Source organism: Rutilus rutilus (genome assembly GCF_951802725.1).
Source record: "Rutilus rutilus genome assembly, chromosome: 20".
Lineage (NCBI taxonomy): Eukaryota > Metazoa > Chordata > Actinopteri > Cypriniformes > Leuciscidae > Rutilus > Rutilus rutilus.
The window spans coordinates 23,495,260-23,630,885 of record NC_140225.1 but is presented as its reverse complement, the minus strand read 5'-3'; the positions used below and the strand labels follow the sequence as shown (position 1 = coordinate 23,630,885).

The 135,626-nt window shown below is 36.8% G+C and overlaps 6 protein-coding genes across 7 annotated transcripts; 2 read left to right on the top strand and 4 right to left on the bottom strand.

The window, feature by feature from the left end:
- Positions 1 to 11,553: 11,553 nt before the first annotated feature.
- Positions 11,554 to 16,229, top strand: morn4 (MORN repeat containing 4). 2 transcript variants are annotated; one of them, XR_014625608.1, is made up of 6 exons: positions 11,554 to 11,754; positions 12,141 to 12,219; positions 12,798 to 12,912; positions 13,032 to 13,141; positions 14,012 to 14,493; positions 15,706 to 16,229. XR_014625608.1 is itself a non-coding variant. In XM_084391889.1 (5 exons), exons 2-5 carry the CDS (start codon positions 12,153 to 12,155, stop codon positions 14,158 to 14,160), a joined length of 441 nt encoding a protein of 146 aa, XP_084248015.1. In that variant the 5' UTR covers positions 11,554 to 11,754; positions 12,141 to 12,152; the 3' UTR covers positions 14,161 to 15,263. The 2 variants fall into 2 exon arrangements, 1 of the variants encoding a protein (XP_084248015.1); XM_084391889.1 differs by lacking the exon at positions 15,706 to 16,229 and having other exon boundaries at positions 14,012 to 15,263.
- Positions 16,230 to 17,056: 827 nt separating this feature from the next.
- ankrd2 (ankyrin repeat domain 2 (stretch responsive muscle)) lies at positions 17,057 to 21,172 on the bottom strand. The gene is made up of 9 exons (XM_084391888.1): positions 20,909 to 21,172; positions 20,692 to 20,799; positions 19,458 to 19,586; positions 19,218 to 19,322; positions 18,194 to 18,292; positions 18,016 to 18,114; positions 17,814 to 17,912; positions 17,623 to 17,721; positions 17,057 to 17,537 (listed from the first exon to the last, which is right to left on the bottom strand). The coding sequence occupies exons 1-9, from the start codon at positions 20,975 to 20,977 to the stop codon at positions 17,439 to 17,441; spliced, it is 906 nt and encodes a 301-aa protein (XP_084248014.1). The 5' UTR covers positions 20,978 to 21,172; the 3' UTR covers positions 17,057 to 17,438.
- Positions 21,173 to 23,552: 2,380 nt separating this feature from the next.
- st3gal7 (ST3 beta-galactoside alpha-2,3-sialyltransferase 7) lies at positions 23,553 to 28,276 on the top strand. The gene is made up of 7 exons (XM_084391400.1): positions 23,553 to 23,671; positions 23,802 to 23,961; positions 24,097 to 24,217; positions 26,366 to 26,691; positions 26,803 to 26,989; positions 27,250 to 27,390; positions 27,693 to 28,276. The coding sequence occupies exons 2-7, from the start codon at positions 23,828 to 23,830 to the stop codon at positions 27,927 to 27,929; spliced, it is 1,146 nt and encodes a 381-aa protein (XP_084247526.1). The 5' UTR covers positions 23,553 to 23,671; positions 23,802 to 23,827; the 3' UTR covers positions 27,930 to 28,276.
- A 4-nt stretch (positions 28,277 to 28,280) lies between these two features.
- On the bottom strand, positions 28,281 to 39,129 carry hps1 (HPS1 biogenesis of lysosomal organelles complex 3 subunit 1). The gene is made up of 18 exons (XM_084391399.1): positions 38,990 to 39,129; positions 38,360 to 38,481; positions 38,141 to 38,275; positions 37,381 to 37,523; positions 37,119 to 37,227; positions 36,886 to 37,046; positions 36,681 to 36,780; positions 36,519 to 36,588; positions 36,343 to 36,398; positions 34,765 to 34,920; positions 34,315 to 34,494; positions 33,131 to 33,207; positions 32,902 to 33,033; positions 32,766 to 32,830; positions 32,497 to 32,642; positions 30,557 to 30,670; positions 30,223 to 30,305; positions 28,281 to 29,483 (listed from the first exon to the last, which is right to left on the bottom strand). Exons 2-18 carry the CDS (start codon positions 38,474 to 38,476, stop codon positions 29,321 to 29,323), a joined length of 2,007 nt encoding a protein of 668 aa, XP_084247525.1. The 5' UTR covers positions 38,477 to 38,481; positions 38,990 to 39,129; the 3' UTR covers positions 28,281 to 29,320.
- Positions 39,130 to 45,492: 6,363 nt separating this feature from the next.
- Positions 45,493 to 95,694, bottom strand: LOC311279331 (inactive heparanase-2-like). Its single transcript, XM_084390749.1, has 9 exons — positions 95,432 to 95,694; positions 92,043 to 92,214; positions 86,467 to 86,514; positions 71,282 to 71,375; positions 68,962 to 69,068; positions 66,753 to 66,867; positions 59,551 to 59,696; positions 55,079 to 55,225; positions 45,493 to 47,228 (listed from the first exon to the last, which is right to left on the bottom strand). The coding sequence occupies exons 2-9, from the start codon at positions 92,192 to 92,194 to the stop codon at positions 47,066 to 47,068; spliced, it is 972 nt and encodes a 323-aa protein (XP_084246875.1). The 5' UTR covers positions 92,195 to 92,214; positions 95,432 to 95,694; the 3' UTR covers positions 45,493 to 47,065.
- Positions 95,470 to 133,828, bottom strand: LOC311279332 (inactive heparanase-2-like). Its single transcript, XM_084390750.1, has 4 exons — positions 133,323 to 133,828; positions 130,283 to 130,437; positions 128,661 to 128,822; positions 95,470 to 95,601 (listed from the first exon to the last, which is right to left on the bottom strand). The coding sequence occupies exons 1-4, from the start codon at positions 133,571 to 133,573 to the stop codon at positions 95,594 to 95,596; spliced, it is 576 nt and encodes a 191-aa protein (XP_084246876.1). The 5' UTR covers positions 133,574 to 133,828; the 3' UTR covers positions 95,470 to 95,593.
- Between the last annotated feature and the right edge of the window lie 1,798 nt (positions 133,829 to 135,626).

The window sequence follows — 135,626 nt, the reverse complement described above, 5'->3', positions numbered from 1 at the left end:
AAATGTGTTTAAAAAATAAATTGCACAATACTCACAATTATCTTTAAGAAAGCCTTTGAATCCTATAAAACACATGAACACAAAGGAACTGGAAGCCAATTACTGTGCATATGCAGCACATGTGTCAAAAACACAATGGACAGAAATCATTAGACCAACACTTTTGGGCATTATGTGAGAGCGATGTTTTAGGACGTCTAGGCGAACACAAGGTCGGTAGCACTGTTTGGTAATTGCACAAACGCTTCTACCTGTTCAGCAGCAGGCGTAATGAAGGCTTGCTGGCAGCGTCCGGGACGGGTGAGCGCGTCTGGCAGATGCTGACATACAGCAGATGTGGAAAGTGGCTGGGTGATTTGTTAAGGGCCTGGATCATAGCAAAAGAGGGCAATTACACCAGGGGACACTGTCACACATTCATGGACATTGGCCCCCTTTTTACAAACACACACACACACTTTCCCTGAGGTAAAGGTCAGTTCACTTAAACATGCACAGACTTTAAACATGTTTACATTACAGCTATCACACAACTGGCAAAAGACAGAAGAGACAACTACAGAGAATCCAGCCATTATATAATAAGAATTTTCTTAAAATTGTAAAAGAAAAAGTGGAGAATGGAAAAAAGTTTGACACCGGTTCTGAATAGAATAGAATAGAGATCTGATTTCCAAACCAGGGCTGGTGGAAAAGAACATCCAATGACATTATGGTTAAAAATGAAATTCCTTAAATAAATAAAACAGGTAATAATATACCTTGAATCTTAACCTAAGCTGAATTGAATTGGTCTCTTGTTTGTGAAAGAAACAAACAGAGAAAATTATTTTCTTAAAATTCTCAAGAAAAGTGGTGAATGGAAAAAAAAGTTTGACACCGGTTCTGAATAGAATAGAATAGAATAGAATAGAATAGAATAGAATAGAATAGAATAGAATAGAATAGAATAGAATAGAACAGAACAGAGATTTGACTTCAAAACCAAGCCGGGATGAAAATTACATAATATGGCATTGTTTAAAACTAAATTTTTAAATAAATAAAATACCTTGAATCTTAACCTAAGCTGAATTGAATTGGTCTTTGTTTTTGTTTTCTTAGAATTGTCAATAAAAACATAAGTGGTGTTCGGAAAAAGTGGTGAATGGAAAAAAAAGTTTGACACCGGTGCTGAATAGACTAGACTAGACTAGACTAGACTAGACTAGACTAGAATAGAATAGAATAGAATAGAATAGAATAGAATAGAATAGAATAGAATAGAATAGAATAGAATAGAATAGAATAGAACAGAACAGAATAGAATAGAATAGAATAGAATAGAATAGAATAGAGATTTGACTTCCAAACCAAGCTTGGTGGAAAATGACATAAAATGGCATTGTTTAAAAATAAGTGTAAAAATAAAATTCCTTAAATAAATAAAACAAATAAAAAACCTTGCATCTCTTAACCCAAGCCATTGGCATCTGTTTGTGAAAGAAACAAACGGAGAATAGAATTTTCTTAAAATTGTCAATAAAAACACAAGTGGTGTTTGGAAAAAGTGGTGAATGGAAGTTTGACACCGGTGATGAATAGAATAGAATAGAATAGAATAGAATAGAATAGAATAGAATAGAATAGAATAGAATAGAATAGAATAGAATAGAATAGAATAGAATAGAACAGAGATTTGACTTCAAAACCAAGCCGGGATGAAAATTACATAATATGGCATTGTTTAAAACTAAATCTTTAAATAAATAAAATACCTTGAATCTTAACCTAAGCTGAATTGAATTGGTCTTTGTTTGTGAAGAAAGAAACGGAGAAAATAATTTTCTTAGAATTGTCAATAAAAACACAAGTGGTGTTCGGAAAAAGTGGTGAATGGAAAAAAAGTTTGACACTGGTGCTGACTAGACTAGACTAGACTAGACTAGACTAGACTAGACTAGACTAGACTAGACTAGACTAGACTAGACTAGACTAGAATAGAATAGAATAGAATAATAGAATTCATTGCCAAACAACTGCATTGAGACTGATGGAAAATAATATAAAATGATAAATCATTTGCAATATAAAATGCAAAAAAAAAAAAAAAAAAAAAAAAAGGCCATCAAATACAATTAACTTCCTTAAAACGTAATTCCCTAATTATGAGATGGTGGGTAAGAGAAAATCTTATCCGAAACCCTGAATTTACCTCTGCCTTCCGCCATCTCTTTCATGGTCTTTCAATGTCAGTAGAAATGACAGGACTCTGCGAGCAGTGTATACTTCTATTGGCAGCTGTCACAGTGGAAATGCACACACATCTATGTTTTGTGTCAGGTGTTTAGAGATGCACACACTAAATGTATGCGGAGACGCCAGACTTCATTGGCTGAGATCGAGTATAACCCCAGATGCTACACAGAGAGACAGGACTGCACAGCCTTCAGTACTGCAACACACAGAGTCTTCTGTCAATGGACACTTGGGTTAGCGCGCTGCTAATGTAGAGCGTAAAAGAAAGAATTACACACGGTTTAAGGTTATGGGCCGCAGTCGATGTGATGTTCTGTCACTCAGCGCTTGCATTGATTGCTCATTGTTCGCAGAAGGTCGCATCATAATTCATTAAATCTTAACGAGTCCCCCTGGAACCACCTGCACGCCTTTCCTCAATTGCCCCTTTAAATTACGAGCGACTCTCATGCTCAGCGAGCTCAAAAATGAAGATATATTCTCCATGTAAAGAAGAGAGCTATTAGTAACATTTAAACAGCCCTCTTTAAAGCCAGGGGAGGCTGACTTTATGAAGGGCAATTAGGTACTCACTATAATTGATAATTCATACTCATCACAATTAGGCAGTATAAATAGGGTGTCTGGGATTAATGGTTATGGCTGTTCGGAGAGCGAGAGACACTGGGCAGACCTGGCCAGGCATGGCTGATGGAGTGGAAGGAGGCAGAACTGAATTCATCTCTATTTGTGGAGGAAACAGATTGTGTTTGTCCCTTCAACACTCTCCCGAATCATCCAACGGTTCCCTCACCTTCAGATTGATTTGTTGGTAATGCATTTTAAAAATGCCTGCATTGCAGCTTAAAATGGGCAAGCACTGTTTCTCGAGACATGGGGCAAATGCGTCCCACAATCTTATCTGCAATTATGAGAAAATAAAGGCAATATTTTCATTTTGATATTAATCAGAAGTGATAACTATAGCATTTTGTAAATGTACCTTCTTTTTTAATCTCATTATTATTACTCACTATCCATAAAACCAGCTGTCCTCGAACATAACTAAATAGATTACTTCATATGTATTAAAATATATTAGTAAAGATTTTTTTAAAATCTTTTTAAAGGCCTCTTGAAATCAAAATGTAAGTAACAATGACAAAATTCGCTTTTAGGAGATATAACAACCTGATCTCACGGGAAAACGTACAAATTCTACGAGGTGGCTAATTTGTACGAATTCATACGACCTCACTCGTACAAATTAGTAAGATTTTTGCAAAATCGTACATATTTTACGAATTGCCCAATTCGTATGAATTCATGACCCCTGACCCCGCCCCTAAACCTACCCATCATGTGGGTTTAGACAAATCGTACAAATTAGCCAACTTTTTATCATTCGTACGGATTGGTCGTGAGATAGTGTTGGATATAAGCATTTAAAACTTACAGTCTCTAACTTCCGCTAAAATGGATCACGGATTTTTATGACATCAACGGGGACTTCAGCTTCTCATCACATCTTCTGTCCAATCAAATGTTCTCTAGAATCTAAAGCTCCGCCCCCTATGCTATAAATACCACATGACAAAAGTGACTGTTGTTGACACGTCACAGAGCAATATGGGCTGGAGATGTGTGTTCGGTTGCTCAAACGCTCAAGTTTAATTCCATTTTCCAACTGTGGGTTGGTTAAGAATGAAATGGCCAGAATTTATTCACACCTCTACTATTGAATCCAACGTCAGCGCTCGGATTCACTTCCATGGTGCTGTCAAGTACGACTTGCAGTCTGTGAGGAAAACTAAACGCTATTGGCTATTTGAAAAGGGGGAGGAGCCATTCAGTATGTCCCATCTTAGCTTCCTGTTTCAGGGGAAATCACATCATACAAAGCTGCGCGTTCCAAGGCACTTCATGTATTTTGCTTCCTTCAAGTCACACTTTGAGTTTAATCCTAAAATAAAGGTTACTTGTGTCCTGAGTCCTATATGTTTGTAAGGTTTCACAGCTGCCCTTACCATTTCCCAAGACTTTCCAATATTTATGAAAATATTGATAAAATCTGTTACAAATTCCGTCTTCAGCCAGAAGGTCCGATATGAATTAAAATATAAGGAGGTTGCATCAAAACGTAAATGAATATATCCCAAATTTTTCAGTTCTTTAGCATGATTTGTCCCAGTTAAATGCCCATCATGGATAATGCATGCATGATCATATGCTGTGTTTAGACACTACGGCTGAGGTGAAGGTCCTTCATAGCTTTGCTCTCTGTTGACACCAGCATAATTGCTATACTGAGCTCTAGATCAGGCAGTCCTTACTAATCAATAAAGTCTTCACCAGCCATTTCCCCCAGTGATTCTGCTCTCATTTCTCCTCTAATTGTTCTTTTTCACCCAGGAAGGTCTACGGCTGTGCCACAAGCGAAAGGTGTGCGAACGTGTGCATGTTTCCTGTTTACTGTAAAATGTAACCTTAAAACAACACTGCAGATGATCATTTGTTCTCCTCTTGACCTTGTGCTCATATGTTTCAAACATTTATATTTTTGGTCTGTGCGTGTCTACAAGAATCAAAGTAATGTAGCATAGTATATGCTAATCCATTTTGGTAGACATTTTAAATACAAATTCCTATAATTGAAAGGAATCTCTAATTATAATGGAATAATGAGATATTTCTCTGATAAAATGTCCTAAATATGACTTTAAGATCCAAGACATACATCTAAGACATAATAAAATAAATATGAATTATAGCACTAACACATCCTTTATATACACGCAACAGTATAAAGTTATGTGTATTTAGGTGTTTACGAAATGAGTCTGGGACCCAGGAATAGACTTTTGTCCTCTGTAGTGGACATTATATTTTAGTGAATTTCTCTGACATCATACATGTCACAGTTTTAAGTCTGGACGTCATGTAAAGAGCACATTCAGGGCTTTTCAGAGTTTCACAATCACAACTGACTCTCCTTGGACTTTAAAAATGACTGACATTAATTTAGTAAATTTAATAAATTTAACACTTACGGAAATATGATAATATTTTGTAATTATCACTAAAATCTAAATTTTGTAATGGTTTGTCATAAATAAACATCTCAGGAAAATGTTATGGGGTTTCAAATCAAAATATGACTTTCTGTTACGAAACAAGACATACATTTCTTACATGTACACTGTAGAGGACACCAGGACTTAAATCATGTTTATCAGGCATTTTGGGAGACACAAGAAGTGAATAGAGAAAGAAATTTCGATATGCCTATGAAATATTAGATATTATCATTAAAATCTTGCCAATTACTTCTCCCATTATAATTTTTTTCATTACATGTTGCCCCAAGAACACATTAATATGCAAATTAGATACAATGTATGGACATTGTATAAAATGGGAAAACCCGCTTATGGCTATTTTACTTGCATAAAGCAAAATGGTATATCAAATCATTCTGTTATATATTTCATAGCTGAGAATCATCTTTATACAAAGTTTAGTATATAAAACCCAGAAACCTAAAAATTGATTGGTGGTTTAAAAAAAATAGCATTGTTTTTGCCTATTGTCTATTCATGTCTTTTTATTTTTTTTAAATAAATAAATTGAGTCCTGGTGTCCTCTACAGAGGACATAGCATAACATAAACATGTGAATAAAATATCATTAAAAAATATATATATATATTATGCTCTAAAACAATGTAATGACACAAATACTAAAATCACCAAAAAAAAAAAAAAAATCTGGGTCTCAGGAGGATATAGTCCCACCCATCCTTAAAAAGTGGACCTCTAGGTTGAAAAATCGTCAATGCAAGTGAATGTGAGAAAAGAATTATTTTCTGGTCCCGTTTGAATTGTGCCATGAATGTGAACATATTATGTTGTCTGTGAATTTTTTATATAATTTTTCATGTTACGAGTTTGACAGTATATTGTATGATTCTTTGGCTAGCAGTTGTGGAAAAGACATAACGAGAAAGACTACATGTCGCCTATGTGACGTCACCCCATAACACATTTTCCCTCCACTTGTCAAATCACGGTGCTAATGCTGCGATAATCTATGGAGACAGATCGAGATGCCTGTGTGTTTTGTACCCAAATGTCACCATTCAAACCAAATGGGCTGTTCTTTCTTCAGATTCCCGTCTGATGTAAAAACTAGCAGCGAAGAGTTGTAGTCCACAAAGTGCTCTCACACAAAGTCTAACCGTATCAAACTTCTACCCGCTAAATTGTAGCATTCTTCACACAAAAAATTATATTAAAAATTCACAGACAACATATGTTCACATTCATGGCAAAATTCAAACGGGACCAGAAAATACTTATTTTCTCACATTCACTTGCATTGACGATTTTTCAACCTAGAGATCCAGTGGGGTTAGCGGAAGGGGCGGGACTTACCAGCTCTATAAAAATCGAAATAGAACATCCATTGAGGTAAAATATCACCTAAACCAATTTATGAAATCAAGATATCCTAATTTCTAGACTGCCTAATTGTTAAGAAATAAAGCTATAAATAATGGCTGACACCTAAGTAAAAATAATGCATTTGATTGGCTCTGGCCTTGACAGATGAAAGAAAATTTTGATTTGCTTCGAAAAATATGTACTTTAATAATCCTATCTTTTTTTTTATCACAAAGAGGGCAGATTAATGGATAATGCAATTGCTTATGAAATAAAAGCCTCTCTCCACTCGGGGACTGGAGATTTAGAACCGGAGTGTGATAGCGTGACTTCTCTAACCTTGACGTCGGATGCACCGATCACGTACGACAAACTTTACTCATGTGTTATGGCTTGCAGAGAATTATAGGTCAATTTAGGCTCGGTCAGTGAGACGACCCTCGTCAACAACCTCTGTTCCACCATCCTTCCTGCTTTAGAAGTTGACCTTTGCGATTTTTCTTGCAAGGAGAGCAGACTCTATATCGCACTGATGTGTGCTCGTAGTGTGGTCAGTCCTCATGTTGTGCTGGATGGGCACTCATGTGTAGTGATGCTTGCAGGGCCCATCCTGTGACTCTGGGGCATATGGACTCAACTGCCCATTTCCCTGGGGCATTATTGCCATGCTGATTTACTACCAGTGAAGGACAATCATCAGAGACCAAATTATACCCCATTATACGGTGTGAGTGTTTGTTCACGGTCTTTAGGTTAAAGCAATGGAGTTTGAAAACTTCTATGGACAATCGATTACCTTACAATTAGTATCCGGTTTTAGCTATTCCATATTTTTGATCTTGCTTTAAAACATACACATTGTGTTACATGCAAACACAATGCGTGGTCATAGTTGTCACAGCGTTTGATATATTGCGCCGTATTTAAGACATGGGATTCTTGTTGTTTGGAAGCGAGAACCACTCATCTTTAACATTAAAGGTAATAGATCTCCAGGGTGAGATTTTTATCGACATTTCTCATTACCAACCTATTGGTGTTTATGGCGTCGGTCATAAACGGCTCCCTGTGGTGCTGTGTTTTATGAAGAGATCAGCTGTCAGGGCATATGCGTTCAAATCTCTGCAGGATGCAATGACACAGGTCAGGTTTAAATGGCCTGAGAGAGGAAAAAGGAGAGAGAGAGTACTTCACTATAGGGGAAACTGGGGCTAGTTGTCACAATGATTATGTCTCAGTAAATGTAAGAGGTAAAAATAAAGTGAAGACGATAAAGCCATGCAGAAACAGGCAATAAGTGGGTAGGTTTCAATCAAAAGGTTGTGTTCTCAGAACAAGGAGATTTAAAAAAAAAAAATTAGGTTGGGCAAGTTGTCACATGTGTTTAATATATTGTAATTGTATTAACCCTCGGGTGTTGTGCAGTCATTTTTGACCGAGAAATTGTAAAAATGCCTTCATTGGAATGGTATGAAACTCCTGACTTTTGTGGCAGTCGCTATGTGACCAAAAACACAAAACAAAAGGTGGACTTGATTCGAAAAAGCTAAATGGTCATTAAAAAAATAGTCACACTTGTGTTGTTCACGATCAGAAATGACCAGCATATAGGAAATTAATGGGAAATATGAAACAATCTACAAATCATCTACGATGCATAAAAAAAACTCAGTAAAGGGGTGAAACTCTATCAAGTTGCAAATACCTGAAATAACATCAATAATTCAGCCACAATGCAGTAAAAAAAAAAAAAAAAAAAAAAGGGACAGCAAGGAAGGGGTTACATTCTACTACATTAAGGCCTGGTTTTACAGACAGGGCTTAGATTAAGCCAAGATTAGACCTTAATTCAATTAGGACATTCAAGTAGCTTATAAACGTGCCTTAGAATAAAACATTACTGGTGTGAACCTTGAGACAAAACAAAGGCACTGACATTTTAAGATATGTCAGTGCAAGTTGCTTTCAGTTAAAACAACTCAAACATGCATTTTAGTCTGGGACTAGACTTAAGCCTTGTCTGTGAAACCAGGGGTAAGAGTACAAAACAGACACACACTCACGTACACACACTCACAGACAGACACACACACACACACACACACACACACACACACACACAACACACTATTATAAACACATACATTAACTGGTACGGCTGTATAACAATATGGCAAAATTGAACCAGAAGACTCAAATAAGTCGTTAAAATCAGATCAGACCCAGATTGATTAAGGTCTGATAAAATAAATAAAAATCCTTTTCAATTTGGTACATCTGTATTGAATTTTGATGTTATCCTATGTAACAAAGTGTCTTTCTCCGTGTTCAGGCTTGACGATAGTTAAAGTAATGGAAAAACTGACACTTCAAATCACCATTTCAAACAAAAAAATATCTAAATCTTGACAAAAAGTAGTCTTGTCTAAATAAATATCCAAATCCGCAACCTAATAAAAGTAGGTTTTATGTCTAAAAACTAATATAGAATTTAAAAGCCTCTTAATATAGCCCTATATATATAGGGTGAATAGTGGTAAAGTGGGACACTTTCTGATAATTTACCTTCTGCATAATGTTTTATTATGATCCAAATGTCTTAGCCCCTCATATGATACAATTCTAAATAGCTTAAGTGCTCTACTCTACTATACAGAATAAAAAATAAAGAAACATTAAACACAGGATGGATGACTCTTATTCAAACACACATGGACCCCAAACCACATTTTTCCAGGTGCTACTGTCAAACTGGGACACCTTTATTGGCAAACTGGGACACTTCAAACACATTAAATTGTCATTCAAATGTAGACCCAATGAATTAAATACACAATAACAATATAAACAACAACAACAACAATAATAAAAATCACTTTTTTTAAGGAGGGGTGCAGTTTCTTTCCACCCCTCCCTCCCTCGCCTGTCCACAATATTTTGTATTGGGTTTAGTTTATTTCATATAAATTTAAAAAATATAAATCTTCTTAAACATTTCTTGTTATAGGCTAATTTTATTCCACACAGGCTAAGTTTCATTTCTTATTGTTGAAGTTTTTTGCAAATATTGCAAATGTCCCAGCCATCCAAGTTTGTATCATTCATCTTTCTTTTTCTTTTTTTTTTCTTTTTTTTGGAATTGGCATTGGTTTTTAAAATCAGTTTACAATTTTTGTTAAAATATCTAGCTAGCTATAACTAAATGTATGAGGGGCATACAAAAAGGGAACTCAATTCCCCCATTAGAATGACTTAAATGGCTGTCCCAGTTTGCCAGTAATAACCTGTCCCAGTTTAACAATACGCTATTGGCAAACTGGGACAGTGTCAAAATCACATAAAAAACAACAAAAAAAGATTAATATGAATGTGATTTTTACAAATTCTGATTCACCATTACATCCTATAACAAAATATATAACAATTACAAATGATCCATGAGTGTTTTAATTTTTATAATCTTAACATTATTCACCTCAGAATGCTATGTCATTTTACTTTACATCACGATTCACTGTAATGTTGTTGAATATGGTGTGCCACACCCCCGGAAGTGATGTCAGCAACAGAATCTATATTTTTTTTATCACATACTTGCTTATGATGAGCTCAGTGTTGATTTTTAGTAATGGAATAATTTACATGTAAAGATAGAAATTAAAAAGCTTAACTGTCCCACTTTACCCATTGTCCCACTTTACCACTATTCACCCTATATAAAGTTGGATTTTAAAGGTGTCTCTATCTTAACATGAAATACAGCTTTAATTAAAAAAAAGAAAAAAAAAAAAGAATATAGGCTACTATTATTTTCAATGGGGAAAAAATATAAATTATTGCATTTATATTAATAAGTAACATAAAATTCTCTCAAAATGCATAATAAAAAAGAAAACAAATATTATTGAACCAAAATATACAGTGATTTTACTGAAAATTAAATATTTAATATTTCAATAAAAGGCATCAGTCTTGAATCAGTCAATAAACAGCAAACTGTGGCAACTTACCCAACATGCCCCGCTATCGATATAAGGTACAGTTCTATATAGTGTGTAATCTTTAAACCTACACAGTATGTGCTTGTGCAAAAATTGAATTCACTCTGAGAAAATGTTAACTGTGAGGATCAAGATCCTCAGACAAATAATTAAACAACTGTGCTAGTCCTCACTAATAAAAAGAGGTTCATTAAGCACCAAATAATGTGTTAATTAAAATGCCAAAAAGGTATGGGGAAGCTGCTGTAACTGTAATTCATCTTTTAGCAGTGTCACTTGTTAACAAATGGTAGCTACTTCCAGGGCAATTTCTAGCTCAAATTGCTTAACGTTACTTATCAAATAAATGAAATGTCTTAGCCACCTATGTAGCAAACACAGGTCACAGAATGGTAAATTAAACTAGCCTATACCATGGGCTAATACCATGAAATGTAAATTCCTGCCAACACTAAGTGTTTATACAGCATATATTCCGCTCAATGACAAACACATAAGACTTTCAGGAAGTTGAAACTTACTTTAGACCTAGTTCAAATGTTTTACTGGCCCCTTGGACATGTTTGAGTTTATTTGTCAAATCTGTTTCTCAAACGTTTTTCTTTTTTCTTTTATTGCATTGTTACATAAGCATAAGATACTGCTACTTATTATATCAAAATATAAACTAGGTTTACAATTCATGTCACCTTCTCGATGTTGTGGTTGACAGGTTGTTGCTAAGCGGTTGCCAGGGTGTTCTGGATGGCTAATTACTGCCTCGACTCAAAAAAACTGGTTTGTTCAAAATAACTAACCCTAAAATGAGAAGTAGTGACAGTGACACATGCCTTAGTAAACAACACTGAGGAGTCCATATCACTTCACAGACCACATTCCCAGCCATTGATCAGCCAATCAGCGCTCATTCCACATCCACCGCTGAGAAAAGCACACAGTAAAACAACGCGAGATCTTCGAGGGGAGAGAGAGATTCAGAGAGAGGAACCGTAAGACCGGCGACTGCTGCGAGCCAGAACCTGATTCTTTCTCCACGGATCCGCTGAACAAAGCGAAGGGTTTCATGCTCTTGAGACTGCACAGAAACATTACAGGTAAATTAAGTCTCCCTCTAATGAAATTGGTACACAGCGCGCGGGTTTACACGGGCTGCGAATAAGAGGCGGGGTGACGTCATCGCCGCCGCTGCTTTATTTCAGTCAGTAAATGTTTGAACGTTTTGAGGGTTAATGATGCGTTACACTATTAATTATACAGTGCTGGGTGAAAGTGAACTAGCATGGGTTATACTTTATTAGACCGAGCATTATACGGCACACAATAGCTACTGTAGGTTTGTGTGTGGGCATAGGTGATGTCCTATTCATTATTTTATTATACATAAATATATGAAATAATTGGTTTGGTCTACCTCTGTTTATCATCTATTGATTATATTATGTTAATTCATATTCTTAATATTCATTTGTTTTGTCTGCAGTTTGGTGGAGGTATGACATTAACCAGGGGGTCCTTCACTTATTCCAGTGGAGAAGAATATACCGGAGAATGGAAGGAAGGCAAGCATTTTCTTACACTTTGCATTACTTTTATTTCTTTTTCATAAATGGGGAAGGTCGTCACGTGTTTCAAATGCTGTACTTTTATTCATTACTTATTTTCTATTTGTCAAAACAACAATTACATTTTTGTATGTTCCATTTGTGCTGTTTCATAATTTATTCATAATTACATCATAATATTCAAAATGAATAGGTTATGTATTATGGAATTATTTTGGATTATTCTTATGTGATGTCATGAAGACGATTCTATATATCTAAATATTCTATTCTATACTTAACAGTATTGATAACTCTTACATTGTTCTATTGTCAGCTACCGACAGACTTAAAATGATATAAATTGTCTTTTTTATATATAATTTGGGTGTTGGATGACATGCTATAATTGCTACAGAAAATGTAAGCATGACTGATTTCAGTTGTACTGTATATCTGACAGTGCTGACAAGGGACACAGATGTGAAACCTCATTAAAAAAAGGTTTATTTCTGTCATAACATGTAGAAATGGAGGTGGTCCATAGAATTAGTATATTGCATGTTGAGGTATGAAGGAATGTGTTTTCTATTCAGGTCGGAGGCACGGTAAGGGCGAGCTGAAGTTTGCCGATGGCACCTGTTATAAAGGTCACTTTGAGAATGGCCTGTTCCACGGATCAGGGGTGTTAGTCTTTCCCGATGGATCCAGGTGAGTGACCGTGTGATCAGATTAATTTTGATGCGTATCTACTTAAACTGAGATGAGCACATTGCCAGTGATACTGCAAGACTAGTTACATGGAAAACAACACCGTTTCTTAACAACAGGTACGAGGGTGAATTTGCCCAGGGAAAATTCCAAGGCGTCGGAATCTTCAGCAGGTTTGACGGGATGAAATTTGAAGGGGAATTCAAAAGTGGCCGTGTAGAAGGACATGGTAAATATTCCACTTTAATTTTACAATAGATACTTTTACAATAGGAAGGCTGAACTCGATCCGAAAGAAATTCCTATCGGATTGATAGTGGTGACCTGAAATAATCCAATCAACAGGAAAAAATTAAGCATGTAAATGCTTGAATCAGACTTTTTTTCTCAATCGGATTCAATATTTTCTTGCACACATGCGCAGTGCAGTGATGCGTTCAGGATTTAAGGGGTGTAACAATATATCGTGTCACAATATATCGCAATACAAAAATGCAAAAATATGTATCGTGGATAGTGACAATCTGTATTGTGTATATTACATCCAAAATGAAAATTACTGTGTGAAACAGAGTTCACAGAGTTTTAGTGTCATTACTACATTAAACTACTATAATGTATAATAATGCAATAGGGAAATATTCGTGGGTCCTAATTAAGCCAAATATCTTATGTTACCAGTAAAAAGTGGCCTACATTATTTTAAAGATATCTAGTCAGTGACAGAGTGTAAGCATATTCGTCGCTTACATCGTATTTTCAGCTTCAGAATCATGATTTTTTTTTATTCCGGTGTCTCCATTGTCCTGTGCATTGGGTTTCCAGCACCAAGTCCAAACCTATTCATTTACTGGTATTCAATGTAATACCAAATTTATCCTTTTATTAATCAACAGTACATTTTTTGTTAACCTTTTACCATATGTCTTGGAGTATCGCAATAATATCGTATCGTGAGTTCAGTATCGCGATATGTATCTTATCGTGACGTGAGGGTATCGTTACACCCCTAGTAGGTTTACAGTCATTTTACAGCTTTCGAACGTGCCTGTGTTTGTTTAGATTTATAGCATGGATAAATGTGGTCTTATTTCCATAGGACTGCTGACTTTCCCAGACGGTTCCCATGGTGCTCCGCGGAACGAGGGAGTGTTTGAGAACAACAAGCTTCTGAAACGTGAAAAGTGTCAGGCTGTGGTGCAGAGAGCCAAGAACTCAGCATCCACCGCCCGCAGCCTCTCTGTATGACAAACTGACCTCAGTGAGAGCACCCCCTAACTCAGGCCACCCCCCCCTCCCGAGTACATTACGGACTGTACAGTCACTAGTAAAACGAGCAAATCTGATTGTGGATCTGCGTTCAGGGGTGATCTCTGCCTTCACCACACAACGGAGCTCAAACAAAATGTGAGACCCATCAAACCCTCAGGGACGGATGAAAGCGTTTCCATTCCTCACGTCTCTATTTCACTCGCATTGTTGCTCTGCCTTGGTTTCCTCTGTGGCTTAAAACATCCCAAAATGATGGACGTTTGTTATGGAGGCACGGATAAACTCAAGTCACCATCAGAGGCTCTGCAGGTACGGAAATGTGGTCAATGTGGTAAATGAACTCAATTTGCCTTTGTCAGTCTGCTTCTGCGATTGTATCACTTACAGTATGTTTGACTTTATCTTTACTATTGTAGCTGTTTGTGTTACAAATCAATATTGTCTTTATTGCACATTTGCCTTAGTTATTGCATTCAATGTCAGTATTGCTGGATTAAAATCTTTCTTGTTACCGATGTGCAACAGTGGTGAGGGAAAGGTTTCAGCTACTTGTCTTAATTTTTTATTTATTTGTTAATTTCACTCATTTAAAATGATTTACTAACACATTAGATATTGTGAAATAATGGTTTTAGTTGTACTGCTCATGTACATCACAGAAAACTACTTGAAATTATTTCAAATGTATTGGGCAGATTCACTTCAAATGTTTGATGACTGATTTAGGTGTTTACACTTTATTTTCCGAACCGACTGCTAATGGTTCACTGTTCCCATCATCCGCAGTGTCAGACAGAAGCCTTAGTCACTATCATCTAAAATATACTGACACCAAAAAGAATTTTGCACTGTTATTTATTTATTTGAGCAGAGAATCGAGACTGACATGAAAAATAAAGTGAAATAAAAGTCAGAAAAGAGTCACCTAATCTTTTTTTTGTCATGCTTATTCTGCCATGGTATATTCAAATCTTATGAAGGACAATCATTTATATGAGACTGTTACATAAACTACTGTTCAAAAGTTTCTGAAAGAAATATGTTCACCAAGGCTGCATTTATTTAACGCAGTACAAAATACAAATGGTAATATTCGGAAATATTATTAAAACCCAAAATAACTGTTTTCCATTTTAATATATTTTAAAATGTAATTAATTACAGCTGAATTTTCATCAGCCATGACTCCGGTCTTCAGAGTCACATGACCCTTCAGAATTCATCAGGTGTGTTCGACTTCATGTGGCGCTGCGCTTGACCAATCGAAGTATGACATCAAAGAACCGCGAGAACGATTTGAAAGCATACGTAACCTTTTATATTTAAACATGTAGCCTGTTATTCCATGTCTCAAGATTAAGTTAACGGTATTTACAGGACACAGAATGTCACAGAGCACTTATCCAGTGCTTCAAGCGCTAACTGAAATCACTGCAGTGTGTGACTAAAAGCTTTCTAATCATAGAACAACTGAGCGTTTTAAACAACTGATTCACGGGCACACTGTGTTGTTTCTATCAGCGAGGCTGCCAGTGACACAGGGAAACCCTTCATGACGCCAGGCCAAGAGATCAGTTTGGAAACTGGATGAGCCAGGCCATGGATTACATCTCTAATACAGCAGCAAAACACACTGAGTAACTAACTACAAAGCAAAAAAGCTGGACTGTTTATTCATAAACAATCATATATTAATCAAATATTCAATGTTTGCTTTTAGTCTCTGTCGAATTGTCATTATATAATAAAGCACAGATGACGTATGTGCCATATCAGTTTCCTCCATCCGAAGCTGTGTCATCTGATGTATCAGGAAACTATGCACAGCAAATGAACATGCACTGGCACAATAAGCCATTGACAAAACTAGAACGTTAAATGTGTTTCATGTGAAACTTAAGTTATGCAAAAGTCAAATAAAATGTTCTCATTTTAGAAACTTCTATTTTAATTGTCCATACACAAATGATATATAGTGCCAACCATCCTGGCATTTACAATATAATCATCAACCATTTCTTAACCACACAATCTTAAAGGGATACTCCACTTTTTTGGGAAATAGACTCATTTTACAACTCCCCCAGAGTTAAACAGTTGAGTTTTACCGTTTTCGAATCCATTCAGGCAAAGATGGCGGTGCCACTTTTAGCATAGCTTAGCATAGATCATTGAATCGGACAAGACCATTAGCATCTCTCTCAAAAAAATGACCAAAGAGTTTCGATATTTTTCCTATTTAAAACTTGACTCTTCTGTAGTTACATCGTGCACTAAGACAGACGGAAAATGAAAAGTTGCGATTTTCTAGGCTGATATGGCTAGGAACTATACTCTCATTCCTGCGTAATAATCAAGAAACTTTGCTGCCATACCATGAGTCCAGCAGGCGTAATGACGCAGCACCTGAAAATAGTCCCCAGCTCGGTAACCCATGTCAGTAACTTCCAACGTGACCGGGACTAAGTTTGTCTAACCTATTAGACCTATTTTCAGGCGCTGCGTCATATCATTACGGCTGCTGCACTCATGGTACGGCAGCAAAGTTTCTTGATTATTACGCAGGAATGAGAGTATAGTTCCTAGCCATATCAGCCTAGAAAATCGCAACTTTACATTTTCCGTCGGTCTTAGTACACGATGTAACTACAGAAGAGTCAAGTTTTAAATGGGAAAAATATCGAAACTCTTTGGTCATTTTTTTGAGAGAGATGCTAATGGTCTTGTCCGATTCAATTATCTATGCTAAGCTGTGCTAAAAGTGGTACTGCCAGACCCGGAGATCGGCTGAATGGACCGGAGATCGGCTGAATGGATTCGAAAACGGTAAAACTCAACTGTTTAACTCCGGGGGAGTTGTAAAATGAGCCTATTTCCAAAAAAAGTGGACGTTAGTATATATAGTGCTGTCAAATCGAGATTAATCATTTCTTTATATAAATGAATTATAAATGAATACAATAAAGTCCTTATTCATTCAGTTTCTGGTCCCCATTGACTTCCATATTAGGAAAAAAAATACTATGGAAGTCAATGGTGCCCCAATATCCCCAATGGTGCCAAAATATCTTCCTTTGTGTTCAACAGAAGAATGAAATTCATACAGGTTTGGAGCAACATGAGGGTGAGAAAATGATGACAGAATTTTCATTTTTGGGAGAACAAATAGTTACTCAGGCAGAGGTGTTGTTGTTCACAGCCATGCACCTGTTCACAAGTGACTCTAATGAATCCAACGCATCTCCATGTGTCCGTCAGGCCAGACCAACCTCCCTCATCTGATCCAGTTTCTCCAGTGTCTCCTTAGTGTCAAACTGCCATTGCTTCACCTGTTCAGTGGCTGTAATTCCCTCCTGAAACAAACAAATGAAGTGCTTATATCCAGCTGTATACATTATATTTGATCAGATTTGTTTTTCTCATCCAGCATGATCTTACAGCATTCTTGATCTGCATATCGGCTCCAGCCAGTATGAGGAGTTTTACAATTTTATATCGATTTAATCTGACAGCATCATGTAGAGCTGTGTCTCCTTCCTTTAAAAGAGAAATGAAATGTTTAAACTGACTTTTAATTTGCATGATCCATATAATTTTTGTGTTTTCCTCATGAATTATTCATCTGTTACCCAATCTTTGGCATTAATATTGATTCCACAGGCTAGAAGGTGCTGGACCACGTCGCTGTGACCAGTCCGTGTGGCCACATGTAAAGGTGAGCTAAGCAGCTGTGTGGGAGGGAGCAATACGATTTTACCATATTATGCATACTTGCGACAGCTTATTTTTTATACTGTACAGTATTTTTGTCTTCCAGTAAAACATTACTACTTTGTCTCTGACGTTGATATCAGCTCCCCTGTCCTGAAGAACTTTCAGCGCTGAGAGACTTCCACCTCTGCAAGCCCAATGTACAGCCCTGCAATCCAGCTAAACCACGGACAATCAACACAATCACGACACCATTGTAACAATGAATTGACTTAATAAACATGTATAATGATCTCACCCTGTCTTTAAAGTTGATATCAGCTTCTTTGTCCAGCAATTTTTCCACTATTTTAGCATGATTTTCCAGAGCAGCCCGATGGAGTGCTGTTTTTCTGAACTAAGACAAACAGTTGTGTGAGCGACGGAGTCATCATAGAGTCAGAGAACCAGCGTTATTATAATCAAAATCAAAATAAATGTTAAATGAAAAAAAAAATTTAGCTAGTTGCCAATACAACATTTTAAAAAAGTTGCTCCGACTACTTTGACGTGTGTGTATATGGAGTGGGAGAGGTAGGTTGTCACAATGAGCGAGAAAGGTTGACATGGATCACGCTAAATCGCCAACCTCTGGGGAATCACCCTTTTTATAGTCAATAGTTGAGTGACATGACATGTAGCCAAGTATAGTGTCCCATACCTGGAATTTGTGCTCTGCATTTTATCCATCCAAGTGCACGCACACAGCAGTGAGTTTTTGAACACACACAGGAGCAGTGGGCAGGCATTTTTGCTGCGGCACCCGGGGAGCGATTGGGGGTTAGGTGTCCTGCTCAAGGGCATCTCAGTTGTTAGTAATGAAGGTGGAAGAGAGTTCCACCTTCATTCACTCCCCCCAACTACATTTCCCACCGAATGAGACTCGAACCCGCAACCTTCGGGTTACAAGTCCGACTCTCTAACCATTAGGTCACAGATTTTAGCCCTTAAAACTCATCTTTGATCTCCAAAATGACATATTTAGAAGTTTTTTCCTGTGAAAAATTTTTTATTCATGCCTTAAAATAGCTTGAATGTAACTCTACACCCTTGCTTCATTATCGTATATGCGGACCATAAATATGCAAATGAGCTCCGCCTCCACTCATTCATACAGGCTCGTCTACAAGTCGATGTATCAGAATGGTAATGCATTTTATGTATCATTTTAGCACTAAAGCTTTGACTTAAATTAAAATGAAAGCTAATAAAAAAACTATAATAGTATCTCACTGATACTAAAACAACACTGGAGAGACCGTGTCATTTCAGACATACAGCACCTCATCACAGGTGTTTGGATCTCCTCCATCTTCCAGAAACTTCTCCACTACTTCCATCTTTCCCTGAGCTGCTGCTTTTAAAAACTCCTCTGGTTCAACAAGTCCCTGACAAACACCAGAGACAAATTTCAATGGTTAAACACTAAAAAAAAAAAAGACTAATACTTAAATAATACTTATATGCAACTCAAATGCACATAACAATATTAAAGACAAGAAAGACAGATGGGTTTCCCTCACCATAGGAACATCCATTAGGCCTTTGGAAGCTGCGGCCTTGTTCTTGTTCTTCTTATTCTTCATTCGCAGCTCAATAATATTCTCTGCACCCCCCAGATCAACGATCACACGCCTCACACGTTCCTCTGCCTGTATGAAAAATCACTTCTCTTCATCACTGACTGATCCTGGTCTGCACAGCACATGCAGTATTCTTACAATAAAATTGGCTCATATGGTTTTTAATTGACAGGATTGTGAAAATCTTGTCAAACTGATATGAGATGGCAAATTTTGATATTGACTAAATGGGACTAAAATGAAATGGGACGGTCTAGCCTACAGAGGATTGTTCTTGTCGCCTAGAAACTGTGACAGCTGCCGTTAAAGAGTGGCTGTAACGTTTGTACTAGACTTTTTTTCAAAGTTATATTAAACTGTCTGAAAACCAAACGGTTCACAAACTGTCTAAATATGTTCACCATGTTCCATCTCCGTATATAGAAAAGTATAAACTATATATAAATCGCATCTTAGTAAGATGTGTCAACATTTGAACTGCTTTAAAGGTTTTTTTTTAAACATTTGTATCATTAGATATTTGAGTAAGTTGAAACCCAATACTTATGTTTGAAAGTGTAATCAGGCAATTTCTCAAGAAAATCCTGTCGCCACTGGCGCACAATAAATTCTGGGGTAGGCAAGGCCATGATGAAGGATTAATTTGTTGTATCTTTCATGGGAAAGGACGCATTTGAAGGACCCTTCAAATCGGGACAGCCTTTGTCGCGCCGCGGTGACACAATCGGCCTTCGAAGGATGCAGTCTCTGAATAGGACGCAGCCATATATGGTGGCTTTGAGTTTGAGGCAGGTGAGTTTGATCAAAGTTGGAGATAAACTCTGCAGGAAAGTGGACTTCGAGAGCCAGAGTTGAGAACTCAAGGTCTAGATAATTTCCTACAACCAACATAACTTTTATTCAAAGCGACTTTCACTGCATTCAAGCTATATATTGTGTTAAATTCATGCATTCCCTGGAAATCGATCCCATGACCTTGCCGTTGTTAGTGCCATGTTTGACTGTTTGAGCTTCACATGAAGACAATAGGAAGGAAGGATAAATAACACAGCTGAATAACACGACGATATCGATTATGCTTCAAGCATCAAGTTTATCTCAGACTGGTATAATTTTCATCTTTTCATTAACAGTCCAAATTTTGATCTCTGCTGCGATTTTGTTCCCCACTCACCTGAATGTTTGCAACTCTTTGATTGACACATTCATTTCCCTGTTCTGCCCCCACAGAAGGTTCATCCACGACCAAAATCCCCAACTTTCGTGCCCGAGCTTGACGCTTCTAAACAATTTCAATAGAAGACAAACAAACTTTCTCAGACAGGTACTTCCCAGACGTATTACAAATAAAATACATAATAAATGATCAAAATGAGAAATTAATTCTGTACCTTGTCCCGTTTATCAAGGGGTGCTCTTCTATCAACCACAGCTGTCACCCATAGGATGCTCTCGTCCATTATAAGGGATGAAAAGTATAAAAAGAACTTCACCCAGAGTGTTTTCAAGTCGCAAACATTCACAAATAATCGTGTAAAAATCCCGCCGTTAAGAGCAGACCTGCTGGACTGAGATGTGAACTGGTCTTATAGCTCACAGCAGGAATGTAAAGCCACGTCAGGCCCGGTGTGACAGCTGTGGACAGGAGCTGGATCACACACAAACACGCAACATGAGCTCACCGTTTGTTCGGTGCCGTCCACCTCCAGAGGCCTGCCCTCTGCCACACTCTGGGAGTCCAGTTTTACAAGAATCACGACCCAATAAACACCCTGTTTTGGAGATTATGTTATTTATAAGTGGTTCATTAGTGTCAAGTGATACCTCTTAAATGCCTCCTAGTTTCAAAGAACGCCTGTTAACACACAATGTCCAATCACGGGACGGCATTCTGGAACATCCTGTTGGTTGTACATTCGCACGAATGCACACAAATGTCTTATTATGAGTAAGTGTTTGTGATATGCAGTTTGTGTTTGAAGGAAGAACAGATGTAAATGGTTGTAAAGGTGAGATCAAGTTGAAATTTTCAATAAAACCATCATCATTTGACAAATAAAACAACTGAACCAAACAGCAAATAATCATGTGTAAATACTTCTAATGGTTTGTTTGGTTTCATAATGCAGTCATGCTGTTCAAGTCCTTCACCTGACCAAATGTCAGGAGTCACCCCTAACTTAAATATGATTGAAATATTTATTGGAAAAGAACTAACTGTTCAAATATCTGCTTAAAACTAATTAAAAATTACAAATCTGCTAAGTTTACTGGATTTAGTAATTCCCCAGTACTTTCCCCAGGCTTTTTTCTAAACTTTAAGTAGTATTTTTTTTTATTATAAAGCAAATAAAGATTTACTGCTGCAAATACTTAATATTATTTAATCTAATAATCAAATCAAGTCTTTTTTGTTATGACACAATAATTTAAAGAAATGCTGCCATTTATAATGTTTTCTTTACTCGTGTTTAAATGCTGTATACTGCTATCCGCTTAACTGAGATCCTGATTGTTTTGTTTTTTGTCCCAGATATAGTTTTTTGGGGGCAGTACGTTTTCAGTTTTTCTTTTTGAAAAAAATTAACACTTGGGGGATGCATTACATTTATGAAAAGTGAAATTAAAGGCCTACTGAAGTGCCTCGAAACACGCAGCATTATTCTGTGTGTTGACGTAATTTCCACTGAAACAGGAAGTCAGGGCGGGACACATCGAACAGCTCCTCCCCTTTTTAAAATAGCCAATAGTGTTTAGTTTATATCACAGCTCGGCTCGTTAAAGCCGCAGTTTCCTCCTAATCTCTAACCGTTTCTCCTCCATATCACTTAACAATATAGAATTCTATGCAGAAACCAGACTTCATTCGCCCCAATGGAAAGCATATTTACACTGAATCGTTCCCTATGCCCTATATAGTGCACTATGTGCCATTCACCATGTAGAAAATAGTAAATGTGACCAATTTTAGCTGCAGCTTCAGCGTATATTTATAATGAAGGGGGCAAAATCATTGATCCATATTGGTGGAAGTGAGAGACTATACATTTTGAATGCTTATATCTTCTGAATGCAAATTTTGTCATTGTTTTGGAGCACACTAGCTTATAGATAACAGTATTGATGCTAAAAGCCAAATAAACTTCAATTTTGATTTTATGGGGACTTTAAAGATACTTTTACATTGTTACAAAATATTTCTATTTTAAATAAATGCTGTTCCTTTGAACTTTTCATTCATTAAAGAATCCCCAAAAATGCATCACAGTTTCCACAAAAATATTAAGCAGCTCAACTGTTTTCAACATTGATAATAATAATAATAATAATAGTTTCATGAGCAGTAAATCATAATATTAGAATGATTTCTGAAGGATCATGTGACACTGAAGACTGGAGTAATAACTGTTAAATATTCAGCTTTGCCGTCACAGGAATAAATTACATTTTGAAACATTCAAATAGAAAACAGTTATTGTAATAATATTCACAATATTATTTATTTTTGATCAAATGAGAGCACAAAGGAGACTTCAAAAAACATTTAAAAAATATAACCGACCCTGCCTTGGTGTAGAGTGTGTTTGTGTATCGATAGGTTAATTTAGAGAGATTAATTATACAAAATGATAAATAAATCAAACAACAACGTACATGCTTCAACACTGGTTCCATTTCCAACTCTCTCAAACCATTTAGGCCTCAAAACACGTTTTTTCACTTCATCGAGTTCCCTCAGATTTCTTTGACATAAATACCCTGGTAACAAACAAATGAAAACTAAGATTGAGCAGAAAAGTAAATAAAGTCTGTGTACTTATGTTTAGTTATTAAGATTATTGTTTTGCTTTCAGCAACAGCTGAACATGCTGTCTAAAGGACTTTTGAAATGCTGATGTTAGGTATGGTATCAAACATTTTCCAAAAATGGCAGTGTGTGGCTGTTTAAACAGTAGATATACAATGCGAAGCCTCTCAGACAGGTGAATGATTAACTGTGAGGAGGGATCAGACTGACACAAAACACACACACACACACACACACACAGCACAGCAGCGGAAGAAAGGGACAAAACCGCAGCTCAAATTCAATACAACACAGACATGTTTCTATCTCTACACCTGAAAGAAGAAGACAGCACCTGAAATAAGAGGTAAGAAACAACATTTACAAAGGCATAACGTTTTCAAATGTGCTGTGAATGAAGGCTGTGGAATATTGACTCTAAAGAACATGCAAGCAAAGTATGACTCCTGTTTTAATTAGTATTTCATAACTAACAGGCGTAGTTGGGAACTGACAGGAAAAAATGGTGACACTGAAACACTTGAGTGTTAATGATAATGAGGAAGACAGCGTTCCTCTGTTACCGGAAGCCAGCAGCTCGGAGAGCCCAACCACCCAACACCACAGGGCAGAGTCCAGGAAACTGTTCCTCAGCCGGTGGGTTAGAGCGAGATAAGCACTGTGACACCACCGAATCATGCTGGTCATTCACACGCTTCACTGGAGATTTAGAGACGCATTCCATTAAAACCAATGAAGCACACCTAGCATGAGCTTGTTTTATGATTTCAGGAGGAACAACTTCATTTTAAGCATTGTTCTGTTGTTGAGCTGTTACTCTGCACTCCTGGTTCCTGCGTATCTGCCAACGCCAGAGCCCACCTGGACTAATGACAGTTCTGCTGAAACTCTGGTACTGTAATTCACTGTTTCACCGTATGAAGCTAATGAGATGTGCGCCAAATTTGCAGGATCTGTGACTTGACTTGCCCCTGGTTCCACAGACAAGACTTAAGCTAGTCCCAGACTACAATGCATGTTTGAGCTGTTTTAACTGAAAGCAACTTGCACTGACATCTTAAAATATGTCATGTGCCATTGTTTTGTCTCAAGATTCACACCAATAATGTTTTTTTGTTTTTTTTCTAAGGCACATTTATAAAAGCTACTTAAATGTCCAAATTAAACTAAGGCCTAATCTTGGCTTAATCTAAGCCCTGTCTGTGAAACCAGGCCTATTCAACTGTGAGTTTACTACAGATTTAAGATGATTAAAATAATCCATGTGGAGTTAACATTCAAACCCCCCAAAAGATTCTCTCTACAATTTAAATAAATAAATAAATAAATAAACCCCTTGATATTGTAAACATGTTCATTAATTTAAAATAATTAAAATAATTATTATATAAAAATTATTTTAGGGTTATAGTGCTGTAATAATATTTCAGTAAATTATGAATCAATCAATAAATACATAAATCACAAATTTTGTCATGTAAATAAATATACACAAAGTTCAAAAGTTTGGGGTCGGTTAGATTTGAAAAAAAATATTTTTTGAAAGAAGTCTTTAATGCTCATCAAGGCATTTATTTGATCAAAAATACATAGTAAATGTTGTGCAATATTAAATTTCAATATACATTTTTAAAATGTAATTAATTCTATTGATGGCATGCTGAATTTTCAGTCTTCATGTCACATTATCCCTCACACCCTTCATTCTAAAATTCTGATTTGGTTTGTGAAACCATGACACATTTTTGATGTGCTTCATCATCAGATCCTTCATTCTAATATTCTGATTTGGTGCTCGAAAATATTTCTTATTATTAGCAGTGTTGAAAACGGTTGTGCTGCTTAACATTTCTGTGCAAACCATAATACAATTTATTCTTAATAAATACAATTATTTCTTAATTTAAAGGGGTCATATAATGCCATTTTTGTACAAGCTAAAAATTCTCATTAGTATTGTAAGAAAACATTCATTTTACCTGGTCAAAAACAGCTCTGTTTTCAGCACGCCGTTTAAGTGCATGTGTCTTTAAATGATAATGAGCTTTGCTCACCCCGCCCCTCTGTTCTGTGCGTACTCCGTTTGTAACACAATAACCATAACACGTTGTTCATTATAAACGTGGGATTATGAATTATATTGAGAACGTCGTACATAGAAAACATGCCGTAATGTACCCTGAGTGTAAACCTTAGCCGCATTCATCGTGAAGCGTGCAGCAAGCAATTTGCAAAGATTAATATAAATATTAATATAAAGGTTAATAAAACATTACACTCACTTCAGTTCTTCTGGAGGTGCAGCAGGAACACGAATAGTTGGTACCGATCCTTTTTTCAGGAGCAGCTTCTTAGCAAAACCAGCTTTATACTGACCTTGTTTGTAAAGCAGTCTGGTGTGTGAAATGATTCGCGCAAACATGAAAGCATTGACGTTGATCGTGGGGAATATTCCCTTCGAAAACAAACTCAACAACTGCTTCAGCGGTTCGGATTTAGGAACATCAAAATGACTGCTGTGTTCCTTATTACACCCAAGAACAGGACACCACAATCATTCTGCTCATAGACAGTGCTCCAGCGTATCAACAATGACCGCGCCACGAGCGAGGGCGGGTCTGTGTTGAAACGCTGCTGTCAATCAACAATCGTGGGAGGGGCGTCGATTTTGTGACGTCACAAAATCGAACGGCTTGATTTGAGATGGGGAAGAAGATATGTTTTTTTAACATATATAAAAAAAAACACTGGATGGATTTTTATCATTTTATGATGGCTGTGTACAGGCACTGCCAACACACATTTCAGTACAATCAACTTGTAAAAGTGCATGTACCATTATATGACCCCTTTAATCTTAATTTATTACAAACTTTTAAGCAGTAGTGTATATGCAAATAAATAACATACTATAATTATGTATAATAAGGTAGAAGGTACAACAAGTACAAACCGTTATGTATCTTTGCTACTGCAATTAGTATTATTTTCCACTCATGTTGTGGTCAGGTGTCTGAATGCTCACTTGTACACACCTCAGGCTCTGCTGAATCAGTCAGCGGCTCTGCTGTCTCGGTCATGTCGCAGTGGCTGGAGTGTGGAGAGGGTGATGACGCTGCCTACTCCTGCTGGGCTGCTGAAGATCCCCGTGTTCCTGGAGAACGCCACACAGGACTGGGCACTGCCTCCTCCTCTGGGTCTGCAGGGTAGTGAGGAGATGGTGGCACAGGCCCTGAAAGCTTTGCCTTATACTGGTGTTCCTGCTGGCGCAGAGACGTGCAGGAGATGCATGGTGGTCGGAAGCGGTGGCATTTTACGTGGCAAAAATCTTGGACCTCATATAGACCAGTACAACATTATCATTAGGTTAGTTCATTAGCAAACACATATGGGGGAGGTGTTACAGTGTCAATGATGCACATTAACTTGCCTGAACTAATTGTATCGATATTAATATTTTAATCTTTATACTTACAGAGTGAACAATGCTCCAGTATTTGGATTTGAGAGAGACGTTGGCTCTAGAACTACCATTCGGCTCATTTATCCAGAAGGGGCTCCTACCCTGTCACATGAATATGAGAATACTGAAATGGTGGCTTTGGTTCCGTTCAAGAGCTTGGATATAGCATGGCTCGTCTCTGTAGTAACCAAGGAACCTTTGGTGAGTAATGTTAGAAGGTTTTCAGGAGGGACATATTCATTCTAGAGAGCATTTGGTTGGACAAAGATTTGTATACGCCTTTGAGTGTAGGATGAGTCATCATTTTTTGTGAAACAGAGGGACTGTAAATATTAAATGTTTTTGTCATCTCCATGGTGTGCTATAGCCTTAAAGATAACAGAAATGACATAAATTTAGCCTAATTGTTTACATGACCAGTGTGGTCCAAGGAGTCAATGTCTGTCCCTGTCTTTTTGAAGAGTTGGTGGTCTAAATTGTGGTTCTGGAAGCATGTAATAGACACGATACCTCTTCAACCAGAAAATATTCGCATCCTGAATCCTGAAATCATGTACAGGACAGGACGAGTCCTGCAAACCTATGCAGAGCAACAGAAAAAGGTCAGAACTGATTTTCAAATATATATATATATATGGTACTGAAATGTAATTGAAATGCAAAAAGAAATGTCAAATGTAATTTATTCCTGTGATGGCAAAGCTACATTTTCAGCATCATTACTCCAGTCTTTAGTGTCACATGATCCTTCAGAAATTATTTTAATATGCTGATTGCAGGGCTAATGTCGTGTTATAAATTCTTTACTAATTAAATGAAACGTGTCCTTGCGGAACGAGACTCCTACTCAGTGTTCTGCCGCTAGTATTGTTAACTGAAGTGAGTTTTATATTCTGTTTGTTAGATGGTGCCGACCCTGGGTATAACGGCAATAGTTCTGGCCCTGCAGGTGTGTGATGAGGTGAGTTTAGCTGGATTTGGATACGACCTTCAGCACCCTGGAGCTCTGCTGCATTACTATGGGTCTCTCCGCATGGACGCCATGAGGGTACAGGTGGTTCACGATGTCAGCGCTGAGACCATCTTACTGCGGGAGCTGGTTAAAGCCGGAGCGGTGCGAGACCTCACCGGGGCATTGTGATGACGGCAGAGACTCTGAAAAAGCTACATGTAGAAGTTAAAAGCGATAACAAACCACAGAAACAGACCTGTTGGAAGACAATAGGATCGATCTTTTAAATTTCAGGGCAAAATGTACTAAATTGTGTAATTTTGGGGTGAAATGCGACAGACATTACCCAATAACATAATGTACAAACAAATGCACTTAAAACAAGTGAAAATGACTACTAAAATTAAAACCAAAGCTACTATAATACACATTTAAATATAGCTTTATTAAAGATGACAAGAGATTTATTCAGATAAATTATTATTTCATATTTATTTATCTTGGAAAACTGATTACATAGTGTACTTTTTTTTTTTTTTTACAAAACATTACGGTACATATATCCAAACAATACTGTATCCAAATATAAACGACAGATTCGTGTTTGAGTGTGATAATCGGTCCTGTAAAATATTGCATTATATTTTTAAAACAGTGGGTTAAAAACAAACACACTTTCCTTATCAATATACTTCGTCTTTAACGTAATCTCTGAGCTAAAATTTAAATAGAGACTATTTTGTTGCAACACATTCATGATCATTAATTACAGTTCAAAAAGTGCTGACATTATGGAAGGAGAGAAATCATCTGCTATAGCAATACAATGGATATTTTTGATGGCAGGATAAATAAATTGTTATTCTCCTTTTTAGAATTAGATTTGTGTATTTCAGCTTTAACTTTACAACCATTAAAAAAATGTTTACTAAAATGTACAAAATTACTAATTTGTTGATTCATTAAAGGTAGGGTTGGCAATTTCAGAGAGGTTAGCAATAGCAAGTTGGCTTTGAACGCAAAAGATCCCACCCTCCCTTCAAAGCATCCCCAAAGCAAATTAACAATTGATTATCTTTACAACGGAACTGTATTAACACTGAACTAACTTCAGCTAAACAATGACACCATTTTCTTTAAGAGCTGCAGTAGAGCCGAAATGAACTGTTTCACTGAATCATTTTCCTGTTATCACTGTAAAGCTGCTTTGAAACAATCTGTATTGTATAAAGCACTATATAAATAAAGGTGACTTGACTTGACTTTTAAAAAAAGAGTGTTTCCTATAATATTTGGTCCTGGTTTCACAAATAAAATTGCTAAATAACAGACACGTTTTTGTATTGCGAGCACCTTAAGAATGTCTGTTTCTCACTGTTCACTTGCACCCTATATTCAGTTCATTAGAAGCACAAGAAATGCAATGTTTAGTTTCCCGGCACAATATTTTCTGCAGTTACCTGAACTGAAATAAGAAGTACAGAAAACTCTCCATATAGATAACAGCTCATGCAGCAACAGAAGAAAGAGAGCACGGCTGCATGGAGCACGCATTCCTCTGACTCTGAGGACCGTGTTGGTCACAGGAGCGGGATACGGGTGGGCTCCCACAGCTTGCGGGCCAGCTGACTGCAGTGCTGAAGAATATATTCATTGGGGATTACACCCAGATGCACAGTCAGCAGTTCATAACACTTCACCACTTCATTCTGATGTCTTTTGCTGTAATACCGCAGCAGTTTCCTATGACACAGTCAGAACAGAATAGACACGTGTTAAAGAAAGTTCAGCTTCCTATCACCTGGCAATGATCTAGAAACCATCAAAAACACTGTAGCAACCACTGAGAACACAACAGCAACCTCTAGCAGAGACTTAAATCGTACATGGCTAATTTGAAATAGAATAATTATGTACAATAACCTTCAAACTGACCGGTTTTAAAATGCCCCTATTATACTATTTTAAAGATTCCTAACTTTATTTTTGAGGTCTCCTACAATAGGTTTACAAGCATCCAAGGTAAAAAACACTTAGAGTTTTCTAATAGTATAAAATTGCAGCTTCACATCTTTTATCAAAGTGGGTGAAAGGGTTCAGCTCCAGGTCTTCCTCAGCATAACAAGAACCAAACTCTTCCAGGCCTCAGATACAACCGCAGTGTTTGAGGACGAGTCAAACTAGACGTTGTTCGTGGCAGCCAATGAAGACCATAGGGTGACATTACGCTAATCTGTTACAAACCTACATAGGTTCACGTAGGAAGTGAGACTGGAATTACTGATCACAGTTCAGAATCAGTTCTCTCTTTTAGGAGACAATAATATTATATTATTATATAATGCTATACTCCACACTGTATGAAAGGTAATATCTGAAAGAGCAGAGTAGGGGCACTTTAAACTCTTAGACAAGGTGTTATCAAATCATTCTGAATGAAATATGCTTCAAACTGCAAGTGATGTCCTTGTTTCTGTCTTACTTATAATAATCACAGGTGAGCATTCCTATTGGAGCGGTGTCATCTGGGAAACTGGGTATATCTATCACTTCCAGTTTGTAACCCTGTCAAAACAAAATTTAAACCTGATCAAGTCAAGTCAAGTCAAGTCAAGTACATTTGTATAGCGCTTTTCACAATACAGATTGTATCAAAGCAGCTTCACAGTATTAAATTAAAATAATACAACAAGGTTTGTTTCTAGTGGAATTTATTGATTGATAAAATCAGATTAAATATCCCCAGAATATCACCACATATAACTTTCATTAAATGTGTTTTAGTAAATGTAAAGAAGATGCAAGGTAATATTTACCGCTTCATTTTCAAACCACAAAAAGTAACAGTAGAAGTAATCTCCATCTCGGAGTGTGACGGTGGCGTAACCCTTGTGTAGGTATCGCCGTGTTGTCGCCACAAGACTCCAAACCTGCACAGATTCATGATGAGATTAGTATATCATCAGTAACTAATGAAAAAAAATACAGTATTGTTATTTAAAGGGGTCATATAATGGTACATGCACTTTTACAAGTTGATTGTATTGAAATGTGTGTTGGCAGTGCCTCTACACAACCACCATAAAATGATAAAAATCCATCCAGTGTTTTTTTTTTATCTTCTTATATGTTTTCCCCCATCTCAAATCAAGCCGTTCGATTTTGTGACGTCACAAAATCGACGCCCCTCCCACGATTGTTGATTGACAGCAGCGTTTCAACACAGACCCGCCCTCGGTCGTGAGCGAGCTGTCAATCATAGTCCGCGCGGTCCGGCGCGGTCATTGTTGATACGCTGGAGCACTGTCTATGAGCAGAATGGCGTCTAAGCGATTGTGGTGTTCTGTTCTTGGGTGTAATAAGGAACACAGCATCATTTTGATGTTCCTAAATCCGAACCGCTGAAGACGCAGTGGCTGAGTTTGTTTTTCGAAGGGAATATTCCCCACGATCAACGTCAATGCTTTCATGTTTGCGCGAATCATTTCACACACCAGACTGCTTTACAAACGATCAGTAAAAAGCTGGTTTTGCTAAGAAGCTGCTCCTGAAAAAAGGATCGGTACCAACTATTCGTGTTCATGCTGCACCTCCAGAAGAAGAAGTGAGTGTAACATTTTATTAACCTTTATATTAATATTTATAAATCGCTTGCTTCACGCTTCACGATGAATGCGGCTGTTTACACTCAGGGTACATTACGGCATGTTTTCTATGTACGACGTTCTCAATATAATTCATAATCCCACATTTATAATGAACAACGCGTTATGGTTATTGTGTTATTATTAAAAACGGAGTACGCACAGAACAGAGGGGCGGGGCGAGCAAAGCTCATTATCATTTAAAGACACATGCACTTAAACGGCGTGCTGAAAACAGAGCTGTTTTGACCAGGTAAAATGAGTGTTTTCTTACAATACTAATGAGAATTTTTAATTAAAGTATATTACAAACTTTTAATTTAGACCCTAAAGAATCATATTAGCTTGTACAAAAATGGCATTATATGACCCCTTTAATATACAGTAACATTTAGTAACAAAAAACGTTTCTATTTTAAAATGTAATATATTCCGGTGGATGGCAAAGCTGAATTTTCAGAATCATTACTCCAGTATTTAGTCACATGATCCTTCAGAAATCATTCTAACATGCTGATTTGCTGCTCAAGAAATATTTCCTATTATTATTGAACAATTTCCTTAAAAAGGGTAAGTAAACAGATTAATATCTATATACTTCACGAGTTCACATCTACATATAATTAGTACAATAAGTTTATGCGTATTTGGCGTGCTGTCCGGAGAGAGGGCTCCGAGCTGGGAGTTAGGCCCGAACCCAGAGTACTCCCCCCAGTTGTTAAGTGTAGATGGAACTGGAAGTGTAGATGGAACTGGAAATGAGGAGATGGGGTGGAGGAGGGATGCTGACAAACTTTCAATGAACAGAGATAGGTCTGCTGTGAATTTATACTCTGTCATTGAGTTGATTACTGATTAATCTCCAGCTGTGCATAATTTGGTTAATTATCTGAACCTGCTCCTCCCGAACTTTGTTAATAAAACATCATTTATTTTTTGTTTTTAGTCTATATATAATTTGTTCAGCTTTTGACAACATTCTGTATCTCTACTGAAGAATATTTAATCAATTTCATTTATAACAATACATAGAAACAAACAGCTACATTTACTTATACTAAAACATGTCACGATTTGATACAGTGCATGATGGGCTAGACACACAAAAACACCTTGTTCTTTATGAAGTCAGCTAGAGGTCCCTTTCCGAGCTCAGAGACGGTGAGATCCGTCACATTTAGGGAAGGCGCAATCATTTGACCACTTGAACGATCCACGTAGATAAAGTGGACGAGACCAGGAAACTCTTCCAGGTATGTGAGAGCGTGGTTAAAGTCTATCACAATGTCACAACAGAAGAAGATTGAATGCTAGATAAATGCCTTCCTGGCAACTACTGAACACGTCAAACCAAAAGACTCAGTGTTAAAAAAAGGATATGACACCATTGTGATATTTCTTTTGCTTTTCACCAGCAGAAAATCCTTCCAGTCCATCAACTTCTCTCTGCAACAAATGTGAAAGACAGTTAAAAGTGACTCAAAATGAGCACTTTAGAAGTATCTGTTCATACATACTGGACCATGTTCAGAGCTCGTTCTTGCAGATGAGGAGCCAATCGCTGACTGCTGGCCATGCATTCAGCTGCAAAAAACTGCCTGTACACACTACACAACTGAGTCTTCATGTTTCGACAAGAGGGCAGCAAACTGCAACAACACATAAAACGTCAAATGAGCGAATTAAGCCACATCCACTACAGAAAAGACAGTTTTTCAGTTTGTTAATAACAAAAACAGCACTCACTCCCTTGTGAATCCAGATCCAGATCTGGTGAAGGCCTTGCTCTTAAAATCTGTCCACACATTTTGAAGATGGGAAGTCTGAACACATAAAGAAAACATGCTATTATAGCGCCAACACTCCACTATTTCTGGTCAATACATTTCCAAAACCTTTCCAGTTGTTCTTGAATACTGGATAAATCTTCAAATATGTATTTCTTGTATATGTATACAATTTATTTTTATTTTTTATATGTGAGGTGGCAATTCTTGGAATTGATAGATTTAAATTCATTTAAATATACATTTTAGTGTGCAAATGTCACCAGTAGGACAAAAAAAGACATTAGATTTGAATATGACATAACAATGAATAAATTGCTCAAAGAACAATATTCTAATCAATGTTGCATTTTAGTGCAGAGCATACATTTCCATTCATAAGTTTGGGGTCGGAAAGTTTATTTTAAGAAGAATGCATTAAGCAAACGTGACAGCAAATACTTTTACTTTGTTACAAATAAAAATGATATTTCAAAGAAATTCTGTGCTTTTGAATTTTCTACTCATATAATCAACAAGTATCACAGTTTCCACAAAAATATTAAGCAGCACAACTGTTTTCAACATTGATAATAATAGGAAATGTTTCTTGAGCAGCAGATAATCATATTAGAATGATTTCTGAAGGATCATGTGACACTGAAGACTGGAGTAATGATGTTGAGAATTCAGCTTTGCCATCACAGGAACAAATTACATTTTAAAATATATTCAAATAAATGTGTAATAATATTTCACAATATTACTGTTTTGACTGTATTTTTGATTTTCGAATAAATACAGCCTTGGTAAGTATAAGAGACTTATTTCAAAAACATCATTGTCCCAAACTTTTGAATGAAACATATTCACCTTTTATTTTTTTTATAATGATTATAATAATAAAGCAATTTAAAGTGTAGTTAAAGGACATGTTTTCGTTTTAATGAATGGTGTTTTAATAAAATAAAATAAAATAAAACATTTTAGCAAAAGATTGTTCCTAAATGAAATGGATGAAAAAGCACTAAATGAACCATATTGAAATCTGATGCAGAATCACTGAGTCCCTCATGAGTCCTAATGAAAGCACATTGTAAAGTGGATCTGACAGTGTGCAAAGGATTAAGAGTGTGTGCGCTCGGTTCGGTTGTCCACACTGACCTGAATGTCCATGCTGGCCCATGCTTTGACTAACTTCTCCAGTCTGCCCCGCTGCTCCTGGACAGAGGGCTGACCCCGTGTGGCCGCCGACCCTTCATGCCCCTCACACAACCTCTTCTCCAGCTTCACAAAGGCTTCCAGAAAGTAGTAAATAGATATTGCCACATGACTGTTGGGGATCTATTGAGAAGCAGGACAAATTAGCTGGGAACTTTACATGTTTGTTTAAACCCTACATGATCATGTTATTCAGTATGATTTGAGGATGATCATATTGTGCTTCAATGGAAGCAAAATCAATGTCTGTACAAATGTGCTTATTTGAAAAGAGTAGAATAAATATGTCTAATAATGTATAAATATGACTAATTGAGGAAGATGCAATGTAACTTTTCTTTGCTTTAGAGGTCTGATAATATACAGAATGCATGATATTCAGAAAGACTTCACCTTGGTGAGCAACACTAGCGTGATTCCAGGCCAGAGAGACAGGCAATACATGGAGTGAGGCATCATGGGACACTCTTTGGCTTCCAGGAATACTCTGAATGGGGCTGAGGGGTCAGGGGTTGGAACTTCAAGAGTTTTCAGACTGTCCTCAGCCATCTAAAATCATAAGAATAAAAATTACATCATACAGTACCGTTCAAAAGTTTGGGGTCAGTAAGATTTATGTTTTTAAAAGAAGATCATTATGTTCACCAAAAATACAGTAAAACAGTAATTGTGTAAATTTAACAATTTAAAACAACTGTTTTCTATTTGAATATATTTTAAAATGTAATTTATTCCTGTGATGGCAAAGCTGAATTTTCAGCATCATTACTCCAGTTTTCAGTGTCACATGATCCTTCAGAAATCATTCTAATATGCTGATTTAATGCTCAATAAACATTTATTATTATTATCAAAGTTGAAAACAATTGTGCTGCTTAATATTTAAAAAAAAAATTGTGGAAACTTTGCAGGATTCTTTGATAAATAGAAAGTACAAAAGAAAGTTGTAAAGGTGCTGTATGTAACTCTACTAAAGCATAAAAATACCATAATGTTTGCATATTTCTTGTATACATATACAAATTCACATACTCGTTTCTCTGAAAAACACTTCTACAGCCAGATATTTTACTTTGAAATGTGCGTTTCCAGGCTGGAATGTTTGTTATTGTTTTGGTCTGATACTGCACATTGCCAATTTTCATTGTCCAATGTGCTCGTTCCTGTTGCGTGCGCTCAAACTGGCAACCCGTGTGAGCGCCGTCCAGTCTGAGGAGGAGGGGGCGGGAGAAACAACGATCTCCGATATTTTGAATTCGACTGTAGTACCTATTTCGATTGCCTATATATTATATTGTCATTCTTTAAGGGTTAAAAATATTATATAATATTATATACAGCTGGGGAACACACACACACACACACACACACACACACAAACAAACATGAATATGTTTATTTTTTAAATATTATATGTAATTTATATTTTATAAAATGTTTTTCATCCTTTTAACAACATTCTCTCTCTTAAACATCCTTTAGATATCATTCTAATATTCTGATTTGGTGTTCAAGAAACATTTTTATTCAACAAATTCTTCTTATTATTAGTAGTAGTAGTAGTAGTAGTAGTAGTAGAAAAGGGTTGTGCTCCTTAATGAAATGTGTAAAGTTTAAAGAAAGTTTAAAGAACAGCATTTATTCAAAATAGAAATCTTTTCTAACGTTATAAATGCCTTTACTCTTATTTTTGATGGTAATTTTAATGCATCCTTTTATGAATTAAACTATCAAATTCCTGCAAAAAATAATCTGTAGTCAATACTTTAGCTCTTAAAACTCATTTTTGATCACCAAAATGACCAAAAAATTCTAGTGAAAAAAATGTATTCATGCCTTAAATTAGCTTGAATGTAACTCTACACGCTTGCTTCATTTACTATACGCGTATCCATGAATATACAAATGAGATCATATTACATTAGATCATACTTTTAGGGCAGCAGAGATGGACAGGAACAAATAGCTCACCTGAACATCAGGATCTACAAACTGGAAGACAGGAGGACTGTCACCTCTTGGTCGGACTATGCATTAAAAACACAAATATGCAGCTTGTATTTATACAACACTTACCACTTTTGGTGCATTTCTGAATGTCATTGCATTACACACAAAGTCTATGAAAGTCTACTCATTTCTATCACCTGATTCCCGTTCAGGAGGAGAGGGCTCTGGTGTGTAGAATACATCAGGAACTGAACTGCTCTCTAACTCCTAAATATACAGAAAATACTGTCAGGGGCACAATGCAAAAGAAAAAACTGTGAGATATCAACAAGCGATATCAAAAACAAGACACATCAAACCTCAGGAGTGTCATCTTGGTCGATTTTGCTGGGGTAGAGATCCTGCACAAGGATGATCAGAGCCAGGAGATCAGAGGGGTTTAGACTGCTGGCATTTCGACTGCACAAAAAAAAAAAAGAAGAGATTATTTCAAAGTTCTCTATAGCTTCCTTCTGATTTATTTTGTGGTCAAAACATCATCTTCTCCACCAGCGTTTGCTGTACCTGGAGTAGAAGGCCAGAAGTTTGGTGTGCACCAGTATGAAAGCGTGCAGCACCTCCTCGCCTGCTCTGTCCACGTTACTGTTGATCTGCTGCACCAGCCGACGCTCCAGAAACTCGATGCACTGCTCACAAAGGGTCGGATGGATCAACCTTTCCACAGCCTGAACACACAGAGGACTCGTCATGCGTGAACTAAAGCTACACAACTAATAAAAACAGCAACTTGCACACACCTCCACTAAAAAGCTTTGGTCGTGCTCTCGTAAGCGGCTGTACGTTTCCAGGAGGCTTTGTAGCTTCTTCCATAACCGGTTCCTTTGCTCAGTCTCTTGAGGGCGCAATCTGACAAATAAATTTGAATACATGAAAGAGTCCGTTAAAAATGCTTTCGTTTGTGTGGGTTTAATATTATGAAGTGAAATGCAATGAGACTAGTTATACTAATCTACAATATGAAATATGTTGATGTGATGTCGAACAAAGTGCAGTTCTCACTCTTTCCTCAAGAGGGCCCCGCTGAGCGTCACCATCCCAAACATGATTTCTGTGAGTTTCTTCATCACATAGATCTTTCTCTTCAGATCCTCTTCGGTCTCATCTCCATCTCCATTCACAGCGATGTATAGACATTCCTCAAACTGCATGATAGAAAGCACAAGTATGTGGCATGAGTACTGGAAAAATACATCGAATTTCTTGAAAGAGGGTTTATGTTAAATTCACACTGTTAGTGAAGAAAGGTGATGTAAGTGACTTTGAACATGGCATGGTTTTTGGTGCCAGACAAGCTGGTTTGAGTATTTCAGAAACTTCCTGAGCTATTGGGATTTTCACACACAGAGAATGATCAGAAAAAGAGAAAATGTTCAGTGAGAGGTAGTTTTGTGGGCGAAAATGCCTTGTTGATGCCTAGGAGAATGGTCAGAGTGGTTCGAGCTGATAGAAAGGCAACAGTAACTCAAATAGAGTCTGCTTTAATGTCGCTACTTTTTTTTTGTGTTAAAAAGCAGTAATTTTGACAGACCTAAATTCAACACGAGAGATTCTCTTCACACACAGTACGAGTTGCAGTCTGATTTGTTTTTCTGTCTCCTTTTGATTGACAGAGATATAATCCGCCCTGATCATCGGCTGTTTTTAAAACAATAATGGCTTTTAATTTATGTCCAATACATAGGTGCATCCCTCAAAACATCTATATTAAAGTATTTATTAGTGTTAGATAAGATGATACATTCATTCTTCTGTGGATTACCTGATGCAGAACATAGATATGATTGTTTTCGGTGTTGAAGGAGGTGTAATTGTCCCCGAGTCGGTCCACCATGGTGCTGCAGGAGATGATGATGGGTGCGAAGAGAGTGTTGATGCTGTCTTCAAAAGCGGGCAGCTAAGAACACATAAAAAATAATAATATTAATAATGTCTCATGCATGTATATTAACATAAAATGTCAAACAGCATTAATTCTCACTCGTTGTCCTTCCTCCTGGGAAACCACATACTGATCCTGAATCCGCTGCTCGAACTCGTTGTCAGTCCAGTAGAACAAAACCTCTGCGCTCTCGTTGGCCACCAGTAGACACTTCATTTTATCTGAACATAAATGCAGTTATTAGAAGAATAGGTCATAATATTCACACTGTGCATAACTCTAACATGGCTTGGTATCAATCTCAGTCTTTCATAAACCTCTTAATGCAACTATTCAAGAAAATCATAATTTACAGTCCTAATCATTTGTAATTCCAACAAAACAGAAAAATATATATTCCTATAGGGCCAGTATGACTTCTAATGGGATAAACGCTTCTTTAAGACACCAAAAAAGAACTCAAAGACAATCTTTAAGAAACCATGCAGCTTCCTTAAACTGTTCAGTAGTAGTAAATGTTAAAAATACAATACAATACAATACAATAGGACAGAATGCAAACAAGTTAACGAGTACACAACACACAATAGGATGATACTCTTGTGCAGCAGAAGCCCAAACCTCTCAGTTCCTCCAGAATGAAACTAGCTGGAAAAACATATCAAGTTCAAGTGAAAACTTGTTGCACTAAACTTCTAACCAGTTTACGTATCAACAAAGTAAACTTACTATTTGAGGTGTTCGCATCTAGAACAGAAGAGTATCATTGCGCCCGAAATCCTGAGCCAGTTCAAAAATCACACAGCACAACAAACAGTTTGACAGATTACACTAAACTGCGGCAGCGCTTCCGTGATGTGTGTGCGCGCGCTCGAGTCACGTGATTTGATGATCACCATCACCGGCGAGCGCGCGTCACGTCTGGAATTCAGATCATGTGCGGCGGATCTGCAGCGCGTGATTCCTTTATTGCTCATTCATTTAATGAACTCATTCATACTCACTTCTTTCTTTCTTTCTTTCTTTCTTACAAATACCACCATTAGTTAAAATAAAAGAATCTGAAATTAATTAAAGTGGTTAAAAACATGACTGACTCATGTTTTCATTTTCATAAAAAAAAGGGAAAAACAACTTTTTTACATTACATTTAACTATATATCTTCCCATTTTGTTTTAGCGACTCCAAAACTATAGGCTACAGACACCCATGAAATTGGTTGGTTTAACTTAAGTTAAATGTTTGCCTTAATTTTTTGGTTTAATAAATATAAACTCAAACTGTTATGTTATCTGAACCACATTAATTATCTAAGATAAATGACTTGACAAAAGAAATAAAGTTGCGATAACAAATCATGAAAATATATATTTTTTTACAGTAATATTATTATTTTTCTTTCTTTCTTTCTTTCTTTCTTTCTTTCTTTCTTTCTTTCTTTCTTTCTTTCTTTCTTTCTTTCTTTCTTTCTTTCTTTCTTTCTTTCTGCATGAAATTCTAAATAAACGTTTTGGAGCTTTGACCTTTCCTCTGTTCAGTCAATGACACACACATGTAAGAATTTACCATTGTACCAACTTTAACCCTCTATGTAATTGGCTTATATGTCGTGTAAACATCATGAAATCCACCATCTTGGCTCAAGGGGGATGGGTTCTGGGTCTTCCAAATAGGGTCAACAGTATAAACATTTTCACGCTGGGTTTGGTTACAGTGTGCATGGCAAAGCCAGGGAAGTCACGCAAAGGTAGTTTGACTCTTCGCAGAACTCCAGTTCCACAGCATATACAGAGAAAGAAACGTCACACTTCATTATGTCTGTATATGAATACATGCTGTTGATTGTCAGCTTTGATCAAATGACAAAGACCTACCTGCTTGTTCCACAACGATCATGCATTTATAATTAAATCAAGGTTGCAATCCAGTCAGGACATTTTGCATTGGAAAACAACAAAACTCCAAAGTTTGGGAGTACATATAGGATTATTTTTTTTAATAATTTTATTTTTAAATGCAAAATTCTCTGAAAATAATAATCTTATGCAATTTTGAATTTTAAATTAAAATAATTTAAATTAATGTTGGTTTGATATTTTATTTGGTTTGATAAGACAATAACGTTAAGAACATAGTATGTTGTACAGTGTATGTTAGTGACTTTGATGGTTCTTAGTCTAAATTTCAGTAAATAGCTCAATGTACTCATAATAAACAGTGTTGGGGAAAGTTACTTCTAAAAGTAATGTGTTAATACAGTGTTACTCCCTTAAAAAGTGTTAGTTACTTTTTATGGAAAGTAATGCGTTATGTTACTTTTGTGTTACTTTTCCTCACCTGGGCTGGGCTTGCTTGTTTTTTGTTTTTGTTTTTAATAACATTTTTATTTTTATTATTATTATTATTTTATATACATATATTTTTTGGCCAAAAGTAAAGGCCCTCTCACACCAAAAGTGAAATCAATAAACCTCAGGCTGAAGGAAATGCACCAGTAGAGGGCAGAGTAAAAAAAGTTACATACAGCACCTTTAAACTTTGATTCGTCACTCAAACGAGTGTTTTGTAGTTAATTTTTTTTACACTTTTTACAGTTCCTCCACCAGTGGGTTGTGGGCAATATTATAGTGAGTGAGCGAGCACGTTATAGTGAGCACGGATCCACACTTCGAAAATCCACCCAAAAATAAATAGTAGACCATCCGAGGACTTCTGGCATTGGCTCTTTTCAACATACTGTGCTTTGGGACACTTTAATCTCACATACTGTTTAGGATGGATAGTAGGCTATGGACATTGAGACGCAGGAATGTTTATCTCATTAAAGTTTGGTTATTAGTATGGCTGAATTAGATCATTGAAGGTCAGCAGCAAAGACATTGGTTAATAAACGTGAGATTAAGTAGGCTACATCAAATATATTTGTGTAATTTAAAATTTAATTATTTAAGGGTTGCGTTTTTGCATGTCACTGTTTTGAATCATTTTGAGGGATACTGAATATGTTTTTGTGCAAGTGAGATGAGTAGGCTATATCGTAACCACCATGTTTACACAGCGCACACAACGCCTCTGTACTTCCGGTTTGTCACAACATCGTGACAGAAGAGGTGTCAATCAATGGAAAAACAAAGAAACTTGTGTTACTTATTTGATGTAAATTTAAAAGTAATGCGTTACTAGTTGAAAAAGTATCTGAATATGTAACACGAGTAACGTATAATGCGCTAGCTAATGCCAACACTGAAAAAAAGTGTGTTGGATTACATGATTTATGCTGCCTTCATGTGCAATTGGAATTATTATAAATAGGCTACTATAGTTTAGTTAAAAAATTGGATATGAGCGCCTAGTCAAAATTTGAATGCAATGAGCTTGTTATCACGACTTCAGAAGAGGAAGTTGGAAATTTCCAATTCAATTTCATATAATTTATTGTCACACAACTGAATTATAATACTGTAGTTAGTTAACAAACTTGTAGCTAACATTAGCATCTTATTTGTTAAGCATGCAGCCCCTTCAGCAAAGCAGTTGTGCCTAAGCAAATGCTCCACTCTTCTCCACAATAGTAACCCAGTGTAATTTAAATTTCAACATAACTGAACATTAAACACTATTACACACTATCAAGTCTCCCCCTTTTCTCATCTTGCTCAAAAACATTTCAAACACAAATGGATTAATTAAACTTCAATTTTACAAATATTTAAGAGGATTGAACACAATTAAATTAAGTTAGGACAAAATGTCTAGCAATTGTGTTGCTTTAGCTCATTTTAACTAAGCAATTTGAACAAGCAGCAAAATAAAAAAAGTGCATATAAAAGGCCTGCTGGGTCATGTCAGACTTTGTGACTCTTGACCAAGTGTGAACGAGCCTAGTTTATGTTTATGAGTGAACCACGTTAAGTCTAAGATGAACCATATGTGAACTGCAGACATGTTTCCTTTTAGAACATAGTTATTTTTTATGCACTTAAGTACAGTTAATATAGGAAGTATGTCAAGGCAACATATTTTGGTTTCCTCAAAATATATATGCATTAACTATATAATAAAAAAAAAACATTTTGTAAGAAGTTTAGATCAAAATCTGAGTCTCATTCAGGTGCAAATGGTTCTCATCACTTAGTACTGCACACGATTGCTCTGACACCACAGTTTGCTCTCATTTCTCAACAAAGTCTTGTCCCAGCTGCTTGGAGAGGGAACATCTGCTGGTGTGCAAGCTGCAGACTGGCTCCTTCCCTTTGTGAACCCTCCAGCGCTGGGCTGAGGACCCTGCCGGGCCTTTGAAGACTTGAGTTGATCTTCTTCCCGTGACCTGATGGAACATAAAGCACTCGGTCTTGGGTTACCCACTATAGCGTACTGTCACAATTTATTTCTGTACTTCTTTGTGTTCAGGCCCATTTATAAATCACTGAGTTCATAGCTTGCATGCTTTTATCCTCTATCTTGCACTCCTGAACATGTGCTGGAATTCAATTCTGTGTCATAGGACAGTCTCTCTTCAAGGGTTATTCAGTTTATGTATAATATATATATATATATATATATATATATACACACACACACATTTTGAATTTACATTAATTATTGTAAATAAGAGGTCAAAACCTACTTTTTTACTACTATTTTATTTATATATTTTGACAAAAATAATATTCAGACACAAACATTTCCATAATAAAATAATGCTCTTTAACAGAAAAAATATGAACAACTCTACATTTGCAATAAACACATTCAAGGAAGAAAAAAAAAAATAGCTTCTAAACGTGTCATTTTACAAATCAAAGACCATACAAATCTCTAAATCACAAAATAATCTTCCAAAATCTAATAAAATATGAGAATTTTTGACCCTGGAAAAATTCTGACTATACACGGTGTCATGACCAAATAAAAAGCCAAAACTTTCCCAAAAATTTCCACAGAATTCATATATAATCAGTTTGAAAGCTGAATTGCTATTTTGACTTTGTGATTGAATGACCGAAGAACATCCAATGCAAAACATGGTGATACACAAGTGTGCATACTGTGAGCAACTCAATACATTGAAAATAAAAGGCCAATTTTTATTACCAAACATTAACATCAGTCTGTGCTGTATGTTTTACAAAAAAGTACATTATTATTGTACAATATTATCTGACAAAATGTTGTGACTTAAATAAAAGTCATGTTTTTCTCAACACAATATGTAACTATGTACACACACACACACGCAACACACTCACACACACACACACACACACACACATTTATATAAATAATATTTATAGAGTGAGGAAGCACACTGTTTAAATCAAAAACCAATTGTATGTACATTTACTAATATAACAAAAGGTTTGAACCTGTACAGAAACATTTGTCACTCATCATGCTTATTACTATTATTTAGTCAGCTAGCAGCACAAAGGAATCGCTGTACATGGGATTTATAGTGGCTCTAAATGTATTTGGACACTCAAGCAACACTTAAACTTAGCCAAGTGGCATTTTTAAAATGTTATTACATTTTTAAGCGTGACTTAACTGTCCAACACTTTTACGGCCCCTGTATCAACACAGAATAAGGTAGTGTTTAATATAGCAAATTAAAACTGTAAGCTCAGGTTCACACTGTTATAGTATACATGTATACATGACACTAAAGGACAACAATTGAGCTAATTTCCTGAGCTCCTCAGCAAACTTCAAAAACTCCCTACTCTCCTTTCAGGCTTCAAAAGAGTCTGAGCTACAATGGGAAGTCTTGTAAACTTGTAAACATTATAAATATAGAGCAGTATTTCTCAGAGAACCAATGAATATTGAAATGAATAAACACGCTTTTGTGTATTACAGGTGAAACTCGAAAAATTCGAATATCGTGCAAAAGTTCATTTATTTCAGTAATTCAACTTAAAAGGTGAAACTAATACATTATATAGACTCATTACATGCAAAGTGAGATATTTACAAGCCTTTATTTGTTATAATGTTGATTGTACAGCTTATGAAAACCCCAAATTCAAAATCTCAGAAATTTTGAAAATGTTCATAAGCTGTGAACCATAATCATCAACATTATAACAAATAAAGGCTTGAAATATCTCACTTTGCATGTAATGAGTCTATATAATATATTAGTTTCACCTTTTAAGTTGAATTACTGAAATAAATGAACTTTTGCATGATATTCGAATTTTTCGAGTTTCACCTGTATGTGATTCCTTTCAAATTTAGCAATGAACTATGAGGATGTTTTAGTAAATATCTGTATCTTCCCATCATACCTTAACCGTCGAACAGGTTGAATTTATAAAGCAGCAGCAGCAAAAAAAAAAAGACATTGAAAGATGATAGTCAGGGCATGGGTCAATGTTTTATGGCAAAGTTATAAAGATGATGTAAAGGACAGTTTATATTTACTGTCCTGTGATTACAAATCGAGATTTGCCCTTTTGGCTTTAGACCCTAGAAACCTCCGTTGTTGGTCCTGGAACAACATTTCTAGCAAGCAATCACAGTCCTAACACTTGCAACCCTACTCTTAACATCCAAGGGAAATGATTGGTAGAAAAGAACATCGTTCAGGCCCCTTAAATCTATCCCTAAAATGTGATTGGTTGACAGACTGGAATGTTGTTTAACAACCAACACGGATGTTGATCCAGGAACACGTCCTCCTCGGCTAAATCACATTAAGCTGACAGACAGGCCCACACAGAATCTGCTCCCACAGAACTCCAGAGAATTGGAACGGCTGTCATTTACATCTTTCGCCCTGTGCATTTTCATCATTCAAATATTTGGGCTAATCTGATAATGTTTCCAGCGACCAATAAGAGCGTTGTACTGTCGGTTCTGTTTAACACATTTCACCATGTTTAAATCCGTTCCACACACTCTTAAAAAGTAAAGTTTCCAAAAGGCGGTTTTGCAGCGATGCCATAGGAGACCCATCTTTTGGCTCCCCAAAGAAACTTTCAGTGAAAAAAAAGAAAAAAAAAAAAAATCTAAAGAACCTTTTTACATTATAACGATCCTTTTGTGGAATGGAAAAATTCCATGGAGGTTAAAGTGCCCCTATTATTATTTTTTTTTCAGATATTATCTGTCATGTAGTGTTTCATATAGTTGTGTGTAAAGGTTTGCAAAGTTCAAAGTGCACTATAAATAAAGTTATTGTCCCCCCCCCCCCCCCCCAAAAAAAATAAAAGATCCTGAACTGCCTGAAACGAGTCACCAATAATTCCAGTCTTACTTCCTGCATGAACCTACATAGGTTTGTAACACATTTGCATAATGCCAGCCTATGGTTTGCATGTTGTCGACATGTTGAGAAGGCGCTGTTTCCTGCACTTGTGTGCACATCTAAATGAGGACTAATCAAGGCTTGAATAATACGGTAAAACAGAAGCCATCATTACTGTTCGTATCTGTGTATCAAGCACTGAGGAAGCCTCCAGAGCTGAAATTCAGATACGGTAATAGGCGTTTTGTTTCCGACAAGCCCTGTAAGCAGTAGACCAATCACAACAGACTGGGCTGAACATCTGACCAATCAGAGCAGAGTAGGCTCGCGGAAAGATGGGGTTAAGAGAGACCAGATCCTTGATCTAACCGTTTCAGACACTGAGAGATGAGGTGAAGATGCAATGTACATTATGAGAAAATTCAAGTGTTTTTGACCTTGTTGGATGAGTTTTTGCCTATTGTAGGAGACCTACATAATAGGATAATAGGAGCACTTCATGGAACCTTTATTTTTCAGAGTGTAGTTTTCTCCCAAAATCACAGCAGAAAATGTAGCAAAAAAAAGCTTCTTTTTTTTTGATTCAGCCTGGGCCTACTTCAAAATGATTTTACCACATCTGAACTGCACATTAGCACTGGGTTTGTAGTCTCTCAGTGAGACTGCTATGCTGGTGAGAAGAACTGCGAGACAAAGGCCGTGTTTACACCTGATGTTAAGATGTGTTTTGGTCGATCGGATCACAAGTAGACGAGGGAGACACATTCTCGTTTATACCTGGTCTCTTTTGTCCACTTTCAACCACTTCTGTCCTGATTTCTTCGAGGGGAGGGTCTATGGGTGGATAAATGTATGTGCTTTTTCAGATTTTTTTATCTAATGGACAAAATAAGCTTGCACAATTTACATATGAACGTTACCAGAGAAACACACTGAGAGCAGCAGCTTTAGTTTCTGCTCTGATAGTCGTAAGTTCACGCCGAACGCAGTGAGTGTGAGTTAGAAATCAAAAATGGTGAGAGAACATTGTGCTTGGTACATTTTTTGGCTTCAAAACCGAACCTGGTTCTTCAGTCGACAAAGTTTCAATCCTATCTGTCTAGTGTGCTTCCCATGTTTACGCATTAGGTCAGTAGAAGGAGAGAAGGTGGTCTTTTGTGGCTGTTGAATGTTTTCAAATACCTCTGGAAGTGGTTGAAAGTGGACAAGCTCAAAACGTTTTAGACCCTGTTTACACCTGCATTTGTGATCCGATCGACCAAAACGCATCTTAATACCAGGTGTAAACGGGGCCAGAGACTTCATTATATGCTCCTGCAACCAAAAGCAACAAAAACACAAAAGGGCAGCCAATATACATTCACTTTCCACAAGTCGAGCTGCTCTTGTGGGGGAAAAAAAAAAAAGAGGAGAAAATGTTGTTGGAAGCATTCAGTGCAGCCCTTGCTTGAACGAAGGGGTCTTTTCCACGTCTCTGTGGACTTACTAAAAGAGAAGGCCATGAGGAGCTGGTGCATTGAGCAGAAGATCGTCTGAGGTCGGTCAGTGTGTGTTATCTACGGCAGGCGTAAGCGTTAATGTTCTTGATGACGTAGAAGCCGATTGAAACAGGTGGCATAGCTATCGTTCTTCCCGCCCTGAGCGTCCGAGGCTTCAGCTCAGGGAACGTCTCATTGTCCACCATACGCAAGTGCTCTCCGTTCAGCTGCACAGACCTGCAGAGCAAAGGGAACTGTGTTAGGATGCTGCAGATGGGAGGATTGACAACCTGTTTTATATCAATATGTCAATGTGAGAGCTGCAGACACTCAAGGAGTCGTCGTAATCCTCAGAGGTTATAAAAAAAGAATAATTGCAACAGGCTTTCAGAAATATATATTCATTCATTTTAAATCAAACATCAGTCCAAGTTTAATTTTAGACTAAAACAGCAGGTTTTAGGACCCAGTTACATCAAGGGTAAAGGATGTCTAAAAATTTTTTTAATATCTCTGATGGTGCACTAGAGGGCGCTATAGCTGCATTATCAACCTTGTAGAAAACAAACATCACCAGTATGAGAGTGCTCAGAACTCGGATGCTATTCACTACCATTCAAAAGTTTGGGGTCTGTAATTTTTTTTTGGTTTTTGAAAGTCTCTTATGCTAACCAAATCTATTACATTTATTTGAACAAAAATACAGTAAAACATTAGTATTGTGAAATATCATAACATTTTAAAATAACTTTTTATTTTAATATTTTTGGAGATGGAGAGAACAAAGGGATTTGAAATGCAAAAGCGAAGTTTTTTATTACTAAACAGGTAAGGTATTTCGTTGAACAGATAAATTGCCACAGGCGGGCCTAAAGGTCTCTAATAGAGTTTGTTGTAAAGCATTATCTATTGTGAAGTATCATATTCATCCACATAGTCACGGAGATCCGAAGCACAACCAAAACAATGTTCTTCCACAAAATTAATGCAGTTTTGTTTTTTTAACCGCTAGAGGCCCAAAAGTTACATAGTGTACCTTTAATATTTAAGTGGAAACCTTGAAACTTTTCAAGAATCTTTGATTAATAGAAAGTTTTTTGGTAAGAAAATAGTTTTTTGGAACATTATAAGTGTCTTTACTGTCATTTTTGATCAATTTAATGTGTACTGAATAAAAGTAGCCAATTCATTTTTTAAAACCAACTGAAGTTAAGAAATCATACACAATTTAATAATAATAATAAAAAAAATAATGCTCAACTTAATGCAAAATAACTAACTATTAGACCTATAGGCCTATATTATTCATTGATACAGTGTCTTCATTATGGGAAATGGAAGGTTGCATTGCGGCATATAATATTCTGTGCAACATGGAGACTGTGCACACTATACTACGAAATAGTAAGAGTACTATTCTGAACATAGCCAGTGATTCAGTCATCTTTCTTAACATCAACTAAATACAACAACTGAGAAAGAAAACAAAATAGGCTATTCCATTGTCATCAGTCCACATAAAGCACATCTCGCATGAAAGATGTTACATGATAATCATAAACTGAACATGAGTCTAATCACATTAAAATTGTTTCCTAACTGGTGGAGGTTTAAAGCTTAAATGTTTAAATGCTCTGAAATCATGCTAATCCCTTCGAAGCATTTTTCTACGTTCATCGTTGGTTTGGAGAAACACCCGGAAGACCCTTCACTTATCGGCCAAGAAAAGAGCCTTCCTGAGCAGAAGACATCTGGATGATCCATTCCATCACCTCATCTTACAGTGCCACAGACTGAACTGATCAGGAAGCTGAGTTTGCTTTGGGCCTGATTCTGAAACCCTTCTGAAGCGCAGTTTGACGGCAAGCATCAGACGCGACGGTGAGGAGGGATTGTTGATCTTCACAATCAACGTTCCCCCGGGAAGAATGTATGCTCGGGAGATCAAAGCAGACAGAAGTATGCAAGGACACAGTCAGTGATGTTTTTGCTCAGGGCTTCTGCAGAAGAAGGTCCGCATTTCCTTTGGAGAGGATGCAAATTATATTAACGTCTCCAGATAGTTCTGGAGCTTTAACGGCCTCTGGCTACAGATGTAGGTATGTGTTTGAGAAATGACAAAGCCTCAAGGCATAGAGAGATCACACACATCTGCCAAGATTGCACAGTAGGGTTTACGGGTTTGAAAAGCTCCAGGTCTACGTTCCCAAAACTGTTGTATCTCAGACTCAAAAGATTAACGTTCAGAACAGCATTTAAGGCTTTCAAAAAGCTAACCGGGTTACCTATGATGTACTGATTTTTTGGGAGAGGAATTTAAAACATTAAAACTTGCTCTCCGGTTCTAAATATTTAAAGCAAGTGCTAGGCCTACTATTCAAAATATTCCTAATGATTTTCTGTGATAATGCAAATGTTTAAACAAATTTAATGATCAAAATAGGCTACTGTATTATTATAATTTAAAGTAAATGTTTATTTTAACTGTATATTTTTTAAATCATTTATTGCTGTGACGGCAAGGCTGAATTTTTAGCAGGCATTACATAGGCCTATGTAACTTGAAAAAAATGAGTTTTCTGAGTTTCATTTTAAGCGTTTCATAAGCGAACAGCCGTAATCTGCTTGCTATTCCACACCCACCCACAAAAACCCTCGAACTTTCCATAAAATCATCTTATATAAAAGTTCAAAAAGGTTGAAACGAATTACAAGGGCTTGCGCTGATATGAGAAACGCGCTTTGCTTTGCTGCCAGTTTTTCAGTGGTTTTTTCCCTCAAAATGCTCTACGACTGCTTCATTTATGCCTTTTGGAATCCAGTAGGTCTATATTCAATACACCAACTCACTTAGCTACTGACAGACGGCTGCCTTCAAATGCTCACGTGAGTTTTGTGTAGAGCGCTAGCAGAAAGCGGCTGTGTGTGACCCTGTGTAAGCGTTAAATCTAGGCCTACAGTTACACTTAATGTAAGCACCGTCAGTTATGTCTTAAGGTATTAGACAGATAGGACAAACATCTGATTTGTCAAAATCCGCAGTGTGAATGCGGATTAGATACCCCACTGCCTATGATGTCACAAATCAAGCAGCAGCAAAGCTGAGAAAGAGAAAAATCACTCACTGCTCTTGACTGCAAAACATTCAGATACTTAAAGCACAATAAACTTTGTTTATTGCTTGTAATATATATTCATTTGTTCCTCTTTATTATTTGCTTGTATGCAGCGTTGGGTAAGTTACTCTAAAAAAGAAGGCCTAATTCTACATCTTCAACAGTGTAGGCTAATTCAATTACTCTATTTTTTGTTCTCTCTAAAAAGTATTGCACTACTTATTACTAATTACTTTCTAAATCCAACATCAACCTCAACCAGTTGAATACAAGGATAGACATGAAACTGCTCTTTTAATTCTTTCAAATAAATATTATAAAATTGCATAAATTCTTGAACTGACTTAAGTGAGAAGGTTACATTAAAAACATACATTTTAACATTAGACGTTGTGAAATCTATTATTGTTTTATATAGACTTATTCTACAGTCTACAGTGGCCTACATAAGAAGTAACTGTAGGCCTAATTAAATTACAAAAATTCCCTTACTTTATTTTTTTTATGGAAAGTGTTGGGTGTAATGCAACTACTATGTAATTCTATACAATTCTAACACTCAATTGTTTTAATACAATTTTTAAATAAATTTAAACAAATTAAGTAAGAAAACAAAATGTAGATCAAGAATCGTTTGGAATCGAATCGTGAAGTGCCTAAAGATTCCCAACCCTATAGTCACACAGCAAGAAAAAATAAACCCTGTATAGAAAAAAAGATGCATCGCAGACCCCTGAATTGTAATCGAATTGAATTGTGAGGTGACCCCCCCCAAATAAATATATATATATATATATATATATATATATATATATATATATATATATATATATATATATATATATATATATATAGAACAAAATTATAAACGCAACACTTTTGTTTTTGCCCCCATTTTTCATGAGCTGAACTAGATCGAAGACTTCTATGTACACAAAAGGCCTATTTCTCTCAAATATTGTTCACAAATCTGTCTAAATCTGTCTTAGTGAGCACTTCTCCTTTGCCGAGATAATCAATCCACCTCAAAGGTGTGGCATATCAAGATGCTGATTAGACAGCATGATTATTGCACAGGTGTGCCTTAGGCTGGCCACAATAAAAGGCCACTCTAAAATGTGCAGTTTTATCACACAGCACAATGCCACAGATGTCGCAAGTTTTGAGGGAGCGTGCAATTGGCATGCTTACTGCAGGAATGTCCACTAGAGCTGTTGCCCATTAATTGAATGTTCATTTCTCTACCATAAGCCGCCTCCAAAGGCGTTTCAGAGAATTTGGCAATACACCCAACCGGCCTCACAACCGCAGACCACATGTAACCACACCAGCCCAGGACCTCCACATCCAGCATCTTCACCTCCAAGATCGTCCGAGACCAGCCACCAGGACAACTGCTGCAACAATCGATTTGCATAACCAAAGCACAAACTGTCAGAAACCATCTCAGGGAAGCTCATCTGCATGCTCGTCGTCCTCATCGGGGTCTCGACCTGACTGCAGTTCATCGTCGTAACCGACTTGAGTGGGAAAATGCTGACATTCGATGGCGTCTGGCACTTTGGAGAGGTGTTCTCTTCACGGATGAATCCCGGTTTTCACTTTACAGGGCAGATGGCAGACAGCGTGTATGGCGTCGTGTGGGTGAGCGGTTTGCGGATGTCAACGTTGTGGATCGAGTGGCCCATGGTGGCGGTGGGGTTATGGTATGGGCAGGTGTATGTTATGGACAACGAACACAGGTGCATTTTATTGATGGCAATGCACAGAGATACCGTGACGAGATCCTGAGGCCCATTGTTGCAAGGATCTGTACACAATTCCTGGAAGCTGAAAACATCCCAGTTCTTGCATGGCCAGCATACTGGATGCTCTGATGCTCTGGATTGGCGTATACAACAGCGTGTTCCAGGTCCCGCCAATATCCAGCAACTTCGCACAGCCATTGAAGAGGAGTGGACCATAATTCCACAGGCCACAGACAATCAACAACCTGATCAACTCTATGCGAAGGAGATGTGTTGCACTGAGTAAGGCAAATGGTGGTCACACCAGATACTGACTGTGAGGTGGATGGATTATCTCGGCAAAGGAGAAGTGCTCACTAACACAGATTTAGACAGATTTGTGAACAATATTTGAGAGAAATAGGCCTTTTGTGTACATAGAAAAAGTCTTAAATCTTTGAGTTCAGCTCATGAAAAATGGGGGCAAAAACAAACGTGTTGCGTTTATAATTTTGTTCAGTGTATATAAAAAATGCATTTACACAGAGATTATAATAGCCGAAATTGTTATTAGTACTGTTAGTAATGTTATTGTTAAAATTACTCATTTATATATAAGAGCTGCCGTCTCTTATTTACCCAGCTCTTCAAACACCCCTTTCTCTCTTTGTTTCCATTTTGAATTACAGAATATGATGCAAAACAGACAACGACAGATCCACCAAACACATAGGGAAAACTTTATCCTTGAAAAATAGCAACTCTGTCTGAGAGTGTTTAAGTGTGACCCCACAAAATGAGCAGTTAATTTCCCTGCATATGCGTTACAGAGGATTTAAGCATTGGAATGTGTCATGAGTAACTTTATAGTCTGCCTGTATATGTTGCTCACTGAATTTGCTCAGGAACACACTGATTCAGCCCATATGGAGCTGTGGGCATTTATGAAGACAAATACTGTGCATGTTTTACTACTTCTCACTCCTCAGACACAATATACCAATTAACCTAATGCCATCCAACAACAGCTGAAATGAGTAAACTGTATAGAAAGTACAGTACGAACAGAGTGGATGGGAAAATATCTTAATTTTAAGATTCTTTGGAATCAGAAAGAAGCTTTTCACTATGAAAAATATTATCAAACGTGGCAAGAGGATGGTTTATGATTATTAACCGTGGGAATGGGTCTATCAAAACACACATGGTTATGGGTTTTGTTTTTATACTGGTCTATAATAGATTGCTTACTGTGATATAACTGGTAATTACTTTCTGCTTCTTCCGAATATTCCTTTCTATCCTTTATTTAAACTGTTCCTCCTGTTGTGGGATGAAGGGATTTAAGTGTAGACTTATTCACATAGGTTCTGTTTAACTGATCAACACATCAACACCATGATCATGTTTTCAAAGTATCATGCTTAACTCCCAATAATAGACGTTTAGGTGGCCCTTTGGATCCCACAATTCCTCAAAAGAAAACAAGAAAAAAAAGAGAAAAAAACCCGAGAGGAGTAGAAAAACTGGTTGAAATTCAAGCTGAAAGCTGCTGACAAAACTATTGCCAACATCTGCCCCGAAGGAAGCTGCATTTCACTGTACTCTCAGTTTAAATTGAGCCTCAATAAACCAAGACAATGTTATTATGCTAATTCAATTGGATTGTCCATGTTTAATGGACGTTTTGATGTTTTGTTCTTGGCTTCAAATGATTTCTAGTGGAAAACTCAAAACAGAACACTCTCTGAAAAAGATGATGTGTTTCTCAACAGCCGAAGCAGTAAAAATACAAAAAAATCAGTGAAGTGTCTCAGAGTGAAATGGGGTGTTTGTGACCAGAGAGGACATTTGTGAAGTTTCTCACTCATGACTAATGTGTTGTTGGTTGAACAAGACAGATTTAACATGTCAAAGTGACAAAATGTCAAATTTTTAATTAATTTGCTGAGCCAATCTACTCGACACTGCATTAGAAGCATTTATGTGACAGAAAACATTAAACAGGAACACATTAACCGAAAACACATTCAGACGAGCAGATGAATTCAACCAGATGAATTCAAAAGAAACCGGCTCAGGATAGGATGTAGACCCGTTTGTTTCAGCTGTGCGTTGGCTTCATCAGGGAAGCGAGCGGGAACAAGATAATCCTCATATCCCATTTAAGAGTTTGAGGAGATGAACAGACCGTGTTTTCATGACCCGGGTCTCTCTTTTGCCCTTTCCATGATTAGGTTAGTGTCGCGAAACTGGATCCCCATTTGTGGAAGAGTTGAATATTTAGTCAGAAAACAGTTAGCTCAGCTGTGTGTGTAGACGGTTATAGAGCACCAGATTTATCTCTGTTCCGTCTGAGTTAATGTTTAGTAAAGTAACAACACTCCACATTGATTATTATAGTAAACCGAGAACAGAAGCATAAACCACATTCTTAAATAAGCTGAGGTCAGAGATCTGCGATAAAAAGTATTTAAGTATATATAATAGACTATAACACAATATTATGCAAAATAATATAATACTTATTATTATTATATTAATTACTATTTTGCTTATGGGGAATCCTGTTTCACCGGTATTAACCAAACCATAATAAGTTTAGTAAAGAAACAAAACACCATATTGATAATTATATTAAATTGAGAACAGATAAACACATTCTAAAATAAGCTGATGTCAGAGACTAGTAATAATATAATATTAATACAATACTTACATTATAACTTAACAAAAAAATCCCATTACTAACCTAACCATGGTATAAAAATATAATACAAAAAAGAACTATATTTAAAATATAACAACACAGAACCTTTCAGAAGGGCAAAATAATTGAACAAAATCAAAATGTATTTGTCAGTTCCCCTAATCAAAACTTATATAAAACTATATTAGTGCTGTCAAATCTAACCTAAGTTTTTGTTTACATAATATGTGTGTGTATATATATACAGTATATATACACACACACACACACACACATATAATAAATATATTTGTATATATACACACACATATTTATACATATGCATATACATATATGTGTATATGTGACACACATATGTGACACACACAGACAAGCACACAAACAAAAACATTTATGTTAGGTGCGATTAATGTGTGTGTATATATATATATATATATATATATATGAGATGTTAACATTGAGTATATACAACATGTTTTTGTGTTATTATTTTGCGTGTCAGTGAATTGCTGTCACAGACGACAACTGACTTACATGGAGTGAAGCCCACCAGTGCCGAAGGGCTGTAGCAGGTATTGGTGAACGGTTTTATTTCGTAAAGTCCCGGCCAGCTTGATTTTCTTCCGTGATCGATGCAGGTTGATGATGTAGATTGTTATGGACCCTCTGACATAATCGTGACTGCAGGAAAAGAGAAGAATCCATTAAAAATGTATGATACAGCAACTCAACTTCGATCATAAGATCAATTAACTTATATAATTTCATCAAATATATTTTAAAAAGTCAATATTGATCAAATAAACACTTTAAGCTATGCTTACATTTGACTTTCACTGATGTACACTAGCATATACACTACAGTTCAAAAGTTAGGAATTGTTTATTTGAAAGAAATCAACACTTATTTAGCAAGGACACATTAAAATGACCAAAAGTGACAGTAAAATGCATTTACACCGTTACAAAAGATTTACATTGCGATTAAATGTTAAACGTTTTAATCAAAGAATCCTGATGAAACCTTATTACAAATAAATATTAAGCAGCACAAACAAACAGACTAAAAGCCACAAAACTTCAATACTGATAATAGAGAAGACAGACACGCACGCACAAAACACATCTAAAAAAAAAACAAAAAAAAACATGGCCAGATATTGTAACTAAAATGTATATAACTCTCCTAATTTAACATCTGAAATTCAACATACATTGTTTGTTCATTATAATCTGGTTGATACTGACAGAAACATTGAGCTTGTTCCCAGAATTCCATTTACAAGAAACAATGTGTAATATTTTTATACGAATCCAAAACCTTCTGTGATTTAATTTCAGTACACAATAACCAAATAATAAAGTACTGTATATAAGCAAAGGAGGCCAGGACTACGTCATGTACAAGAGCAGATTGTTTTCATATAACAACTGTAAAAGCATTAGCTCCCCTCCCAAATTCACATGGGTAACAAAAGCTTTATATGTGTTGGACGATCGTGCTTATGTTACAGAGGTTCCAGCATACTTGTCCTTGTTTTCAGGGTAATACCGCTGAAGAGCAGGCTTTAGGGAATATTAACTTAATTAAGATAAGTATCTGGCAACATGATTAGGCAAACATGATAAAATTCAATAAAGGTTCTAACGTAAAGGCAAGGAAAACATAGCTGTAGTGCATGAATACCACATGTTGTAAAGGGCCGACTGCACCGGTCACAGCTTGGCTTTTGTCAGACAAGCCTGTTAGCAATCTCACCAATCACGACGAGCAACCCGGGCCATGTGCATCTTTACACCTTGGCGCACAGTGAATAGAGTTCATCGGGAAAAATTCAGGAAAGAGACAAACCCGAGACAGTGTAATGAAAACATCTCTCGTGTCATGTGATACATGTGTGGTGTCTCAGTTTTAATAGACTTTGGTAACTTGGGTAGATATTTTCCAGAAGGGCGCATTAGATCAGACGAACAGATCGAAAAATGATAAACATTGTCCAAGACTTTGAAACAATGTGCCTCTCCAGCATTCGCATGGGGAACGTAAACATGGAATCCTTTGTTTGATGTTGGCGACTGGTCCTGGGGAAATGTGGACCGGAGAAACCACTCAAAGCACTGAAAAGCAGGCCTGTTTTGTATAAGGGTGTTGTGATGGATTAGTGAAGATACTGAAAGCATATCCATGACTAGTCTGACCGGCCATTTTAACCACTAATAGAACGAAAAACTTGAAAGAGGTCGGAGGAATGAGACCCGAATGTCTGACTCTGGAATGTTTTTTGCTTTTGCACTACAACACATTGGGAAATTCTCGGAATTTGATAATAACATTGTTGACATTTCAATAAAAAACATTTTCATTTAATGAAAACACCTGTCTTTCACCGACAAAAAGCCAAAGGACAACACCGTGCCACTGGACAGGCGAAGCAAAAGCTACGCATTTAGTGAATAGGTTTTAGCTGTTGACCAGCTGCTTTGGGTTTCATGGCATTTACAGAGATTACTTGTTTGATTTTGTGGTGGTTTCGGTTTGATGGATAAGACACGATGTGATGAAATTTTGAATGTGGCCCAAAACTCTGTCATCTCCAGGCCAACGAGGGTCAGAAATGGGCTGAGTTTTGGAACCAGATAACATCAGTCTACCTTTCAAATATCTCCTGGTTGCGGACTTGAAAGCCTGAAACCCTCTTAACTAAACATTAAGAGAAGAACATCCAAGTGCAATTTCAGACATACATATTTGATGTTATGCAATTGCAAATCAATCCTAAACTGCAGTGTTGGAGAATTACTACAGCCAACTAACTTACTGCCAAGCAAAAAGATACAATGATCATAACATCTCTCTCAATTTAGTGATTCAATTAATCATTTTAGTGAGTCAATGATTCATTCAAGCTTCTAATGTTGTCTTTTATGTAGCAAAATATTTAGCTAAATGATTCTAGACTAAATGTTTTTATCAGTTTTATCAGTTGCGTTTAGCATACATTTCTGTTCGGTTTAATGTTGTCACATAAATTGAGATCCTCAGTTATTGTGCCAGATAAATACTGCTCTGATTCCATATCTATCTGTATATCCATCTACCTATCTGTATATCTATCTACCTATATCTATCTATCTATCCATCTATATATATCTACACACACACTCATAATAATAAGAAATGTTTCTTGTGCACCAAATCAACTGCATTTTAAAATATATTGAAATAGCAATATTGTGAAATATCACTGCAATTTAACTTTTCTGTTTTTATTGTATTTTTGATCTAATAGATGCAACTTTGGTGACCACAAGAGACTTCTTTCAAAACATTAAGAAATCTCACCGACCCCATTCGTTTGGACGGTAGGTTATTTAAAAAGATACACTACCATTAAAAAGCTCCCATGTTTTTGTTGACTGCATTTCAAATTATGAGTAGCATATTTCAAAGTAGCTTCCCCAAAACTGTTTTCTGTGCACTACCGTTTCAGCAAAAGCGTCTGTCCTGGAGGAATCCTGAAGCCAGGGGCCTGTACTAGCACTGAAACTGAGCTGAGACACGGTGATCTGTAGAGAGTAAACCTACACTGCTGGTGAAAAGCTGGCAGGTCCCGCTCACATCATTCTGGGGTAATAGATAATCATCAAAGGGAACGATGGCACTTTTTATCTGGCCCGGGTACAGACCTTCCTATTGTCCCGCGCTTCTCCTCCCCTCACCTGCCTGAGCCTCTGGTGTCTTTCAGCGCCTCTCGCACTGTAGAAAGAGACTCCGCACACTTGACAATTGATACTTGTTAAATTTTATGGGCTCTCACTCTGAAAGAGTGGCTGTCTGGAGTCAGTAATTTATGTGTTTGAGAATGAGCAGGTATAAGCCTTAAAATCCTCACTATGGCCATGTACTCAGATGACGGGAGTCTGTGTGGAGATAATGCTACAGGTCAAAAATGACAATTTACGCACATACACTTTTTACTTTTCGTTGTAGATACTAAAGTTCTGTTCCAAAATCTAGCAAGCAGCCTAACTAGACTGAGGCATCATAAGCATGTTCCCGACACCAAGTCAATATTAACATTACGCTGACTTATAAAACATTGGTTCTGGAGTCAAATTTTACATTGGGCAATCAAGTGGCATCCCACCACAGTGCCAAAACTGTTGATTGTACAAAATTAAATTACAGTGGTTTCATGCTCTCTGCATCCATTATTACACCACATAAACGCTGATGTTGGCACAAACCATGTTTATCTCTAATTGAATAGAATCTGTATTAAATGTGGTCTGGGTCACATTTTCGTAGTTTTGTTGGTTCTGAAGGACACGCGTACCATTCAAAAGTTTGGTTTCCACCAAAATAACAAGCAGCACAACCATCAAATCAGCATATCAGAATGATTTCTGAAGGATCATGTGACACTGAAGACTGGAGTAATGATGCTGAAAATTAATCTTTGCAATCACAGGAATAAATTACATTTAAAAAATATATTCAAATGGAAAACAGTTGTTTTAATTGAATATTTTCACAATATTATTGTTTTTACCGTATTTTTGAACAAATAAATGCACCCGTGGTGAGCATGAGACTTTTATCAAAAACATAAAAACATCTTAACTTTTTAACGGCAGTGCATAAATATTTTTTTTAATGAAACAACGGCAATTAATATCATATAATCAGCTTACTTTGACAGCCCTAAAAATTTCGTGCAATCTTTTTTTTTTTTTTTTTACATCAAGTAAAAAAAAGTTGCTACCTTACATTTTCAAGTACAATCAACTTGGATGTTTAAGTCATTTCAACTTAAATTACATTTAACTTAAAAATTGAGTTGAATCTTGTATAACTTATAAAATTTGAAAATTGCTTAACTTCTTTTGAGTTAAAGCAATGTAAAAACATGTTGTCATAACTTCTTGATCATATCATTTTTTACAGTGTACTAAGTTTTGTAACAGAACTGATATGGATTTTACAGCAGACAGAATGAACCTACTTGTGAAAGCTGGTGCAGTGCGCATAGATGCGGAGTTTGTCTCGGATCACCCGTCCAGGTCGTGGTTTCCTCTGGAGTCCCGCGACGTGCACCGCGAGCACCCTGGGGCCCACCAGACGTTTAAAGAGCAGAGATAACCAGTAATCCTACAATACCAACACACAAAACACATTACAAAATAAAAAGCATCACTGAGGCCTTTTTACTGGAACTTGGCCATGTCAACACGCATGTTAGGTCAAGCCGTTCTGCCGTAGAGTCGTGTAAGCGTGGTGCGCCTTGGCACAAGAAAACGATTCATGCAAGATGATTCTGGTTCAAATACACTGGACAGATGTGGCATTTCTTCGCCAGCAGACATCCAATGAATTCCAGCATCCTTCCATCTTTCAAAAGAAGTTTCATTTTAGAATTGTTAAAGAGAAAGCTGTAGAAAACTGAATTTGAAAAGTGAAAAAAGGAGGGAATTTTAGGCGTAACGCAAGTTTCTCATATCTGCCTTCACTTTAGCAAGAACGACTCCTTTTTTTTCAGAGATAAAAAAAAAATGCACATGTGCTTCAGCCTTTTATTGAGAGAGACATTTTCTTGGATGCTCGAATGGAGAAATATAAGCATAGTTTTTCTTTGCAAGCCTTTCCTGCTAAAACTGAAAAAAAAAAAAAAAAAACATTCTAGATAATAAAGAATAAAATGCTTATAGAATTGAGAGATACACACTATATCGTTTTATTTTTAGCCACCTGGGGGAACCTAGAACACCTGCTTTATATCTTGCATAAATTGTCAACTATTGACTATTATTACTAAATGTGTTACCCACGAACCAAACATCAAAAAATGTGTGTGTGTGTTCATGGATTGTGCTCATAACAGCAAATCAGTTCATGTAAAATGTTATCATGCTGTTACCATGGTCTAAAAGTCAGTATTTTACACAATATTAGCGCATTTGACCTACTATGATCCGGTAAAACCATAATCACCTCACATTTAATGCACAAAGAAGAGTCGAAATTGAACAAAGTACATTAACTGGGCAACTGTAACCAGATAACTGCTTTTTATGTGATTACATACTGCATGGAAAAAAGTGACGGCTACCTGAATTTCACATGCATGACTACAATTGGTCTCTCCTAATACCTCTCATCAGTTCCTAGATTCAACACCTAATTGAACTGGTTCAAAGCAGCATGTGTGCATCAGGAAGTTCCCATGCAATCCTGCATATGGCAGCATTTAAAGGCTTCTTTTCCAGGGAAACTTTAACTTAATTTGCTCCGGCAGTGTACATTGTGCAGCATCTGCTATAGGCAGTGGGAAAAAGAGGACTCGGGGATGGGTGGGTCTCTTTCCACTGCAATAAAAAAAATAAAAAAAAAGTTTTAGAAACGTAAAAACATAAATCTCAAGTACTGTTAAAGAAGGATGATGACACAGTCAAACTTTTAAAAAGGTCAAATTTTGTTTAAATGCAATTCGATTCCGAAACCTGATTTTACATGAATGATGTCAATCCACAATCTGACTTGTGATGCAGCCTGGAATTAAACCACACTGTGTTCATTCATTGGCCAGAGGAGAACTGGTCCTCCGACTAAGCCTGGCTTCTCCCGAGGTTTTTTTTTTTTTTTTATCCATTTCTGTCACTGATGGACACCGAATCTGAATCAACACTGAACTGATTTCAACTGAATAATCATTTTAGAGCTGCTTTACAGCAAAATTAAACTCTTTTAGCGTCACTGAATCATTATTTTCCTGTTCATCAGTGTAAAGCTGCTTTAAAACAATCTGTATTGTATAAAGCACTATATAAACAATGGTGACTTGACTTTAAAATTCAAACGTCAACATCTTAAGGCCCCGATATACTCACGCAGAAGTTCTTTTTTGTTCTTCGTTTAGAAGATGTGAGCAGCGATTTACTGTTAATGAAGATCTGACTCAGAGAGCGACACTTCGATGAATATGTAACTACGTGCTGCATCCTTTCCTCTCAATAACAAAATCACAACAAAATTGGGAAAACAGCAAGCAATTTAATAAAGCATTAGAAAAGCATCTGATCATAGAAATGTGGATGTGTTTGCACGGGCTCTACTGCACTCGATTAAAGTCACGTCACCATTATTTATACAATAGCTTAAAATCAAGCAGCTTTACCATATTAAACAAGAAAAGGTGTCAGTGTCTCGTTTTCTCAGAAGTACAACTAAATGTACTACTATAAAGCAGCTCTCCAGTGTGTTCATGTTTTCACTCATGGACGTCTGACCAAATGAACCAGAAAAGCTAAGCCTAGGGTCCATGGGTCCAGTATTTTTAGGCTATCAAAAGGTTACGCATGTGCACTAGGCAACTGCAGTCAACACCATAATAATGACAAACCTCAAGAGTGGCCACCTCACAAACCATCAATTCCCTTGTGTCGGCAGATAATATCAGCATTTCTCAGCCCATCCAGTAAAATCGAGAAAGTGCAGTGGCTATAATGACTGAATAACATTAAAAAAAAAACCACTTTAATAATAAATAAATTAAAGTCAAACCACTAAAGACCTGATAAATTAAAAGATATGACCAACTACTTGCCTAAAATACCAAGAGGATATAAGCAAATGCCAAGTTCTGCAATGGCAGACTGACACATTAACTTAACGTGAGAGTGTGCAACAAAAACTTTAACCACATAATAAACAACAGGGAGCAATATGAACCTTTCAATAATGCTTAAAGGTGAAGTATGCAATTTTCGCACCACTAACCACAGACACTGAACTGAATTGCAAAAGTAACTGTACGGGTACATTTTCTGGAGCAAATGTGTGTGGTGCTTGCCAGTGCAAAACATTATGCCAGGATGCTGGAGTTTGCCAAGCCCATCCCAATGCATTATAATACTGTGATGTTGCAATAGTACACCTCTCTTCAATACTCTGCACACTAATATTATTATTCATATTCATATCAGTATTAACTATGCTTTCATTCTATTGTTTATGTTTATGTTTTTATCCGCCGAGTGAAAGCTATAGTATATAAAAATTATACTGAAAGCATAGTTAATATCGATAGGAATATTATTCATAATATTATTGTGCAGAGTATTGAAGAGAGGTGTCCTATTGGTTTCACCCAGCAGATGAAAAAACTAAATAATAATAATGATAATAATAATAACTAAACCAACTGAACTAAAACAACCAATAAATAACCAAAAATTAAATAAAATGACTGCATATTTTTGAAGAAAGGTGCTGCTTTCACTCCATGGATAGAACGATAGAAGACTAGTAGACAGAAAGCTTTTTTTGTGATTTCTAGCCATTGTATTTCATGTCGCGTTTTTATTAATATTGATTTCTAGATTAATAGAGTCTCACGAATGCTCACAAACGCTCACGTCGCGCAGCCGTCCACAGAAGACCAACGGACAATATCAGGATTTTTATTAAATATACAACAAATTTCGTATTCAAACCCTATCGTATACCCCCAACAACACGTGTGATATACGAGACGTGTATCATGGGATCGTTCTGTGGTCGCTAATCACTATCATTATACAGACGAGAGCGATTTGCCTAAATTTTCCTAAAGACATTTTTCTACATTTCTCCTTTTTTTATGGTCCTAAAAAGAAAGAAAAGCATACCGCATTAGAACACTACTGGGGTGAACAAATGATGAATTTTTAGGGTGAACTATCCCTTTAATATTCTAAAGGAGTAAATATATGGGACAGAAGACAGTATTGTTCTTCTTGTGAAATCTCCTGGAATGATGGATAAATGGTTCTAATTAGTATCCAATCAAAAAGGGTTCACCAGGGTGAAAAAACACAAGAGACAGTGAGAGAGAAGGGAAAAAAGCAGCAGAGCAAGAAGAGGGGATGAGATCTTCTGCTGAGGTGTGAATGGAAAGAAACAGAGACGTGAGTCAGTGAGGGATTAAAGAGAAAAGGTTGGACCGTAAATTTTCCACGCAGGCCGACAGGTTGCGGCTGTTGCGAATTCTCGCTGTGGGGCGTCTGGCAGTTCCCACAGACATCCAGCTATGTTTAAAGCATTGCGATCCCAGCAGGGGGCGATTGGTCCTTGGAATAACTAGAGATATTGAACTAGAAGCAGAAAAAAAAGATGACCGTTTCGAAAGCTGTGAGGAGGAGTGCTTGACGAAATCGCAGCTCAAAGTGCATTTTATGGAAAGATGCTCGTTGTCCTGGAAGAACTAACTCCTGGTGAGATTCTGGACGAGAAATCTCACATTCCCACAGTGAAGCGTTTTATGATCAAGAATTTCTACCATTGACGTATATATATATAAAAAAAAAAAAAGTAAAAAAAAAAAAGTCCTCATTATGTCTTCCTTTGGTTTTACTACTTGCACGGGAACATATGTTACCCTGAGCAGGTCGACAGGTCATGGCTCTCCACCGCTGGTGGGCTGTAAAAGAACTGAGGGCCACGAGCAGATAATGTATCTATCAGCATCTGGAGTCAGTGAGGATCGCAGGAACAGTAGGAACGTGAAGGTAAGCTGCATGCGAAGCAAAAATCAGATGTTAAGGGTGGAAGCAGATTAAAGCTGGTTATTTGCATCTATGTTAAAGAAGGATACTGGCAAAAAGGTTCTTTATTAATTTGTAGTCGCAAAGGCATTAGTGTTAAATTTCCATTCGATGTTCAGTTGAGATTGATTATTCTTTGTAAAATAATAATAATAATAATAATAACAATAATAATAATAATAATAGCAATTTTGTAAAAAAGTAACTTATTAAATATGCTGAAAAAAACAACAACATTTATTTAACACATTTTTATATATATTTATATGTATTTATTATTTTATTTTATTTAAGAATACAAAAATGAATGTAACATTGTAACATAAAAGCCTATTAATTGGTTTAATGTCTAATCTGTCAAAATGACGTACGGCTTTCAGATTTTTCTGTTACTGCTAAAAAAAAGTCTGTCAATGATGGAAAGATTTTGGTTAATGTGACCTCTGTTGTTTTATATATATATATATATATATATATATATATATATATATAATATTAGCGCTGTCAACGTTAATGAATGCTATTGTTTTTTGTCCAGTTTAACGCACTAAAATATTTAACTTTAATTTTTGTTAAAAATGTATATTATTTATTTAGTATGATTGATATACTATTATAGTTTTTGTTAATATGTTGAATTAGATTTAATTTTTATATTTTCTGTTTTCATTTTAGTTTAAGTTTTAGTTTAAAACATTTAGTTGTGTTCATTTAGTCATTTTTATTAGTTTATTTTTTTATGTGTACATAGTTTTTTATTAAGTTTTAGATTTGGTTTTCGTTATTTTAGTATTTCAACTTAAACTAAACAAAAATGGGAAATGTTGCCTTAGCAACTAGCTGAAATAAAATGAGTTTTAATAAAATTTTATTTTAATTAATGAAAATAATTTTTTATGGCTTTAGTTTTAGTTAGTGATAATGCCTGTATAATGCATTATATGTTATGGTAAAATAATGCAGATTTTTTTTATTTTTGTTCATTTAAAATAAAATAATAAAAAAATATGAAATAAAATATACAAATTTTAATTTAGTTTTGAATCAGATTTCATAATATTAGTCGTACCCAGTGTTGGGTAAGTTACTCTAAAAAAGTAATTAATTACTAGCTACAGCTTCAACAGTGTAATTCCTTTACTCTACTAATTGCTCTGTCTAAAAAGTATTCCACTTCTTATTACTAATTACTTTCTAAATCTCATATAAACCTCGACCAATTTAACAATACAAGGACATACATGAAACTGCTCTTTTAATTCATTCAAATAAATATTATAAAAATTGCATAAATTATTCTTGAACCGACGAAAGGGAGAAGTTTAATTCAGTTTAAATTAAAAACATAAATTTTAACAAGACGTAAACCCACCATTGTATAGAATTGTTCTATAGTCTATAAAGTATTTAATTAAATTATAGAAAAAAATAAGAGTAATCCCTTACTTTACTTTTTCAGGGGGAAAAGTTATTAAATTACAGTAATTAATTACTTAGTAGCTAATGCATTACACCCAACTCTGTTCGTACCAAAAACTGAATGTCAAGTATGTCTCCTATACAGTCTCCTACAGTCGTACAGGTTCTCAAATCAAACTGAAATTGAACTGAAGTCTTCTGTTGATCCCGTCTCCAGGAGGTCTCCATAATTCAGGATGAAGCTGGCAGCGGTCTGGAGGGTGGGGCTACAGTACCTGTGGAGTGCCCTCGTCTCGGGTTGCAGTGCTGTCAGCATCTGGCTGTTCCACACATGTAGAGGGGGTGGGAGACAGGTGACACTGTCTCTGGCTTGAATTTCAGTGCAGTTCGCCTCAGCTGCCTAGTATTCAACACCACTAAACACCTTTCATCTTGGCTAATAGGTCCCACGGGAAAAGCCGTAAGGTGCCTGGGCCACATGCTAAAGACAGACTCCTTCTAAGGACCGTTTTCAGACACTGCATGTGGAAAAAACGACGCCCAGGTCATTTTTAAATAATGCCTTTTAGGTGGTTTTACAATACGATAACGAGCATACTGCACAGATCACTGTGTATGGTGTTAATTTGCGTAACCTTTAGTGCGTGTGGTATTTGACTTGAACCCGTCTGCAAGTTATGTCTGACTGTTAAACAACTTTAGCGTATTCGGACGGGACTAGTTTTCCAGGGGGACGTTAGAGAAATTCATGTTTCACAGACGTACTTTGCGATTTTAAGCCCGTCCGAATCTGCCAAGTCCGTGTTTTTCTCACACAACCTCCAAGACAAAAATTCCAAGGCAAATAAGCAACTGTTTTTCGGCAAACTCAACGGCCCCCTGAGAAATCTAATCCTGTCCGAATGCGAATGTCTGTGATTGCTGATGTTGTGTTATCCTAACGCTTCTCCTCGTGTTTTTTGACCTACCTGAGCTACCGTTTACGCACCAATCTTCGGTATGCTATAATTTAGTTTCATTATGGATGGTATCCGACAAAAAAAACTCTGTAATAAACATGGAGATGTCAGTCCAGTCCGAATCGGTACATGAAATCACAGACGTCGAGTTTCGTAACTCAAACGTGTTTTTTTTAGAAAACTAGTCCCGTCCGAATAGGGCTTTTGACTGATATTGATTTGGTTTCTGTTTATGTGTTAAAACTTACAGGTAAAGGGTTGAAGTTCTGGTCGACGAGGTGATTGTATCCGTAATCAAAAAAAGAATGTCGGAGGACAACATCAATCCCATGAGCTGCAGCGATGCCAAGAGTGTTGAGCCACCTAAAGCAAAAACAGAGTTCAAGCAAAATTGCAGTTTGAATCTCAGAACATTAGCAATGCACCTGGCAAAATACATGACATTTTATACATAAAAGGTATTTTTTGGGTGCGTAGGTTCAGTTTACAAAACACGAAAATCAGCACACCAAACAAATTCAGAGTCAAGGTCCACTGAAAAGCAGTGTTTTACTGACACTAGTCAACATTAGTCAATGGCATTTATACATTTCAATGCACTAACTGGAGACACAATTGGCAGAATATTAGTTCATTAACCCTTAAATACATTCCTCGAGTCTTTATCGACCCGGGACATTATTCACTACCCTCCCCCTCATTAATTTTCTAAAGTTAGACATCAACCTTCTTAGTATTCCTCAATCTATTCATTCTAAGTAATATAACAAGAAAAAAAATATATATAAAAGTATGTCTGTTTTATAAAGAAAATTATAATCTGTGCATATAGGGTCAACCTGAGGTATGCAAGTATATACACAACCTGAGGTATACAAGTCCCTATCACTTATTGGTCGATCTGGTGAAGAAGCGTTCAGTGATCAGTGATGTCATTTTCCTTATATTGATATTAAGGAATATATTTGAGATTGTGAATATGAGCCAGATGCTGAATGTACTGGGAAACGAGCTCTGAAAATGACAGAGATGATGGTATAAAACTTCTGCTCAAACTGACCCTTTCCGAGCTCCAAAAGGTAATAAAATGAGCTTTTATTTCATTATTTTGTAGTTGATATTAAAATATAATGAGAGTTTTATACTATTGTGGTCCATTCGTGTTAGATACAGATCCGGTTTGCAAAGGACCCGAATATGAAATAATGATTGGCAAAACATTAATGCATTTAAGGGTTAACTGATTATAAAATGTAATCCTTCAGACATGCTCCAGCATCATCGAAACAGAAAGAGAGCGAAACACCACAAAACAAGCATCTCCAATAAGTGCCTTGAAGTGTAGAAATGCTGTTGAATTTTAGCACTGAAGATACTCAACTGAAACGCTTGCTTTTTTTCTTTTTGTGCACAGTCATTTTTTTCTTTGAGCACTTTGGTATTCTGTTATCACTTTATATGAGAATCTTCAGTAAAATACTACTTTGCAATGGATCTTAAACTCTGAATTTCAACTCTTTTTGTTTAACACAAGGAATCCAACAGGAATTTCAGTTTGTTGGATTTTTGCATTTTTCACAGACAACCATAAACAGTTGTCACTTTTTAGTTAATTCAAAAAACAATTTCTATAAAAACAAACAAACACATGACACACGACACAAAACACATGGCATGAGCTGCAACGGAAAACAAGTGAACTATTCAAATTGTTTAAGGGAAAGGAGCACTTAATGTTAAACTATTCAAAAAGGCCATGAGGATATAGAGTTTGTGTAGTTTGGACTGAGTTTCATATGGTTTGGATAAGCGCTTTGATAGAAATGCAGTTGAAAGGGGTTTTTCACCTGGCCGCAACTTACATTCACTGTTATATTCTTATTTACGAGCATTTTTATAATACAGCTTATCTTAACAGCAATTATGCGATTAATACTGTACTTTACAGACAGTTACAGATAATGCATCTTTGTTTCTGGAATTAAATTTAGGTTAACTCTATCATAATGAATTTAAATTCTATATGTAATGCCAATAATAACATTATTATATGGAAAAATTATGGCAAATTAATTGAAGGAGGAAATCACAATGGTTAATCAGAGAAATAATTTAACTGATTAAATGATCATCAAAATAGCTGTAAGTTAAGGCTCTAGTATACTTGATTATCCGTGTTCCGCTCCGTCTGTCAAAGTATGCTCTTTTTGTTGTGAGGGCAGAAAGGCGCATTTGGACCGTGCGCTATTTCTTTTTCAAGCACTCACTCACGCGCATGCGCCCGTTGTAAGCGCATCGTCGGCACGGACACAAAAATAGGGCTGTGCGCGGACGTCCACGGACCCTCCTGATGAAAAAAATTATGTCACATGGACAGTGTGTGGACCGGCGGGGAACGCAGACAGCCAAAGTATACTTTAGGCTTTAGAGCCCCTATAGCCAATGTGCTTTACTTACAGAAAACCAGCAGCAAATGTGTCGGACAAATTATTGGTGCCCCCTGCCCAAGCCGGACCAACTCCACCCAGCCACACACGCTTCTCAGGAGCATGAGTTTGAACAATCTGAAAGAAATAGACAAATCTTTATCAGATGAGACAAACTATCAATAGTTAAGTGATGGACGGTTGTTCAGGTTTGAATCTTCCAGTCAACTATTGACTAGTGTCTGGTCCACTTAAATAAGATGAGACCATCTCACTGATATTTACAATGACCAACCACACACACACACACACACACACACACACACACATATATATATATATATATATATATATATATATATATATATATATATATATATATATATATATATGAATGTTACGCATGTATTCTGAGACATTAAAACATCCACAGAACAGAAATGTGGAACGTGAAATGCAAAATACACCCAAAATACCAAAATACAAAATACATTACTGTTTGAAATTTTGTGGTCAGTAAGTTTTCTTTTTAATTAATTAATACTTTTATTCAGCAAGGATCCAATTAATTGATCAAATTGACAGTAAAGACATTTATAATGCTACAATAGATTTCTATTTCAAATAAATGCAGAATTCATCAAACTGTTCATCAAAGAATCCTGAAGTAGCACTGCTTCCACAAAAAATGAAGCAGCAACTGTCACAGTTATGTTCAGTTTGGTCTGTTTTCACGACACCGGTACCGTTTTCAACTAAAATCGTTAAACTTTTTATGAGATTTTGCTGTTCGTTTACACGACAACAGCGTTTTGGGTGCCTGAAAACGCAAACTTTTGATGGGTTTCAAAGTGCGAGTTTTTGAAAACGGTCTGCATGTAAAATAAATAAAAATAAAAATAATAATAATTTTCAAAAACAATATTAATAAGATATGTTTATTGTGCACCAAATCAGCATATTAGAATTATTTCTGAAGACTCGAGCAATGGCTGCTGAAAATGAAAGGTCTCAATTATTAAACTTAGTTTTAAAATATATTAAAATAGTACTAAGTTTTCACAATATTACTGTTTTTACAGTAATAAGAGAGTGACAGTGCATAAAGAGACATTTATCAAAAATACAAAAAAATTACAATAATAAAAAAATTATAATACATATATACATATGTATATGGTAGTAATTGCTCAAAATAAATTATTTAATTTACACAATTACATTTAATACAATTATATGTACTACTGAAATGAAATAAATGAAAGTCATTTTTCCCCCATGCAGCTGACTGATAAAAACCAGCATCTTGACTCCAGTTTATGTGCTCAATTTGAATCAGACCGTCCATAAACAGTCCGTGGCCATGATTTGAGATCAGATCCCAACTCTGCAGCATAATACACAACCGACTGCCGTCCAGCTGCAGGGTCAGAGTCTGGTTATAATAGAACACATGTTGGTATTAGGCATATTTCATAATAAGCCAAAGAAAAGCTCTCCTCATACTCTCCACTAGTGATTCAGACACACTGTGAACCTCAGGACCTGCTGTAGCGAGTGACAGCCAGAGAATCAACTCTAAAGCATAAATCATATTTCAAAATAAATCCGTTAACTGTCACAAACAGCAGGAGGCTACATATGCCGCCAAACACCTGCAGAACCACTAAAGAAAAAAGAAAGATGTGAATTCCATCTTTTATTACTTATTTTATATGTTAACAGACCGCTGGACCTAAAGTTTAAAAGTGGAATAAGCACTTGTTCATCTGACATCACGCATGTAATGGGCACTAATCACGGTCCCACTGGGTTTGGGAGTGAACAAAACTTTGCCGTCTTTTGTTTGATATCTGTGAGGAAGGTCAGTTTTCCCCTCATTCACTTTAAGGGGAACACTGGACCAGATGTGTGAGTTTGAGATGCATAAAACAGGAGAGCTATGTATTTATAGATTGGGCCTCCTGAGGGAAGTCTTAAATGTTGTGAAACCTGGTACTGCTTATTAGAGCAAACGGGGACCGTTCCCAGAGCAGCTGAGACATCATGAGTCTGAGGGGGAACTTGTAAATTGTAAACTCAATCAAAAGCTTTCCTTCCTTACTGTGCCCTGACCCGTGCTCCCTTAACACTAGGCCACCTATCAGACCGACGACAGCTTGTTTGGATGGTGCAGCTGAGGATAAACCCGGGGCCCTTGAGATAAACACAGTTAATGAGCACTGGAGGGACTTACAACAACAACAACAACCTCAACACATACAGTATTTTAGTACATCTCTGAACTACACATTCAAAAACAAAAGATATCTAGGCTGGCTGTCTTTAAAACAAACTACTGGAAATCCTACCTTTAACACCTTGGTAATCTGCTCAGACAGGGTGTCCAGAAGTCTCGTCTTCATAAAGTCTTCCACTTTGGTCACCCGCCTGTCAATGTAGTAACTGAAAAAAAAAAAAAAAGATATATATATATATTAATATCCTGTTGTTCATATGGTTGGGAGAGTATGTTTTAGTATTTTTTTAAAGAAGTCTCATATGCTCAAAAAGGCTGCATTAATTTGATCAAAAATCGTAACAATAGTAAAACAGTAATATTGTGAAAATTGTCCCAAAAAAAAAAAAAAAACCTACATTTCTTTGTTTATTTCTTTGTTCAAAAGAAAGTACACCCTTTTGAATTCTATGGTTTTACATCTATGGTTTTATAACAACACATGACATATTACACAGTGTCATTATTTATTTAACAAAAATAAAGCCAAAATGGAGAAGCCATGTGTGACAAACTAAGTACACCCTATGATTCAATTGCTTGTAGAACCACCTTTAGCAGAAATAACTTGAAGTAATCATTTTCTATATGACTTTATCAGTATCTCACATCGTTGGGGAGGGATTTTGGCCCACTTTTCTTTACAACGTTGCTTCAGTTCATTGAGGTTTGTGGGCATTTGTTTATGCACTGCTCTCTTAAGGTCCTGCACAGCATTTCGGTCGAGTTTAGGTCTGGGCTTTGACTGGGCCAGTGCAACACCTTGATTCTTTTCCTTTTTCAGCCATTCTGTTGTAGATTTGTCTGTGTACTTGGGATCATTGTCCTGTTGCATGACACAGTTTCACCCAAGCTTTAACTGTCGGACAGATGGCCTCATATTTGACTCTAGAATACTTTGGTTTACAGAGGAGTTCATGGTCGAATCAATGACTGTAAGGTGCCCAGACTGCCCAGGTCCTGTGGCTGTAGAACAAGCCCAAATCATCACCCCTCCATCAGCGTGCTTGACAGTTGGAATGAGGTGTTTGTGTTGATGAGTTTTTGGCAAACGTAGCGCAGTGCATTATGGCCAAACATCTCCACTTTGGTCTCATCTATCCAAAGGACATAGTTCCAGAAGTCTTGAGGTTTATTCAGATGCAACTTTGCAAACTTAAGCTGGCTGCCACGTTCTTTTTAGAGAGAAGAAGCTTTCTCCTGGCAACCCTTCCAAACAAGTCATACTTGTTCAGTCTTTTTCTTATTGTACTGTCATGAATTTTTACATTTAACATGTCAACTGAGGCCTGTAGAGTCTGAGATGTAGCTCTTGGTTTTTTTTGCAGTTTCTCTGAGCAGTGCACGGTCTGACCTTGCTGGGACATCCACTCCTGGGAAGATTAGCAACTGTCTTGAATGTTTTCCACTTGTGAATAATCTTCCTCACTGTAGAATGATGGACTTCAAATAGTTTAGAAATGGCCGTACAACCCTTCTCAGATTGATGGGCAGTAACAATTGCTGCTCTAAGATCATTGCTGATGTCTTTCCTCCCTGTCATTAGCCGCGTTTCCACTGTCGGGCCAGGGCCGGGCCGTGCTAGTGCGTGCCAGGGCCAGTCGCGTTTCCACTGTCACTTCCGGGGCTTGATCGGGGCTTACTCGGGGCCAACGGCCAGGATTTCTGGCCCGTCGAATACCTTAGGCCAAAGCGGGCCAGCTCGGGCTAGAGGAGTGGTTACCAACAGAGGAGGAGTTTACCGTTGGGAGACGGCAGCGCCGGATGATTCTGTCAGCATTTAAGACTTAAAAATAAAATAATTTAAATCGCGTTCATGTTTGAATGCCTTCTGTTTGTGATGCAAAAGACTATGCGCGCTAGCCGTTACCATAGTAAACATAGTAAACGCTTGAAGATACGCATAGTAAAAAAAAAAACAACATAGCGAACGCTTGAAGAAATCAGACCAATCTTAAAGGCTATCACAGTCATGTTTTTATTTTATCTGTCATAGCCTACGTCTCGTCTCTTTAAAACGGACTATCAAAAAATAAAGTCTTTTTTTTTCGGGAGCTTCCTCTGTTTCTCTGACTGAAAATATCTGTATGGGAGTCGAGAGAGTGCTAAAGCTCCTCAGGTCGTATGGCATATATTTGTAGAAATTATCATTTTTTTCTAAATGTGATGTAAATATGTCCTGTAACTAAGTTACCAGACAAAGAAACAGACGCGACTGAAAAAGTAAGTGTGTCCTCTTTCTTTTGTGAAATAGACCTAACGGTAATTTATTTCTGAGTGACTAATGTGCAATTTTTACATAAATTAATTCATTATGATCAATGTATCACTTTTTATTGTAAACCTGTGGTAAAACATCGATGCTTGGGTTTTTAAATATTCAAGTAATGTTAGCTGCTAAAAAAAAAAAAAAAAAGCTAGCAAACGGCCGCTTTTATTGTGTTTGTTTTCAACGCTGTTTTCAATGAAAGCTGATCAGTTTTCTGATAAAACTTCCATTTGTTGGTGAAATGATGGTTTAGTGTGACGTTGTCCCAGAGAGGCGTGTTACGGGCGTGTTTTAGTGAAGCGCTGTGGAGCTTCTGGCCCGACAGTGGAAACGCATGCCCGGTGCTATTGGCCCGAGGCTATTAGCCCGGCACGGCCCGTTTAAAGCCCTGGCCCGGCCCTGGCCCGACAGTGGAAACGCGGCTACTGTTAACACACACCTGACTGCTTCAGACAAGCAAACTGCCAAAACTTGTTTACACCTGGTCACTTCATGCATTTTTACTGATCGGATAGCTATCTGATTTATCAAGACGATTCCATGCACACATGGTCACAAATGTGTTTCCATAAAATGGATTTAAATCTGATCTGCAATTCCCGCTTTATGCAGATTTAATGGAGTTCACGCTAGGGATGTCCCGATACCACTTTTTCACTTCCGATACCGATACCGATGCCGCAGCTTTGGCTATTTGCCGATACCGATATCAATCCGATATTTTTATTTTATTCTTGAACTAATACTACTAATAATAAAATATATGGAAGCTCTTTGCTCAGTTAGCCACATAAAAACATCTCACTCAAATGGAGAACAAATACTTCTCCAGTATATAGTCCACAACAACAGTTGATAATGAAAGACTGCCACCCTTTATTCAAAATACCTTGAGATATGTTTGGTAATTGTACCTGAATGAATTTAAAATTAATTTGCTATATTTCAGATCAATATATTTGTTTCCTTAAAATTTTGATTAACTTTAACTTTATTCTCATCTGAATTATATTTTTGTATAAAATAATACTACTTTTAAAAACACATTTTGATTTTCTTTTTTATTCAATGTAGAACATAAACAGATTAGTGCTCTGTTTTAGGACAAGAAATGAAAACCAATGCAATATGATGAATGTCCAAAAGATGAGATCATTTTTGCTTTTAAACAGCGTGTGTGTGTGTGTGTGTGTGTGTGTGTGTGTGAGATTTTGGTTGGGTGACAGTTACAGTTTGACAAGAGTTTACAGTTTGACCAAAGCACAATGTTGTGTTTTACACAAATATAAGCTAAACACTTTTTGCAGTTTTAATGATTTCCTGTATGAAAATGACGGAGTATGTTTTTATGTTTCCACTGTTCGATCGCCCCCGTGCCTCTCTCTCTCTGACACACACACACACACACACACATTCCAGCATTGCAATCTTGACATCGCAGCCTGTTCATTTTGCTGCGTTCACACCAAACGCGAATAGAGCGTCAAATTCGCGTCTAGTTCGATGCTTGAACAGTTTGAATCCATTCGCGCGTCCAAAGCGAATAGGACGCGCCGCGCGCATTTAATGCTAAAGCGAGCGTTTGAAGCGATATAGACGCGCGTTCCCGCATATGTCTATGCGCGTATCTAACAGTAACGTTAGTTCCGTACTACATTAATTAATATGCACGCGAGTTTTATTTATTTTTATACCGTGTATTCTCCGTGTAAATCCATGCACCGAACGTACGTTCAGTACGAATACATGTACCGTTCCATCCCTAATAGGTATCGGATCATAGGTATCGGATAAAAAAAAATTCTCCCCTCCGATATCCGATCTAGCGTTTTGGGCCAGTATCGGCACGATACCGATGCCGTGGATCGGATTGGGACATCCCTAGTTCACGCCACCGAAAGCAACAGATATAAGATGCATTTTATTGATCATCAGCTAATTTAAAAAATCAAAGACCGCAATAGGAGAGAGAGAGCAGCATCAGCACTGGTAAGATCATTTAGTTTCTTTAAGATGATTGTGTATTAAGCGTCTGAGACTTACTTTCAGTTTTATTTGCAGTAGTTTGCACGCTGGCTTGATTAAGAGATACACAGCTCACCTGACACATATCTGTCTATAACATGTCATTTAGCCTATAACACGCTCTTACATGTTTATTTTTAGCATTGTTGGGAGGAGTAAAATTGACATATGTAGTTTCAACAACCAAATGCATTTACACATGGAGTGCGGCCCAGATCACCTCCTCATGTGGTTTGAGCGAATGGATTTAATTGTCTCGGATGCGTTTCGGAGGGCATTTACACCTGGTCTATTCACGGTCAGATAGCTGTCCGATCACAGAAAACGCATGAAGTGACCAGGTGTAAACAGGCCTATAGAGTTAGAAATCAAAGGCATTTGTTTAGCAGGGCCTGACTGGTGCTTACCTTCTTAATTCCTATGGAAGCAGTGAGGTTGTATTTAGTTTGTGACACATGGCGTCTCTAATTTGGCTATATTTTTGTTAAATAAATAAATGACACAGTTTAATAAGTTATGTGTTGTTCATTTGTATTTACCTAATTTTAAGCACAACATTTTAAAACAGTTTTTGTCCAGGTACACTTGCACATAGATTTTCAGCTAGCTTTGGAGGTAGGTTTCTTCAAGCGTCTTGGAGACGTTGCATTCGGAGCCCCTAAAGGGACATGGTGGTGGAAAAAAATATTAGATGGGAGGAAAAATAGAAAAAAAAAGAAAAAAAATCAATGCTTTTGTGTTCCCCTGAGAAACTTTGTATTCCATTGCAAAACCGTTTGCGTTTCTCCGAGAAACTTTGCGTTCGCTCACAAAGAGGGGGAGCGCAAAGGTTTCTCGAGCAAACACAAAGATTTTTAAAGCACTGACATATTGTTCCTCCCATCTCATATTTTTTTCCACCACCGTGTCCCTTTAGGGGCTCCGCAGTTGCCACAGTTATAAATAATTAGCTTAAACCCTTTTTTTTTTTTTGAAAATACTACGTGCCTAAGACCTTTGCACAGTACCGATATACACACACACACACAATATTGTGATTCAACAACTGATTACTACATTTCTAACTAACAATTATTTTAATGTCAAAATAATAACAAAATATTTTCCCTTGAAAATAAAAAGCCTGAGACCTGAATAACATCAAATAAAAACAAACAAACAACAAAATGGCAAAGCTATCAATCTCGATGATTCCAGTACAATATGAAATAACACAATCCACATTTTCCCACTCCAGTGAGCAAAGTTCAAATATGAATTAAAGGCATTAAAGGCCACTCTGCAAGTTTACACACAAAATAGCTAACAGATTTAGTCCATGAATTATATTAAGATGTAAAAGACAGCGATAACAAGACGCAGAGCTCTTTCTGGTCAAAGAGCCGCTGCAGCGAGCGAGTGAGCGAGTGAGAGAGAGAGGAGTTCGGGATGAAGTAGCTGTGGGCCGGCCATCTGGAGAAAGGTGTGGAAAGAGGGCCTCAATGAACTGCACCATTATCAAGCTATACGTCAAGGATCTTGACGTATCCGAAGGAATAGTGGTTCTCTGCGGACACTGACCTTCAAAATGTATAGTCTCTATGGGATTAAAACTGCACAACTCTAGAGGCCACAAATCTCCATTATCTTTGGATGTCGAACAGCAACGAGCAACTCTCAACCTCCCTAGTATCATATTTAGCTAATGTGTCTCCATTTGATGTTTTAGAATCCACTTGTAAGGTATTAGCCGCTTCTAAACAAAAAGACTTCTGAATTTAGCATTCAAAGTAGAGGAGACGTCTGGAAGAGGAGTTAAAGAAAAATGCATCTGTCTAATGGAAAACAGAAACTCCTAATGTAACAGATAACGAATACATTAGAGGAAGGTTTTATTCCTCAGAGGCTTTTCTTTCAATAGCTCAGGACACTTAATTGAATTCTTATGGTGTTTTATTTTTTCATATCAACTTTGCTTCGGATGTTTCTCCTAAAAATAAAACAATAATAAATAAAATGAATAGAATAAATAAAATAAATAAAAATCAATCAAGGCAGGACAAATTGGAATATATTGTGTAAATATAAAGCAAACTATTAAAAATAGATAATTCCAGCGCTACAAGAGCTGTTCACATAACTTGTGATGTTTATTATTCCTGGAATTAGGGGTGAGTGATACGACCAAAATCTTATTTCACAATATGAGTAATTGAGTAATTGTGATATATATCACAATATTTTTGCTTTAAATACAATTTTATGATATCAGAATTGTTGATACTATTGAAATTTCAATATCACAAAAAATAAGGAAAAAAAAAACTCTCAAGCTTACTGAAGACAAGTAAACTGTGATAAAATAAGAACAAACTTATTACAAGCATATAGGAAAACAAACTACAACAGAACAAAGAAACAAATGAAAAATAAACCTACCTGAAAAACCCCAAGCACTAGAAATAAGAAATACTACATAAAAGGAAAAGGTACAATCAAATGTATAAAAACACTACATAGTCTTCACTGTGTTACAAAAAAATTGAAAAGTGATTCAGTCAAGAGCAGTGAGACATTAGGGCTGTGTCCAAAATACCCTTACCCTTAAATAGGGCACTATTTGAGGGGGAAGCCATTTGTAGTGGTGTCCGAAACCATAGTGGACATTATTGAGTGCACTCATTTAATCCCATAATGCACCGCAATAATGAGTGTACAAATCATAGATATCATATATAAAGGCTAGATATCTCGTGCGCGCTGCTGGCCAATGGAGGTCGACGTCCGCACGTGGCGGCCATCTTGCCACAGTGTTCTCGCTCACTTGTTTAATGGTGCATGTACTTTTAAATAACCATAACTTGCTCAATTTTCTACCGATTTCTACCAAACGGTTTGGTTTGTTATAAACGTCAGAGATGTAGTTATGACACTGCATACATATACTGCATACATATGAATAATTATAACATACATGTTCTAGCATTCGGAATTATAGCCACGTTAATAACGTTTGTAAGAAACCAAACCGTTTGTAAATCCGTTAAGATTTCAGCGAGATAAGAGGATTTGTGTGAATGCTGATCACTCACCTAATGCACAGCTTCACTGTGACAAGATGGCCGAACGATGATGCCGGAAGTGACTGCGCCATAAGACATCTAGCGTTTATATATGATATCTATGGTACAAATGATATACAATCAATGGTAGAGAATACCAATAATGCATTGTGAGAGTCACGCGCTAAATGACTTCCCGTGCTTCTCCAGAAGATGGTGCCCGCAGCTGAATCATCCATCCATTTATTCATTTTCCAAACTACTGGTCCAATGTGGGTACAGCATAATATCATAAAGGTATAAATTCCTTTTTAAATGATTATTTCATTGTTTAATTAAGATTTATACATGATAGTAGTTTTCATTATTACTGGAGCTTCCAGTTTGGTATTTTAGGCTGTCGTCACTTTAAGATCGACTGCATGGATCCAATATACTGTTTTTTTCTCAACTGTATACGTTCACTTAAAGGGTTAGTTCACCCAAAAATGAAAATTATGTCAGTAATTACTCACCCTCATGTTGTTCCAACCCCGTAAGACTTTCGTTCATCTTCGGAACACAAATTAATATATTTTGTATTAAATCTGAGAGCTGAATCACTCCTTCTGCAGGCTTATGGACACCTTAACTTGCTGGCCCAGAAAATGTATTAAAGACATTGTTAATATAGTCCAACGACGACGAGATGACGAGAATACTTTTTGTGCGCACAAACAAACAAAAATAACGACTTTATTCCACTTTTCATTTCCTTCTCTCTGGACCTCGAGTCTTTTCACGTAGTGTTTAAGCGTAGCACATCTGTGTTGCACGTCACCACGTATTACACATGACCAGAGTCGCCCAATAGTGAGCCTACATGGTGACGTGCAACACAGACGCGCTACGCTTAAACACTACGTGAAAAGTAAATATCTTAATATCTTAATCGAAAAAAATATCTTAATTTGTGTTCCGAAGATGAACGAAAGTCTTACGGGGTTGGAACAACATGAGGGTGAGTAATTACTGACAGAATTTTCATTTTTGGGTGAACTAACCCTTTAAGACATAAACGACTGTGTTTATTTGTATTTAACCGTTCAAGCCCAATTATGCTGCAAAAAAAACCCTAATTTCAGTACTCACATGCTTTTTGAGAAGCAGGTTCATGTGCGCAACTCTCTCAAACAGCACGCACAGATAGCGAAACGCGTTCTCTTTCGCTGCTTATTGCACTTCAACGATAAGTTTTGTGATGGCCAGCACAGCAACGTCATGTGAGCGCAACCGCGATAGAGACGATAGTCCAAAATCTCTACTGGCTGAAACATTTCTACCGGTTAATCGTGTCTACCGGTATATCGTCCACCCCTACCTGGAATCATCCTTAACTGTAAAATGATAATGACGCATCAGAACGTGTGAGCGCATATGGCTTGAGTCTGACTAAGTAGGTGGTTTAAAAAAAAAAAAAAATTCTCCTCTCTGACACCCTTTCCTACTTCCCTTTCTTTTAATCAGGGTTGACCTCTAGATTAATGAGTCTGTTTAGCCCACCCTCTCTCTGTAGACGCAGGGGGGCTGTCTAATTGAGGGAGAAATGCAAACTTGTTTATGCCCTTATAACTTTTAATGACCGCAGCTATTGCATGCACTTGATAAAACACTTGGAGTTTCTCATTACTGGATAATTCAAAGCCACTCAGCATGGAACTAATTAAAGTCATTGAAAGCACATCCAGCCGTCATTGTGCTGGGAGATAAAAGAGAGCGGCCATTCGCTAATGAGCTTGTTTGCCATATTGCAATGCAGTGTTGAGCAAGTCAAACGCTTTCTGAGTGAGAGCTTATAAGGCGACAGCACATCTGAAGGAAAACTATAGAATGATATGTAAAAAAAACTGCCCTTCATATTTCGCTGAAGCTCTCTGAACACAGCATCTGTGATTCCTCATGATATCGCACTCTTGCTGACCTGGATCTGGCCTTGTCTGTCTCCAGCAGTCGGCAGTGACTGCTCATGTCAGACTTGAGCTCGACACTGCACTCCACTCCAGACAAGCTTGTTCTACAATAGATTTCTTCTTTTTGTCTTTATATAAAATAAATAAGCCAGGGCAAAACACATTAGAGTATATTGTGTAAATATACAGCAAACAAGACATTTTATTCTATATTTTTTCATTAAAATACAGTACATTTTCTTTACTATTTTAGGCACTTAAAACTTAATATGAAAATAAATGAAATTAGTTAAGCCAGGGCAAAACACATTGGAGTATATTGTGTAAAATATACAGTAAACCATTAACAATTTATAATTTCATCACTACAAGATCGTTCACATTACTTTTCTAAATAAAATTTTACATTTAATGAAAAAAAAATTCTTAAGAAAATACTTTTTATTTGTTGCAACTTAAACTTGTTGATTTTTTTTTTTTTTAGTTACAACAAATGATTTATTAAGTATTTAAGTTAAATTATGGAAGTTGTGCAAGCTATAAATTCACAAAACACACTTTGCCCAGACTGTGCTTTATGATTTTAAAGCCATTCTATTGGATGCTTCCAAGACCATACCAAATAATTCGCAATTCAGACAAACATTATCTTTCTCAACCAACTAGATAACTTTACTTTGGAAACATTAATCAACAGAACTCATAATATAATACTTGACAGAAAAACATGGGCAACCAATAATATCATCAACTCTGTTACCGAGGCAGACAAATAACCAGATGTCCAGACTTTCAGCCAAATTCCATAAAAAAAAACACAAAAAACCCGTCATTTTATACAACATCCAGAGCTGTGTCTGCGGTAATCAGCAAAAATAAAACTGGGGGAAGTTCCACAGAAGTACACACATCGTTCACTGTTAACCCTGATAACGACTTCCTTTCCTAAAATTAATGACCTGATATCAGGAATTACATCATTTTCTTGTCTAATGCGTCAAACTGGAAATTATGGCTATAGATTAGAAGTGCAATTTGTCCACGTAAAAAACACATATCTATTTTAAGGGTTTGGGAATCTTTTAGTTTGGGTCTTGTCCGTCTTTTAGTTTGGTATTCCAGTTGGCTTTTATTTTGAAGGTCTTTTTCCATGTTCTTGGCTTTGTTTTATTTGTTGTTTGGAAATTCTTGGAACACTGAACAATATATTTTTTTTGTTCTGATTTTGTCAAGATGCAGATGACCTCATGCGAACCTGGCAGAACCCAGGAAGAGGAACATATAGCTCATGATAAACATTTGTTTTTACGCAAATGCAACACATAAATCAGTCAAAGCTCTAACATCATATGATTCAAAATCCTGTTTGGTGCAAAAGCTGACAGGTGCATGACACAAGGTGACGGATAATCACACAAATCAAATCGCAGCATTACATCACCATATCATTTATCGTCCTCAAGTGTGGTTGCCAGAAGACCGCTGTGTTGTCAATGAACACCTGCCAAGCTAACTGAAGCATTGCCATTTCGTTTCTTTACACATCATCTTCCAAGCATTGGGCCGGTTTTATAGTCAGAGATATCGGCTGCGTCTGAAAGCTTAAAAATGTTTCAGAGGATGCATTCCTAGGTAGGAAGGCATAAAGCCACGTTTGAATCCTTTGTAGCTTCATTTTGAGTCTCCTGAAATACCTTCATCTGATCGATTTTTAAGGCTGCATGAATGTATGAGATGGATGAGATAAAAATAAAGATGGCATCTGAAAGTTGCAGTTGGTGGTCAGTTTGTGTGTAAATATAAGTTTTTGACCAATATTTTCCACTTCTGATGTCATTTCTAGCGAGAAATTAGAATTGTAGTTAGGGGTGGGCGATGTATTGCTAGACACGATTAACCGGTAGAGATTTCGCTGTGTTGCGTCGTCATGAAAGCTTATCATTTGAATGCGTTTTTAAGCATCGTGGTTTAAAAACAAGTCATTTTAAACCGTTGGAGTGCAGTAAGCAGCGAAAGAGAACTCGTTTCGCTATATGCGCTATATATATGTCTGAGAGAATCGCGCACATGAAAGTACTAAACTGAGTTCTTTTTGCTGCCTTATTGGGCTTAACGGTTAAATACACATACTTATGTGTGAAAATTCCCGTATTTGCAAGTATCATTGTAAACAGTTGAGAAAGAAAACACATAACAGTGTAACAGTATATTGGATTCGTGCAGTCGATCTTAAAACAAAAACAAGAAAATCTCTTACTGTTCTTGACTGAAACACTTTTGTAACTTTAATGAGAATACATGTAATTTACACAGTGAAGACTGCAGTTTTATTTGTATACATTTGACAACTTTATACAAAATACAGTATGTAGTATTTGAAGTGCTCAGTACTAGATCTATTTCATTTGAAGTGCTCAATGTTCAGTACTAGATTTCAGTACTAGATTTAATTTGTGCCTTTGTTCGGTTGTAGTTTGTTTTCCTATATGCTTGTGTTAAGTTTCTTTGTTCTTATTTTATCAGTGACTAATTACTTCTGAAAGCTTTTACTTAGGCTAGTTTTATTATTTTTATATTATTAATATATTATATTATTATTAAATTGTATAAAAAATGTTAATATAAAAACCTTATTTCATGCAAAAAAAAACTATATTGTGATATATATTGTTATTGTGAAATAAAATTACTCATATCGTGAATTAAAGGGGAACTTTGCAGTTTTTTTTAGCTTAATTTACCTTAACTGAACAGCTTCGGAGTCATTGGAATGGTTATATCACTTCTTTCAGGTTGAACGGTGGCCTTCTCGCTTCCCCATAGCGCCTGTGAGCGGAAAAAAACACTCTTGCAACTTTGGGCCGGCGGGCCGCCAATATATCAGGTCTCGCGATGTAACGAATTGCTTTACGGCACTGCACTCAACATTTATATGCTAGCCTTCTGTGTATCATACATGCCTCAGTGGACATGGCTCCGTGCGTTCACCGGCTTCTTTAAAAACAAATGCACATGACCAAAGGGAGAAGATGGGAGGGGGGAGAGTCGCCAATGAGTTTTTACGACACTGTTGTCAAATACATATCCCGAAGCTGTAGGGGGAGCTCTACAGAGAAACCTGCGAGCAAAAAGCGAGAAAACACTGCAAAAACTGTTTGCCAAAACTGCATAGCGCCGCTTTAAGATTTTGTTCATATCGCCCACCCCTAATTGTAGTAATTAAATATTCGCGCAGTTATCACCAAAGCTTGCTCTATTTTGTTTGTAGATCATTAAACTGTTTTACTGCCTCATAAGTCTGAAATCAGTTGTGTGCGCAAACGCTGCCTGCAAAGTCATTGCCTGATAGAACAGCGAGTCAACAAGTCAGCAGCCTAAGCTTTCGGACGTAAAATTCCCATATCTGACTGAAGAAGGCAGCATGAATACTCTACAACTAATGAGGACACACCTGGATTCAATCAGGATTTGAGAACAAAGACATGACAACAACATAAAACAAGAGGTTCAAAATAAAAGTCAGACAAGAGATGCCCAGTCCCTTACGCTCAACAATCAGAACACTTCTAATTTTCACCCTCTGAATTTACTCTCAAAGTAGAAAACACAGTCCTCGCCTCCAGAAGAAGTTAATAGGATAGAGGGTTTTGACATAAGTGGTTGTTTAGAGATGAATACACTACAGGTGATAATCCTTTAGCCTCAGGAACACAGCTGCTCTAATCCCTAAAAGAGTCTTTACCGTTCTGTCGCAGGTGTAACTGATCTCACTTATTAAAAAAGTGTGAAGTATTTCTATTTATTTATGTATTCATATATATTTATAAATGTATATAGTATATAAACTAATGTTCAAAAGTTTAACTTTTAAAGTTTTTCTAAAACAACAATTCATACTTTTATTTAGCAAGGTTGCATTAAACTGATGAAAAGTTACATTTATAATGTTACATAAGATTTATATTCCAAATAAATGCTGTTATTTCAAAAAATTTATTCATTGAAGAATCCTGAAAAAAATAAGTTAAGCAATTATTAAGCAAAATTTTTTTATGTCATACAAGATTCTCATTTTAAGTCAGTTTAATGTAATTTAAGTTGAAATGACTTAAACATCCAAGTTGATTGTAGTTAAAAAATTAAGGCAGCAACTTTTTTTACAGTGTGATTTCCACAACGGTTTTCAATATTGATAAGAATAAAAATGTTTCTTGAGCAGCAAATCAGCATATTAAAATGTCACTGAAGACTGGAGTAAGCTTTGCCATCACATGAATAAATTACATTTTAAAATATATATTAAATTAAAAAACTGTTTTTTTAATTGTAATAATATTTCACAATATTACTGTTTTTACTGTATTTTTTATCAAATAAATACAGCCTTTGTAGGCTTAGAATAGAATAGAACAGTTAGAATAGAATGTTTTTGTTGAAAGTATGAAAGGAATGCTAATTGTTTTAACCAAAGTGAGAAGTACTATTGAACACACACCAACTGTTGACGTCTTTTATGATGCCTCTCAGTAATGGTACTTAACCAGATTAGGAAAAAAGCCTTAATTAGAGGCCTGCATGTGTTTGCTAAGAGTGTAAATTTACCTTCCAGCACATTATCCCACCTCACAGGTGTTAGAAATTAAGGCGGAGGTGGGGAAATGCAGACTCATGTTTGATTAACAACAGAGCGGGAGGACAAACTTTTTGTATGCTGATGCCTGGAGAGCAAGTTAGCCAATGACAGATATATTACATGCAGTAAAATTTCAATAAAAGCAAATGAGATGACCTGTGCATAATGACTGTTCAAAATGAATATTGAATGAATATTGTGTAATATGCTCATTACAAAATATCTGAAAACAGGTAATGTGTCTTATCCATTGACAAGGCGGTTGAATTTGAAAATGACACTGGTTTATATTACTAACGTTAACTGTTGGTAGAGAGAGAGAGAGAGATTGTATGTGCAAGTAAAAACATGAACTGTTACATGATTTATGTATAACGAGTGGTTCCCTACATTATTACAGGTACAGTAGGTGGTACAGCAATATGATAGAAATATGATAGAACAATAATATGAATAGTAAAAGTAACAGTAGCTCCTACAATACATTTTAACAGACATATTTAGGCATGAAAATAACTGAAGGAAACATCTATTTGCTAAGCCAACTAATTTGATTTATATTCTGTTGGTTTCTTTGGCCAATATTTTTAAAAATAAAAAATGCAATGAAAATACACGTGTCGGTACTCGGTATCGGCAAACAGGCCAAATCTATCTATATCGAATTCTTTCTGGAAAAAGTGGTATCGGTGCATCCCTACTAAAAACTATTGTGCATAACAAATTATGAAATTACCTAGTGGTACTAAACTGGTTGCTTCAGGACCCAGAATCAGTACCAAAATTGTTTATTGTTAAAAAGTAATAATAAAAAGGTCCCTAAAATAAACCATTTTAAATGTATGAATAGTACTATTACTACTCAACAATTTGACTAATTATGTAAAACCAAAACTTTTTTAAAAGTTGGTATGGTCTATATAAGTTTGTATATTATTTGTCCATTCCTATAACTACACAAATATATAGACTCCGATGCAAAATACCCGTATATAAAATGTATACCTTACACGGTTGAGTACATAGTGCATAAGTACATATTGTATAAGTTCATAGTGTATAGTCATTTGGGAATCACACACACGTACACACACACACAACTTAATGTGCTTTTTTTCTAAATTTGCTGTGTTTTTCTCCTGCAGTATCGGAACAGACCTGCGTCTCATTTATGGGTCGTGACCCACCAGTTGAGAACAACTGAAACTTTTGTATTCGCATTCTGTTTTGGTTTCATACCACTGCAAAGCTGCATTGCATCTTTAGAGAGATGATCTCAACGTTTCCATAAACAATGGAGAATAATAAAAGTAAATAATTTAAAAAAGGTAAAATACCTACTGTTGCCACGTTACTGCGTCGACCACAGAACCACCGTTTTTCATAAACCTGTGAAAGAGAGAAAAATTCAGTATTGTTAAAGTCAATAGGGAAGGTTATTATTGCATTGGAATAAACTAATTTGGATTCTTCAGCAGTTTTAGTCATAAAAGACTCTCACAAAAAAGAACTGATAGACCCATAAGGAGGTGTCTGTTTATTTCGCTGGTGACACTGATCTCTCATGCTTACCAGGGAGCGTAGTAATCTTAATCAAACGAGGGAGCAAACCTCCTTATAAGGAGCGAAGTTTCTAAACAGTTATTCGTGTGACGGCAAAGCAAAGTTCCGCACAGAAAAATAGCGACCACCCTTCCAAAACTCCATGCCGTCCCATAATTCCCCTCTCGTCTCCCTCTCTTTCCTTCTGTCTGTCTGCTGAGTTAAAACTGCATTTATCATTTCCATCTGAACGAGACTGGTAGCAGCAAGGGGTGGCGTCTCGTTCTGAGGAAGACCTTCGACGAAGCACTTGTGGTTGTAATACCAAGTTTCATTTCAGCCTGCCAAAGTTATGACAGCTCAAAAAGCCCCTGCAGGAAAACACGAGACGGCTTGTGGCAGAAAGTAATGGGGCGCACCTACACTGCACAGTACAACTCACACAGAGCAGAGAAACTTATGCAAAAATGACGGCAGATCGCTCAAGTGCTGAGAATTATAGGCCTCCTCGTGGGCCCAGGTTTTCCTCCTTAAAAAATAAATTACTTGAGAAGCAACAATGTTACAGAGACTTTTATTTAGGGGTGGGCATCATGACCAAAAACGTACACTGTAAAAAATGATTTTTTGGTGAAGTAAATACTACTGAAAAAAAACAATGTAATTTACATGAAAAAGTTAGTTCAGGCAAGAATTAAAAAAACGAAGTAAATTCCATATCAGTACTTAATTCAAGCGAGTAGAAATGAAAGCGTAAATATCAACTCAATAAAATTAAGTAAAAATTACTCCACTTTTCTGATACTGGGGTTCCCATCATGCCCACAATTTTCACTGGTTTCCAGCTGTATTTACACTGTTTTATCATTGCTTTTGTTGTTAGGATTAGTAACTTGCCATTTTGTGACATTTTGAGTACATTTTCTGCTCAAAATGACACATTCAAACACAAAAACGATCCATCAAATGTTACCATCATTGTGTATTGTCTACCAAGTATTGAGGTCTTTGCATTCACATGATGCTTAACATCTGACATGCTGTAGTATAAATTACTTAGATAATCTAAGTAAAGCACATACTATAAATGACTGGTATAATTCAATATTATTGTTTGAGTGAAATATAATGCAAAGTAAATTTAAACTAAATAGATATTAATCAACCTTTTACTAGCCAAGTTAAAGTTACTTATTTTCTTTGTTACTTTCACTTAACAAGGTTAAGTAAAGTTTACTTAATTCCATTTTCCAAGTAAATTTTACTTAAAGATTTCTAATTAAAGCTACTGATAAATATGTTTAGGTTTTTACTTGGCAAAGCTTTGTAAATTTACTAGCATTTTCTGAGTGGAAAAAGTTGCCTAGCTTTTTTTAAGTAAATGTCACTCCAATTTTTTTTCAGTGTATCACGATATGAGTCATTTTATTAGTTATTATTTTGTTCGTTATTTTTTGCTGGAAATCAGGCTGTTACAATACCATAGTTTTAGATGATGTTGAAATTTTGAAATCATACATTCTACACAATACTAGCCTACTGTAACTAAAAAGAGCTCAAGCTGACTAAAGACAAGTACACAATCAGTAATACATTTTAATTGCAAGCAATAATGTCAGATTAACCGCAATTGCAAGTAATAAAATCGCACTGCATTGTTTCTGTTTGAATTAAGATTATTTTTCTTACCCCATGGACAGATCATTTTGCTTGTTTTAAGCAAAAACTCACTTAATTTTGATTAATTCCCTTGGAAAACAAGACATAATATCTTATCTAATTTTACTTATCAAGTAAATGCATCTTGATTTAAGAATTTCTAGATATTTGGACTGGAAACCAGACAAAAATACTAAGTAAGAAAAGCATTTTTTGCAGTGCACAATTACGAGAAATAAATTGCAATTACCTTATTATTTTTTTTTACTGAGGCAAAATGGGCATCCATAGCAATCAGTCATAAAAAAATTTATTAAAAAAATTAAAAAAATTATATATAATAACAAAAATAAATATAAAAATAAATAAATATAAATATAAATATATATATATATATATATATATATATATATATATATATATATATATATATATATATATATATATATATATAATTTCTTTACTTTTTACAAATATTTGAATTAATATAATAATATTAATATTTCGATTTTATTATATATTAATATATGTAATAATATATCATACAATGTCACATAGAATATTATTAATAGTATTATAATTTATCACAATATGTGAATATTTCACATATTTCACATTCACAATTGTTCATCCCAGTGTGTGTGTGTATGTGTGTGTGTGTGTGTGTGGACAGGGCCAACTGGTTGCAAGAATGAGGAAGCTCTGGTCAGGCATTGATAGATTTATGTCTGGCTCTGTCACACAGGAATTACAACCAATTAGTATCCACTCACATAAGCCATTATTCTACGAAACCAGTTTTTGTTGAACAGCACAAAAGCACAAACAATGTTCAATGAATGCTCACAAATGAAACCCAGAGGTATTTATCTCAGAGGTCATTACAAGGAACGAATTAGAAAAATGTGGTCTTAATACTAAGCACATCAACACTGGCACTGCTTTAATAAGCTTCTGTCATAAAAAATATATGTGTTTAGAATCATGGCAGTCTTGCTCAAATCCTCTTTAAAGACCACAGGCTGAACGATTGAGACATGATTCTCATTTGAAAGGGAATTCAGTCATGTGGATTTCCATTAATTATTTGTCCTTTATAGAAACAATACATTAAAGGGGCCATATGCTGCGATTTCTTGTTTTCCTTTTTCTTTAGTGTGTTATGTAGCTGTTAGTTCAAGATCTGCAGTTACAAAGCTCAAAGTCTCAAACCCAAAGAGATATTCTTTATAAATGTTAAGGCTCAGCCACGCCTACCTAAAACGCTTTGTTCAAACACGCCCCCACAAATCTACGTCAGTGTGTGAGGGCAGAGTTTCATAACACCGCCCAAACGTATACGCAAAGAAAGAAGGCGTAGCTTCTATTCTCGCTGTATTAGTGTTGCCGCCAGTGCCGCCATGTCGTGGAGACGCTGTGTTTTTCGTTGCGAAAGCCAAACTTCTTTGTTTGGTCTTCCAAAAGAGGACACAATTAGAAAACAGTGGTTAAGCTTTATTTACAACACTGTTCCAGAACAGTACAACCAAAATATTCGCCTGTGTGCTGCGCATTTTTCGAAGGACTGTTTCCAGAACCTGGGAGAGTAGCTACAAGGCTGTGCACAAAGCTGATTCTAAAAAGTGGGGCATGAAATAAAACCTTACCAATCTGCATTTTCTGGTTCAGATTCGGGCTCAAATTGATAAGGTATTACGACATTATCACCTGTCATTATTGCTTTGGGAGCTGATGTTCCAAATATAGTAAGGGGCGTGACATTTCCGTCACACGATTAAGGTTTTTGGGCCAATCACAAGAGCACACCGCGCTTTTCAGAACAATGAGCTTTGTAAAAATCGACGCGTTTCATAGAGGCATAGAGGAGCAACAATAATGTATAGTATGTGTAAAATAATTACTTTTTTTAACCTAAAACCACGTAAACGCATTATGCATTAAACCAAATACACAAAATAATGTTCTTTTTTGAACCATCATATGACCCCTTTAAAATAAAACACTGGGCCCTAAGGATTTTCATGATGTTCATTTCTGTCAGCAGTTTTTGAATAGCCTTATTCTTCTGCACTGTACCACTGTGTCCTAACTACACGCGACGCGCGATAAAAGGTATCTTTTCCATGTTAATCAGAGTTTTTGTCCTAACCAGCCGCGACGGGCGACGATTCTATTTTAGAAACGGTTTCTATTTTTCTGCGACGTCGCGGCTGGAACAACAAACACAAAGTGCGGCAGTGATAATCTCAGGTACTGTTTATGTGCTTTATTTAATGTTAAAAGCATGCAGAGTGACTTTGAATATCATTTAGTGCTCCAGCTTTGTAGCTGTAAGAGACAAAGATTGTTTTAGTAACTCAGTAGCCTATGTATTTTTAATAATGTTTAAATGGATAATTCACCTCAGATCTTGAAATTAAACAAATGGAAACCAGAACGTTCAAACTGTGAACAAACAAGTGTATTCTTTGACAAAGATTGTACAAAGACAGTAGCCTATGTATTTTTAATAATGTTTAAATGGTGTAATATGTAGCCTACTTATCCATTTTCTTAAGATTGCCGTCAAGATCTCTGGTGCTGTGCACTTGCTGCGAGACTCCGCCCACACGCTGTTCTGATTGGCTGTGGGTTTTGATTGATTTTGACGCATCTCGCAGTCGCGTCGTGTCTAGTGTGGACAGACAAATTATTTGTCGCTGGAATCTTATCGCATCGCGTCTGGTTAGGACACGGTGTAAAAAAAAAAGAAAGGACTCTTATAAATCACTCCATTGACACTAACTGAATCAATCTGGGCAGCATTTCCCAAAAGCATCGTAAGCCTACGGTGATCGTAGAGACAATTGGTGGTAATTGTTCTACAATCAACTTAGGCTTACTGTGCTTTTGGGAAACGCAGCCCCTGATTGGTTCTTGATTTACTGACTGCAAGTTATTTCTTTTATAATGTCTCACTGGAATTAAAATATGCTACTATGTTGCACTACATGCTCAAAATTGAGGGCTGCCGTACTGAAGCCTCTGCACTCTTGCAGGAGAGAGTGGGAGGAACGAGTAACACACAGGTGGAACATTGCTCTGTCACGCCATTAATAGAGTGACACTTTATTTATCTGACGGTGAGTTTCATTGGTGCTACAGGCCCCTGGACTAACAATCCACATGGAGCAACATAAACACGGCTCAGCTATGTGCTTCTCCAGGCAGGCGGACTGTCCCGCGCTCTCTTAAACAATGTGCTTTGGAGATTTCTTATACGAGCCATTAAACCGAGTCACACATCAGATAAGCCCTTCTGCCAACACCATGTGTGAACAGTCACAATGCCTTTCTACACTGAAAGCACAAAACCCCACATGATGTGACAATCACATCCAATAAGAACATATTTAACATCACACTGCTAAACTGTGGCTCATCTACAAAGTTAAACTGCTTTACTTGTGAGTATGACTATCGCTAAATCCCCATTTTTTGTTACGTTACGTTTTCTATTGTAAAATGTAATTTATTCCTGTGATGGCTGAATTTTCAGCATCATTACTCCAGTTTTCAGTGTCAATTGAAAAGCATTAAGCATTATAAAAACAGCCAAAAAAATCCTAACCTATTTGGTTTATAAGTAAGAGTAAACTCTTAACGTATGTCAAACACACAAATAAGTGCATGCAGGGAGGCTGTTATATTTCTGAACAAATGACAGAGACACTCACCCGTCTAGTAACAGGATTGCGTTTTTACGAGGATGGCCGACGTTGGGCCCATAGAGGTTTGCTCGGCTGTAGAAACGCACCGACTGCAGTAACGACCTCAGAAGAGCGTAATCCTGAGCCAGACGAGAGCTGTTGACTGAACGAGAAGCCATTGTGCGGTAACTGTTGGGCTCTGTGCGGGGAAATAAAAGAAAAATATACATGATGAGATTCTGCTTTAACAATTAAGAAAGAATTAATTTCAAATGGAATTTTTATTGGTTTTGAAAGTCTCTTATGTTCAACAAGACTGCATTTATTGGATCGAAAATACAGGAAAAAAAACTGTTTTCTGGTTAAATCTATTTTAAAATGTAACTTATTCCTGTGATGCAAAGCTGAATTTTCAGCATCATTACTTGAAATATTTGACTTTTTTGTAACAAGTGTGAAACAACGTAAAATTGCCCCTTTTATCAATTTAATGCATCCTTGCTTATATAGACACAGAGCCTTTAAAAACTTTAACATTAATAGAAGTCGTATGCTTATCAAGCCTGTGATTAAAAAGAGTTCTATTTGAACTTTTTATTCATCAAAGAATCCTGAAAAAAGTATCACAGGTTACTTTATATTAAGCAGCACAACGGTTTCCAACATTATAATAAATCAGGATTGTGTGACACTGAAGACTGGAGTAATGATGCTGAAAATTCAGCTTTGCATCACAAAAATAAATATTATTTTAAAGTATATTCAATTAGAAAATCCTTATTTCAAATTGTAATAATATTTCACAATATTACTGTTTTTTTCTATATTTTTGATCAAATAATTGCAGTCTTGATGAGCAGAAGAGATTTCTTTCAAAAACATTACAAATAGTAATGTTTCCTAACTTTTGGCTGGTACTGTATATCCTGTTTAATCATTATGTTTAATATTTTTATTTTGGAGCTTGACAATTGTGGCAAGTAAAAAAATTAACTTTTGGGTGAACTATCCCTTTAAGACTTTAGACGCAAGCTGACACCCAATCGCAAGCGAACATGCAACTGCCTTTGAATTACGACCTATATTGTGGTCAGCACTTTGTAAACTATTTAAACAAGGCAACACTTGTGGGAGGTGCACACTTGAAATCACAGCAAGGATGTTACAGAAGTCAAGTGGTGAATTTTATAAACATCACAGCCTGTGTGAGTGTGTGTTTGTGTAGGGAGAGAAACGCAGAAATGCTGAGCTGTTGTGTCAATACAGTACCGGGCCAGGCCGAGGCCAGTGGAAAATATGAGACATTATTATTATCATCCATTAAAATATTATCCAGATCCTATCATTTAGAAAAAGCACAATAACACATTCATGAAATAAATCACCCCACTGCCCGTGCATCACTTTGAAAACTTTGTGTCACGCTGGCAAGACCCACTCAATAAACATCCACCCACAGCTGAAAATATTTCCCTTCGTTTCATTTGGCCTCCTAGTTCGCTTGAAAGAGTTTGTTTTTGAATTAACAGCTTCGCAAAATCTGATTTAGCAAGTTATCCCTAACAGCTTTTCTTTGCACGTGGTTATTGTTACAGTTGAAGACAAAAAGACAAACATCCAAATGGCTGTTCCAGTAACAACATGCCTTTATTAGAATTTGGTAAATGGAAGGATTTAACTCTAATCCAGACTCTTATCCAGTATTACATGACAGATATTAATTATGATAATATAGAATTATTTTTTGTACATTCAGTATGAGCAGACAGATTGCTCTCTTTGAGCGTTCTGCTCCCTTCGATCTTATATGACAATCTCAGAGCAAAAGCAGCGATGTGCTGCACGCCGGCAGCTAGTAACCATTTGACACATTAAAAATGTAGCCAATAAACAAACGATTAAGACAATATATGGTTTATGTACGTTCTTTAAGCGGCCTCTGGTATTTTTATAGGTTTAGTAGTTTTTATAAATCCTAAGTGTGCAACTACAAGCTGCACATGCGGTCAATAACAGCTATATATATATATATAGATATACACACTGTATATAATTTTTTGTCAAAAGTTTGTTGTTTTGATGTTTATAGAGAGACATTTGATACAAGGGCATCATGAATAGGGCAATTTTCAGCATGTCTGGAACAGGACAAAAGATGAATGAGTGTTTAGAGCAGATTACAAAGTCACCAGGTGTCCTTTTGGATTCTGCTTTGTGATTTGTCTCCTGACATAAGCCCTGTTGGAATGGGATTAGTTTTATATGAAGTATAGTATAATGTAACAATGACCAGACTCAGAGCTTCTTGAATTGGCCATGCCAGTAATTTTTCCACAATACTGTATCAGTAAAGACTGCTGCTTATATAAAACATTCCCGGCTTATACAGCTGACACTTTTCCAGCCTTTATGCTGTTGTACATCAAGCACTTGAAGTGTCTCAAGTGGATGTGGGTCAATGAGAAGACAGTGGAAAATGAGAAGATGCTTGTTGAGTGTGGATTGATGGGCCTTTTTTCACGTTTTTGTGCGATAACTTCAAGAGAGACTAAGGACGAATGAAGTCTCACAACTTGTTTCATGCTTTATTTCGCTTGTTTTAGTCAATTAAATTCAGATTTAATTCCTCTTTTTTATCCTAACATGTTTAATGTTTCTAAGCAAAATGCTTATCATGATTGGTCAGTTACTGTGACAGCAATGTATAAATGTTGTACACACCCATTTTATAATTTTCTACAAGCTTCAGAGCTGACGCTGTTCACGTTGTAGCGGTGATTGGTTACATCAGTGACAGTAGAAAACGGGCGGTTCTAAACCACATTTTTGAGACTGCAGTTTGCAGAAAATACTCAGCAATGGTGTTGACTGATGAATTTGCACATGGTTTGCCTTAAAGCATATTAAAAACACAACATAAACATATAAACAACATTAAAAACTTGATTTTCACCACAGGGGGACTTTAAAGGAATAGTTCATAGTCATCATTTACTCACCCTCAAGTTGTTTCAAACCTGTATGAGTTTCTCTCTTCTGCTGAACACAAAGGAAGATAATTTGAAGAATGTCAGTAACCAAACAGTTGATGGACCACATTGACTTCCATAGTAGGAAAAAAAAAATACTATGTAAGTCAATGAGGCCCATCAACTGTTTGGTTACCGACATTCTTCAAAATATGTTCCTTTGTGTTCCACAGAGGAAAGAAATTCATACAGGTTTGGAACAACTTGAGGGTTTTCATTTTGAAGTGAACTATTCCTTAAAGTGTACGTCTTGTTCAAGAATTCCACCTTGCAAGGTTCAAACCTGCAACCTTTTAGATACACACTCCCACAATAATCACTGCAAGACGGATGCTTTCTTTTTTCTTTAGTAGATGCATGAATGATGTCACAGCAGAGAGGACTCACCATTGCCGAGCTCCCAGGAGATGTTGTATTTTTTGCCGGCGCTGTATTTGAGCAGGCTCAGGGCACTGGAGGCGTTCCATGAGTTGTCAGGGTTTCTGTGCAAGGCATTCAGCCCAAAGATCAGGTGCAGTCCTGCGCAGTCGGCAAAGTTGTAGAGTTTGTCTAAAGACCTGGCTGGGAAAAAGCCAAACAAAGCTGTAACATTGATACTTGCATTTTTTTTTTTTTTTTATCATAACCATTTTACATTTTAGTTAGTTAGACTATTGCAGTGTTTCTCACCAGTTGGGTCTCAAGATCGTTTTGCATGTGTTGCGGAGTGTGGAGTAAAAAAAAAAAAAAAAAAAAAACTTAATTCTTAATGTTTTACTGATGCAAGACTTTTATTTTGAAAGACATACATGAAAGCTGTTGACTCTTCTGTCAGACGTAGTTTAGGTAAAGAGTGCCTGAGAAAAAAAAGCATTGTACTGTTTCAGTATCTGTTGTCAGATAAGATGTTGACATGCTATGTCAGTGTCATTATTCTAACATTATTTTCTTGACGAAATTAAAAAGTCTTTCACCTCAGATAAACTAAATTTCATCAGCCATCCATTTTCTATATTTTTGATGAATGTAGCGGCTCATACCAACTTACTAACTGTATTGCATTAACGAAAACTAATTTGGGACTTCTATTTAATAGCATTACCTTGTCCTATTTAGGCTATTCAGTGTTATGATTCTTACAATTCATGTGTATGTGAAGTAAAGTGGGACGGTACTTGTGTGCGGCTTAATGATCATGGGAAAATGCAGATACCATGGTCAAACCAGTTGAGAACCACAGGACTATTGTATTAGCCTATGTATATTATACTTTATTATATTTCTTTAATATTTCAGGACTGAAAATAATATAATAAAACTAATAATATATTATTAATAATAATAATTAATTAACACTGATATTAATATACACTCACCTAAAGGATTATTAGGAACACCTGTTCAATTTCTCATTAATGCAATTATCTAATCAACCAATCACATGGCAGTTGCTTCAATGCATTTAGGGGTGTGGTCCTGGTCAAGACAATCTCCTGAACTCCAAACTGAATGTCAGAATGGGAAAGAAAGGTGATTTAAGCAATTTTGAGCGTGGCATGGTTGTTGGTGCCAGACGGGCCGGTCTGAGTATTTCACAATCTGCTCAGTTACTGGGATTTTCACGCACAACCATTTCTAGGGTTTACAAAGAATGGTGTGAAAAGGGAAAAACATCCAGTATGCGGCAGTCCTGTGGGCGATAATGCCTTGTTGATGCTAGAGGTCAGAGGAGAATGGGCCGACTGATTCAAGCTGATAGAAGAGCAACTTTGACTGAAATAACCACTCGTTACAACCGAGGTATGCAGCAAAGCATTTGTGAAGCCACAACACGCACAACCTTGAGGCGGATGGGCTACAACAGCAGAAGACCCCACCGGGTACCACTCATCTCCACTACAAATAGGAAAAAGAGGCTACAATTTGCACGAGCTCACCAAAATTGGACAGTTGAAGACTGGAAAAATGTTGCCTGGTCTGATGAGTCTCGATTTCTGTTGAGACATTCAGATGGTAGAGTCAGAATTTGGCGTAAACAGAATGAGAACATGGATCCATCATGCCTTGTTACCACTGTGCAGGCTGGTGTTGGTGGTGTAATGGTGTGGGGGATGTTTTCTTGGCACACTTTAGGCCCCTTAGTGCCAATTGGGCATCGTTTAAATGCCACGGCCTACCTGAGCATTGTTTCTGACCATGTCCATCCCTTTATGACCACCATGTACCCATCCTCTGATGGCTACTTCCAGCAGGATAATGCACCATGTCACAAAGCTCGAATCATTTCAAATTGGTTTCTTGAACATGACAATGAGTTCACTGTACTAAAATGGCCCCCACAGTCACCAGATCTCAACCCAATAGAGCATCTTTGGGATGTGGTGGAACGGGAGCTTCGTGCCCTGGATGTGCATCCCACAAATCTCCATCAACTGCAAGATGCTATCCTATCAATATGGGCCAACATTTCTAAAGAATGCTTTCAGCACCTTGTTGAATCAATGCCACGTAGAATTAAGGCAGTTCTGAAGGCGAAAGGGGGTCAAACACAGTATTAGTATGGTGTTCCTAATAATCCTTTAGGTGAGTGTATATTAATATAATAATAATAATAATAATAATAATAACAACAATAATTTTTACCAAAATAAAACAATTTAATTGAAAAACATAAATTTGTACTTTTTTAAATACTTCAAGGAAACTCGTGACTTGATGAATTTGGGAAAACTTGCTCTTTTAATGCACAGGGCATAAACAAATGCAACATGCAGGTTAAAAGGAAATAAAAAACAGAAATGCATTTAAGTATTCAAATTTTAAATCTGCCAGACAGACAGACAGACATGATAATTCTGATTTTGCTAAAGGACAGCCGTTGGCTAATGTTTGGAAATTCTATCTGTTAAGGGCAGCAAAAATAAGCACAAATATTTCAGTGCCCTTTGACTTCATTTCCTGTGTTTAAAAAGAAGCAGATGAAACAAGAGACGCACAGGGAGCCCCATCTTGTCAGTGATGAGAGATTTTGTGCTAAGTGTCATTTAAAAGAAGTGGGTCCATTATTTCATGTTGGTACCCATGTCTTTAGTTCATTTCAATGTTGAATCAACTAGTTTTTTTAAGAAGACTTTAGAACAATTCCAAAGTTCCATCATTCGCAAAGTTCCCACACCCTTTCTGTCTGTTTATTAAATATACTGATTATATGTTCGGTTACCAATAAAAGTGTAGTACAGCTTCGAGGAACACGTTTAACTGTGTTTAAAACCTTTCTACAGATTTCCCACCAAAATCCGCACAGAAAATGCAAAGAAGGTCTGCAGATTCTTTCTGGGCATAGGTACAACTAGCTGCTAGTTGCTATTACATCTGTTCAGAGATTATATTCATTCAATTCTTTGACTGCAACATTGGCAGAAGTAATGTTCCTCTCATCAGCATTTTTGGGTAGATGTGAATCCTCAGAGAAAAGCAAAACAGAATCACAAGAACGCAACCAACAGGCAGAAAATCAGCCGTCATGGATGGGAATGGAAGAAATGCACACTGGCGTGACTGCTGAACTTCAGTTTAATTGTGTAGTTATCTTTATAGCTTTCATCACAATTTGAAACATCATCACTAACGGCAAAGTGTCGTTTCCTAAATAGCCTACGTAAATATTCTAATCACATGGACGGACGTACAAAGTCTCGTAAAAAGATCCAACACACAGCTTCCCGGGTACCAAACTATAAAAACCGGTCTTTTAAATCAGCACTTTAAAGCAGCAGGGAAGTGTTCCAATTACAGACTCGTTAAAATATTACCATAATGAGATCAAGATTATGTTTAATTCAAACATGCAGTGAAACACCAATGACAGACCTTTTATCACTTTTACTTAGCAGGCTTTCAGACATCAAACAAATGCAGTTATATGGACTTGTTTACTAGAATTAAAATGCCTTTATAAAGTAAGCGCATATATATATAAAAATATATATATTTATATACATATATATATATATATAAATAATTATACGTTGGACCTGGACCACCTTGCCATGTCTATGCAGTATTGTGGGAGTTCTGCTTGTTGTGCAGCCTTCAGCACCACAAGGTTATTAAAACTGCGCAGTGTATCATCAAAGACAGGTGGATGGAAAACTTGCAGGACTGCTGTTAGGGCAGAGGATGAAACAGATCCAGATGTGATTTTGTTCCTCAGGTAACCCACAGTTTCCCTCCTCACTGCACTCTGGATCAGGTAGAGAAACAGCATAGGAACCATGCTAAATCTACTTTGATCATTTGTAAACGCATGCCTAGTTTGGGAATTTTTGAAATATTACTGAGCAATATCACATGAGCAAGAATTTCATTGTTCTGAATATAGGCACAACATAATGTGTCATGCAGTTCTGTATACAAGAAAGAAATAAAGTAAATTAAATCGATAGAACGATGAACGAAACATAGATAAATAAATAGACAGACAGCAAAAGAATGACAGAACATTTGATAGAATGATAGATAGATAGAATGACAGATAGAACGATCGATAGATGGATAGATAGATAGAACAATCGATAGAACGATCGATAGAACGATCGATAGATAGATAGAACGATAGATCAATCGACAGAACGACAGACAGACAGACAGATAGACAGATAGATAGATAGATGGATAGATGGATAGATAGTTAGACAGATAGAACGACTGATAGAACGATCAATAGAACTATCGATAGATATATAGATAGAACGATAGATCAATCGACAGAGCGATAAGACAGATAGATAGATAGATAGATAGATAGATAGATAGATAGATAGATAGATAGATAGATAGATAGATAGATAGATAGATAGATAGATAGATAGATAATGTTACAGTTCTCACACATTTCCTGCTGTGCAGTAGTTTGCATTTTTTTTTCTGTAAGGAGTAAATCTCATTGATAGAACAGCTAGTTTTCCTAAAAGCAGCTAGTTTGATCAGTTCCATATTGCTCAGCTACAGTAATAAGGTAATTAGTGTGTAAGCAGCGTCTTGAGCCAAACACTCCCTAGAGCTCTGGACGGACGAAGAACAACAGAGAACTCAAGTATTTCCAGAGACATCAGCTCTTTTGCTCTTTCTTTATCCCCCGCTTTCTCTGGCTCTCTCATCCTCTGTGTTTTTCTCCTTATCAGTGGTAAAATGAAACAATGATAAATATCAAAAGCCAAAGGAAAGCTCCTTGGAAGGACTGGAAAATAATGTTGTTGACTTTGGACAATGTTGAAGTTTCTCTCACAGGTTTTCAGCTCATCAGTAAATTACAATAAGAATAAATCAATAATATAGAATAACATGCTTGCATGTTGTTTATGATTTTACTCAAGACGCAAGACCACATCAGATAGACAGGTTTTGAATTAGAATTGGATCTTAAATGCACAATATATTAACCTGTCACACAACAGACTCAGGAAGTCTATACACGTTATTTCACACAGTTGTAATTAATGGATGAAAATTATGCTAATTTTGAATGAGCATGCATGTGCACCCCTATTTACAAATAATTGGAATATGATTCATTAAAGTGTCCCTATTTTGCTATTTTAAAGGTGCATCATTTTGTTTTGGAGGGCTCCTACAGGTTTACATGCATCCAAGGTCAAAAATCACTTTAATTTTCTCATAATATACATTGCACATCACCTCATTTCTCAAAGAGTCTGAAAATGGTTTGTTCGAAGATTCAGTCTCTCTAAACCCCTACTTTCCGTGAGCCTACTCTGCTCTGATTGGTCAGATGTTGAGCCCAGTCTGTTGTGATTGGTCTACTGCTTACAGCACTTATCGGAAAACGAAACGCCTATTATCATATCTAAATATTAGCTCCGGAAGCTTCTTCAGCACTTGATATACAGTGATACGAACAGTAAAGATGGCGTCTGTTTTACTGTATCAATTAGAGCCCGACCTATTTTTTACAGTCTATGAGCCCGACCCGTGTTCTCATCCTTTAGAAGTGCAAAATTTGCTTCTGCAACACAGAAAACAACGTCTTCTCAACATGTTGACAGCACATACCAATTTCTGCAGTCTCAGCTTCAACTACGGGTCAAAGTTAGGGGTTGCACGACTACTGATTTCTGCTAGTCGATTTCTTATCAAAACAATATTCGAGTTACTCGACTACTCGTGGTGCATGCGACTGTAAATGAAAAGACATGAAATAGTTAATATCAATACATTTTTATTAGCCCAATTCATAGCCTAATGCAACAATTACATATGTAAACTCTTAAAACATTATAATTATGAGTATGACATTACATATTTTAATTGTCATGTAACAGAGTAAAGCCAAATAAATAACCGTTTTTGCCTTTCGTTTCAGACGCAATGTTCGCTTTTAGGGGCCATTCACATATCGCGTCTTTTGCGCGCTAAAGTTTGTTATTTCATATGTAGGCGTGTGGCAGGCGTGCTCATAATGGAAGCGACGCGGTCGCGGCGCGCTAATTTTTCCAGGCCGCGGCGAGATGAAAACATCTAAGCTTTTCAGACTGCCGCAAGCGTTGCGCAGGTCATGAGACAAAAACCAACCGATAAGCTTGCATTTCCGTAACAACATCGAAAGCTCGGCCGAACAGCTGATCATAGCTGTATAGGGCGGGTTTTTATTTCTCATCTCCATAAATATATCTAGTGGTAAAGCTAATGCAAGGGCTAGAAATCATTAATCCTTTGCTGATACTTCCTCGTCATCATGGAGAGCGCAGTTCATGGTTGCATAGCAACGACAGACGCCATGGGAGTGCAAGCACTTGTGGAAAGAAGGAGAGCGTTTTTAGACACGATATGTGTACGGCTCCTTACAGATTTGGCAAATTACGATATTTTTGTCATCCTTGATGAAATACTTCCACATATCTGATGTGTGGTGTCTGTTGGTGTCATGGTTAATGGGCGCTCGAGTAGTCGATTGTTTCCGACAGCGCCGATTAGTGGTTGAAGTAGTCGATCTCTCGACTACTCGACTAGTCTGTGCAAGCCCTAGTCAAAGTAGACGTGGGCAGAAGTTGTAGAAGTTGTTCGTGGGCATCCAATGAAGACCATAGGCTGGCATTATGCACATGTATTACATTGTTACTTAGGCCGTGTGTCCACCAAAGCATTTTTTCATGTGGCTGGCGTATTTTTTCAATTGTTTTCAATGGGAGCGCCACATTTTTAAAACGGCATGAGCGTAACGAGGCGCTGAGCGGTTTTTTTTGGCGACCAGTTTTTTGAAGGATGTTCAACTTTGGGTCATCACTTTCACTTTTTACCCAGCCGTCCAATCATAGTGGAGGACTACTACCACACCGACCAACCGCCACATTCTGCTTGTACAACGTCAACCGATGACATCAACACGCATAATAACGGCACAAAATAATTTAAAACAAGAGCCAGAGAAAATACGTTACATTATATCGACATTTTAATATAGAATCTACACAGAAACAAATATGTGTGAAATGAGATACTAGTAACACCTTCGCGGATATTCCGTATTATAACAAGCAATGCGTCTCAACTAAAAAAAATGCTGCGCTGCCAAAACGCTCAAGCGCCCACAGCTAGGCGTTTTAAGCAGAGTGCCTAGCGTTTTCAGCTGGCTAAAAATGCTTTGGTGGACACACGGTCTTAGGTGTGTTACGGGAAGTCAGACTGGAATTATTGACGACTCGTTTCAGGCAGTTCAGAATCAATTCTTTCTTTAGGAGACAATTACTCCATTTATCATGCACTTTGGTCTTTAAACCTTTGCAGACCTTTTATATCCACAAACAGCTATACTACACAATGTATGAAAGGTAATATTCGAAAAAGCATAATGGGGCGCTTTAACATAAACACATTTAAGTATCAAATCTGAGGTTTATGAATCAGTTGTGAATCCAGAGAAGAGTTTTCAGGAAGGTCCTTTTTATGTGCTATTTATGTTAATGAAATCTATGAAAGTTAGTGACTAGTGCACTTCATCAGCACAAAAAAAAATCTCTTCACACCTACCCTGTGCACCTCTGCTACACAGCACTGTGTGAAAACTGTAGTTTGTTAATATGGGTGCCAAAATAAATATGCACCACATACACTGCTTTCATGTGCAGTGTGCAACAGGGAACCAAGAAACTCTTCAATAACTTTAGCTAAAGTAGTGCAACAACTATGAGTCCTGTATGAACGCACAGATGTATTTTAAAAAGAATTGGTGCCTTTGAACTCTTTTGGAGTCCACAGTCTGAACTTTTGTAGCAAGTTCAGCAAACGCTGAACCCAATGAGTAGAACTAAAGTGCCGGATCCCCCCTCTCCCAATGTAATGGAAACAGAAAGGGGTCTGGATTTTGTCAGGGTAGCTATCTGATCACAGACATAAGACTCCCATAACAAGCTGGACTGCACCAGAGCGCTACGGCTCATTTCTGAGCCAGCTTATTTCCATTTATGACACGTGATTACCTACAGCAACTATCAGGACATGTACACCCAAATTCCAAAAAAAAGAAAAAGAAAAAGATCAAAGCACTTCCATACCAAGAAAACATCTCTAAATCCATGTCTATGGGCTCTTATACAATACATTGTTTTCAAAAAGAGTAAACAACTTAGAGAAGTAAACTGCATTTTTTGCAACTTATTCCAAAAGTGTGAAAAAGCTAAACAGAGAGATTTTTTCGAACTGAAATTATATTTTGAATATAAAGACGCTTGGACCCCTCTGTATGATTAAAGCCAAACAATATATGGCAATTAATAAAAATTATTTATTTCCTAAAATGAATTAAAAAAGGCCAGATTGCTTTTATAATCATACGCCACATGCACATACTGTTCGCATTCCTCACCATGTAATCAATTCTAATTGCACGCAAGCCCCTCACAGAATCCCATTACATGGGATGCAATTACATTAATTACATGGGATGCATTCTTCAGCGTTCATATCAAAAGGACAGTGGAGAAGTCTTGTGGGCTCATGTTACACCTAAACAAAGGAAAAACACTTGATGAACACAGAGCAAATGATGAAGCTGTTTTTAAGTGTGATGCGCCAAAATATAGCGATGTGGATTTTGATTATTCAGATAACCATACAAATGACAGCACAACTGAACAAAGATTAATTTAGTGAGTATATTTTCTATAAAAGTTAGTTACATCTATCTAAAATCGGAAACAAATTACAATGTACATATACAGTAGTATACAGTTTTAACAACAGCACTACTTATAATATATACAATATTATAATTATAAATTATAAAATGAAAACCATACTTTGCTGGCATTAAAAATGGGTCACACTTAGATTAGGGTAGGGATTAGGTATTGGGATTATGGATATAGAATATGGTCATGCAGAATAAGGCATTAATATGTGTTTTATAAGTACTAATAAACAGCCAATAACACTGTAAAAAAAATATATATATATATTGAAAACAAAGTGCAGGAACTCAAATTGATCAATCAGTTTTGAATCTGTTCATTTACATTCAACTAACTGAATTCATAAGAATGAATTGGACTTTCCAGTGCGATTTGGATTCATCCAAATTAACAGAATATTTGAATCCGTTCACCCCAAAAATTTGTTCTGATTAGTTCACTGATTAGTTCAGTTATACTTCACTAAAAAACACTACGAACACCTTATAAACTGCCCAGTAACAGCCTGGCAGCCACACAAAATATACTGGCATCATGGCAACAAATTTGCACAGCCAAACACCATTTACGTTTTTTCATCAAAAAAATTAACATTATTAGTTTCACGTGGCATTTCTTGCTAAACTGTGCACAGACTGTGTGAGAAAGCTTTCCAGTCATTGGAAGTTAATGCTATTATTTAGCCTATTTTAATTCCCAGCTCTCTTTAAAGCAATTTCAAGTTTAATCGTTCAATTGCAGTGGAAAAATAACCAGGTCTAATTATGACTAATGACTACGGATGCCGGACAAATCCTCTGTTTCTGAAGAGGACGGATACTATCCCTGACCCTTCATCGACACTCATTTCTAGAAAAAGAAAACACCACATCACGACGTGCAATAGTTCGAGTAGTTTTAAACCATTACAAGAGTGACCTTCTAAGCAACTAAAACGTTAAACAACAAGTAATATCCTGTTAAATCGTAATGAATGGCTTCTGAACTCGCTTTCCATTCCATTTTTCACCCACACAAGCTTGCTGTTATTCCAGCACTTAGGAGCAAAACTCAATCCCGCCGTACATCAGTTTTAGGAGGGATCAGTTTGAGGCATTTCAGAGACCCCCGTCAAAGTGTTCCCGTGATGTACGACAGGCTTCCCTTCAAAAATAAGTGCCAGGAAAAGGGGTGAAAATATGGTTTCAATATTTCAGCTATGCCTCTGGTAGTCTGTCTTTAGCACACGGTATGTGTCACACAAACCCAAGTGCAGTCGTGTTTATAAATACAGAAATTACACAGGGACCCTGGTTTGATAGGGCTCGATACACACTCAAAACCGCTCAGGTCAAACCACTTTCGTGTTTGGGAAGAATGCAAACTATGAAGACACCTGTTTATAATTCAGTATGGCTAGCTTGGACTGCGTGTGTATTCATCTATGTGCTTTATGTCTTTATTTTCGGATGGTTAGTTGTTATCACTTGCGCACAGAAGGCCACGTTATTTCGTGCGGCTCTGTTTGTGAGCGTACACATACATACATGCGTGAGTATATACATGTCTGTGCGTGTATGTGTACATGTGTCTGGCCATGTGGTTGGCAGTGAAGGAGAGCAAGAGCTGACTGATATGTTAACATCTCAGAACACACTCTGGTGTATAAACATCCACACACGTTTGTGTACACTAATTAATCTTCCCCGTGAGGCTGCCTCATGCACCAGCACATGGTTCGGGCAGCGCAGGACTGCCGCGCTGGACTTTGATTTCCTGCTAGTGTCAACAGTCCTGGGCGCAGGACTGATTGGAGCTGCATTTGATGAATTCAAAGACGAGCGTGTGTGCCAAATTACATCAACCGCTTTAAAATGTCTTATATAAGATCCAAATTCAAACCAAAACCACTTGTGGGGGCAAAGTTGACCAAGAGAGTGAACCAAGAGTTTTTAAACATGTCCTTCAAGTATTACTGCTGAAATGCATTATTGTGACGTGAAATCAGACCTGCGATAAGAATCATAAGCTGAAACCTAAAAAATGTAAATATCTTGTCTTCCAATTTGAATCTTTCACAATGAGTTTTTTTTCTCTGATGTGAAATACTTCTACTGCCTTCAAGTCCTGCTGGGAAGTTTGTACTTAAGAACTTGAAAGTCATATACACACACAAACACACACACATACACACATATACATATATACATACATATATATATATACACACACACATATACAAATATATATACATATACATATATATATATATATATATATATATATATATATATATATATATATATATATATATATATATATATACACAGTGAGGAAAATAAGTATTTGAACACCCTGCTATTTTGCAAGTTCTCCCACTTAGAAATCATGGAGGGGTCTGAAATTGTCATCGTAGGTGCATGTCCACTCTCACAGACATAATCTAAAAAAAAAAATCCAGAAATCACAATGTATGATTTTTTAACTATTTATTTGTATGATACAGCTGCAAATAAGTATTTGAACACCTGAGAAAATCAATGTTAATATTTGGTACAGTAGCCTTTGTTTGCAATTACAGAGGTCAAACGTTTCCTGTAGTTTTTCACCAGGTTTGCACACACTGCAGGAGGGATTTTGGCCCACTCCTCCACACAGATCTTCTCTAGATCAGTCAGGTTTCTGGGCTGTCGCTGAGAAACACGGAGTTTGAGCTCCCTCCAAAGATTCTCTATTGGGTTTAGGTCTGGAGACTGGCTAGGCCACGCCAGAACCTTGATATGCTTCTTACAGAGCCACTCCTTGGTTATCCTGGCTGTGTGCTTCGGGTCATTGTCATGTTGGAAGACCCAGCCTCGACCCATCTTCAATGCTCTAACTGAGGGAAGGAGGTTGTTCCCCAAAATCTCGCAATACATGGCCCCGGTCATCCTCTCCTTAATACAGTGCAGTCGCCCTGTCCCATGTGCAGAAAAACACCCCTAAAGCATGATGCTACCACCCCCATGCTTCACAGTAGGGATGGTGTTCTTGGGATGGTACTCATCATTCTTCTTCCTCCAAACACGTTTAGTGGAATTATGACCAAAAAGTTCTATTTTGGTCTCATCTGACCACATGACTTTCTCCCATGACTCCTCTGGATCATCCAAATGGTCATTGGCAAACTTAAGACGGGCCTTGACATGTGCTGGTTTAAGCAGGGGAACCTTCCGTGCCATGCATGATTTCAAACCATGACGTCTTAGAGTATTACCAACAGTAACCTTGGAAACGGTGGTCCCAGCTCTTTTCAGGTCATTGACCAGCTCCTCCCGTGTAGTTCTGGGCTGATTTCTCACCTTTCTTAGGATCATTGAGACCCCACGAGGTGAGATTTTGCATGGAGCCCCAGTCCGAGGGAGATTGACAGTCATGTTTAGCTTCTTCCATTTTCTAATGATTGCTCCAACAGTGGACCTTTTTTCACCAAGCTGCTTGGCAATTTCCCCGTAGCCCTTTCCAATTGGCACTAAGGGGCCTAAAGTGTGCCAAGAAAACATCCCCCACACCATTACACCACCACCACCAGCCTGCACAGTGGTAACAAGGCATGATGGATCCATGTTCTCATTCTGTTTACGCCAAATTCTGACTCTACCATCTGAATTTCTGAATTTTGGTGAGCTCGTCCAAATTGTAGCCTCTTTTTCCTATTTGTAGTGGAGATGAGTGGTACCCGGTGGGGTCTTCTACTGTTGTAGCCCATCCGCCTCAAGGTTGTGCGTGTTGTGGCTTCACAAATGCTTTGCTGCATACCTCGGTTGTAACGAGTGGTTATTTCAGTCAAAGTTGCTCTTCTATCAGCTTGAATCAGTCGGCCCATTCTCCTCTGACCTCTAGCATCAACAAGGCATTTTCGCCCACAGGACTGCCGCATACTGGATGTTTTTCCCTTTTCACACCATTCTTTGTAAACCCTAGAAATGGTTGTGCGTGAAAATCCCAGTAACTGAGCAGATTGTGAAATACTCAGACCGGCCCGTCTGGCACCAACAACCATGCCACGCTCAAAATTGCTTAAATCACCTTTCTTTCCCATTCTGACATTCAGTTTGGAGTTCAGGAGAATGTCTTGACCAGGACCACACCCCTAAATGCATTGAAGCAACGTCATGTGATTGGTTGATTAGATAATTGCATTAATGAGAAATTGAACAGGTGTTCCTAAAAATCCTTTAGATGAGTGTATATATATTATATATATATATATATATATATATATATATATATATATATATATATATATATATAGCATTAGCTTGGCTTTGCGAGTTATGAGAATATTATTGACAGAAGTCTATTATGCTCATCAAAGCTGCATTTATTTGATCAAAAATACAGTAGAAACAGTAATATTTTGGAATTATATTACAATAATTTTTATTTTATTTTTTATGTTTGAGCTGCATTTATTTGATCAAAAACTGTAACATTATGAAATATTATTATAATTTAACATAACTGTTTTCTATTTTAATATATTCTAAAATGTAATTTATTCCTGTGATGCAAAGCTGAATTTTCAGCTTCATTTCTCCAGTCTTCAGGGTCACATGATCCTTCAGAAATAATTTTAATATGCTGATTTGGTGCTCACGAAACATTTATTATTATTATCAGTGTTAAAAAGAGTTGTACTGCATTTTTATTTCAAGATTATTTGATGAATAGAAAGTTCAAAAGAACAGTATTTATTTGAAATAGAAATATTTTGTAATGTTATAAATGATGTCTTTACTATTGCTTTTAATCAAGTGAATGCATCCTATTGAAAAAAAGGTGTAATAAAAGTACTGATCCCAAACTTTTGGTAGAGTGTGTTATCCTGACCTGACTAATAGGCAGCATAATTCATAACAGATCTTCAACAAAGACAGAATTTTCATCATCTCCCAGCATTCCTAATATGTCATCAGCTGAAAGGTTTGAAGAGATTTGCAGTTGTTTGAGGTGTCAGGGAGACACGATAAGTACAGAGACAAATAAAGATCTGTCTAACATTTAATCTCTGTGTAGAAATGATGAGGTGAGCAATAAGGATCCAGTGGGAACAACTACAACAACTGCTTTTTCTGAAAAACTTTTTACGTCCTCAATTTTAAAACGTCCTCCTCATTAAAAGCAAACATTTGTTTAATCAAGCTCCAAAAATGTCTAATTTGGTCATTGTGGGATCTGTAATGTCAAACAAGCAATACATTTGCATATGCCTTCAGAGCAAGACATCGATGGACAGTTATACATCGTCACATCATAGGCCCCGCCCACTGGCGTTCAGTCGCATAATGGCTGAAATTGCCTACACTGAATGTGAGCGTCATGTCACGTGAAAAGCAAATAGAACCCATTATAATCACTGATACTGTCTACACTGGATACAGTATACAGATGCGCATTCAGTTTCTGACTTATTCACACACTTGACCCTGTCGACAACAGGACAAATGGAAGAGTGAAAGAACATTCGCTTTGACGTGTCCAGTTCAAACAGCTCATTTGTTCATTTCTGTAGAAACTTCAGAAGGATATCAGCTTCAACAAGTGGATGGTGTATTTTTTAATGGCGTCATGGATCATGTCGGAGGATTATATGTTTGTTCGGAGAATTTGACTTGTAAACGGTGCGATGAAGAGTTGGCAAAGAAACATTTGTTGACAGATGAAGCAGTCAGCTGTATTGGATCTGCTTCACAAACCATATGTAAATGATTTTATCTGTAAATGACAGTTTTATATTGATAATGTTTTTAAATCACTTTCTCAAAAGTAATAGCGAGTGGGCGCTGATACTGTTTCCTATGCAATGGAGTTAGCCAATCATAACAGTGGCCGTGTACTGACAGGCCTTAAGGCGAGACACGGCAGGCAAAAACATTGATTTTTCATGCAGTGGCCAGTTTTGAGATTTTGGGCTAGTTTACTCCTTCAATATGTGTTCTTTCAAGCTGCTATAAAGAAAATGTTGAAAATATACATTAAGATGTTTATTGTATAACATTTTGTTTACTTGCGGCAGCAAGTTTTTCCCGAATTTACTAAGAAGCTAGCATTCCAACGCGGCATGCCGAGTTCCGTCTGTTTACTGAAGTCTGTCATGACCGGGATCGTTGTAAAGCTCTGAGTCTCCTGCACAACGCTGTGTAACCCAAATATGGGCATTTCCTTTCTATCAGAAACCAATCGTGAATGTCCAAAGGGGGATTTAAAGCTAATGACGAAATCTCATTTAGAGTTATTTAAATCTTCGAATGCAGTTTTCTCAAAATGAGTTTTTTGTCATCCTCCAGTACAAACATCTCAGCCTATGTAGCACCTGTGTACACCAAACATTCCAGTTATACACTTAGCAGTATTCTGAAGATATTTTCAGAGGGATTTGTTATTAAATCATTCCTGGCCTGAATTATGTGACATTTTAATCAAAGAAATATGGCGAAAATTTATTTTTTAAGGCTATGGACAATATATTTTGATTTCCTAAGTAATGAAAGCATATATCCTGAAATCCCTCTTAAAAAATAAAATAAAATAAAAAATGTTGTGTGTAAACAAAATGAAAAAATAATTTTGGCTTTATATGGCTTTATCATTTGTTCAGATCTATCTACCGAAAATATATGCAAAATCACGCATATTTAATGAGATAATGCCTAATTTGCATAATTAAACATACAAATTACAAAAACTTGTAATAATTTTTTTTTATATACTTGTGTAAATAATCAACTGAGGAAGTTTCATGGTGATATCTATTATTTAAAAATGTTACCCTATTCACCTGTAGTGTCTTGCCTTAAAGGAGCCGTCTCTTAAAAGCGGATCACTTCAGACAAAGAATAAGAATGACGGTTAAAAATAATCGGGTTTTTTTCCACATATACATTTGTTTATGTATGTGTGTGTGTGTGTGTGTGTGTGTGTGTGTGTGTGTGTGTGTGTGTGTGTGTGTGTGTGTGTGTGTGTGTGTGTGTGTGTGTGTGTGTGTGTGTGTGTGTGTGTGTGTGTGTGTGTGTGTGTGTGTAAAAAGCTTTACTGACAAAAAATTCCATTTCATTACCCCTAAAAAGGAAAACACCTAACCCTTTGCTTTGTACATTTTTTCATATCTCACAATATTAACCATGGTAGAATTGCTAATGCATGGTCTTGAGTGCCTTACTGCATTTATGAAATGATAGGAATAACAATATGATTAAAAACTTGTTATTGACATGTTCAATACATATGTCAATAAAATAATTAGAATAATTATAATGAAAAACCCTTCTCAAAGTAGGTTAATTAGCCTACCTGCAGAATGTTTATGGCTGGCAAGCATAATTATTGCGTTCATGCATCTTAAAAAGTACAGAATGGCACCAGAAACAACACCAGAGTCATGGGGGTTTGATTCCCAGGCAACTAAATGAAAAAAATGATCTTCTTTGCATAAAAACATCTGCCAAATGTAAATTAATTCTAAAGGTGTAGCTTCAAATACAGTTATAACCAAATATAGTCATTTTTACAGTAGCAACTCTAATACTATCACACCAAAAGAAAAAAATAGTTCATTAATCCAGTTCACAGGAGCAGCACAATATATTGATCTGGCCAATCGTGTGCTAACACATTTCCACAGGCCACTCTCATTTCATTAGAGGACTGAGCAGCTCCTTTCACATACCTGCCAAAAGGATCCTAATTACCTACTAATGCCATAATTGCACTATGATCTCTTTAAAGAGACAGCACAGATAAGAAGGGTGAGGCACTGAAAAGCCCTTGAGCTGTTTTACAGCTGCTCTTCAAAGGATTTCCTTTCTCAGACAACAGAATCAGTGCGGCCCATCCTTCACAGAAAACGTACAGATCGCAAAATACACACCAGCTTTCGTCTTTCAGCTCTGTCGGAGCTACAGGAACGGTTTCATTTAGGCTACACGCAAGCCACTCTCACACAAAAGGAACCTCTGTGACATGTTTGCTTGTGTTTTTCAGCTCTAAGTGACAGGATGTTTCATGAATCGTCTTTTGGCAGTAAATCATCGTCTGGGAACGTAAGTGCTTGTAATAATGTGAAGTATATAGGTTTGAGGGGGGGAACATCTGTCCAGTTAGCCTGACTGGTCCTCTCCAAATAAAACCATCTGAGGCTAAAGACGACGAGCAGACGGAGCTGACATGAAGCGTGAAGAATAGAACGTAACATACTATGCAAAATTCCCTAGATGGCAAGAAATCATTTGAAACAGCACATTGGTCTCAAAAAAAAAAAAAAAACTCTTATCTAATATGCCGCCTTTCAAGAAATTTCAATCAAAACTTCAGTGCCAAAAAAGGTGAAAAGAACCTCTTGAAAATTACTTATTTTGTTTAGTTGTCTATTCAAAATCATGATCTCGATTTAAAAAGCAGCTCTAGAGTGTTCAGTTGTTTTTTGTGAATCAAAAAATCCATATCAAGTGAATCGGTTCAAAACTTCCCATCATTCAGAATTTGCGGCATTAAAAAAAAAAGAATATCTGTGACAATAAAACGGTTTATCACTTTCTATTGTTGAAGTAATGTATATAAATAGAATCTATTAATATTACTTGTTTTACTGCATTCTTGCATTAAACATTTGGAATCTACTTGGTTTGGTAGAAATGTAAAAAAAAATGAAAATGTTATTACATTTCAGACATTTTTTTACTACATTTCATTAAATTGATCAAATTGACCGTGAATACTTTTATTAAAAACAATCTATTTCAAATACATGCTGTTCTTTTGAATATTAAGCATCACAACCACTATACAGTAAATATTAAAGCAGCACAAGTATTATCAACTGTGATTATAATGATAAATGTTTCTTGAGCAGCAAATCAGCATATTAGAGTGAACTATGAAGGATCATGTGACACTGAAGACTGGAGTAATGATGCTGAAAATTCAGCTTTGCTATCATTTCTCCATTTCGGTCACCTGATGGAGTTTGGGCTCCTTGCCCCTGTCACATTTTGCTTGCTTAGTTGGGGTTTAAAAACCACTTACTATTCAGTAATACTGCATTATTAATTTGACTTCACTGACATTATTGGATGAGAACAAAAACTTGAACTGAATTCAGCTGTCTTCTGCAGAGCTTCTTTAAAGCTGAACTGAATTCATAATTGACAAATTTTGCAACATCGACACTGTTATTGAACTTATTGGCTTGGCAGACAGGTGGAGACTGTCGGAGTGAGGACTATGGCGGAACCAGAGGGAAGGAGGAGCCGAGAGGAATCAGATGGGTGGAGGGAGGCGGAGCAGCTGACTCTGAAGTCCAAGGTGGAGACAGAGCAACGATGGACCAAGGTGGAGACAGAGGGACGAGGGAGCCCGGCAGATCCTGAGGGATAAGAGTCCAGGGTGGAGCTGAGGGAGCTTTGAGCCAAGGTGGAGCAGATGGGTCAGAGAGCCAAGGTGGAGTATGAGGCTTGGAGGGTTGAGGTGGAGCTTTGGGATCCACGAGCCAAGGTGGAGCTGATGACTGAAAAGCCCATGGTGGATCGGGCAGCAGAGTGGAACAACTGGAGGAGCTGAGGGGCTAAAGGGAGACAGCAGAGACAAGGCAGAGGAACTGAATGGTTTTTTGTAGTGGAGGAGGGAGAGGGAGGCTGGGCAGGACCATCTGCAACAAAGGAGACTTGGTACTGGGCTTAACCAGCAACAACTTGGATGACATGGAAATAGGCTTATCCAGGGATGATTTTGAGGACTTGAGAGACAAACGGTGACTGAAGACCAGCGATAACTTCCTCATCCAGCTCCTCAGGAACCCAGCTTACTGCAAGAACCTCAGAGGAGAGAGTGTTGGCAGGGATCCAATCCAGTCCAACGAACTTCACCAATATGCCCTCAATGACGAATGATGTTACCAGCTCACACACCTCAATAGACTCACACACTGGTCTCAGGCTCTGTGATAAAATTTGCCTCAGGCGATTGCTCCGGCTCTGCTGTTATGGTGGGCTCGGGCACCCAATCAGCGGTGGGCTTTGGCATCCCACAGCAGGCATGCTGATGGCTGCTGGGCTCTGGGTCTGGAGTGGGGCTAGCGATGTTTTCATTCGCAATGGAAACAGTAAAGGGAGAGACATTTTGTACCAGCACCCACTCACTTTGTGTGCTCCTTCGTTAAGGCTGGCCAGAATAAACAAAAGGCAAAATGCGTCAGGCACCCCAGATCTAAAAAGTTACTTGTGTGGTCCTCGAGGGATCGATGCTCCTGCTCCAAACAGAGCATTCGGACAGCTGGTATATCTATTTTAAATCTTGGCTGAAAATAATCCTTTCTGTGGTCTTGTGTGCTTTGACAAGTTGGCTGTAGCGTAATCCAAAAGATGATGCGTTATGCAGAATGAACAATAAAACAAGACTTTAATAAACCCAGAGAGAGAGATCTACAAACACAATCCAGAAACATTGAAACAAGACAATGAACAGAGGAGAACTGATGGCTTAAATACACAGAGGGAAGATAATCAACAGAACAGGGAACAGGTGTGACAATAACCGGAGAGTATAGCAACTAATGAATGAATTAGACCTCGGGCAAAACAGACAATAAAGACTAAAACTAAACATGACTGTGACAAGTTTACACAGCGTATGAGTCAAAACAGCAAAACAGACAAACCACCTGCACCAGTTATCAATGGAACTTGTTTTCCAGAATTATTCCTCCATATACGTGGGACACATTAAAATATTGAGTTACCATAATGGCTCATCTCATGAGATAAGTCCCATAAGTACATAGTTCAGTCGCTGGCCTCAGCTCCACATCAGAGGCGCAGACATAAAGAGCAGTAAGTAACTGTAGTAACCGTGTCGGACAGCACTGGAATAGACTTCACAACTGCATTGCATGTTTCCACCAGATGCTCTCTGGAAGGTATTTATTGAGGTAAAATTATTGGAAAAATGCTCTGTTCTTTTCAAAGATACAAGCCATCAAAACATTAGTCTTGGGTTCCCATTGTAAATTCTCAAGTAGACAGATCACGCTTGCTCTAGTCAAACATGTCAGCAACCTGAAACAGACATCAGCTAGCCTGAGTGTTAAAACTTCTTTTCAAGCTTCAAAAACAACCTAGAAGCAGTTTTACAACAACTTGTTCTCACAGACCTCAACAACTCTATTTTACTACCTCTATTTAATATGCAATATAAAGGCGAGCTCATTTATATTTGTATACATATTCACAGTGTACGCATACATTTTTGCACGTTTAGACAGATACTGAAATGTACAATATCTACATTTTGATTGTCTAAAACACAAACCCTTTTAAGTAGACCCTTTTAAGTAACCCACTCTTATGACAAATGTAACTATTTTACGAGGTGATGATTTTGTAAGATGTGATTCTTACCTATACATTCGATTTTCAGAAGAAGATAAAAAGAATGCATGAAGGTAAACTCCTAACCCAATCTCATGAGAAAACACAAATGATTTGCAAGGTGACAATTTTGTATGAATTTTCTCAAAGTGATTCATACAAAAAAGTGAGATTTTTAGGGAAAAAAGTATGCATGAGGGTCCTCTCCTAACCTCATCTCTAAACATAACCATTAGTAGGGCATAAGCAGTTGGTACAAAACCGTACAAATGAGAGAAAAATTTGCAAAAGTGTAAAACAGTAACGAATTGCCATGAGAATGTGTTGGCCCAAGTATAATATTCAGATTGTGCTATGCGCTAATAATCTACAAACCTGAAATGATTTATAAACATTTTTACATCTCTGAAGTTCAACATATGCACAAGCGTTTCCATTTTAGAAGTGGACCATACGTTATTATTGCATGTTACAGTGTCTATCCAAGGAATTTTTTTTTTTTTTGCACGTGCCAGAATCACAATTTATGTACGAATGAATACCTCCAAACAGCAATAAGATCACATTGGTGACAATGATGTTACCATTATTAAAATGTTTAGCACTATAAGCTGCTGCTAATTGTGCTCATAACACTAGCATAATGGGGCACTAGCACAATGCTCTATTGCCGTGCACAGTCAACGGCAGTCTCCATCTGCCTTTGCTTAGAGCCGTCAGGACTTGTCACTCAAGTTTAAAGTGAACAAAATAAAGCAGAGGGGTTTTGGTTAGCCCCTCCTAACGGGGCTGTTTTAAAGCTCTCCAGTCTACCACAGAAAACTCAATTTTACTTTTCCTGATCATGTTCCCTAGACCAGAGCAAATTTCATTACGTTTATGGACTTATAAAATTCATTGCAGAATACAGATTTCTTCACATGCTGTTTTCAAAACTTACTGAATCTGAGGTGCAGGGAGGTCTTAGCACCGTTGTGGCGGTATTGACATTTATCCACATATTTTTGTTTCACCCAGTTCAGTTTAGTTCAATTCAAGTCCTGATAGATTTCAACTTTCTAATAGTACTCCCTGAGAGGAAACAGATAACTGACTAACCATCACAAATGTGGTGAAAGATATGGGCTGCTAACCCAAAGGCTAGCGGAAGGGGCTTCATGGGCTCCAATATTCAAGTGATACAGGTCACCCAAAAGTGAAAATTCTGTTTTGTAACTTATTCACCTTTGTGTCATTCCAACCCTATATTGACTTTCTTTATTTTGTGAAACACAAAAGGAGATATTCAGTAGAATTTCCTAGCTGCAAAAACTATTCCATTACAAAAACAACTTCACTGCACTATACTGGGGAATGTTTTTTTTATTTTTTTATGCTTCAGTCATATTATGACATAAATAATGTACATAAAGTTCAGGAACAACTTTTATTCCAAAATTGTAGTGATTTTGGGAACACCCTATATACTGACACAAACACTCTCTCCTTAGCACACACATCAAGATGCACAGTTCTGTTTGTATGGTTAGTCTGAGCAGCAATAGTTCTGCATTCCACATGTCAATATTCAGGCTTCTGGCAAATTCTCTAGATTTACAAATAAACAAATAGCTGGGCAGGAATGAGAGAAATTGGAGAAAGCAAATTAATTTAATTTCTTGTTCTTTTAACTAAAAATAGAATCCACTTTTCTAATGTATACAACATTATTTGTCATCTAACAAACGAGACTTTTCATGGGAAAACAATTGAAATGAAAGCATTTTTGGCTGTTCCTCACAGTACATCCTAGATTTCCAAACATACGCTTGGCATCACACTCTCTGAGAAACTATAAACAGTGTCAAAGAGCAAAACTTTGGAAATGTTTTTTAGAGGAATACCTTCCTGTTGTTCTTATCAATGGTCATATCTAGGAATTGTGCAATGACCTCATTTGGCCTTGGCACACTAGTGTTCAAGCATGATCTCAGACGCCACACCCACAGTCCACTCAATAATTCATACTGCAAACAAAAAAAATATGGAAAGAGCTTGGGTGACTTCACACAACTTTCAGAAGCTGCACAACATAATTTAGCAGTTTTTCTGTGAAACACTTTGTAAACACTACTTTTAAAAGGTACTATTTAAAGCTACACTGTGTAATTTTTTTTGTTGATTCTTAGCAAAAAACACTTAGTTCTTTCAAAAATATATGTGCTCATTAATGTATATTTACTTCTTTCAAGTAATAAAGTATTCTCGTAAGTTTATAATCTGCCATTGAAAGTACATACGGGTGAGGGGTTCGAATGCCGGTCGCCATGTTGCCCCTCCATCTTGAAACTACATTAGCCAAAGAGGGACATACCTGTAAATTCAAGCTTCGCCTTTCGCGCTTTACACTCAGTGACACAGAGATGAATGCGAGGGGGAGATTACTCGCGACTGCCGGCAGATTTGAAAGATTGCTGATGGAGGATCACGCCTATTTTCGAGGACATGTAGCAGAGTCGTCAAGGAAGCGAAAGAGAGAATTAAAACGTCAATGCGACAGGCAAATCAGCAAGACCAAAGTCAATACTGGAGTAACTTTTCCCAGATGGAAAGAGCTCATTGCCTGCTTTCTTCTCGACAGGTAATTCAGCCTATTTGTGTAAATTCAAAGTTTTATAGTTGCTTGTCTAACCATAGCATGGTTGTGCATAACGCCAGAACGACCTCTAGTATAACTTGCGTTACTTTTCCTCACATCAATGGTGAAAAAGTATTGTTTACCTTGTAACATAAATCTGTGCTGCGACGGATCACAGGTGATAGTTTTAAAGGCGCAATTGGAAGCCATGTTAATCTTGGAATAATACGGCCACCGTAGGAGTTGAAATTGAAAGGAACAGAAACTAATATTCACTGGGTAGTCATATACAATTTCACCGTTAGATGGGGGAAAATATCACACAGTGTAGCTTTAAATAAAGCATTACTTAGAGGCAGAATTAATCACTGGTTTTGCAAAAGTTTCCAAGTTGGAGACATCAAATCTACTCAGAGATTTGTCTAAGGCAATTAATGACAAGTTAACTATATCTGCAAGCAGAACTGCATATTTCCCTTTATTTTGTATTGAGATAATCTACTTATGGACTGACAGAAATTCTCATTACACAATTCTGTGATTTCTGAAACTGGCAACGCAACTAATTGCAATCTTTGGAATATGGAAGTTATCATATAGAAGTTATCTAATGGAAGTTATGTATATAACCTATTTCAGAGAAACCTGCCCTAAACGGCATGTAAAAAAAAAAAACTAACAGCTAATGTCAATTTGAGTTTATATGCTAGTGTTTAAATGTTAGTTTTCATTCAATTACATACAGTATTGGTTTAAATGCTAGACTCTTGTCTGTGAGCCAACAATTCAGATCATTATGGGCATTACTTAAACATAACTATTATTCAAATACTGTCTGTGGAAAACTTAAGAGAAGCTGTCTGGTTCAGTACAAATGCGATTACATTACGCTAACAAGTATTTGGTCAGGCGTCCAGTTAGAGATTTTGCTCATGTGTGATGTCCGGCTGCCAAATCCTGGTTGTGATTCTGGCCTCAGTATTTAATCTTGGGACAAAAGATCACACATGAGAATTATAATAAAAAATGACCTCAGTGGGAAGCATCCGGATGATTAATGATCCCTGACAAGTGTTGCAGGAGCAGAACAACTACTGACAAAGAAAATAAAAATGAATAAAACCCTCTCCGCGGGTGGTAACATCTAGATCTCGACTTCTCCTCACATAATTCTCAAATCTTTGGGCAGTTTTAATAAATTTCTGCAGCCGACCCACTGAGCTTGGGGTCTCTGTTCAGTCTGAACAGTCCAGAGAAGAGTTCAGCAGCTGTGCCATTAAAAAAAATACACAAGAAAAGAGTAACCTGATACACTTTGGAGTGAGAGCACAAATCAGATGAGACGTTCATGAGCCACAAATCTCTCCTGCGTCTGAAACATCACAGAACTGCGCATGAGAGCGTGGAGGACAGAGCCAGCAGCCTGTGATCAGCCAGAATATGAACATAGCAGACTGACATACACTTACTTTCCTGCACCGTGACCTGCATTGGATCAGATCTCCAAGCAGAATACAATCCACACCATTATATTCTGAAATGCAATATCAAAATAAAGAAATTCATCAAAATGAATACATTTTTTGACAACAATTTCGATGGGCGACTTTGGACATTCTACTGACTACAAGTAACTACATGTCAACATATTCTACTTACACCTACTGTAACCCTAACCTATTAGTCAACTAACAGTCTACTACAGTCTACAAATACTCTAATAAGAACTACTTTACTTTAGTTGCAAAGTTACTTACTGTACAGTTAGTAGAATGTCTAAAGTGGACCAACTAACTAAAGTATACATGGTTGGGAAATTTTATTGTATTCAATTACATTTTCTCATTGAAATAGGCCTTTTAGTGAGCTAAACAACCTATGCATTTCAATAAGGGTTGGGCAGAATACAAATTGTCTCTTTCTATTAATGAGTTGGAATTTGATGTCACACAGGATGTTGAACCGGAATTTGAATTGGAATGACAGGAAGAAGAATTGACTGAATTTCAGTTCCAAGAAAAGCAAATTAAAAGATTCAATTACACTTAATAAATATAATTAATTTGGTCTATTTATGCCCATAAATATCTTATATCAAATAATTTGACATTTTGACAGATTAGAAATATTTCTTAAAACTACATTCAATATACTGTTCAATGAAACAGTCACGATTTGTTTTCAGATTTCTTTATAACTTAGGAATATTACACAAGTAAGAGTGCTGTTGTATTGCACACTCATTTAACAGAACAGTTTTATATACTGTCAAAAAATGTATGCTGAATAACCTGCACTGTAGAGAAATATCTGGTCAGTTAGTTTGTATACTTTTTGCTCGCCAATAAAAAATAGCTGCAAAAAAGGCAAAGCATTGATCAAATACAAACTGTAATATTATTAATATGAATAATTATTGTTATATTAAATATTTATTAACATTACAATAGATGTTTTGCCAGATGAAAAAGTGTAAAATGTTGTTGTGTAATCACTTTGGAGGTTTGTTGTGTATATCCTAATGTTTAAAAATCATATTTATTTTTTTCTTGACACTCTCATATTTATTAGCACTCTCATTCTCAATTCTAAATGGCACACAACCCTGACTTCAATGCATATGTAATTCTCCTGGAGAAAGTTCAACGCGCAGGGTGAACTTGTGGTGAAGCCAGATGGTCCTTGGAACATTAAAACTAGTTAAATCAATGTCCAACCAGGCTGAGAGTACTGAAGCTGCCAGGTGAAATCACTACGGCAATATATAACCAGACTTCACCTCGCATAGCGCCAAGCTGCCACAACAATCACTCCCTTCGGTCTTTGTAATGTCGGCTATTAACAAAATGCCCAACAGTGCTAATTCCTTAAAAAACACCGCTCTGGGGCGAGCCTGTGAATATCGACTGACAGCTTAATTAGGGAGGTGCTAAAAGTCTGTAAGTAATGAAGGACGTATGTTTTGAAGAAGGAATTGAAGACAAACGAAGATTTGTTTGCCTTCGTTTGTCTTCAATTCCTCGTTCAAAACATACGTCCTTCATTAAAGTTAACGTGAAAGCACACTTTTGTTCTTCCACAGAGATTTATTTATTATTTGATTATATTAGCTCACGTTCCAAGTTATAGGCTAAGTCCCGGATGTGTATAATTTGCTGTTGAAATAAAGACGTGTTGTACTTATATGGCAATTTGATACTTGACATAATAATAAATAAAATTAGAACGGAAATAAGGGCATTTTAGTGTGTGGCGGGAAATCCTTAGGGCCTCGGTTATGAAACACAAGCAGAACGAATCTTTTTGTAAAGCATTCATGAATCCAATTAAATTAAATGCGGTAATTTGCGTCGCAATGGTTTTGCAAACGATTTGCACAGAAATTTGCTCTGCTCGCGTTTCACGGACCAAGCCCATTGAGATTTTGCGATTGCTACGGTGATTTTGTTAAAGAATTTCATGCAATTACATTCTTTATTGATTTTTAATAAAGGTTTAAGTCATGTCAGCACTTGAAACGTATGTGGTAAGAACACAGATGTCTTTGGGAATTGTAGCCGTTTAATATTTGTTTATGAAGGGGTGGTATTAAACTACCTGCAGCTGCTTCAGTGCAGTCCATTCTCATGCACAATGACTCATTTAAAAACCACTATCAAATGAATGAATCAAATGAAAAGCAAACTTCAAAGACTGGAAGCTTATGGCTTTATAGCAATCGCAAGAAAGGGAACTCCTTTGCTGGGATTATCTTGGATTATTATTTGGTATTTTGTGTTGCATGGTAAGGCCAGGCAAATAACTCCAATATGTGTGACTTGGTTTAACCACCAAAGAGATGTAGATTAATGTATCATGTCATCATTCATTTCCTAGATTTTGATACTAAAGGGAACTGATGCAAAAGTGTAAAATGTGGCCCTTCCAAATCCCACAAACTCCTGGCTCAGAATTTGTAGAAACATTCTCTCCAATACAAAACTGAATCAAAATCTCCTGGCCCACCTCATATTTCACAGTAGGGTAATCTTATGTTTCCAAATGTGACGTACCTAGCAAATGAATCATACTTTGATCACCACATATTACAAAGATCTTCTGAATTACAACAGATTGACAAAAAATAACAGAATCATTAGCGTCGCTCCGCGAGTCCAGTTTTGAAATCCTACAAAAACATCTTCATTCATTTCAATAACACTGTTTGGTTGCAGTTAAATTATCCACACAGGACCATAAAGTGCAATTCATTTTCAAGTCATTTAAGATCTGAAACTCCATTTTAAACACATCCGATAATTTTGACGCTAACATCATTATTAGATTGCGTTTGTGTACCCAGCAGGGAATTTCGGCTCCTTCCTAGCATTGTAAACATCTGTTTTCTCTTAACATTTGGTCACAGTTTATTTTCATTATTTTGAAAATTGTAAATATGCTGCTATTATCTGTTTCTACTTGCAAATTCATTTGAAGGCTAGTTTATCAATTCATTTGGCAAATTGCAATATATAGCGTAGTGTGAGTCTGACAGCTCCTCGTTACATTTATGAGATGTATCTAGAGTCCACTCTGTCTTCATAACCTTCTGTTGTGGCACATTTTATTTTTCCAGTTCGGTTGTTGTTTTATGGTCGTTTAGAAGAGCAAGGCCTTGAATAATGGGCAACGTGGAAACATTCTGAAGAGTCTGTTATACGTATTAGTGTCTCATTTATTTACAGTTCAGTTCACTCATGCCACACACTGAGATTGTAAATGTTCACGCCATGTTTGCCAACATCTCTCTAACTCGCTCTCTATGGTTGTAAAATGTCAATACGTGAAAAATAAAATAAGCTTATTTTGTTTATTTGTATTATAGTGACATCCTTTCATTTTATAGCAATTAAACAGATGTGAAACTGCTCTAAAAATACATTTTTATGCTTGTCGGAATATTGTTCATAAGCTTTACTATTTGTATGACCTATAAATGTTCAGCTCTTAAAGGGATAGTTCACCCAAATAGGGATAGTTCTGTCTTCATTTACTCACCCTCTTGTCGTTCCAAACCCATAAGATGTTCATCTTTGTAAGACGAATGAAGATATTTTCACCTAAACCTCTGACACTTCAAAACGTTCATAAAGAGATCATAAAAAGATCGTAAAATAAATCCACATGAATCGTTTAATCCACGTCTTCTGAAGAGACACGATCGCTTTATATGATAAACAGATTTAATTTAGACTTTTATTAACATATTTGATCAGTGAACGTTCATACAGCACTCAAATATGGTAAACAAGCTCAACCACAATGATTGACGAGTGAGAACCAATGAAGTTTCTACTCACGTCATAGTTGTATTCTCAAGTACAGTTGAGCTTCTCTTTACAATATTTGAATGCTTTATGTATGTTTGCTGATCAGTGTTTATATGTGAATAATAGTAGTCTAAATTAAATCTGTTCATCAAATAAAGTGAATCTGTCTCTTCAAAAGACTTGGATTCATATGGATTCATTTTACAAATCTCTTTGGCCTGGTTTCACAGACAGGGCTTAGATTAAGCCAGGATTAGGCCTTAGTTTAATTAGGGCATTTAAGTAGCTTTAACGTGCCTTAGAGGAAAAAAACATTACTGCTGTGCATCTTGAGACAAAAAATGGCACTGACATATTTTAAGATATGCCAGTGCAAGTTGTGTTCAGTTAAAATAGCTCATGCATGCATTGTAGGTCTAGTCTAGGACTGGGCTTACGCCTTGCTTGTGAAACCAGGGAGTTAATGAACAGGCATCTGAGTTTTGGGTGAATAGGCTTTTAATGGAGGGACAGAAATCTCTCACATTTCATTCAAAAATCTTAATTTTTCTTTCGGAGATGAACACAAGTCTTATGGGCTTGGAACGACATGAGAGAGTAAATGATGAAAGAATTGTTCCTAATTTTTTGGGTGAACTATCCCTTTAACTCTTCTGGAGAATATTATGCATGTGTGTGAGTATCTGCTTAATGTCTCAGATATAGAAAAAAAAACTCATGTTTTCTTTCACAGGCAGAAACATCTGTCAGAGCCTCAGATCTATCATTAGCACACTATTCTACGAGCACTCACTGTGTTTGTGTTGAGTGCACACATGTGTGTTTTCACTGCTGCTGGGGGAGGAGAAAAAGACTCCAAACTCTTTGTGTCACTTTGAGCACAGTCAGACAAGAATAGAGAAGAGGACAGGAAGACTGGCAAATCAAATTCTGCCATGCGGTATTCATCAAAATACTCCAGCAATCATTTCATTGAAATAACCGCCCAATTCTGGTGCAAACGTTTTCAACTGGACAAAAAAATTGGGCTCCACGAGCCAAAAAAAACTGTTCTGAACAACATGGGCATGTTACCCACACTTGTAGAAGGAAAACAAATGACGCAGACAGCATCTGGTCAAAACCACTCCTCATTTTCTCAGATATAAGCGTTTATTTTGTGCAAAAAAAAAAAAAAAGAATCACAGGTTTCCTCACCTCTAGCTCATTTTCATAACATTTCCTTACTTTTTAATGACTATTTGAGGACCAAAAACTCAAACAGTTACTGCGATCAACGAAAACGAGAGGCTAAAGGCTAACCGTCAGCTATAGCTAATACCCAAACTGCCCTCACTGGACAACTTCCTGTCATTTGTCTCAGAGCAAACGGGCAGGAAATAGCTTTGAATATAGCTATGCTGCATTTTAACATGCTAGCATCACACAGAGAGACTCCCTCGTGTCTCTAAGTGGACGTAGGAGAACGGTTTCGAGCCGAAGAACGCAAGAGAGTGAAAGCAAGCAAATTCGTGTGATTTAAAGAGACAGTTATTTATGATGAATGCCGCTCTCCTGAGAGTCTGGGAAACCGGCTGTAGTGCCGCACATGGATCTAAAGTGCACCGTGACCTCAGACATGCTGAGAATCACACGATGACAACTATAGAGCCCTCTACAGCCGAGCTCTGAGGACATGATGGAATTTTAATAAATTTAACAATATATCATTTGACACTCCACTCAATGCATGTGGAAGAGACAGGTTTCCAGGAATGGGTGACGAGCAAAGCACGGATAAGTCATTTAGAACGGTGTACTGTGGATATTTATCATATTTAATATGTCTGCTTGTACTGAATGATATATACATCTGTAGTGGGGTTACGAATGCAAGCATATTCACGAATCCACGACTCTATCAGCACTTCAAACTAACACACGGATGAAATGTATGGTTAAAATGTCCAACAAGTCTTTAAAGGTGAAAGGTACACCGGCCATTACTAGTCAATTCAGTAATGCACTTGGTTGATGTTTCACACTCATTGTGGTTTGCGATTGTTTTAAATCTCCAACTCTAAGTATTCAATTTCTGCGAACAATTCATATAGACTGTATTCCAACCTTGTGTTGTCATTTCCTTGGGTGTCCAGTTCAGTTTTGTTGTTTGCTACATGTTTTTATTAACATTAAAACCTCTCATTTTATATGTAATCTATATAATGTAATAATATAATCAGATTGAACATTAGTATGGGGAGTCTGCTGAGGCGTGATCAACGGGCATAGTTCAAATGACTCTGTATGCAATTGGATAGTCCTTCAACCAATCAGACCAACGATCCAGGTGACGTACTTTGCAGCGAAAACTCCAGGCAGGAAACGTGTCAACAAACGTGTTGGTCTGGAGCATTGATCAGCGGTTTGCAGAAGCAGCAATGGCATCGAGCGATTTTTGCAGGTTGTGCGAAATAAAATAAAAACATGAAAGTGAGTGGTATTTACACCCACTCGAGCGATTTGTTTGCTAAACTAAAGCCATTGAGCATCGTCGAGAGGTTAAAAGGAATTAGATTGGATTAAACCCGCCAATAGCGCGCCAAGTGGATAAGCCAGTTTGTGATTGGTCCCCGCAGATTTGTAACGGAAGCAGGATAGAAGAATGTACAGGTTTCCAGCCTGAGATGCAGGGCGAAATCAAATCGCCGGCTGATCTGGCTGGGTTTACCCAGTATAATCAGAGGTTTCAATGTTAAAGTCATCTTAAAATACATCTTTGTTCATCTTTTTACATTTACTTTATGTAGTGCTGGGCAACGATTAATCACGATATATCGCATCCAAAATAAAAGTTTGTGTTTACATAATATATGTGTGTGTAGTGTGTATAATTATTTTTGTTTCTATAAATACACACATATGCATGTATATACATATAAGAAAAATGTGTTATTTATATATAATATAAATTATGTATAGTATGTACATGCAAATATTTCTTAGATAAATACATGCATATGTGTATTTATATATACAAAATATACAGTACACACACATATATTATGTAAACACAAACTTCTATTTTGGATGCGATTAATCGTTGCCCAGCACTAAAAATAAGTAAAGATTTATGGCAAAAAAAAACCTGAAGGTGGGTTTTCACAATGCCTTTTACTTGCCAAAACAATATGAACTACCAAACAGAGGACAGAAGGCTTGTAGTAGATTGTGTACAACAGGTTTTTCAGTAAAGTTTTGATCATGATCAAAAGCTTTAGAAATGTGTTCATATCAAACATGATACAGTAGGCTTTACAGGGTTAAAAACAGACACTGGTTTGATTTTATCATTCATTTGCACATTTTATAAAGCTACATTCAATTGTAAGAAACTAACAGTGACTGAATTCAGAGAATGCAGTGAAAGAGGAGTTCAGCATAGTGGAACTGTAGCAACTTGAGAGTTTCTTAAGCGCCCTGACCTCGAATTGTCTCAGATGGTTTGCTTTAACTTAACTGGACTACACTGTAGCGAGTGTGTAGAGGTGAAAGCTAGAATGACCTTGGGCTTGTCTCACCACGTTTTTTTTTTTCTTTCTAACTGGCAGGGGGCTTTCGCACCTATTACTGATAGCTCTAATGAGAAAGGGTCAGAAAAGCCGCCCCGTGCGGTGTGGAAATGGATGAGGCAGGACATCTCTCTGTAATTCCCCTGCCACCTGCCAGTGACTGCGCAGGGGACGTCCTGATTGCTAACAGACCCGTCTGTGCCATGCACCCAGGTGTCTTCGTTCTCACCAATCAGTCATGCACACGACAGGCTTTTTGCTGCAGCACACATGCTGAGATCCACGGCGAGAGAGATTCCTTTGCTAAGTATGTTTAGTCCTAATTCCTCTTACAGCCGCCCTGTCAAACGCAGATGTGCGTAAAAAGATGTTTGGAAAATACGGGTGAAAGTTAGAAGAGTGCTTTTTTGCTGAAACGGTTTAGGCATGAATGAACAACATTCGGGTCTATCTGACGCCAAGAGCAGTTCAGAAACTCTCATCTGAGCTTGTATATCAATTTTAATAAGAAAATGTGCAGCATGACCTGCACTGGAACTCGCACAGTGCCTGACATAAAATTTAGTACAATCTTTCCACAGTAAATCTGCTTTAAACAAATAATCTCGCTCCGGTTGACTGTACCTGATAGTGATTTGAGTTTACATTGAGATTACTGCAACGATTATAATAATAAAACAACGGGGGAAAAAAGCAAGTCTGTCAAGGAAAACCCCAAAATATGTCATTTAATTCCCTTCAGAGTGGAGTGTTGTGTCAGAATTCATCAACAACAGTGTATGAAATCACCGCAAAGTTCGAACGCACCCAAACAAAATATCACACCTGATCCAACCAAAACAGCTTTTTACCAAAAAAAAATTTGTTTGTGAATCACCTTCATTAATATCCATAGAAAAGACACTGATTTAAATCGCATGCTTAAACTGCTCTTCCTCTCAGAACTACGGGTGCTTTCACAAAGTGTCATTTTCTGAAATCATTGTCAGCTGTTGTTTCCACTGGCCTTTTGTATACGTCATCATTCAGCTTCATTCTATCCTTGATCTGACATTTTCGGTACTACAAAAGGTCTCTGACAGGTCCTCTGAGATTTCTGCCTTTCAAACAATTATTCACCCTAAAATGATCTGAACATTTGGGACAATGTCTGTGTGGGTGACTATGAAATCTGAAATTGGACACTGGATTTACAAACAGGCAAAGCACAGCTGTTGAAAGTGATCAATAAAACCATATGCTTGGCTGATCTTCTCATCATTTTAAACCTATGCCTTTCTGGAACAAGCAGCAACAATTACATCACTGTAGCCTACCAATGGTTCTGGACGTCAATGAGAGAAAACAACTCAACATAGTTCAGAAGAGCTCAAACAACATAAACACAGAACGCACCTGATATATTACATTAAACCATATACAGGACTAAAGATTCCTACTGATCAACACAAACAATACGCACCATTCATTACATTTTGTTAAAAGCCCTTTTGTGAAACTTTGAGGCAAAAAACAAAGCCTAACCCAATATACACTATATTAGCTCGGTATGCATGTTGCTGTAATCTCCTACCTGTTAATGTAACATCGCTGTAGATGTTGGAGAGCTGTTCTTTCAACAAGACCTGTTGCATCTGAGCCGCTTTCTCCCGCTGTAGTTCCAGCATCATCTCCGGGTGGCTGGCCAGCTTGCAGCCCTTCTGTTTGTCCAGGGCGAAGTCACTGCGCACTATGTCTGCATGGAAACCGCGATAATGATTTGGGAGTTATTTTCTGTGAGTATTTGCAAGGGGTGGGCGATATACCGGTAGACACGATTAACCGACCGTAATTTGTCAACCGGTAGCCTAGAGATTTTGGACGGTAACGTTCACATGACGTTGATGTGCTACGCAGTCACGAAAGCTTATCGTTAGCATGCGTTTTTAAGTATTGCGTTTAAAAAATATATATATATATATATATATATATATATTTTAAACCGTTGAAGCACAGTAAGCGGCGAAAGACAACTCTTTTCGTTTTATGCAGGTGATGATGTCAGATAAACTACTATGCGCGCACGTGAAGCCGCTGCTCTTAAAGCGCATGAGAACTGAACCGAGGGCTTTTTGTCGAATAATTAGACTTGAACGCTTAAATGTATATTTATGTGTCAAAGTTACCTTTTATTTGCAAGTAAACACAGTCATTTGTGTCTTAAGTTAACGTAAACAGTTGAGAAAGAATGTGCACACGTTTACTAAATACGTTAAATGCCTCTTAAAGCGACAGCATCCAAATTTAGGCTACAGCTACAGCTTAATAATCAAACGACTAAAAGAGAAAATCTCTCACTGCTCTTCAGTGAATCACTTTTGTAACTTTAATAAGTTACATAGTCTTTACACAGTGAAGACTATGCAGTGTTTTTATACATTTGATTACTTTATAAAAATGTTGTAGTAGCTATTTCTTCTTTAGTGCTTAGATTTTTTTTTTAAATGTAATTTGTGTCTTTATTCTATTCTAGTTTGTTTTCCTACATGCTTGTAATTAGTTTCTTTATTATTTCTTTATCACTGTTTACTTGTCTTCAGTAAGCTTTTTTTACTTAGGCTAGAATTAGTTGTTTTTTTGTGATATTGAAATTGGTGACACGAATTATGAAATTTAAATGGTATCAAAAATGTTGATATCATAACCTTATTTAAAGCAAAAATAATGTGTGATATATACCAGTATAATTGTGCAATAAAGTTACTCAAATCGTGATAAGCTTTTGGTCATATCGCCCACCTTATCTGCCCACCAAGAGGACAAACTAACCACTAGAGTGGCATGTGGTTTGCATTGTGGACATGTTTTCAAGATACTCAAAATATATTTATTTTTGTTCTGTGTTTATTGATAAAAAGTCTTCAGAATTAAAATTATTTTTCAAAAGGCATGCACTGACTAAATGAAAGCGTCCATATTTATTCAAATATATCTTAGGATTATGCATACAAATTTGTCCACAAATGGAATGACACATAGAGCTTTAATATCATGATTGCAAATAGTATTTCTGGAACTTTCAACAAGTTAAGTGTTGTTTCCTCATCAAGTTTTCTGAGGTACAAAAATGTGTTGTTTTTTTTTGTTTTTGTTTTTTCATCTCAATAATATATGCAAAATACCTGCCTAATTGAAAATGACCAAATTAGACCTCACCATCTTCATAGTTTTTCAGGTAATAGTCCGGTCCAGGCCCTCTAAACTTTGCAAGGTTCTTCAGGTTATGAAACTGGAGGAAGTCAGTCCGTTTGCCCCCAAACCTCAAATAAGCTGGAGAGAGTCCCCGCGCCAGAGTGACTAACCGCTTGGAGCTGTGGACACAGAAAGATGTAGATCACAGATCCAGCTATTCTCAGAGAAACCCGTAGGGCTAATACAAAATCACTAAAGTCCAAATGAGCAGTGCTTGCCTTAAAGAGCTGTTTCTGCCTGACAGAACCCTTAAAAATCACTTTCATGGGTGCAATCTAAAGTAGGCTACTCATATTAAATATAGTAGTCATTACCATGGGAAGAAAGTTATTCCGGTTACCTAAACATTGAATAGTGCATAAAATCACAAAGATAGCTTGTCTTCATGATTTTAGACCATTGGAGGGAAGATGGAGAATAAACTGAATAAAATCACTAATTTCTTTTTTAGGCTTGTTCATATATGATCTTTATCCTTTTAAATTATATAAAGACACAAAAACAATATATAACATATTATAACACATATAGCCTATACTTTATGCTATGTGCTACTGTCTTAATTCTTTTGACGGTGTAAAAGTCTGTAATGCCGGCACGAGAAAAAAAATATGCAATAATAGCCTAATTTTAAAACTCATAATTAATTATAAACTTCTTTTTATTCTATTTATTTAATATGATATTTCTTTTTTCTGCAATGGCCTGGTTGTCGCCATTGGATTGATGCTTTAACTTTCTTTCGGAAACTCACAGCAGGATTGGGAGTTTACAGTATATTGTGTTTCAGGCCGCAGTGCTGAAATCAACAGCAGATCATTCACAGAGCTGCAGTCTGTGGTGCTACACGCTCGTTTCTTTCGAAATAAATAAATACCAGCTTTATTAGAGCTTTACTAAATAATGAGACATAATAAGGTACCAGTCGTAAAAAGAGAAGCCGTAAAAGGTGCACATAAAAGAAGGCCTATAAATTGCGCAAATATTCCGCCTATGAGAACCCAGAATCGAACAACAACAACAGATAACATAAAAGAATAATAAAATAAAACTGCACTGAAATAAAATAAAATAAAGCTACTATGTGAATTGTTTTATATTATTTTGTGAAACAGCAAAACAAGCTAAATTGCCACAAACTATAATCGGTGAAGCCTGCGTTTTGGTCGGTGGGCCGAAACTGAATTTTGGAAAATACATTTTGGAGACGAACAGAAAACTGGAGCAAGTATCTGCTGTCACGTCCAATAGTGTGAATTAATACATTTAATCAGACCGAGCATGAAGCATGAATAAATAAGCATGTTATTTTGGGAAAATGACAACTACAATTTAAGTTTAAAAGAAAAATAATATTAGTGCAACTTCCTGCGGAATAACGGCGATATAACGGCTATATTTAGATATAATTTATATGAGATTATGGTATTGTCACCTATTGCATTAACATTATGAAACCTTATTTTGAACGTATGCATGCGCATGAGCTAAACGTGCTACAAATATCACTAGTATTAGGCCCATACTTCAAATCTGTTTACGAGGATATTTTCAAACCAAACAAGATGTGTGGGGGGGCGGGGGGAATATAATTCTTAAAGTTGTGGGTAAGTGTCCTAGTAGATAAGTCACATCCCGCTTTTATTTGGTCCTTGTTTCATTCCATATAGATATATATAATTAAACTAAGTAGCCTACGCACAATGTAAATCCCCTTTAAAGGCGATAGCCTACCGCGTAAATCTGCTGTAACTTGTACTTTACGCGACAGAAAACGAACAATAATGCCACGACAGCAGATGGGGTTCATATTTATGTGGGCCACTTCTTAAATTCTATTGAATCTATTCGTTCCAACACCTCATCCTGATAAATCACAAAAACAAATATTCGATAATACATCGGGAGTAAACACTATATCGATACTCAAACCTGTTAGGGTCCATAAAAGACACTTACATTTCGGTTCTCCGTATGGTTTTGTGTCTTTTCTCCTCTGGGGGCTGGGACACTCATATTCACTTCCAGGTCAAGCCCTGGTGTGCAAATTAACACAACCATTCAAATCTGCGCGTATTTTCAGGTTTCACGCTCTAATATAAAGGCATTCGTTCATCGAGTCAATATCTTAAGAGATATATCATGGACTAACATCACCCCACAACACGGTTTCATTGGGATTAAGCAGATGTTGTTTTAAGCATTGCGAGTAAACATGATGAATTCTACTTTACGCGTAAAATAAATGTCCATGAGTGCGAAAACGCATGGGGTTTTACACGATAACGTTATAGGCTAAGCTGTACAGAAAAGCTAAGTGCAACCAAACATAAAAGTTTAAACATCTAATAAGAGGGAAAAGGACTGGTAACCTACTTTTAGAAAATACTGGATTTTGTAGCCTACTCAAGGGAGCGGTTGATAGATTAAAAAGTAGTAGCCTATGCTATTAGATATCAGTAGCCTATTAGGTGTTTGGGTAGCCTATATGTGTTATTGAAAAAAAATGATTGATGTCTAGTTGTGTTCCTGTTGGAAAATCCAGTTTAAGCCGGGTAGCTGTGTTTGGAACATCGAAGATGGTTTCTAGCTGGTCATTATCATGGTCAAGCTTAACCACTTCAAGATTGTATGTTGCTACACTCTAAAAAAGCACCTTTACCATCCATGGAACATTTCCATTCCACAAAAGTGTCTTTATAATAGAATAAGGTTCTTTAGATAAAAAAAAAAAAAAAAAAAAAAAAAAGAGGTTATTTTAAGAACTGTTGACTGAATGGGTAACCAAAAATGTTTCTTTAATGGTATTGTTGCGAAAAAAAAAAGAAAAGAAAAAAACCTTTTGGAACCTTTATTTTTAAGAGTGTAGTCCGACAACCAGCCTTAAACCACCTTGTTCCAAAACACATACTGACCTCTCCAGCAGGCAATTCCGATCTTCCCAAATCAACACAAACACATCAGCATCACCATGCGCAGGATGCAAATGCAAAAACTATAATACCTTAAGAAGTCCAGCCAGCCATCCTTTACGATAGACGGGTCCAACTGCAACGAGAGGAAGTTGTCATTCAAAACTTTGACCGGGCTTCGAGTATTGACGTCCAGTAAAATCAAGGTTCTCTCCAGAAAGCTCTGTCTCTTCCCTCCGGACACTGGTCTCCTGTATGTAGCGGCGGAGGGAATGAGAGACTGGAGTATCAGTGCCAACCACAGTGACGAGCCGAACATTGGGCAGAGGAGCTGCCTGGGCATCTTCTGTCCTCAAGCACCGGGCGGAGCGCAGTGAGGGAGATCCAGCAGAGATCTCCTTATAAAACCCGATCGAAAAGCACCTGAAGTGTTTTATGCCCCTCCTTGAGCGAGGATCGCTGGTGTCTCTTTCAGCCCCCCCTGTCTTCAGCTGTTTTGGAGTAAACTGACGCCCGAGGGCCAGCCTCCATCACACTGCTGCCCCTGCACCGCCCTCTATAGTAACGCAACGGCTCTTAAAGGTAAGATGACTCTTATTTATCAGAAGTGTCTTCTGGTGGGGGTGTCTGGAACATAATGCCTCTGTCTGCACTAAATAAGAAGAAATTAATAAATGGAAGCAAACAGGGGTTCTTTGGTTCAGCCCAAAAAAAAAAAAAAAAAAAAAAAAATTCATATTTTTGTATCATTTATAGCTGCAAGGGTCTTTGGAGTTAAAAAAGTTACTGATGTTATATTATAGGTTCTTCACATGCTGTTTGTTTTTAACTCCAGATTATGGCTGTTTTCTGAAGAACTAAAAAAAGTTATCCAATGGAATCAAGCTATGAAGCCTTTTCTGGTTCTTATGGGAACATTTTTTTTTAAGACTGTAGACTTAATCGAACTGAATTTCAATAGCATACTAAACAATATGTAATTTAACCTTTAATCGTTTAAAAAAGTGTGAGGGTTCAAATGACCACATTAGCCTAGTCGACTGTTCGCGTTATTTTAAAATTCAGTTCTGTTGTTGGCGTTATCTTATCTTTTTCGAACAATGGAATATTTTTGTGCGTGAGTGCAAATAGTGAATGACTGCCACTTGTTTTCTATGTAATACGTTTTACGGAAAAAATAATTAAAGTTGTGTATTATGTCTGGTTTGGCTGATGAACGTTGCGCATACTTGACAAAACAACTTGTTTTGAGGTTTTTCGTCTACGCTGAGATATTTACAAGTTGAAATGTTGATGCGAACAGTTATTGGTAGCTTACAGTTATTCAACGTGTATACACATATGTTTTTACATTGCTTTAATTAATCAAAATAACTTAAGCAATTTTCAACGTTTTTTTCAAGTTATACAAGATTAAACTTTATTTATCTGTTTCCAGTATTGAAAGGTATCACTCACTCACAAATGTATATTCTTCTTATTAAAATTACTTACTGTAAGGGAAATAATAAAATAAGTTAAAGAATAAAATACAAGATATAGGCTACCTATAATAACCGTTATATAATTATATGGGGGATATGTATTTTCTCAGAGAAAAAAAAAAACACTTGATGAAATATTAATGACCAGTTGATCTTTTATTTATTTACTTTTTATGTGTGTTTTTTTGCGGGGGCAATTATTCACATCGGGACTCGGGCCAAACTGTAGCATTTATAGATCACGAAACAAAAACAATCTATACCAATAATTTCGTGATCCATACACGGATCAATAATTCACCTCGTGTTCTCCTAACGGGTCCCTGTGTCAGAAACATTTGCTTGCTTTGTCTTTTTGAAATATTCGTTTACAATAGACACAACCCGAAAATTGTTTTCCATCTTTTCGATAAAGCAATTGTATACAGTAAACTATTGATATATATTTAAGATTTTAAATAGCCATTTTAAATAGACAAATCTGACGCTGTTCTTTGTCCTTTCGCATTGCTTTTATGAAATGTGAATTTAATTTGGTTTAGCCTATACATATTTCGACTTTAATAGTAGGGTGAATTTTTGCCGGCATGCCATCATGTCAACTGGTGACTGACATGTGTCATGCTCTTATTAAACCTGACGTGCACAGGTCAATATTGACAATAATAATGCTCTCTCACCTGACCCATGATGCTGTTGTCCAATAATTGATTTTTTTTTCTTGTATGACTGAAACTTTGGCCTAACATTCCGCGCGTCTTGAGACACTCATCCGCTTTCTGCAGGGAATAAAACAAAACAGAAAGAAAACAAGACTCTGTGCTGTTTTTACAGGCTATATTTCTTGGCAGAGAACCAGCAGGGCGCCTCTGTTTAACCTTAGATTTATGACAAGATGTATCAAGTTTTATA

Bases quoted from the DNA above. Each gene is read 5' to 3' on its own strand.
- morn4 (XM_084391889.1), top strand. From the start codon at position 12,153: ATGACATTAACCAGGGGGTCCTTCACTTATTCCAGTGGAGAAGAATAT. The intron at 12,913-13,031 runs GTGAGTGACCGT...TCTTAACAACAG, and splicing joins GTCTTTCCCGATGGATCCAG to GTACGAGGGTGAATTTGCCC. The intron at 13,142-14,011 runs GTAAATATTCCA...TTATTTCCATAG, and splicing joins TGGCCGTGTAGAAGGACATG to GACTGCTGACTTTCCCAGAC.
- ankrd2 (XM_084391888.1), bottom strand. From the start codon at position 20,977: ATGGACGAGAGCATCCTATGGGTGACAGCTGTGGTTGATAGAAGAGCA. The intron at 20,800-20,908 runs GTACAGAATTAA...GAAATTGTTTAG, and splicing joins CCCTTGATAAACGGGACAAG to AAGCGTCAAGCTCGGGCACG. The intron at 17,722-17,813 runs GTAACAGATGAA...TCTCTTTTAAAG, and splicing joins ATATTAATGCCAAAGATTGG to GAAGGAGACACAGCTCTACA.
- st3gal7 (XM_084391400.1), top strand. From the start codon at position 23,828: ATGGTGACACTGAAACACTTGAGTGTTAATGATAATGAGGAAGACAGC. The intron at 26,692-26,802 runs GTTAGTTCATTA...TTATACTTACAG, and splicing joins CAGTACAACATTATCATTAG to AGTGAACAATGCTCCAGTAT. The intron at 27,391-27,692 runs GTCAGAACTGAT...TCTGTTTGTTAG, and splicing joins ATGCAGAGCAACAGAAAAAG to ATGGTGCCGACCCTGGGTAT.
- hps1 (XM_084391399.1), bottom strand. From the start codon at position 38,476: ATGAAGTGTCTACTGGTGGCCAACGAGAGCGCAGAGGTTTTGTTCTAC. The intron at 32,643-32,765 runs CATATCCTTTTT...ACCACGCTCTCA, and splicing joins AAGAAATATCACAATGGTGT to CATACCTGGAAGAGTTTCCT. The intron at 29,484-30,222 runs GTAAGACAGAAA...ACTGTGTCATAG, and splicing joins CTCACCTGTGATTATTATAA to GAAACTGCTGCGGTATTACA.
- LOC311279331 (XM_084390749.1), bottom strand. From the start codon at position 92,194: ATGGCTTCTCGTTCAGTCAACAGCTCTCGTCTGGCTCAGGATTACGCT. The intron at 59,697-66,752 runs GTAAGTTTTAAC...TTGGTATTGTAG, and splicing joins AGAACTTCAACCCTTTACCT to GATTACTGGTTATCTCTGCT. The intron at 47,229-55,078 runs GTAAGTCAGTTG...TTTGCTCTGCAG, and splicing joins ACTGGTGGGCTTCACTCCAT to GTCTGTGCAGCTGAACGGAG.
- LOC311279332 (XM_084390750.1), bottom strand. From the start codon at position 133,573: ATGCCCAGGCAGCTCCTCTGCCCAATGTTCGGCTCGTCACTGTGGTTG. The intron at 130,438-133,322 runs GTATTATAGTTT...CTGTGTCCACAG, and splicing joins GGCTGGCTGGACTTCTTAAG to CTCCAAGCGGTTAGTCACTC. The intron at 128,823-130,282 runs GTGAGGTCTAAT...GTTTCCATGCAG, and splicing joins CCTGAAAAACTATGAAGATG to ACATAGTGCGCAGTGACTTC.